This window comes from Magnolia sinica, chromosome 12 (genome assembly GCF_029962835.1).
Source record: "Magnolia sinica isolate HGM2019 chromosome 12, MsV1, whole genome shotgun sequence".
In the NCBI taxonomy this organism is placed as follows: domain Eukaryota; kingdom Viridiplantae; phylum Streptophyta; class Magnoliopsida; order Magnoliales; family Magnoliaceae; genus Magnolia; species Magnolia sinica.
Window position 1 is genome coordinate 28249273 of NC_080584.1, and position 144179 is coordinate 28393451.

Sequence of the window (144179 nt, forward strand, 5' to 3'; positions counted from 1 at the left end):
GTTTAATCCACACCGTCCATCCATTTCTTCAGATCACGTTAGACCTTGGGCCCAAAAATTAGACAGATCCAGATCTCAGGTGGGCCGCACCACCGAAAACAGTTAGGACAGTGATGTCCAGTGTTGAAATTCTCCCAGGACCCATCTTGATGTTTATCTTCCATCTAACCTATTGATAGGATCATGCAAACCCATATGATGAGAAACACAAATGTCAGATTGGTCCCTTACTTGTGTGGGCCCCACCATCATGAAACAGTGGAGATTGAACGGCTACCGTTGAAAACGGATGGAGCCCACCCTTGCTACACACCGTGATGTTTTAATTGCCATCAAACCTGTCTGCCAGGTCACGTAGAACTGGATGAAAGACAAACACAAGTATCTTCCTGATCCATAACGCCAGGGGCCGAGACGTGGTGCGCGCCTGCTGGCAGCGTGTTTGGGCACGTTGCCCAGCTGTAGCCCACCTCGTGGGACCCACCTGATGTATGTGTATTATCCGTGCCGTCTACCCATTTTTGACAGATTATTTTAGGGCTGGGCGCCCAAGAATGAGGTGGATCCAGATCTCTGGTGGGCCACAATACAGAAAACAGTGGGGACAGTGATGTCCACCATTGAAACCTTCCTAGGGCCTTACCATGATGTTATTTCACACCCAGAACCTGGATGAGAGGAAGACACGAATGTCACCTTATTCCAGAGCTACTGGGGCCAAGATAGAGAACCCCGCTGTAAGTAGCCTGCCCAGCAGGTTGACCCCTCTATGGGACTCACCGTGGTGTATCTGTTTAATCCATGCCATCCATCTGCTTTGGAAGATCATTTTAGACCATTGGCCCAGAAATGAGTCAGATCTGACTCCCAGATGGGCCGCACTAGAGGAAACAGTCAACATTGAGTGCCTACCATTGAAATTCCCATTGGGCAAACAGTCAACATTGAGTGCCTACCATTGAAATTCCCTTGGGCCCACTGCAATGTTTATTTTGGCACGCAATGAGGAGTCCCACCATGATGTACACACCTCAGTCCATGTGGTCCACCATTTTAGCCACTGGAAAGGCCAACAGGCCTTGGTAGGTCAACCATGTTCGGACAGTCCAATATCCTTGGCAGAAAACACTATTCGCATTGCCTTATTGGGATGGGCAAGCATGCTACTTCCAGAGATTTCCCGGGGCTGTGGGGCCCACCATGGACTCCTTCCATGAGATGAGATATGTGATTTACCCAAGTGTTCTGCGCAATCCGGCCACAAAGACGGGCCACGGGCCTATGTGGTCCGCCCAAGATTCAGCCAAATCCAAATCTATGGTGGAGCAACACGGCTAGACAACTTACTGTCTAGCATGTTATACCAGTGGGGCCCCTTTCGGAGTCCCACCTTGATATCTTTGTTTGTGTTCGACAGTCCATCCATTTTGATAAATCATTTTAGGGCATAGGTCCTGGTCTAGGTGGACTACGCCACGGCCAACCATGGTGATTGAAAGCTTATAGTTGAAAACTTCCAAGGGTCATTGTGAGGTTTAATTGTCATCCAACCAGTTCATGGGGCCGGCTGTGGAACCCACCTTGATGAATATATATTGCATATTCAGCTCATCCATCCTTCTCCAGATCATTTTAAAGTGAACCAAATCCGAATATTAGCTGGGCCGCACCCCAACAGATGGTGAAAATCGAATGATCACTGTTAAAAACTTCCCACGGACCCATGTGTTTTGTGCATTTTCTGTCCAAGCTGTTCTTAAGGTCTCACGGACCTGGGTGAAGAGAAAACGGAAGTATCAGCCATGTCCCAAGCTCGTAGCCCACTGGACACAGGGTTCCACGGTGATGTATGTGTTCCATTCACGTTGCCCGCTGTCCAGTGGAGTCCACCGGGTTGTATGTGATTATTCAGGTGGCCCTCTAGACAGTGGGACCCACCATGAATCATGGGTTTAGCCTCTTCGTCCATCCAGGGGTTGAGGCCCACTGTGATGCCATGTATTTTATGCCCACCGTCCATCTGCCTTGACAGGCTATTTTAGTGTAGGACCACTTTGATGTACTTGTTTTATCTTATCCATGCCGCCTTCGCGAGGCCCACCATGATTTATGTATTTCACCCATGCCGTTGGCCAGGGGTGCACCTGCTGTTCCAGCGGGTGGGGCTCGCTATGGTAGCCTACCTCGATTCTATCTATCTCGGTGCTTGAGGTCATACGCGTTCGATTCAGATCAAGCTGTAAAAGGCCCTGGCATGCTCGGGATGCTGCAAATTAACCCTGATCGTTTGGAATCCTAGGCATTATATCACGTGGCTGAAAAGCTAATGCCCCTCTTTTGATGCAAAAAGTGGGTTGAAGAGGTGGCAAGCCATGGATTAAACATGAACTCCCAGCAGCACGACTAGATGATCCAAGGGCCTGAAACTATCCATTTACTAGGGTTTGAATCTTGATTGGACGGCCAGATCATCTGATCAGGGTGTAGTCATCCATTTTTATTTTTTTTTTACCATTGGTCTTGATTGTATGTATAATGTCTCAAAAAAAAAAAAAAACAGGCCTACTCTCCTGGCGGGCCACAAACATGCATTCAAGGATAGAGAAGGGAAAAAACCGAAGGGGAAAATGTAAGAGAGACCTCCAGGTGTTGAGGGATCAAAAAGTGGGTCCCGCGGTAGATTCTCATACAACTCGCAGATGATGGAGAGAGGTGCTACCGCTCTCAGCTGAAAGAGAGAGGAGGCGCGTGGAGAGGGAGATATAGGTTGATAGGGTTCATTGTAGTAACTATTGCACTAAATGGGTACTTGGGTTAGCTATTCGAGACAGACAAAAACCAATATGGATCAAGTGAGAAAGGAATACCACAAGGCAGTCCCTTATAGCCAGGTCCATGAACATCTTCCTACATCAACTTGATATGAACGTTCCGAGTTTTAAGCAAAAAATGGAAGAGAAATCAGGTCTCTAAGATATGCTGATGATTTACCATTTGCTATCAAGCAAGGGCTGGTGTCAGAAATATGAAACTATAAAATGATTCAAGTGCATTATCCGGGCGGCCAAGCACTATTTTTGCCAAAAGGTTTTGCCACTTTAGGTCTTTCAACTGAAATGTCACAATCTACAATATTAATGCCTACTTTATAATCACAATGATTAATGATGCATGCAAGTATGAAGTAATCGAGCTGCACAGATCTCGTGTGGATTGTTATTATATGTAGCTCTTTTAGTCCCTCTTTTAGTCATTCGTTTCCAGAAAAACATAGGTATTGTTGGCAAACGCAATCATTTACAATTGGGTCATTTTCCTTGGATAAGATCCACTACTTGACTGAAAGAAGAAATGTTTAGATTTTGGAAAATGAACCAAATGATGTGTTCGGATTGAAAAATCCCCAATTGAAAATTACAGTGACCAATTTAAAAAGAAGCAATTTTAACAACCGAATCTTTACAATCCTTCAATTTCTCAGATACATAGAAAGATTAGAACACTAATAAAATCCAACAATAATTAATTGCATCCATGCCATACATTCATTAGTTCACATGATAATAATCATACCAGATAAACATTCAGTCCTTTAAAAAGTTATAGCATGTGCCCGAATTAGCCTATGATTCAATTTTGAAAATCAGCAGTGTGGAAAATTAAATCAATTGGATCCATAAGCCAGAAAACAAACACACAAAATTTGAAATGCAAGTTGCTAATGACATGGCTTTCAAATAACAGGGGCCAAATCAAATTGAGAAAATGGATTGAAAATCTAAACAGATCAAAAACTAGAAATTGAAGGTTACAAGATTTGGAACCACTCTGTACCATTTTTCTATGGTTTTGGAAAAGACAGAAGGAAGCAAAATTTTCAAAATTATTCACTTAAGCTGTAATAATCACTCCAATATATAGATTTCGAATTTTTAGGACAAGAAAAAACAAATGGTTGAGATCATATACCTTGGAACGACATGGCGAATGATAGATTTATCATCAATGAGGAGTGGAAGCCTAAACAAATCCATATCCCACTATAGGGCTGGGATTTAGATCCAATGGTTAAGAACAACCTAAGTGATGTAGGACCGATCTTACATGTTATTTAGTTCATGCATCGGTCCTACATCACTAAGAGATGACCCACAAAGGATGGAAGAAGAAGAGAATTGCCTAAATCTCTCTCACTTTTCCCTCTTCTCAACAAACATCCTATAGATCAGAGATGACCCCACTTCCAAGGGGAGCCGATTTCGCTGCAGCCTTAGACGAGATCTGCCGAGATATCTTTCTTACATCTTAGGAAAGATAGCTTAGGCAACCCTGTGCCGAGCAGCCATGGGACACCAATCAATCTCTGTTTATTCTCCCTTTTTCTATCACCAGCAGGTGATCAGTCAAGGATGAACCTGTAGGTGATGTGCAATGATCGAACCGTGCTGGATAGTCACCCATCACACAGCTCTCAAACCCAACCTGTGGTGGATTCCGGAGGACAAAGTCAAAGCGCTTGATCCTTTGCTAATGGGGACATCTCGCGCACATGCATGCCCCCCCTACGCATGTACGCAAGGAGGAAGAGGGCCCCACCATCGATCTGGATCGATGACGACGTCCAGGGAGGGCCTTCTAATTAGAGGGCTGCGTTTTGGTTCGTTGGAGTGGACCTGATAGTCATGTGAATCCTAATATGGATTCTCATGATCGAAGCCCACTATTCTAATTAATCTATTTTGAGTTTTGCTTATTATTGTTATTAGGAATATCATGGACGGTTTAGATTGCTTTGATTAGTTGTTATTTTTTATTACTTTGTCGCCAAGTAATAGATTGCGCAAGTTTTGGGGTATTGGGTTTTATTATAAATAGGCACCCCTTGTAGTCTTTTTCATTCAATGAAGATTAATAAAATTCCTGCGTTTTTTCTGCCCCTCTAAATTTATGAGTTGTGGAGATTCAATTGGGTGCGAAACTAACTACTGTGGTGCGAAGCCACACCTATCACGTTTCTCCCCCACCTTCTTCCATCCATATTTCTCTTCTCCTACAATCATCTACGCTTCAAATACATCCTCTATTGCAGCCGTTTTTTCTCTTTACAGCAAATTTTTAGAATCTAGCCCTGCAAAAGGGCTGAAACTTCGGCGGAGCACCACGCATAAACCGTGCATCGGATCGAGTTGAAATTTAAGGGTTTTAGAGTCCACCCCTGGCTGACCAAGGCCAAGCTAGCCTTTTTCTGAATAGTGGCACCCACACACGTGCGGCTGGGATCGCACGTACGTACATCTGGGCCATTACTGTTGTCCACACGTGCGGTACTTATCTGGTTCATCTCTCCCCTCTCTTTCACTCATCTTTCACCCAAAATCCCTAAACCTAACCCTAAATTACTCAAATCCCCAATTTTATGCCCTTTCTTCAAACTTAGGGTTCCCCGAATTGAAATTTCTGAATCCCTTGGATTGGAGGAATTATTTTTGTGCATGTGTGGATGAATTTAACCTCCTTTGATTCTTGTTTGGTCTATAATTTTCATTGATCCGGCCCTAGCCTGTGCAGGCCTAGACCTCACATAAGATTCTCCTTAATTGAGTGTTTGAACTTTTGTGTGGGATGTGGAATTTTGTCTAATTGTTTCTGAACTAGTGTGATCTAAAGCTTGAAATCTTGCCTATCATATTTATTTTCATGTCTTGCATAATTTGCCCCATACTTTGAGATGTTGATCCCCACCTTCAATTGGCTGCTTTCTTCTCACAGCACCTCAATCCTGCGGTCTTTTTTGTTTGTTACGACGCATACCCCTCACAATTACCAAAGTCCAACTCCCTTGTGTAGCCCTATCACTCATTTAGCTTACTTAAACTCAAAAAGAGGGTTAGACACTTTCTCTTACTTTCATAGAAAAAAGAATGTAGGAGATTCAATCCCGATTACATTACCGCAACCCACAATGACTATTTTTAAGAGGAAGACAAAGAAAAGAAGCATTGAGATAATACCTTTCATCCTAATCTCATCTACTGAAAAAGGGGGTGTGGAGTGAGAAGAGTGTTGGACGTTCTCCCTCTCTTAGGCTAGGGCACCTAATTCTCTTGAGAATAGAATCTTTTTTTTTTTAAGACACTGACTCACCCCACACCAGTGTTTTAAATATAGACAATATCAGCCGATATATCCCACAATATATCTTGTATCCCACCTGTGTGATACGAAACGCACAGGTAGTGCCGATATATCCTACCTATTCAATCCAATTAGCATTTTCAATCTATATTTTTGTTGTAAATTGAGTTAAAACAGTGTCAAATAGTTACAAATTTATGATTCTTCATGTTTTTCATGAAAAATCATGGATTTGGAACTTCGATTTCGAGATATGGGGGATATGGGTCAAGTTGTGGAAAATTGAGAAAAATCTAAATTTCTTAATTGCTCACAAATAAGTTGCAATCTTTGTATCCAAACGCAAAATTAAACATGTATATAACCTGAACTTGTGATTCTTCTTTTGCATTTGAATGTATTGATTGGGTTTTCATGTCTTCTTACATTTATAAATTATATGAATTGACTTTGAATATACTTGTACTAGTTTAGTTGGAAAGCGCATATATTAGGACCCCATATGAAGGAAACAACTATTATGTGCACTTTTTTTTTTGGTAATGTTTTGATTTCTAAGTGTGTATTGATGTCTTTTTCAATAACCCCTGGAATTTCATTGAAAGATTCGACCAATTTCCCAATGTTCCCATGTTTCCCAACAACGATACATTATGCGATACAACCGATATATCCCATGCGATCACCAATACGTATTAGTATCCCAAGGGTGCGATACATTACACGATAACGATATTTAAAACATTGCCCCACACACACCCACGCACTCACACCACAGTGGATTTTCTCCACAATGGGTACTCAAAAGCATGACCTTGTGTTGAAACTCTTGTGAGTCTACCACTAGGGCATGAGTAAGGTCCCGGGAATAGAATCTATATATAGAAAAGGTTATGATTTTGGTGCTCCCAAGTCCCACTATTGATATAGTAATCTACCACCCCATGCATTTCATCATATCCTACATCATCAAAAGTACACATTGCATCTATCAATGCACCAAATGGACCATATCCTTCCACCATTGTGGCAACTCAGTCTTATGCTAATCGATGCCAAATGAAGAGGTGGGTCACAAATAAATCATTGTGATTAGTTTTCCATCAAGCACAATAAAAAAAAATCAAAATCAAAATTATTTCAAAACATCCGGAAGTATGGGTGCATAAAAATGAGCTTGACAGAACCAGGATCAATAATATCTAAATCATTAGTTGGAATCCTTGGAGAAAGTGGATCCTATATTGGATCACAAGAAGATACCATTAATGCATACTCAATCACAATTCACATCTATGTCCACAAGTAGTGTGGCATCACTAGCTGTGTCAAAGCCATTAAATCAATATTAAGATCACCCTTTGTGTCCTCAAGTCAAAGGATGAGCCTAGGTTTTTTTTTTTTTACACACACACACCCCCGCACACTCACACTGTAGTGGGATTTCACCACCTATGGATACTCGAACCCTTGACCGGTTGTTGAACTCCTGAGAGTCTACCACCGGAGCAAGAGTAAGGATCCGAGCCTAGGTTAGTGTATGATCAAGTCTATCCAATCAGAGCATGATAAGCCTCTTGGTATAGGAGACTTGTCGCGATCCTCCAATATGAATATTTAATCAGGCCAGACACTAAAACATATCCTAGTTCCCATGTGATGAAGGCTCCAAACGAAGATGCTAATAATGACCTGATGATGGATATTAACCCCTCTTGGTTTGTCAATGATTCAACAACTTAGAGGATAACCACAAACAAGATCTGGATGGTCCAGTGTCCATGAGTGATTATGAAATTTAGGGAACTCAACAACTATAAAGCACAACTCTTCCGTGACCAAATCCTGGCCGATGCATTCTATACCGTTTCACAGTGAAGCCAACAAAAAGTTAACCCATTAGGAGTGAACTACAACCCATAAATCAAATGTTTCCATGTAGAATTGTATCGACATGAAGAAAGAGAACAGAAGCACAAAGGTCACTTATTACTAAAATCCATTCATCACAATAGGTAGTTCATGACCAAGTTCCAAACAACAATAGAAACACATCGCATTTCAAGGGCATATACTACCAAGAAGTAAATATTACACTTGTAAATTTGAAGGGGAGGGGGAGGAACCAAGATTAACATAGTTGAAGTGCTTGGCATAGTTGTAGTAGGATTTCGCACCCTAGAACGAGCTTGCGAGTTTGACTCTAATGTTAGATTTTACGCATTTTACCAAAAAAGCAGTTTAGCTGGGTGAGTCAGTTGAGTCATCAAGTCACATCAACTAGACCGAATTTACGAGCAGACTCAACGGATCCTGGCAAGTCTCAACTGAGTCATGCTTGTTAGCAAGTTTCCAATAGGCTCAGCTCGAAATCTTGTCAAGTGCAGTTAACTCAGCTGACTTTCTAGTCGAGCCACCTATTTTCGGAACTATGACAGTAACTATCAAAAAATCGATGATAAATGAATTCGGTTAATGAACAAATTGGTATAAATTGTAGTTTCCATTTATTTGAATCATGCATGTAAACAATACATAATAATATGTTGTTACACATGTTCAGGTGACACACCTTATTATCATGAAGACTCCTAACATTATTTTGCAGGATTATCATTACAGACAGAAGCAGCAAGACCTTTTTTTTTTTTTAGTGTATTTATCATATAAATAAAATTAACTCACCTTCGCATAAAGATCAATACTGCCTATTTGGAATCGTGATGTCGCGTTACCATCTCGAACAGCCAGAAATCTGAACCTGTCAGTCCAATCACCGATGCATATCAGGATGTAAGTAAGAACACAAAAAAATCTACAGTTTGGAATTTGGGAGTAGGCATTTACCTGAAAGCATTTGACATGTGTTTGTTGGAATCTATCTTAAATGTTTTGCGCTGGAAACGACTTTCAAAATTTTGCGAAGTTTGTTTGTCCAGAACATTCCAGCTGGAGCCACCATCATCACTTCCCTCAACAATCCTACAAGGGCCACATTGATTGACTGGTTTAAGTAAAGAGAAATCAGCTGGGGGAGGTACCCACAACTGTAAATTACGTGCACCAATATATACAACTGGTAGACCGATCAAGGAATAGATAAAGCAAATAAACTGGCAAATGTATTGTACTAGATGAAGCTGTTTTGCCTACTAACTGGATCCCTCTATTTTGTAGAAAACAAACAACCAAACTTCTGATGATGCCAACCACCAGATGTTGTACTAGGGCTAAGGTGTTCCAGCTGCCAAAAGCAGTTTGATAGGAACTAAACCCAAATAAAAATAAGAAAAGAATGGGCCTTCCTATCCCTGTTTCAATGGTAACTTGGGGTGGAGAAGGCCAAAAAATGTGAACCCTCGTAATGCAGGCCCCATTTTCTGTACCTCCACAAGCAACAACTGCAATACAGTGGGAGCGCCTCTTAACCGCAAAAGTGTACAAGCACCTTCATTATGTCTACCAAATCTTCCTTACCTTCCCATTGATGTCATGCGAGCATAGATATATTTTTTAAAATGGTACCAGAACATCAGAATGTATAATGCACAGAATGATACAAACCCTAGGAAGAAATTCAGGTAAAAAAAAATCTTAGGATTTTGAGGCTTTTCTAGTCACATAATAATTTTCTTGTAGTGCTGAACATGTTTGGATTTTGTCAGGACTTACTCTTTTTGTTTTAAAAAAAATGAAAAAAATAAAGAGTTAAAAGGAGAAGAATGTATAATGCACAGAATGGATATAAACTCTATGAAGAAATTCAGGTACAATACTATGAATTTGAGGCTTTTCTACTCACATAAATAATTATCTTAAAGTGAAGAACATGTCAGGATTTTGTCACGACTTACTTTCTAGAGAGAGATTATCCTGTTCATGAGTCAAATGAAAATTATTTATTAGACTAGGTAAAGAGGAATTTACAGTCCTTACCAGCACAGTTGTTGTAGACACAAAGTTTTGATCTCACTCAAGCGATCCCTTCTTTTTCTTTTTTCTTTTTTTTCTTTTGAAAGTATAACAAAGATTTAGATAGGAATTGCCGAACTCTGAGGATTAACTAACTATTCCCATGAAGGACTGCAGATCTCAATACTTCTAGTATGATACTGATGTAGGACGGCCTAATCCAACCTTAAATGAATGCGGAATTTAAAAGGAGCAGATTTATGCAAGTATTAACAATAAAAATTCAGCATTATACATCATGAAATAGAAGAAACTAAGAAAAATTAAGCAATCATCACGGCCATCCATCACAAACACGTTGTATTGAACCTTAAAATCCGAATTTAGTCGGATCCGGTGAAAGATAGGACTTCCGTCTCGCAATTGGTCCGCTCGACAATCCAAATGGATTTTCTAATACAGGAAATATGAATTTTCTGGATTGGTAAATCTGAAAATTTCCTAAAAATGGATAGTTCCTTGATTATAGTCCAAATCTAAGGCCTTGGATGATGAGATTTGAAGAAGATTAAAATATGTATATGTGGGGATCAAGATCTTCCAAGATTATAATGATTTGGATTGAAAAGAAAATGGACCGACTTCTAGATCTAGAGAAATTAGAAGAAAATGAAGAAAAGAGGTTTAAAGAAGATAATACCTTCAGAAAAGAAAAGAATGAGAGAATGAGAAGATGCGAAATCACTTCTCTGGGCATCATGCCCGCTTCCAATCACTGGAAGTAAAAAAACGGAATCGTCTGGCCTTGAAGAAGCAAAAGCTCTCTTTTTCATGAATATAACATAGCATTACCCATGAGGTTTAGAGCAAAACACCCATATAAATTCGGAATTACATTAAATGACCAAGATAGCCATACTAAAAAAGTTTTTTTTTTTTTTTTAAAAAAAGAAATTCACGAAAAAATTTGTACACGAACTATGTCAAAACTCAAATAAATAAAATATGCATAAAATAAACTCAAATCCAAGATGCCTGATGGGCCCTAATGATAACACAATGAAGGTGGGCCGCGACGATCTAACGGTCCGATTAGACCATCCTCGCAATCCAATAGTCCAAATATCTCCTCCCAACAACTTACATCACGAACAAGTGTAAGGTCTTCAACCTCTAGAGACTCAACCCGTACCCGTCATCTAACCACATTGACACGAGTAACGCACACCTCCTGCATTGATATACTTTGAATGGTCAGATGTCCGCATCAACTCCCCTCGGCTGAGAAGAGCTCGACTCCAATAACATAAAACTCTTGTGCCTTTCTAACAAATCTGAATCTAGCATCTGCAACTCCGCTTCCGCTACCCATGTACAGTCGAATGATGGTATGTTCTTCCACTTCACCAAGTACCTCTGAAATCTACTGTCTCGAGTGGAAATGATTTGCTCTATCCACAATTCCTTCAATTTCTTCTCTTTTTCAGGTATAGTGGACATAGGTGGTCTAGGTTGGGAAGAAAATTCAAAAATTGGCCAATGATTTGGAATAAAATTAGGGTCTATGAGATGGCTTGAACAAGGTATTAGATCCTCCACATTGAATGTTGAATACGCATGCAAGGTGGAAGATCTATCAAATACGCATTGGATCCAATCTTTTTCAGAATCTTAAATGGTTCAGCACTATGTGTTTGTAACTTCGTAGCGGTACCTTGTAAGAACTGTTCTAGTCTCATCCTAACCATCACATAATCACCCTCATTAAACTCTTGAATTCCACGGTGTAACTCCGTTGAAATTTTGTATTGTTCATTATTAGTATTTATCCGCCTCCTAATCTCCGCATGCAACTCAGGAATGTGATGAGAAAATGCATCGACCGACTCTAAGGGCCTCTGGGTGACTGACATAGATAACAAATCTATCAACAGTCTAGGTTTGTAACCACTAACAATCTCGAATGGACTCATACCCGTAGACCTATTAACTAAATTGTGATATGCAAACTCGGCGACAGGCAAGACTAAGTCTCAGGTTTTAATGTGTTTACCTACTAAACATCGTAATAGATTTCCGAGACTTCGATTCATAACCTCAATTTGGCCATCAGTTTGAGGGTAGGCAGGCGAGAACTGGAGTCTCATGCCCATCATGCACACCATAATGTCTTCTAAAAATAAGTAGTAAACCGAGCATCCCTGTCAGACACCATGGTCTTAGGCAAACCATGAAATCGAACCCCCCCCCCCCCCAAAAAAAAAAAAAAAATCTTGACTATGTTGGACGCATCTAAAGTTTTTGAATACGGGAGAAAGTGGGCAATTTTGGAGAAACGGTCCACGACAACAAAAATGGAATTGGGCTTTTTAATTGTCTTGGGAAGCCCATGCCCAAAATCCATACTAATGTCTTGCCACGGTGCATGTGACACTAGCAATGAGGTATACAATCCAATATTCTGCTTCTTTTGTTTTGTCAGTTGACATGTTCGACATTGCTCTAAAATTTTCACTACGTCTCCCTTGAGACTTTGCCAATAAAATCTATCCTCCACTAGGGCGATGGACTTATCTCGACCAAAATGGTCAGTTATGCCTCTAGCATAAAGCTCCCAAACAAGGATATCCCAAAGGGAAGTGCGGGGAATACAAAATCGGTCTCCTTTAAAAAGGAAACCATCTTTGAGCACAAACTAACCCAAGCTATGCTGGTCACATAAGAGTGACACGTATGTTCCCCCAAAATCTGGACACATGAGATACTCGTCTTTCAATTGTTCAAACCCAACAACTTCTACACTCAAGGAGTTGAGCAATGTCACTCTCCTACTAAGGGCATCGACTGGTTTGTTCTTTATCTCGGCTTTATGTTTTAAGACAAATGAATATTCCTGAAGAAACGCTAACCACTTGACATGCCTTGAGCTTCTTTTGGGAATTCAAATACCTCAAAGCCTAGTGATTAGAAAACAAGACAAATTCTTGCAGTAGAAGATAATAATGTCAATGACGTAGCGATTGCACTACCGAATAAATTATTTTGTCATATATGGAATACCTTTGTTTTGCTTCATTCAGTTTCTCACTAAAATAGGCAACTATATGACCCTCTTGGCTTAGTGCTCATCCTATACCTACACCTAAAGCATCACATGCTACTTCAAAGACTTTAGAAAATTTTGAAAGACGAATGGCGGGAGCCTCTATCATCTTGCTCTTAATATCTTTGAATGCCTTAGTTGCGGCCTTAGACCATATAAACTCCTCATTTTTAATGCAATCAGTAATAGGAGCCATAATAGTGTTAAATCCTCGAATGAACCGACAATAAAATGTGGTTAAGCCATGAAAGCTTCTCACATATCTATGTTTCGTGATTCAGGCCAATCAACTATAGCCTTGACTTTTTATGGATTTGCTTGCATCCCTACAGACAACATTATGAACCTTAAGAAGACAACTCTATCAAACATGAACAAACATTTCTTAAGGTTCACACATAACATCTCTGCCCTAAGGACACTACAAACCTGCCTCGAGTGGTCAAAATGCAACTTTTTAGTGGTACTATATATGAGTATGTCATCAAAATAAACCACTAAGAACTTCCCCATGAAGGGTCTTAAAACCTATGTCATCACACGCATAAAAGTACTAGGTGCATTAGTCAAGCCAAGGGACATGACCAACCACTCGTACAACCCATCCTTCGTCTAGAAGGCTATCTTCCACTTATCTCCTAGGCGTATGTGTATCTAGTGATACTCGCTCTTGAGGTCTATCTTGGAAAAACTTGGCCATCATGTCCAACATATCATTAAGCCTCGGTATCGGAAACTGATACTTGACCGTGATCATATTAATAGCCCTTCTGTCCACACACATCTGCCACGTACCATCTTTCTTAGGCGTTAATAGCGCTAATACGACACATGGACTCATGCTCTCCTAGATGAAACCTGACACAGGACGTGAATTTAAATATGATATACAAGATTGCAGGCTTAGATCACACCAATTCAGAAACAATCACACAAATTTCACATCCCACATGAAAATCCAAGCACTCAATTAAAGGGGAATCTATGCGGGTCTAAGCCGACACAGGCCAGGACTGGACCAATAAAATTATAAGCCAAACGATGTCAAAGGGAAATAAAATCAACTACTCATGCATAAAAATCAGTCCCTAATCCAAGGGATTCCCTAATTTCAATTCAAGGAACCTTAAGGTGATAAAAAGAGGCAAATCAATTAGGGATCATGTAATATAGGGTTAGGATTCATGAAAAATGGCTATCAGAGGATAAAAACCTGAGCCGAAAGATGATCCCACGTGTGGACAGCAACAATGGCTCAGACGGACGTGCGTGTGATCCCGGTCGCACGTGTGTGGAGCCCACTATTCAGAAAAAGGCCACCTTGGCCCTGGTCGGCCAGGGATGGACTCTAAAACCCCCAAATCTCAGCTCAATCCGATGTACGGTTTGTGTGTGGTGCCATCGGTTTGTGTGTGGTGCTTCGCCGAAGTTTCAGCTCGCCTACGGGCCGAAATCTGGAAACCTGCTTCAATGAAGAAATCTGATGCAACAAAAGGACAAATTCGAAGTACGGATGGTGAGGGAAGATGAAAAAAAAAAATGATGAAAGATGGGGGTAAATTGGGATCGATGTGGCTTCGCACCACGCTAGTTAGCCCTTCGAAAAGGGAGGGCTTCGCACCCACTTTTGAATTCTTCTACAACTCACGAAGAGAGCAAAAAAATAAAGCAGAAATTTTTTTTATTAACTTCAATAGATCAAAAGAACTACAAAGGTGCCTATTTATAGGAAAAATCCTATGCCCCAAAACTCGCACCATGTGTGCAACCTATTACTTGGCGATGAAGTAAACTAAAATAAAAACCAAACAAAGAAATCTAAAGCGTTCACAATGTTCTAAATAATAACAATAAGCAAAACCTAAAATATGAAATCGATCCGACGAGTGGGCCACGATCATGAGATCCCATGATGGGCTTTTCTTGACTATCGGGCCCACTTTTTTTTAACCAAAACTTGTCTTCTAACTAAGAGGCCCTCCCTGGACGTCATCATCGAGCCAGATCGATGGTGGGGTCCTTCAGCGTACGTACGTGCGTAGGGGTGGTGGTGTGCGGGCGTGCTTGTGCACGATGTCCTCATCAACTCTCCCCGGTTGCGAAGATTTCGCCACTGGCGAAATAAAACTCCTGAACCGCTCTAGGATGTCGGGATCAAGTCTCTGAAGCTCCTCCTCAGTGAGCCACGTGCTGTCCGAAGTTGAGCGTGACTTCCATTTAACTAGGTATTTCTGAAACCCGCCATCCGACGTGGAAATTATCTCATGGTCCAGGATATCCTCTATTTCCACTCTGGGTGTGTGAAGGCTAAGTATGGGAGGCAGAGGCTGGGATGAAAGGTCAGGAAGAGACCATGGATCAAAGGGTAAGGTTGGGACATCAAGATAGGTGGGCGAAGGGCCGGACAAAGTATCAGTGGGTCTCTGAAAAGCAACTAGATCCTCCACATTGAATGTGGAAGTAATTCCCATGGAAGGTGGAAGATCTACCTCATACGCATTAAGACCGTTTCGCTTTATAATTTTGAAGGGCCCAGCGCGGCCCCTGAAGGGTACCGCTTGGGCCTGATACGGACCATCACAGTCCCCAATATTGAACTATTTGAAACACTTATGTAAGTCTGCAGAAAATTTGTAATGCTCATTACTAGTAGTGATCTTTCGCCTGATTTCTTGATGCGATGAATGTATGTGATGCGCAAAAGTCTCTGCAGACTCTGATGGCTTATGGGACAATGACATGGGGATAAGATCAATAGGTTTCCTAGGCTTATAACCAGTAAAGACTTCAAAAGGACTTAGACCTGTGGACCTATTGACAGAACTATTGTATGTAAACTCGGCTATAGGTAGTACGGCGTACCATGTCCTGGTATGCTCCCCCACTAAACATCGAAGTAAACTCCCTAGGCTCCTATTAACCACCTCAGTCTGGCCATCGGTCTGAGGGTGATAGGCAGAAGAAAACTGGAGCCTAGTATTCATCATGTGCCATAGTATCTTCCAAAAGTAACTCATGAATCTCACGTCACGGTCAGATACTATGGTTTTTGGTAACCCATGCAGTTTGACAACCTCACTAAAGAATAGCTTGGCAACATGAGAGGCGTCGAAGGTCTTAGAACAAGGAATGAAGTGGGCCATTTTAGAGAAACGGTCCACGACAACGAATATGGAGTCATGCTTTCGAATAGTCTTGGGAAGTCGAAGCATGAAGTCCATACTGATGTCCTACCAAGGGATGAATGGGACTGGCAAAGGTGTATATAATCCTGTATTCTGTTTCATTTGCTTTGCCAGTTGACAAGTATGACATTACCCTATAATTTTGGCCACGTCCCGCTTGAGGCTTAGCCAATGAAATATATCCTCCACTAAGGCAATAGTCTTGTCACGACCGAAATGACCTGCAACCCCCCTGAATGTAACTCCCAGACAAGAAAATCGAGAAGGGAGGTGCGTGGTATGCATAAGCGGTTACTCCTAAACAAATATCCGTCCAAAATCAAATACTCACTGTTAGCTCCTGACGGATTCTCTGGTAAAGACATACACAACTCCAAAATCTGGACACTCAGAATACTCTTCTTTGATGCACTCAAGGCCCCTAACTTCAACATTCATGGAGTTGAGTAATGCGACTCGACGACTCAACGCGTCAGCAGGCTTATTCTCTACACCGGCCTTGTGCTTAAGCACAAAAGTGTACTCTTGAAGGAATTGAATCCACTTAGCGTGCCTGGGACTTAATTTCTTTTGAGAGTTCAAGTATCTTAAGACCTCGTGATCTGAGAACAAGACGAATTCTTGCGGTAACAGGTAATGTCGCCAATGGCGTAGTGATTGCACTACCGCGTAGAATTCCTTGTCATAGGTGGAATATCTTTGTGGTGTGGTCCAGATGATCTTTGGACATGATTCATTTTTTGGATAATGCTCTAAAATGATCTCTAAAAATAGATGAACGATGTAGATATAATAAATACATCACTGTGGGGCCCATGTAATTTTGATCTCCTTTGAACCGTTCATACAACTCGGAGCTCGAGCAGCGTCAGTGCACGTCTTCGCACGACACGTACCTGCAGCAGCTATATAGCTGGTGTGTGGTACACCAGCCAATCCGCTTCCAATTTTAAGGGAATGGAATCTGCTTCCAATTTAATGGTGGGTTTTAATCGCTGTTGTTTCCTATGATGTGGTCCACTTGAGATTTGGAACTACCTCATTTTTTGGACCATGTACTAAAATGATATGCTGAAATGGATTAATGGAGTTGATTTCCCGCATATATCATGGTGGGCCCACGGAACACTCCGATAGCCACCTCGTTATTCAGAGCATGATAAAACACGTCATACGGTGGGTACCACAAAGTCCTTACACCACCTGGAGGACTTGATTTGGCTAGTGACGTTGCCACTGTCAAGATGGCTAGTGGTTGGTGCTATATGGGCCTAATCATGATGTATTTATTTGATCCACGCTGTCCATCTATTTTTTCAGATCATTTTAGATCTTGATCCAAAACATCAAGCATATATAACTCTCAGGTGGACCACACCACAAGAAATAGTAGCAATTGAATGTCCACCATTAAAAACCTCCTAGGGTTCAATAAAATGTTTATTTGACATCCAACCTGTTGATTAGGTTATACAAACGAGTTTGATACAAAATTTGTAGCCCTTGAGAAGTTTTTAATGGTGTGCATTCAATCAACACTGTCTTGTGATGTGGTTCATTTGAGATTTGGATCTATCTATTTTTTGGGCTTATACCATAAAATGATCTGGAAAATTGAATAGATGCATCAATATGTCAAACAAGTGCCATATCCAAGCCATCAACACCAAGTATACCAATATATAGATTTCATGTCCCAAGAAACATGTACTGTTTTAGTTCATTAACTTTTACATGTCTGAATTATTATATGTTAGCTGCATTTATATTATATGAACTCATTTTGATTACAATTGAAGCGATTTCTTATGGCAGCGTATGCTTTTTGGGTCCCATTAAATGAAAACTTATTATTTAATGCATTTTTTTGTAATTTTTTTGTTCCTAAATATGCAAATATGTGTATTTAGGCATGCCCTAAAGTTTTACTGAAAAATTCCATCATTTTCCCCATTATTCGCCATTTTTTTTTCGCATTTCCGGTTATCAGCAATATTATCGGCGATAATGATAATATATCTTTATCTGCAGTCAGCGAAACTTGTAGCGATACCGACAACTCGAACACTGGATGCAACCCACTTTGTGGGTTGGTTCACCCAAGATGACCTGTTGCAATAAAGATCGATAGGTTGTGCACCACGTAACGATACTCGGATCAAAAGTTATGGCCAATTTACGGTTCACCTTCTTTTGGTCCAACCATGCTAGGAATGTATTGGTGCCATGTCCTACATCACATCTCAAGTGACAACCACTGTTAAGATTGGCACCAAGGGCGCCTTTGCCCTTATCATCCTTAGGTTTAGGCGGTACACTATCCTGTGCCCTAGGCTAACTTCCAATATTAGGTTTGGTTCCCTGAAAACCATATCTAACATTGGAGTCTCGGGACTCAAAGTGTCTTGGGACAAGAGACTTTAGGTAATGCTCTAACTCCTGTACAATTTGGTATGCCTTATCCAAGTCACCTACTGCACGGGTCATAAGCTCACATTGCAGATTCATGCGAAAACCCAACTTGAAACGCACTAGCGTCACTGAGGTATCCTCCTGAATATCACACAGCATCATGTACTCAAATTTTGCGACGTAATCTGCAACCGACATAGATCCTTAGTGTAATGCTTACCACTAATCTAGGAGCTTTTGACAGTAAGAGAGAGGAATATATGTTTCCTTTAATAGTTCCATTTCTACCCAATGCGCGACTGGGACACCTTGTGATCTCCTGATCCTACGCTCTGTATTTGTCCAAAACAATTTAGCTTGACCCACAAGCTTCATCTTGACAAACCGCACTTATCGGTTCTCAGACATCTCATACCATTCGAAACAATGATCCATGTTCGCTAACCAATCAAGGAATGCCTTAGGGTCAAGGCATCCATCAAAAGTAAGAGCCTCTACTTTGACACTGTTTAAGATACTCTCATCAGCATCATAACAGTCTTGATACTCGACTGTGAGTTGCAGATTTCACGTCCATCCACGGCCTACCCCTCGGCCACGTGCTCCACGACCTCTACCACAATTTCTTACCCGTTCCTCGACTACTCCCCCTACTTGAGACTGATCATCCCCTTCAATGTCGAAGATTTCTCTTATGGTTGCTTCTATCTGATCCATACGGGTATTCATGCTCCTATATTACTCCTCAATGGCGGCCAAACGTTGGTTGATCGTGTTCATCATCTCAATCAACTACTCCATGTCAAGGCATCCATCAAAAGTAAGAGCCTCTACTATGACACTGTTTAAGATACTCTCATCAGCATCATAACAGTCTTGATACTCGACTGTGAGTTGCAGATTTCACGTCCATCCACGGCCTACCCCTCGGCCACGTGCTCCACGACCTCTACCACAATTTCTTACCCGTTCCTCGACTACTCCCCCTACTTGAGACTGATCATCCCCTTCAATGTCGAAGATTTCTCTTATGGTTGCTTCTATCTGATCCATACGGGTATTCATGCTCCTATATTACTCCTCAATGGCGGCCAAACGTTGGTTGATCGTGTTCATCATCTCAATCAACTACTCCATGTTCAAGATCGGGTGTAGACCAAACCCTCTACCAGTCTGAGTGGGCATACATTATAAGACTCAACTTAGGTTTCCTAAAACACGACTCTAGGCGACTGTTTTTACACAAGACAATAGACACCGATGATCCTAACCTCTAAAATGATGCAAATGTGGAAAATTTTCAGATTTAGACTCTTAGTATGATGCAAATCTAAAAATTTCAGATCTAAACTCTCAATATGATGCGAATATGAAATTTTCAGATCTAGACTCTCAATATGATGCAAATCTGAAATTTTCATATATAGATCTATATGTTATGCATGAAATCCTAGAAAAATAAAAATCTAGACCCTTGATAACTCGATTTAAGACAACTGAATGCAAGATCCTAGGCTCTGATACCAAAATTTGGTGTAGGATGCCCTAATCCAACCTTAAATGAATGCGAAATTTAAAAGGGGCAAATTTATGCAAGCATTAACAATAAAAATTCAGCATTATACATCATGAAACAAGAAGAAACTAAGGAAAATTCAGCAATCATCATGGCCATTCATCATAAACACGTTGTATTAAACCTTAAAATCTGAATTTAGTCGGATTCGACGAAAGATAGGACTTTCGTCTCGCAATGGGTCCGTCCGGCGATCCAAGCGGATTTTCTAATCCAAGAAATATGAATTTTTTGAATTGGGAAGTCTGAACAATTCAGAAAAATGGATGGTTTTTTTATTATAGTTCAAATCTAGGGTATTGGGTGATGGGATTTGAAGAAGATCAAAATATGTATATGTGGGGATCAAGATCTTCCAAGAACTAATGATTTGGATTGAAAACAAAAAGGATCGGCTTCTAGATCTAGAGAATTTAGAAGAAAATGAAGAAAATAGGTTAAAAGAAGTGAATATGTTGAGAGAGAGAGAGAGAGAGAGAGAGAGAGAGAGAAGAAGAAGAAGAAGAAGAAGAAGAAGATGGAAAATCACTTCTTTGGGCCTCATGTCCTCTTCCAATCACTAGAAGCCGAAGACGGAATCGTTCGACCTTAAAGAAGCAAAAGCTCTCTATTTCATAAACATAACATAGCATTACCCTTGAGGTTTAGGCAAAACACTCTTATAAATTCATAATTACGTTAAATGACCAAAATACCCTTACTAAAAAAGTTTAAAAAAATAAAAATAAAATAAAAAATTTGTGCGCGCACTATCTCAAGAAATCAAATAAATAAAATATACGTAAAATAAACTCAAATCCAAGATGCCCGATGGGCCCCGATTATAGCGCAATGAAGGTAGGTCAGGACGATCCAATGGTCCGATCACACCATACTCGCAATCCAAAGGTCTAAATATCTCCTCCAATCAACTTACACACGTCACGAACACATGTGTAAGGTCTTCAAACTCTAGAGACCCGACCTGTACCCGTCATCTAACCACATTGACACAAGTAACGCTGTGTTGATATACTTTGGATTTCGACAGGTCTGGGTTATCGAGGAGGAGGCACACAAACGCGAGTCCAACTCACTTCATCAATCATTTGCAGATTAGCTTTTAAAAAGGTTTTCCATTAATCTAGGATCCACTTTCAATCTCTCTTTTTAGGAGGAGGGATGCAATTACAGGGAATTTAGATAGGAATTACCAAACTCTGAGGATAACTAACTATTCCCCATAATGACTGCAGATCTCAATTCTTCTAGTATGATACTGATCAAAATTTCTATATTTTTTAGTCTTTAATGCTAACAGATCTAAGAAAAGAGACAAAAGGAGCAGCCCAAAGAGAACTTCTAACAATTAAAGAATAAATAGGGGTTATTCACATCTAATTTCATCCCACCTTTGTCAATTATCTTTCCAATTAATGGCTTGACCTTAGGAATTGCTCCTTATTTTTATCTTGACCAGCAGATGAGTAAGCGCTTCTATCTATTTGTTCTTTAATCTTTATCTCTGTAGGTAAAGAGTCTACAATTGCTGACTGAAAAAGAGTAACTAATACAGATCTTTGCATAGGAAGCTACTCCAATGAAGTGGAATTTGAAGATGAGAAGAAGATGAAAGAGAGATGCAGCTTTTGATTTGGAAGAACTTTAGTCAAATAGTTGCAAAGAAGAGATGAGATGGCCCTTCAATCAATACAATGTACCAACGATCAGCAATGTTATCAAAATCATATGATTCATATCACAATATGAATCGTACAATTCATACTGTATCATATGGGTGTAAGATTTGAATTGTAAATCCTAAATAATCGTACAATTATCGTACAAATCGTACAATAATCGTATTTAATCGTAAGATAATTGTGGAATGTGTAAATGGGCCCAAAAAAACTTTAAAAATCAAATTTTTATTTTTTATTCAATTTTTTCTTTTTTTTTGTACCATTTTGCTCATAAAATATGAAAAAGGCTCTCCCCTATTAAAAATATCCCCAAGTTTTTTCTTTTGTGTGTGTGTGTGTGAGAAAGAGAGAGAGAGAGAGAGAGAGAGAGAGAGAGAGAGAGAGAGATGGGGATTTTGATATTCAAAAACCCAAAACAAAGAAATCAAGACATCTTTTTATTCACAATGGAATCAAATGGCATTTTTTTCTAACATGATTTCACACAGGAAAGGTACAAAAGAATAAAAATTTTAAAGGAACCTAGTATGTCTTTTAAGATAAATTTTTCAAAAGACAAGAAAAGAAAACAAAGGAAAAAAGAAAAGAATCCTTTACTATCATGATATGTATACCATATACATTTTCTCAATTAATAATGTCATGATATGTATTACTTTTTTGGTACACGTTGATGGTAAATGGATGATTGATGAGTTTTTAATCTTTTCTAATTATATCTTTTCATGTGTTTTTTTTATATATATTTTTTCGTAAATCAGAAAAAATCTTCCAATTTACTATACGATTTGTGATTCAATACGATACAATACAATAACGATTTTGACAACATTGGTTATTGGTGGCATGTGCACCGAAGTACATACAAAGACAATCTGAGAATCTAGCATTTTCCACCCTTACACCCTGATGCAGGACGTGAATTTAAATATGATATTGAAGATTTCAGGCTTAGATCACACCAATTCAGAAACAATCACACAAATTCCACATCCCACATGAAAATCCAAACATTCAATTAAAGGGGAATCTATGCGGATCCAGGCCTACACACGTTAGGGCTGGATCAATGAAAATTATAAACCAAACAATACTCAAAGAGAAATAAAAATCAACCACACACGCATAAGAATCAATCCCTAATCCAAGGGATTCCCCAATCCCAATTCAAGGAACCCTAGGATGAGAAAAAGAGCAAATCAATTAGGGATAATGTAATCTAGGGTCAGGATTTATGAAATTATGTATAAAAAAGAGGAAAATTGAACCCGAGACAGTCCCTGCGTGTGGACAGCGAGCCAGGTGCAGGCGCACGTGCGCCTGAGGCTGGCTGCACGTGTGGTGGGGGATGAAATCCAGAAACGGATTCCTACGCCTTGGTCAGCCAGGCTTGGGCTGCAAAACCCCCAAATCTAACGTCGATCCGAGCTCTGGTCTGAGTGTGGTGCTCCACCGAAGTTTCAGCTCGCTTGCGGGCCAAAATCTGGAAACCTGCTATAATGAAGAAATCTGATGCAAGAAAAGGGACGAATTCGAAGTATGGATGGTGGGGGAAGATGGAAAAAAAGATGGAGGATGGGGGTGAATCGGGATGGATGTGGCTTCGCACCACGGTAGTTAGCCCTTCGAAAAGGGAGGGCTTCGCACCCACTTTTAAATTCTTCCACAACTCACGAAGAGAGCAAAAAAATAAAGCATAAATTTTTTTATTAACTTCAATAGATCAAAAGAACTACAAGGGTGCCTATTTATAGGAAAAATCCTATGCCCCAAAACTCGCACCATGTGCGCAAGCTATTACTTGGCGATGAAGTAAACTAAAATAAAAACCAAACAGAGAAATCTAAAGCGTTCACAATGTTCTAAATAATAACAATAAGCAAAACCTAAAATATGAAATCAATCCGACGAGTGGGCCACAATCATGAGATCCCATGATGGGCTTTTCTTGACATCGGGCCCACTTTTTTTAACCAAAACTTGTCTTCTAACTAAGAGGCCCTCCCTGGACGTCGTCATCAAGCCAGATCGATGGTGGGGTCCTCCTTCTGCATACGTACATGCGTAGGGGTGGTGGTGTGTGGGCGTGCGTGTGCACGATGTCCTCATCACACCCTCCCTCACGATTACTTCTGAGATGGAACAATGAAAACTCGTTACATAGATATTGGTGTTAGGTAGTAGTCATTTCTCTAGTAAAGATGTCTGCAACTTGAGCAAAGAACTTGACATACACTGCTGCCACCTCTTCATTTTCGACTTCCATACAAATGATAATCGGGTCCAATGTATTTTGTAAAAATACCAATTTGGATTCTGGGAAATCTTCATCAAACATTGATTGTCATGATAAAGGGGCAGCAGCCAACTGATATCATAATTCCAGTCAAGAGATGGTGAAACCAAGCAAATTCAGTACATTTGGCGGTCATTGACCACTACTAAGCTTCAGCAATAGAATGGAAAATTGTTCCTTTCAATGGACTAGTAATTTCTCCGATATGTCAAGGAGTGTACGTTGTAATGGCATGCAAGAGAATCAAATTTTCAAAAAGAATAAATGCGAGCAAATCAAGGAAAAAGGAAAAAAAAAAAAGAGTTATGATAAGTAGTCTGTAGAAAATAATTAGCAGTTCAAATAAAATTACGAGACAAATTTCATATCATCAACTTCTCAAATTCAAAATGACTAAAAGATTCATGTTCTACTATTGGTACCAATCCATTGGATCTCTCTCCGGTGCATCATTGGCTGACATCAGTTCATATGCCTCCAGATTGTGCATCTGCCCATTCTTTACTTTGTATATGATCCAACAACCTGTGTGATTAGAATAGATTACTTGCAGAGGAGAAATAAGAATCAAGAGTTGTGCAGAGTTGTGCAGAGGAGAAAAGCACAGTCGCCACCATAGTAGTAACACACCAAATAAATGCTCACACGACAAATATTGGGAACAGTTCATTGGGCATCAAAAGGAAAATCCAGGCTTGTAACTTTGATTGAGTTTGGGGAATCAATTCTCTCTTACAAAAGTATAAAAAGTATAAACCAAGCTTCTTCTCTTATTATTTTTATTTTTTTTTCTATTTTGAAAGGCAGTAGAAACCAAGCTATTAACATTGAACAAACAAAACAAGATTCTCATAATATGCTGTTCTAAGATAAGAAAATTAAATCATGAGATGTGAGTTGATATGTAATGTACGGCAATCTCACTGAGAAAGATTTTCCCTAACTTCCAAGTCATTCTAATGTACAATGGAATAATCTCCCTAAAGCCCACTCAGAACCTCCCCAAAATGGCAATTTAACCTTCAAAAATATCAATCAAAGTCAAATTTCTATATAATAGAAGAAATAGAGGAAAAAACCCTAGTAAAAGAGATGAAAGAAAAGAAGAAAAGAGGAAGTTCTGCAGATTAATCCTTCATTATCCCAATTTGTCAAAAGATTCCTGCCTCGAGGTACAAATCAGATACTCAAAATTTGTATTTTACAAAATTTGCAGAAGTGATCACACAACATTCAGATCTTCATCAAATCCACTACAACTTTGCCCAAAAAGTCACAAAAATTAATGTGATTCAAATTCGGTATTCGTCAAGCCAAAAAATGAGGCCATATGACTGCTGATATCAGTCATACAGCCTTATTTGTCACAATCAGCACCAAAACTCGCAGCTGAGAAAACACAGGTGTGTTTCCCTACTCTGATACCAAGAAATAGAGGATAAAACCCTGACAAGAGAGATGAAGGAGAAGAGAAGAAAAAAGAAGAAAAGAGGAAGTTTTGGGAAAAACCTAGGGATATTTTTCCCCCTCTTATATATATATATATAAAAGTAACTTTAAAAATTACAAATAAGTCCCTATTTGAACCCATATTATAGAAAACCCCTTCTAACCGCATTTCAAAAATCCTTTTGAGAATTTTTAAACATGAGATGGCCAACTTCTTCTACTTCTTTCTTTCTTTCTTTCTTTCTTTTTCCCTTTTCATATTTAAAATTGCTGGCTAAGAAATACCCCAAAATGACCACTTTCAATACCTTGGGCCAATTAAGAAGGATGTTGTGCATAGAATTCAAGCTAGGTGGAAGAAATGGAGATGTGCCTCTAGAGTTCTATGTGATCATCATGTACCACTTAATCTGAAAGGAAAATTTTATAAAATTGTTATAAGACTAACCATGCTTTATTGGACAGAATGTTAGGCAGTTACAGAACAACATGTTCATAAGATGAGCGTAGCTGAAATGAGGGTGTTGAAATGGACAAGTGGCAAGACAAGGAGCGAATTAGAAATGACTGCATTTGAGGGAACTTAGGAGTAGCACCAATAGTTAACAAGATGAGGGAAAGACTTAATTGGTTTGGATGTGTGCAACAGAGACGAAGAACTGCGCCGATTAGGAGTTTGCTGGTAAAAGTTGAAGGCTAAAAAAGGGCAAGGGGATGGCCTAAAGGATATGGATGGAGGGCCAAAGGTGGTAAGAAATAATTTGATGATCTATCATCTAACCAAAGGTTTGGCCATTGATAGAGTGGAATGGCAAAACAAGATTCATGTAGTCGACCCCAATTAATTGGGACAAGGCTTAGATGATGAGATAATGATGACGATGATTTGCTTGTTTACTATTATTAACATTATCATTATTATGTTATCATCATAGTCATCGTCGTTGTCGTCGTCATCATCATATTATTATTTTGATAGGCAACATGTACAACTTTGTGCAAGAATATATGTTTTTAAGATGTAAAGGGTGAAGTCATTTGTTAAGAGCCTTGAGGGTATAAGAACCCAAAGCATTGAGGCTTTTTTTACCTTTGTACATATTCTCCGATTAATTAAAGGGAGGGGAAAAGAACTTATATATCACTCATAAATACTTCAGTACTGACTTAGAAAAGGTGATGCAATCCCACATTCTGAAAATGGTGACAGTATAACTTTCTTGGGCAGTATTGGATTAAGGGAGAACAAACAAAAATGATCATGAACTATACCTTGAAGATAACTTGTACACAGATTTGTCATATTTTGGGAGTACACATCACAGAGAACTAAAACTAAATTATCTGAATGCTGAGTAGATACTTTGCTAAGAGAGACATATTGAATCATATACATAAAACATAAGAAATTAGTTAATCTTAGGGCAACTAAAGCATGCTAAGTTGCTATGGTAGGTGGTTAGGCCATATTCAAACATTTCTCAGTTGCCCAAAGGCCATCCTTGTTAACCATCAATCAGCAAATGAGTAGACTTACGCTTGCAGATAATGTGTTGACAGCTTCTCAAGCTTTCATTCTCCACCAGCATGATAAATAAGAGAGAAAAACAGACTTCATGAGCAGTTATGTGGACTTCTTTAGATTTTTTTATATTTTTAATTATTTGTGAGATCTCTCCAATGCTCTTCTTGAGGCCTCCAATATTCATCCTACATCCAAGTATCCCCGATATTCTCATATCTCCAGCTTGGCAATACGGATAACATAGGTAGCAACATCGATAACACTAGTAGTATCAGAAATTCTAGGTATCGGTGATGTATCGTTAAGTATCGCCAATGTATCGATATTGCTAATTTATCGCCAATAGTTTCAATTATGTAAATTGCAGGCATCAGTTGTATTGCCAATGTATTGATATCGCTAATGTATCGCCAATATTTTCAATTGGTAAATTCGAGGTGTCACTTATATTGCTAGTGTATCGGTGATATTTTGATAATGTCATCAATGTATCAACATTTCCAAAATTGTTTACTAAAAAAAAAAAAATCCATTTCTTTTTTTTTTTTTTTTGGGCGCATGGTAGTATGCAGTGTTCAATTTATCCACAAGCAATATCAGCGATATCGAGACAATTTTTCGTTTCCTTTCCAATTATCAACAATTTCCTGACAAAATATCGTGTGTTGTTGATATTCTAAAATATAGATTGATGTTTGGATGAATGTTTTGATGGATAGATGGATGGTTGGATGGATAGATAATGCAGGGGCATTTTCACACTGGGCTCGAGTGGGGTCGCCTGTGGGATGCAGGGGCACACTCGGGGTGGGTGACCCATGCGATTTGGGGCCAACGGGGGAGGTCTCATGTTCAAGACTCCTTACTAGGGGTGATAAATGCGCATTTCACACCGGGCTCGAGTAGGGTAGCCCGTTGAATGCGGGGACACACTCGGGGTAGGTGGCCCATGTGAATTGGGGCCCACGAAGGGGGTTCGGCCGAGGTCCTAACCCATGAGATGTGGGGCCTGAGCTATGAGATAAAGGGATTAATTCATCATACTTTAACAGTTCGAGCTTTTAGAGCAAGTGGTTAATTGTCCTGCATCATCTCCCCACATGTGCAACATGTGCCAATGCTAGTGGGTGCATGTGCCACATGTGCCACCATAAATATTCAAGGACCCTGCAGCATGTGCCACTATCAATCTGCACGCACCCAACAAGTACACATGTGCCAATGTACCAAATGTGTACAAGTTCTACGTGTGCCAATGTGTCAAATGTGTACAAGTGTCATGTGTACCAATGTGCCAAATGCGTACAAGTGCCACGTGTGCTTGCCCTTTCATCCCTATTCTAAGGTGTTTGACAAACAGTGGTTAGAACAGCATGCAAGCCTATCTGGAAAGGCCTTAGCTGGATAGATGTGTTCAAAGTAGTTAATCTGAACACAACTTTGATGATTACCAAATGGCCCCTTGTAAAACAGCTGGCTTGGTCTGATCCTAATCCAACCTAAGCTATATCTGACCATTGTAACCTCTTACCACATCTTAATTTTCATTTGACCTTTGATCACTTAAAATGCTTGATTGAATTACCCTGTAAGTAATTTGGATAGTCTGGTTGAACAACTGTGATTTCTCAACCATCGGTTTCATATTCATTGATAATGTGATGTACATTTAGTTCCCTTTACGATCTTTTTCAACCATTTACTCTAATAAATTAGACATTGACTGCAAAGGCAGTAGAATTTACTGCATTACTGACTGTATGAGGTAACTCTCTAGTGGTAATAGGTATGTTTATGGTAACATTATTCATGATATTTGTCTTGCGCAATGCTTTTGGAAGCAAAAAGCATGAGGAAATTTAACTAGAGATTAAAGATAATTGCAAAAAATTATAAAACATAATAGACTATAAGTGAATATCCATGTACTGTGGAATGTAGACTTATATAACCAATCTATCTGCATAGATGTATGCATGCTGTGCTAGCATGCAGTTGTCTCTGATTCCTTCTTCATGATTTATGGTTGTGGACCCATCTATGCTGAGTTGAGATGAGGATCTCATTTTCAGCTATTATTTTATTTGGATATATTTTATTCTTTCTTGATGATTTTATTTAACAAGAAAGGTTTTTATCGATATATTTATATTTTTTAGTGTTTTCAAAAGCTTCGAGGCATGTGCGTTGTTGACACTTGACACCCAACCTAATGCTGTTTGTCCAGATCTTTTAATCAAGTCAAATAAAAAGATCTTTTAATCAACCTAATTTTGAAGCCAAAGGCTATCCTAGGATTATTAGAAGCCTATCTGAAGAAACTAGAGAGGTTTGGAATGCAGCTTGCAAAAGAATAGGGCCCACATCCCTTTTTACTTTCGGAATCTCTATGGTTTGGAAATCCAATTTCTGTGCCACAAAAGATCCTTCTTTTTTTTTCCGGAGTTTCTGTTATGTGGAAATCCAATTCTGTGCCACAAACCCTGATTTTTTTTTTATATATATATAATCAGAGCCATGGATATTCAATTTGCATGACTCCAATACCCCTGTTTTAATGAACTCTTCTTCCAATTTAATTCCCAGTAAGAGTTTAACTAACTAATGGAATATTCTTCACTCCCCAAAACCTATTAATGCAGGACCAATGCGTGAAATCAAATAATGTGTGAGATCAATCAGCTAAGTTAAATTAATTAATAAAAAACACAAATCCTTCTAACATCGTCACAAAATCAAGATTCTAAGAGGAAATCATGCATAGTTTAAGCTAAGTTGTCAAGCATCACCCTACACGATCATTAAACATGGAAAACTAAGATCTAATGGATGTCTAGAAAACTAAGAACTAATGGATGTAGAGACATCCAAATAGCATATGGTTAGGTCTATTAGGGTTTTGGATGTAGGGAACTTAGGGATTTTAGGTTAATTGAAGGATTTGGGGATCTTTGGAAATTTTGGGGAAATTGGGAGATTTGGGGTTTTAGGGTTAGGGTTAGGGTTTTGGACAAGGGATAATGGGGTTTCAAAGGAAGGATCGAAGATGCAAGGGAGAAGAAAATATGGGCCGTACGGACCAACCGTGGGGCTCGCACATGTGGCCATATGCTCGCAAGTGTGAGGCCTGTATGGGTAGGGTTTGGCATGCGTTTAAAGGGTTTGATGGGAAAGGGTAATGGAGAAGAAGGGAAGATGTTTGGAAAAGTTTTGAATGGCTTTGGGTGAAGAGAAGATAAGATTTCTACAAAATAACTCGAAGGAAAAATAACGAATCAATGGTTGATAACTAGAAACCTTGTACTCCCGTGATTGAAGATGGGCATTGCACTGATCTTCGGACCAAATCGCATGGAACAAGTCGTCACATTGCATGAAGAAGAAGAAACAAAGAAGCTTTGTCTTTTTTTTCTTTTTATCTTTTTTTTTTAATTTTTATTTTTAGAAATCCACCATTCCCGCACCCACCCCCCCCCCCTACAAATTAGTCACTGCTTTATGTCTTTTAATAACCCTAGTCTAAACATATAAAACCACTCAAAAAGTGTCTAAAAGCACAAATCAAATATGAAACTATCCTAAAACATGTCCTATGGTGAAAAATTGTCTACAATCAACGACCCAATCATGCACTCCACGGTGTCCAACGGTCCAAATCACTCCCTAAAGCAATCCATGTGCATCTTCCCAGTGTGGGGTCTTCCAGATGCTTGTACATGCATGCACTATGGGGTCTTCAAGACGGATACTCGCCTAGCCACAGAGAAACTAGGGCCCGCCTCCTCCTTTGATACATGCACAAATGCGTACACGATGTGATGTCCTCATTACCTATAGTGCCATCTATTGCAAAAGGCCCTTTTTCCTGATAAAATTTGCCACACAAGCATACCAACCATGAGTCTACCTTAACCCCAACATCTTCCCTAAAAACCCTAGAAACCCATCAAACCTATAAGAAAAATTCAACGGATGAGAGAAAATCAGAAGAGAGAGGGAGAGAGATTAGAAAAGTGAAAGGGAGAAGGTATTTGGGTTTAAAGAACTTGGGAATTCCCCACACCTTTGGTAGGCTAAGGAGATCACCTTAATTTGTTTGGTTTTGAGCAACATCCCTAGATCTTTCTTCCCAATCAAACCTACTAGCGTTGCTTTCTGAAGAGAAGCTCAAGCTAGACAAGAACCTTCATTAGAGGTCGAAGTTTCAGAATATCGGTATTGTTACATGTATCAATGACCAGGGTTGCAGAAACACGTATCAGTATTGCTAATACTTGGAAAAATATCTCTATATGAGGGAAAATAGGAAAAGTGGTGGAATTTTTCAATGAAACTTCAAGAGATGTTAGAAGACACATGTTTACATTTAGGAATCAAGATATTGCACAAAACAACTATACATAATAAGCTTCCATTTTATAGGGGCCTATGCATGTTGTGTAAAAGAATCAATATAAAATTAATATATAAAATTTGTAGACAATCAATAAATCGACCAACACTCATTAATATATAAAATTTCCAAATTAATTAATAGTGAAAAACATATTTTCCAATATAAAAAATGGAAAAAATTAAGATTTCACGAATTTCTCCCTTTTTCACTTAAATATATATATATTTTTAGCCACGAATCCATATCAATGCATGAGAATCATACATGGACACGGATTTTCCATTGCAATGCATGCTAACATTTGGGGAAAAAAGTTTCTACTGATTTTTCATCACCTTTGAGTTTTAGCTCATCTTTGTTTTGTGTTGTGACTTCTCCCCAAATCCAAACTTGATTCAATAAAAACTAGAAGTGACCAAAATCACCCCATGAACAAAATTCCAACCCCCCCAAAAAAAAGGAGATTTTTTGGATTTTTTTTTTTTTTTTCAAATTTCTGTCAATTTTCACCTATTTAAAGATGTTTCCACGATATTGGGGATATTATCATTGGTATTTTTTGGAAATATTATCGTCAATACCATGGAACTTTTATAATGGATTCTTCTCAAAATATCGTTGATACTGATAATATCACAAAATATTGCCAACATTATCCAAAATATTGGTGATATTTGGAAGATTTTAAACTACCAGCAGTTTTGGTATCATTGATCTGGCGATACCGATGATATTGGCGATATTATCGATAATATTGCCGATAGTTAGAACACTTTAGAGCATAAGGACCTCTTCGAAGATGGAGTTTACGACGCCTAGCTAGCTACATTCCCTTATTTGCTTTCACTGATCATATTTTTATTATTTAAACCGCACTAAACTTGCCAAAATTCCATCATCGTAATTTTAATTCCCGGTAAGTAGAGACCATGCATTGAGGTGAGCGGGGAAGAGTGCTTAACACCTTCCTTCTCCATTTTTGACATCCTTGGCCAAAGTTCGTTGTACGCAAGACTATTGATTCGAGCCATTTCCAAAACCATACTCATCAGATGTTTGATTTCTTGTTCCCTTGGAATCCAAAAAAAAAAGAAAAAAGAGAGACCAGTGGCTACTCCATAATTTTACATAGATAATTTCCTGCAGGTTAGCCAGTTTTTTCCACATGCCTCAATCTGAGGTGCACCCAAACATGATGATGGTGGTGTTACTGAGAAACGAGCGGAAAGGTAGTGGTAGTGTTGGCATCTGAGATAGGAAATGAGAGGTAAGGGCCTGGAAAACGAAATGACATGTCTTCATGACCTCTCAACTGGTGTGTGAGATATGTCACAAGAGGTAAGGGCCTAGAAAACGAAACGAGATATCTTCATGATCTCTCAACCTTTTGGAGCAGAATGTGGTTACAAAGCATTTCGGTCAGATAGGCAGTAGTTATTGATCAACTCTGGCCTCAGATCATTTAATTGGAGTGGGTTGGTATAGGAAATGAGTTTGATGAGGTGGAGATCCTGGAAGGGGTGGGACGTTTGAGCTCAAAAACAAGGAGAAAGGTTTACATGCATCATTGCAATAATTGAAAAGCTTCAAGAGTTTACCATAGCAAGTGGCATTGGTAATGCATGTATTGGGACTCATTGGCATGTTGAAAGTGTTTGGTGGATGAGATCATCATCTGAGGATATTAAAATGTCTGTAATAATGATGATGTCATTGGAGAAAAGTTCAACCTAGAAAGACCATGACAGTCACATATTGTGGCTAGAGATGCAACCAAGAAAGACCATGACAGTCACTTATTGTTGCTAGAGATGAAGTAGCATGTACTTTTAAGAGGGAACTGAATGATAGCCGTAGACACTGTAGGGTCATGGAATGCAGTTGCTATGTTACTGGTTGAACTAGTTGTCTATAGTTAATAATGAGCCAAAACCTGTTATGATCCTGCAATTTTGACACTGAAGGAGAATATAACAGTCGGAATGGCAAGGTTTCTCAATGCGTTAGGGGTCCCAGCACCATGCAGACTCATGAATACTAGTCCTTGATACAGATTGTTATGGGGAATTTTTTCCATCGCACCACGTATGGTACAAGACTTTCCATGTTCTACCTCGATATAGGAAGATGCCCAAAAAGAGAATGATGAACATGCTCTTGACCATGGTTTGCACATTCAATTGAGTACTCGGAAGAGTTGATCATTTGATTCATTTTGGTTGTTTTCTTTATAACTTATCTTAGAAAAAAATCTTTAAAAATTTATAAAAGCTTGTTGATTTTTATCAAATTATTTCCTAAAAAACCTAGGGAAAACCCCAGATCGGGGGCTTTTTTTTTTTTTTTTTGAAGGCCTTAGGTTTTCATCTTTATATGTTATGGGTCGAACTTGAGTGGAAATCTTTTTATTCATTTACTTGATTTAACCTTTCCTAGATCTAATGATCTACATTGCTTTTGCACAATGGAAGGCCCTTATTGGGGTCGCTCACTAGCAAGGCTCAAAATTGGTGCATTGGTAGCGTATCACTCACCAGCAATACGGTTCCGTATAGCCTTGTATCACCACCCTGTATCAGGCTGTTTTGGGCCGATATGGGCTGATACATTCATATCGTTCACAGAAATTACTAGTACGTATAGGGCGATATGTATCATTTTTTTAAAATGATACTTTGAACCTTGCTCACCAGCCCCACCTTGTTTTCAGTTACATCTGAGGATTGATAGGGAGAAAGTTTCACAACCATTTCCAAGGGTTTGAAGCCAAACAAATGATAGTGATAGGGACATAGGGTGTACACAGAATTTATGAGTTCAAACAAAGCCTGCTAGAGTATGCATTGTGTATATTTAATTTCATGTCAAGTATAATACTTCCTGCTAGTACTGAGATGCTTTGTCTAAAAGATGGGTTCTAAGGAATAAAATCAGAATTCCTTAATGATGGAAAAATTCATTGACAAGATTTTTTTAAAAGAATATAATTGATGCCTCAGTGCACATATGTTGTTCATGATGATGACAATGACAATGACGAGGATGATGATGATTTGATGCTGATGCTGATGATGTCAAAGATGGCATTCTCATAAAGTAAGCGATGTCGGATATGATGTCAAAGGTGGCATTCTAATGAAGTCAAAGAATTAGGATGATGTTGTCAAAGATGGCATTCTAATGAAGTCAAAGATGTAGGTAGCGTTTGAAGTAATGGTATCCCTACAAGTTTCGCTACCCAGGGATATGGAAACAATATTGATATCGCTGATAATATTGCCGATAACTAGAAATGCGGGGAAACATTGGAGAAACATGGGGAAAAGAGTGGGATTTTTTAGTGAAATTTCAAGAGATGCTAAAATACACATTTGCATATTTAGGAATTTAAAAAAAAAAAAAAAAAAGAAGCAGCAGCATACATGGTAAGTTTTCATTTAATGGGGGCCTAAAAGCATGTGTTGTCGTAAGAAATTAATCCAACCATCCCATCCATCCTATCTATTGATGCAGGACATGAAATTTAAATATGATATGCAAGATTTCAAGCTTAAATCATATTAATTCAGGAACAATAGCATAATAATTCCACATCCCACACAAAAGCTCAAACATTCGAGCAAGGAGAATCTGTGCTAGTCCAGGCCTACACAGTCTAGGACTGGATCAATAAAATTATGGACCAAACGATGCCCAAAGGGAAATAGAAATCATCCACACATGCATAGTAACCAGTCCCTAATCTAAGGAATTCACCAATTTTAATTCAAGGAGCCCTAGGGTGAGAAAAGTGGCAAATAAATTAAGGAAAATGCAATCTAGGGTTAGGGTTTATGAAAATAGGTATGAAAAGAGGAAAAATAAGGAGGAAAACCTGAACCGAAGAAAGTCCATGCGTGCGGACAGCGGCAGGGCCAGGCGCACGTGCGCACGAGCCTAGCCGCACGTGCGAGCGGAGCTTGATTCCCCAAACAGCCTCCTTGGCCCTGGTCGGCCAGGGGAGGTCTCAAAACCTCCAAGTTTCGTGGCGATTTGACATACAGTCTGTGCGCAGTGCTCCGTTGAAGTTTCTGCCCTCCTGCTGGGCCAGATTCTGTAAACTGGCTGTAGGGATAAGAACGGCTGCAAAAACTGGTGGATTCAAAGCAAGAATGATTGTAGAAGGTAAGAGATATGGATGGAAGAAGGTAGGGGCAGATGGGGATAGATGTGGCTTTGCACCACGGTAGTTTGCCTTTCGAAAAGGGAGGGCTTCACACCCACTTGAATTTTTTCACAACTCAGAAACTCGAAGCGTAGAAAAAAACTTGCAGGAATTTTTAATTAAACTTCAATGAATCCAAAGAACTACAAGGGGTGCCTATTTATAGGAAAACCCTAAACCCAAAACTCACGCTATGTGCGCAACCTATTACTTGGCGATTAAGTAAACCAAAATAAAAGCTAATCAAAGAAATCTAAATCGTTAATGATATTCTAAATAACATAAATAATCAAAACCTAAAACATGCAATCAATCCGACTAGTGGGCCACGATCATGAGATCCCGTGATGGGTTTTACTTGGCTATCGGGCCCACTCTCTTGAACTAAAACTCCGTCTTCTAACTAGGAGGCCCTCCCTGGACGTCGTCATCGAGCCAGATCAACGGTGGGGCCCTCCCTCTCCTTGCGTACGTGTGTGTGTGTGTGTGTTTGGGGGGGGGGCGCGGCATGCGTGTGCGTGTGCACATGATGTCCCCATCAGGAGATTGACAATTGATGGTGGCACATGGCGCCCTTGAAGATGGATGGGGCACATGTTGCACATGTGGGGAGATTGACAATTGATGGTGACACATGGCGCCCTTGAAGATGGATGGGACACATGTTGCACAAATTGTACATTGAGCTGGTGTACTTTAATGGCAATGGTATTTGTTATTGGCAACATAGCAGGATATATGTTTCTACTAGTTTGTAGAGATTGCACTATCTGGATAAGAGGCTACCTTTTGGAGACAATCTCCAATTTTATTGGAATTAGTGCCAAAAAATGGTTGACAAACCATACATAGTGATACTATCTAGATAAGACTATCCGGATCCTACCAAACATTGATACCATTGCCATAAACTGTTTGGGCAACCAAACATGCCATAAACTGGACCAATTTTCAGTTCTGAGCCTAACCCGTGATCCTACATGACCCAATGCTAGAAAAAAAAAAAAAAACTAGTTACAATGAGAAAGACTCAAATCTGAAACATTTCAAAACTAACAATGTATCTTTGATGCTGAAGCAAGCACATACTTATTGATTTATATTGTTCACTTTATTTAATATAAACAAGATATATATAGACAGAGCCAACTGTGAATTACTGGCAGAAAGCTGATGCTAAACAATGATGATGGTTGTAGCAGTGGTGATGAATAACATATAGATGGATCAGGTCAGGTCAATGCCAGCCAAGACCAACCATATCACTTGGAAGGGCAAATTTTTGGAGACTCAACCCTACCAGAATCATAAAAAAATATAGCCTAAACCCCGCTTTTCAGTAAGTCCATTTCGTTGGCCTGTACATGAAGAATGAAAGAACCAAAGAGGAGGAATGTGAGAAAGATGGGAGAAAAATGTGAGAGAAGGTTTGGAGAGAGAGAAAACATGGGATCTCTCTATTATCTTATTCAATATGTATGTAGGTTTTTTTCTTTTATAACATCACAAGAGCCCACTTTATACAATATTTGCAAATAAGCCCTAATATCATATTTACATAAATGACCATACTAACTGAATATTCCAACACTCCCCCCTCAAGTTGGTGTATGAATGTCTGTCATACCCAACTTGCCAGAGATTTCTTGTAACATGGGAGGGCTGAGAGCCCTTGTAAACATGTCTGTCAGTTGTCCTGTAGATTTGACAAAAGAAGTGGCCAGTAATCCAGAGGATATTTTCTCTCGAAGGAAATGCATATCAACCTCAATGTGTTTAGTCCGCTCATGAAAGAATGAATCAGACGCAATATGGATGGTAGCCTGATTGTCACAATAGAGAGGAATAATTGAGGTGATAGGGAAACCCAGTTCCATGATAATGGATCTCAACCACAAGAGTTCACAAGCCCCATGAGCCACAGCTCTATACTCTACTTCTGCACTGGATTGAGATACGACTACTTGTTTTTTACTTCTCCATGTAACCAAGTTGCCACTAACAAATGTGCAATAGCTAGAAGTAGACTTTTTGTCCGTTGAGCATCATGCCCAGTCAGCATCAGAATAGCCAACAATAGTAACATTTCCATGATTCATATAAAGAATATCACGTCCTGGGCATGACTTCAGGTATCTCAATATGTGATGTACAACATGCAGATGAGGAACCTTTGGCAAGTACATGAATCGACTGGCAATACTTACAGCTTGAGCAATGTCCGGTGTTGTAATCGTCAAGTAGATCAGTTTTCCAACTAATCTCCACCTGAATCTGTCAAACTCTCACCTTCAGATGTATGCAACAAGTGCTTCTGGTTTGTAGGAGATAAAGCTAGACGAGCACCTAATTTCCGAGTCTCACTCCGCATATCAAAAGTATACTTTCTTTGGGATATGAAGATGCTTTTAGATGAACAGGTAACTTCAATCCCTAGAAAGTATCGCAATGGACCCAGATCTTTGATCTCAAATTCTTTGCTCAACTTGTGCTTGATCAATAAACTCCAAGTCATACCCAGTCATAACAATGTCATCCACATAGACAAGTATAATAGTTCTTTGCCTTCTTGTCGGGTATGAATGAAGACTGTATGATCTACCTGACATCTTTTGAAGCCGAAGGAGAGAATAGCAGCACTAAATCTAGCAAACCAAGCTCTGGGAGATTGCTTAAGGCCATAAAGATTAAAGAGCCTTTTTTAGCTTACACACCTTCCCAGAATCCCCCTTAAGCTGAAAACTAGGGGTAGATCCATATACACTTCTTCTGCCAGATTGCTATGAAGGAAGCCATTTTTAATACTAGCTAAAACAGAGGCCAATCAAGATTGGCGGCCAAGGAAATAATCAAGCGGACCAAATTCAACTTTGCCACAACTGAGAAGGTTTCATTATAATCAACCCTAAAATTATGTGTGTAGCCTTCAATCCACCAGACGAGCTTTGAAGCACTAAATAGATCCATCAGCCCGATACTTTATGGAGAACACCCATTTGCACCCAACTGTACTCTTACCTGGAGGTAATGGAACAAGATCCCAAGTGTCATTTCTATGAAGAACAACCATTTCTACTTTCATTGCTTGCTTCAAAGCAGGAACTAAAAGAGCCTCAAGCACTGACTTAGGAATAGTGGAAGATGAAATGGCGGCCAAGAACGCACGATATGATGGTGAAATAGACTCATAAGAGACAAAATTAGAAGAGCCACTGGGTATGTGAGGAGCCACTGGGTGTCGAGGGAGATGCAGAAGGAGAAGTATCAATAGATGGCTGCGACAAAAAATGATTTGTCTCGACTGCATTAGCATGTTCGGACGAAGAAAAGTAGAATGGACGATCTTCAAAGAAGGTCACATCCATAGACATAATATTTCCTTATAGATGGATCATAACACCTATAGCCGTTATGTTGAAGAGAATATCGAATGAAAATACGTTTAATAGATGGATTAGCAAATTTGTCCTTAGAGGGACCTAATGAATGCACAAAATAGACACAACCAAACACTTTAGGAGTGATAACAAACAAAGGACAAGTAATTTTCTATGCACGTATTGGAATATCTCCCTTGAGGACACAAGTAGGCATTCGATTAATCAAATAACACAATGTTAACAAAGTTGCAGACCAATATGACTTAGTGATGCAGGACAATTAACCACTTGCTCTAAAAGCTCGAACTGTTAGAATATGGCGAATTAATCCATTTATCTCATTGCCCAGGCCCCACGTCTCATGGGTTAGGCCCTCGGTCGAACCCCCTTCGTGGGCCCCAAATCACATGGATACCGCCTCACACGAGCCACCGGAGTCACACGGGTGGGACCTGCATCTCACAAGCCACCTGCCTCACACAGGCCGCCCATCCAGAGTGTGCCCCTGCATCTCGCAGGCCACCCCACTTGAGCCCGGAGTGAAAATGCCCCCTGCATTAATCACCCCCGATGAGGAGTCTCGAACACGAGACCTCCCGCTCTGATACCAATTTGATGCAGGACAATTAACCACTTGCTCTAAAAGCTCGAACTGTTAGAGTATGGCGAATTAATCCCTTTATCTCATTGCCCAGGCCCCACGTCGCATGGATTAGGCCCTCGGTCGAACCCCTCTTGGGCCCCAAATCACATGGGTACCACCTCACACGAGCCCCGAGTCACACGGGTGGGGCCCGCCTCTCACGAGCCACCTGCCTCACATAGGTTGCCCACCCTGAGTGTGCCCCTGCATCTCACATGCCACCCCGCTCGAGCCCGGTGTGAAAATGCCCCCGCATTACTTAGGGACCTTCATTCCTATCAAAAGAGAGCAAGTAACATCAAGAAGATGGTGATTCTTGCGCTCTGCCAATCCATTTTGTTGCATAGTGTAGGCACAAGAAAGTTGATGCCGAATGCTATGCTCTTGGAGATATGATTTGAAGTTATTTGAAGTATACCCACCACCATTATCAGAACAAAGGTTCTAAATGGCACAATCATACTGGGTCTGGATCCTTTGATGAAATGATCGAAATAAGTTAAACAGTTCATCATGGCAACGCATCAAATACACCCAAGTCACACGAAAGATATCATCAATAAACGTAACAAAGTAAGAAAAACCATCCAAAGATGAAACAGGACTATGTCCCCAGATATCATAATGTATCAATGCAAACATTTTATCAAAGCGATGCTCAACAATAGGAAATGAACTTCTAACATGTTTACTCAACTGACACATTTCACATTTAAAGTAAGCACCACTAATTTTATTAAATTGAGGAACAAGAGATTGTAAAGTTCTAACGGACGCATGACCCAGTCTTGCATGCCAAATGGCAGCAGATGCTTTATTGGACTCTAAACTGCATAACTGAGAAACAAATGAACGAGATGTAGCGGAAGCACTAGCAGTAGCAACCTCTCCCTATCGCAAGAAGTAGAGACCACTACGCTCATACCCTGCACCAATAATCATCTTCATCCTCAAGTCCTGGAAAACACTATGAGATGCAAATAAAGTCATACTGCAATTTAATATGCTGGTAAGACAACTAACAGATATCAAATTTGCATTGAACTAATGTACAAAACATCAAATAAGGTGAGGGTAGGAGAAACTGAAACTAAGCCAACAAATTTACATGGGGTAGAAATCCCATCAGCAAGACGAACTGAATGACTATAAGAAGAAGTGTTCGAAGGAAAAAGACAATTGTTCATACCAATATGATCGGATGCCCCAGAATCTATAATCCAAGTGGTAGGAGTGGAGGAGGCAAGAAGTGCAGTACCTATCGTAGCAACAAAGGAAGAGATAGATGACTGTGATGAGATAGACCTAGGTGTGGCCGAATGAGGTTAAAGGGATCTGAGATGCTGAAGCTCTATCACATGTCCTAGTCATAATAATAGACTCCATATGAGAGGAGTCGGTAGGAGGAATGGCACAAATATCAGAAGTATGTCCAGTATCATCAAAAGCTACCACGTGGGTAGTAGGGAGGCCATGTAGCTTGAAACATCGTTCCTAGGAATGTCCTAAACGATTGCCATAGGTACAGAAAAATCTCCTCCTACCTCTATCACGTCCTCTAGATGAGAACCCACCTCGAGTATCTGAACCACCACTCATATCGCCAAGTGGAACAGTAGTAGAGGTAAAGGCATTCCTCTCCTATATCAAGGTTGGAGCTGACATAACTCGCTAGCGGGCTTCCTTCAAATGGACTATAGAATATGTTATCTGGAGCATAGGAAAATGAGTTGTGGCGACAAGCTTAGTCCTCAATGCCTTGTACTCATTATTCAATCCCGCTAGGAATTTATGTCTTGGCTTCATCCTCCTGATTCTTCACAATTTCAGCACTGTGAGTGTCCGGGAGTTCACCGAGGGTCTGCAAATGACTCAATTCTTCCCACCAACTCTTCAAGGCCCAAAAATACTTAGTAAAGGACAGGTTCTCCTATATGAGAGAATACAACTCTGTATTCAGCTGGAAGATGCGAGGCTTATTGGAGACCGTTCCGTAAGTGTCATTGAGTGATTTCCAAAAATTAGCAGTAGACTCATAAAAGAAATATCCATAAAAAATATTATTCTTCAAAAAAAATTCCAGAAAAAGTCATAAATCCTCTTACATGAGTCTGTACCAGGTGGTAGAGATTTTGGAGAAAACTTATCCATACGAACGGTGGATTACCGACGTCAACACATGGCTTCCTCAATTTCTGTGTAGAACTTCTCCTTTTTACCTAGATTTGATGTCTTAATGAGGAGAATCTGATGTATATTGGTCTTGCACAGGTTGGATCAATCAAGGCTCTAATACTATGAAGAATGAAAGAACCAAAGAGGATGAATGTGAGAGAGATGGGAGAAAAATGTGAGAGAGAGAGTTTGGAGAAAGAGAGAGAGTGTGGGATCACTCTATTATCTTATTCAATATGTAGGTAGGGTTTTTTCCTTTATTACATCATAACAGCCCACTTTATACAATATTTGCAAATAAGCCCACTAATGTCATATTTACAGTAATGACACTACTAACTTAATATTCCAACATTTTCAAACAACCACTTGTTCTAAAAGTTCAAGCCGTCAAAGGATGGTGTATCAATGTATATCAAGGGACTTGACAATACCCCACACTTGCAGGGTGGAACTCCGCACGGGAACATATTGGGCAAGGATGGAGGGACACTCACAACTTACACCATAAACGCCCACTCGTGGGAGAATATATTATTAGGGAGGCTAATGCAGGAGCATTTTCACACCAGGCTCAAGTGGGGTAGCCTATGTGATATAGGGGCACACTCGAGGCGGGTGGCCCGTGTGAGGTGGGTGGCTCATGTGAGGCGGGCCCTACCTATGTGAAGCGGGTGGCTCGCGTGAAGTGGAACCCATGTGAAGTGGGGCCCACGAGGGGGGTTCGGCTGAAGTCCTAACCCATGGGATGTGGGGCCTAGGCTATGAGATAAAGGGATTGATTCGCCATGCTTTATCAGTTCGATCTTGAACTGGCTGGCTCGTGTGAAGTGAGGCCCACAAGAGGGGTTCGGCCGAAGTCCTAACCCATGGGATGTGAGGCCTAGGCTATAAGATAAAGGGACTGATTTGCCATGCTCTATCAGTTTGAGCTTTTAGAGTAAGTGGCTAATTGTCCTGCATCAAAGGCATAATTGTTGCTCTCGGGATTTGAACACAAGACCTTCCACTTTGATACCATCTCAAACAACCACTTGTTCTAAAAGCTCAAGCCATTAGAGGATGGTGTATTAATGTATATCAAGGGACTTAATAGTAGGTTGGTCCAATCCAGTGCTAGCCCTATCTGTAGTGCCATATCATGATTTCACATTAGGTACCAAAACTTCCACCCTTCAAATCCATTGTACAAAGAATGATTGTAACATACAAACATTGTACGAATAGTAACTCTAATACAAGGAATTTCATTTCAGTATTCTTCACCTTTGCCACCATTTGGCTCTTCCCATTTAGAAATATGAATACCATCAAATGCTGATGTAGCCTGAAAATTAATGGTAAACATTTAGTGTTATAGAAAGACATTTCATGCAACTCACACCGATTGTTCGACATGAAATTCATAAAAGAAGCCTCTACAAAATGCAACTTACAATTCCGAAAGGAAGCTCTTCACCACTTGCAAGGACTGAGCCTGAAGATATTCTGTTGAACTTCAATAGTGGTAGAAAGAGGGATTCTCTACTGAAGCTTTTAATATTGTTAAGATTAAAAATGGCATTGTCAAGGGCATCTAATGCCACAGGCAAAGCTAAAGAAGTTTTGACAGGATCACCAGCCAAACAAATGTCCACCCTTCCATCTGTCTCCGATGCCCTCTTCAGGGAAAGAGCAGAAAGTAACCTATCTACATAGGGCATAACTTGATGCTTGGAGAAGAATGAGGCATTAGAATTTGAATCTATAGTAGCTCTGCGCACTTTAAAAGAGATTTTCTGGAGATCGACCAGCATCCTTTTGAGCATCTCTAACATTTCTAGAGTTATGTCTTTGGAAATACCACTACTAACTAATTGAGACAAGAGATGAGAGAAGGCATCATAGATCTTTGTAACATGGTCATCTACACAAATACGGACTGGGCACGAAGAACAACTCAAAGAATCACTGTCATTGGTACCCAGTTCACTTCTTGCTATGCGCCATTCCTTGGCCCCACTTTGTCTTCCTGGTAATGATATCAAAGCAGCATCTTGAAAAAGGAGTCCTCTATCAAGTTCTTTTGCTTCTTTCCTGTCACGATCTTCAAGTTTTGAAATTGCTTGAGAATTAAGGGTTTTCCGACATTCATTTGTAATGTCAAAAAGAACAGCAGAGGCAATAGGCTCTGTCGTAATATTCCGTCTAGATAGAACCTGAAATACATAACATAAGCAGCAAAGAAATATTTATTCAGAATGAAAGTTCAAAGAAGTTTAGGCGCATGTACTAAAATGGAACAAATGATCATATTTACCTCCTGCCATTTCCTTGTGTAACGTCGAGTGACATCATGAACTCCATCTTTTGCAATACCAATTACGTAAGTCAGATTCTTGTTCCAGCTGCAAGAAAAATGTTATGTAAAAAGTAAAAAATAAAAGAAATTGACTGAAACACGGAAGTAACTAGTAACCCTATAAAAGACACAATTATGAAAACAACAAGAAGTCTGCTAGTAATATTTGAATATATATTGAGCACAAGAACAATTAAAGATATGGTAAAAGAAGATACCCTGTTTCATATAACAATGGACGGTCATATATTCCTTCACATGGATCAAGATGCATCCATCTACATTTTCATAAAAGTAAAGCATCATGCTTTCGACATTAGCATGATCACATAGAAAACTCAGCATCAATGAGTAAATCAGGCAGCCAGAAAATGAAGCATTACCTTCCTAAATATTCTGAAAAACATTCTGTCCATACATGATCAGTGAAATCCAAGATCTGGAAATGAAGCGTGGGTTAAGTAAACAAGGAACACATGTTCGACCTTATACCTCATAGATTCTTCCACCATGAACCATTTTGGTAATGGCAATTTCTTTGGAATTTCTATCACATCTCTTCTTTTCATCAATTAATATAATGCAGACAAGGAAGATAATTGGAAAGAACAATGTTGGATAACGAAATAGAACTTTGCATCTAAAATAACTATACTTTAAATGAAGTAAAGGTTAAGGTCCTGCTTGGTAGCCACTCTACATCTTGAAAAAAGTAAAAAATAAATACATAAATAAATAAAATAAAAAATTTTGAAGCATATTTTCTGCGGAAATCAAAATTTCAAACATAGCTCTAGAAATCAAATTTTATATGCAAATATCATTTGGATGACACAATCAATTTTATCTATTTTTCTTACAATGTTGTCTGGACGTTAGTGTTTGGAAAAATTATTTTATATGAAATAATACAACATGATGACAATCAAGAGTAGACCCAGTGTTCAAAGTATCAGTATCGCTACAAGTTTCGCTGGCCAGGGATACGGAAACAATATCAATATCGCCGATAATATTGGTGATAATGGAAATGCGAGGAAACATGGGGAAAACGGTGGAATTTTTAATGAAATTTTAAGAGATTAAAATGTACATATCTGCATTTTTAGAAATTAAAAAAAAATTGCAAAAAGAATGCATACATAATAAGTTTCCATTTAATGGGGCCTTAAAACATGTGTTATTGCAAGAAATCAGTCCAAACATCCAAACCAACTTATTTAGCCATCCAACCTTCCATACAAACATCCATTGATATTGTAAAATATCAACAACACATGATGTTTCACCAAGAAAGCATCAACAATTGTAAAGGAAACAAAAATTTATGGTCTCAATATCACGCATGTTACAATATCAATAATATCGAGATATTATCAGTATTATCAATAACAAGTTGAACACTACATACGACCATGTGCCCATGAAATGAAAATGAAATAAAAAAATTTCTAATAAACAAAATTTTGATGATATCAATACGTTGGCGATATTATCGAAATATCAGCAATACACTTATGATACAAGCATTACCTAGAATTTACATAGTCGAAAATATTGGTGATACATTGGCAATATTGATGCATTGGCTATACAAGCGACACCTAGAAATTACATACTTGAAAATATTGGTGATTACATTAGCGATATTGATACGTTGGCGATACTTAGCGATACATTGCTAATACCTAGAATTTCTATACTACCAACGTTATCGGTATTGCTACCGATGTTATCGGTATTGCTACCGGTGTTATCGGTATCATTGAGCTGGAGATAAAGATAATATCAGAGATAATTCAAACACTGAGTAGACCCCGACTTCATGGGCAACCCAAAGTAATTATTGGACTTCTATTATAATCAAGTCGGATCGTTCATTTTCCTAGGCATGATCGGATGGTTACGACCATCAAATCAAAGTGAATTTGAAAGAGACAAGCAATCAAAGGTCATGCTCATACCCACATGATGGACGGTTCATATCACTAATCAAAACTTTGTTCTAGTCAATATGGACTGTCCTTTTTTTGGCCATTGATCAGAATATTAGGAGCATCTAATCAAAGAAACCACCAAAAGAGATTGTTATCAAAGGTGGGCCTCACATGATGGATGGCCGATATCATTAATAAGAACTCTCTGGTATAGTAAATAGGAAAACACTTGGGTACCTACTGAGTTACTCTCATTAATGTGGCGTAAACGACTTAGCATGCATGAAATCCATGTCATCCACTAGGTAGACCACAACTTGTTTGGCCTTGATCCAAAAATCAGACTAATTCAACACTCAGGTGGGCCACCCCATAAAATTATACCTAAAACCTCTAAATTCATGTCATATGGCCCACCTGCGTGCTGTAATACTGTGATTTTGGGCTAATTCTTTCATCTAGATGAAGCGCATCAAATGAATGGATTGAATGGCATAAAAACACTACGGCGGGTCCTACACAAAACTAATGGTGAGCATCCCATCCTAATTTTTTCTTATGGTGCGTCCGACCTAAATTTTGGATCAGGATTATACTTAGTATTTATGGTGGAAATTATGTAGTAAATTATTTGAATTGTTTTGATTCCATATAAACCATATGGGTGGGCTGACGCATCTCAAGTTTTTGAACAATAAGTGACAAAATGCAAGATAATCTGAAAATTCTGCCAATCATATGTTTCCGGCTGTCACAGCTAAAGAAGATTCCAACTTTAGCCCATGTCACACAAAAAATTGTGGGGCCCACCATGATGTTTGTATGATACCCACTCCATCCATCAGTTTCACCATATCATGGTAGGACATGAGACTGAAATTCAGGCAGATCTAAGACTCAAATGGGCCCCACTAGAGGAACAGTGGAATGGAAATGTCCACCATTTAAACCTTCCTAGGGTCCACCATGATGTTTACATGCCATCAAGCCAGTTCACTAATGCTATTCCCGCCAGGATGAAGGGAAAATACAAATATCAGCCTGACCCAAAACTTTTGGGCACCCCAAGAAGGTTTCAATGGTAGGAATTCAATGCCAACTACTTTTGTGCTGTGGCCCACTTGAGTTTTGGATCTGATTCATTTTTAGGCTCATATCCTAACATGATCTGGTGAAACCGATGGACGAAGTGGAAGTCACATGAATGTAGGGAGAACAATACCACCCCACAGAGCTTCATGTTACACAGGACCCATGTAATAAACTCCTGTCCTTGTGACAGGTGGGAATTCAAAGAAAACAAATTTCAAAAAAAAGAAAAGGCCAGGTTTTCGTTTTAATCTCAAGAAAACTTATGGCATATTTAAGTTTACAAAAAACACGTTTGATATGTAAAGTTTCTTCCAAACATGGGGCTTTCCAAAAATTTGTTGGGTGGGCTCCGCATTGCCTCCCAAAGCATTTTTTCCCACATCTACCAAACAAGCCCTAAAACTTTCTTGAGAAGTATAATATTCCAAATATATGGATTAGGGACTGCCTACCCTATATAATGACAGCAAATTAGCTCCTAAAGATATTTTCAGGGCATGGGTGCCCTCCTTGAGGCATGATGCATATAGCTCCAAGCAATAGGAAAATGCCTGAAGGCAAACTTCAACGCTTAAGCCTCAAATGAGTAACCCTCTGATTACTCCTTTGAGCAAGAAGGGCACCCACTTCCATGTCACTAGCATCTTTTATTACCACATAATGTGACCCATTCATGATACAAAGTTCAGGTGCTAATAAGATTTATGAATCTTCTCTTCCATGTTCTTCTTGATATCTTGTGAGTTTTGGAACACTACAACTTCACTTGTGGAGTTCCTTTAATGGGTTGCATGAAACAAACATACAGAACCTAACTCACGAATAACTGTAAACTTTCTCAAGATGAATGCACTATTTTGAAGATTAGACAACTGTTGTAATGGGCGTGATAAATTATGCAAGGATCCACTGTGCCAATACAAGACTTCAACAATGGGATCACAATAGCCACAAAAGAACAAGGACACGATGTGCTAGGGCATGTATAATTTATCAACACTCATTCTTGAAAAGATCTTCCAACTGCATCAAGATTCATGCAGAAGACCTGGCCACATTGATATGGACCAGTAGGTGAATGGTTTTCTTCATACCACAAGAACAGCATAATGTGTAGACAGAATATAATTCACAAGCAAAGGAGATTCTAATTAACCTGAAGTCTCAAAATATTAAACAGCAATAGTACCAGTACCAGTAGCAGCAGCAGTATTTGTAATTTTCGTAAAGATAGCAATTTAATAAACCCTTAGGCAATAACTAACCAGACGAGATTCATAACCAAAAGATCTACAATAGAGAGTAAAGCAATTGGCCCACTCTCCACAACGTCCTCTCCTAGTCTCCAGAAGCTGCGCATAGAACGGAAATAATCTAGTTAAAGAAATAAACCAGTCAAATATTAAAAAGAAAATACCAAAATAAGGGCCCAAAAAAAATGGGTCCTTACTCATGCCTCAGTGGTAGACTCACAAGAGTTTCAACACGAGGTCATGGGTTGAGTACCCATTGTGGTGAAAATCCACTGTAGTGTGAGTGTGTGTGGGGTGTGAGTGCGTGGGTTACAAAACATTTAAATAAATAAATAAATAAAGGGCCCAAAAATTCTCCTGTACTATATACCTTGAATGGATCATTGAACCGTGGAAAACGGGTGATGATTGAGCAGCTATTGCACCTGAAGAAGCAAAATGTTATACACAAATGAGAGCAAGGTAAGGGTAATTGGAAAACCAAAAATAACCCAGCAAATAAATGTAGATCATGGGAAGAAAATGAATGAAAAAGTGTAATAACCTGGATAAAATTTAACCAACCTATGCATGCATGCACGTACCAAATCAAACCACACACACCATGCACCACATGTGACACACATGCGAAAAAGATAAGAAATAAATGGATATAAATGCAAGTATAAAAAAAAAGTGTGAAACGTGGGAGGTCTAGCATTCCAAACACTCTACTCATCTAGACCATTCAAATTTCATGGTACTCACATTTATCAACTAGTCAATGTATCCTCACATTAATCTAAACCGTCCAAAGAGTTCAATCCTTGACCTACTTCCCAATAGATGGTCTAACCAATCAAAACCATCCAATGATGAACTGTATCGCCTAGACTATTGAAATGGAATCTACCATGTGGAGTGCCCATCTAGAAATCTAAACCATTCATTATCTGAACCATCTAAACATACATCTAATGAACGGTATTCTAACATCAGATCTTGCTTATGTGCACATTATTTTAAATAGATATAAAGGTATTAGCATGAGAGGTGACAACATATGTTGGAACCTTTTAGTTTTAGTATTAAATATAGTAATGAAATTAGTAATTAATATAGGAGTTTTAAAATTCATTTTTCATGCATAAAACACCAAGACATGTATTTTGCTTCACATATGAAGCACGTGCAGGTCCTATAAATAGGGTGTAGTCGTGAGCTTACAACATAAGTGTGGGTCCAGTAGAGTTTGAGTGTGGGCCACCCTTAGAATCATAAAACAATAGTTAGTGTGTACATGTTGCATAGGTGTGAGTCAGTCAAGACTCGATTTTAGACATTGTGCACATTGAGTGTATATGTGAGGTTTATACTGCATAAGTTTTGGTCCAGCAATTCAAATCAGGTAGGTGATCTTAACTTAAAGTTCAAAATTTTCAGTTAATTGTTATATTATTTTATTCCAAAATTTTAATAGTAATATTGCTTAATTTTATTATTTATGTAATTGATCTTTTTATTTAAAATTCATTTAATTATTTAGTTTAATTGTTGAAATTTTGAAATATGCCTTGAAATAATTGTTGAATTAAATCGGTTTGATTCATAGTTAAATTTTAATTTAATATTCAATTATATTAAAAAAAAAAAAAAAAAATCTTAATTAGCTTAGAATATAATATAAATTAATTAATAAATTATTGAAAGTATAATTTGATTTTTTTTTAAATCTAATTTTAATTCTAAACTTTTAGAAATTAATAATTTAAATAAATTTTATTATTAAAATAATGAAATTCATCAGCTTTGGAATTTATTTAATAAATTAGAATATAATTCGATTGATTTAAATCAATTTCATTAAAAGTTGAATTTAAATATAATTTTTTTAAAATACTTAATTTATATAAATTTGTTAAATTTTAATTTAATACCAGAAAAAAAAAAGTTATTATTTGTTAAGTTTACGTTATAATCAAAATAAATTTTAAATTTTCGAATTTAGTGAAAAATAATAATAATTTGTTTTATGTTAATATAATTTATTATATTTAATATTATTTAAATAAAAATTTTGATTTAATTAAAGTTAGACTTTAAAATAAAATTTCTTATACATTATCATATCTCGGTAATTCTTAAATTTAATAATAGTAAAAAATATATATTTTTTTTATTTAAGTATTTTAATTATTAAAGTTGCGACGAAATTATATCTAGAATTATTAATTAGAAATAAAAATTTATATTGTTGATATTTTGATAATTTAATAATTATTGATTCTTATAATAATTTTTAAAAGTAATAAAAGCACGTAAATAAATTCATGATATCTTTATGTTGATATTTGTAATTGTGAAACAATGATTCATCTTACGTGCATGTTTAGCATTAATTGATTATCGATATTAATATGTTGGATGTAACGTAAGCAAGTAGGGTGATTGTGTCCCTTGGGTGGAAGTCCCTAAAACTAGCAAATAGGGCGATTGTGTCCTTTGGGTGAAAGACCTTAGAACCCACAAGATCTTTGAAGTCTCATTTGTGTACTGCATATGAGTACAATTGTATGTACAAACATACGTCAAAGGTACAACTGGAGCAGTAGTCTGACCAGCTAACGTATAAATGGGTCCCTTGCCACGAGGTACCGGCGCATGGACGTTAATGCAACGTGATCATCCACTTGGGTATGATATTGTAAGTGATTACAAATATTGTTTATGAGAATTCATGAAAAGTATTACATGCATAATATATTTACGATTCTAGTGCTTAAATTCATGTTCTCTTATTATCCATGCTATGTTTTTCTCTCTTGTTTATAAAATTTTGATATAATTTGAACATTTTAAATTTTGAGTAAGAAATGACCCTACTGGGCTGTTATGCTCACCCTACTATAAAAAATGCACAGGTGCAAAGCTGGAATACTACGAGCAGGCAGGCCTCTACTATTAGTTTTTCTTTTTATAAAAAATTTGGTTTAGTTTGAATTTCAATTCAGTTTTTGTTATTTAGGTTTAGTTTAAATTCCAAATTTCAATGTCAAAAATAAAAATTTTAAATTAAAAAAAAAAAAAAAAAACAACAAGAGAGTTGAATTTAGTAGACATTATGTTATTTCAACGGTATTTTCCTTTTAGATGACTTTGAATATTAATTAAATTTGATAGAATCACGTGGATTGTAATAAATATCGATATAATAAAACTCACAAACTTGGGATTTAGGTACCCGAATGTCGGGGCGTGACAAAAAGAAGTGGAAATTATCTCATCTTCCAAACCTACGCAGATCAAATTCCATAGAAAATTAAATGGAAGTGCAATCCACTAAACTGAGGTTGCTAACAGGGTCAGCTTAAATATTTTCAGTTCTAGCACCGAAGACCCAGAAACTACAAAAGTAGAAGATGAAGATCTATTGAAGATGACTCGCCGACAAGTAGCACATAATCCGGATTTACACAACTTTAATTGCATGAACCTTCTAGAAAGGTGCAACTCCTGCTTTGAACTCATGCTTCAGACTCACCCACCTGTAGGCTTTTAGCGCTCGCTAATAAATATGAAACATATGCTTTCCCACACTTGAATCCCCTACTTTTTTTTAACATGAATCCCCCACTGCTTCCCCTCGTGCTTTGTGAAACTAAGCATAAAACTACAGCGTGAGTAGTGATCTAAATATCAATAGTATCAACCAATAGAAGTTGAAATTATTGGCATCAAATGTGCCCAATGTGAAGTACATAGGGAGCATTAAAAATCCCATGTACCACCATGAATAGCATTATGTATTGACGATATCGCGTGATATTTCAAAATATCGTGAGCTATCATCAGCCCGCCTTTACAAAGTTCCCCAATATTGTCCATACATGCTGAAGAATGTAGGCGATTTGCATGGAAAAGAGAAGGAGAAAGAAGAACCAGAGATGGAAAACAGTGAGAGAAAATTAGAATTAGGATTGAATGTTGAGCTCCACTGACAGGTCACTAAGTTGCTATAAAAGGGTTTAATATGAGAAAGCATGTCACCATCTGTTGTTCATGCATTGTTAACTCCTATGAAAAATGAATCCTAGAGGATGTGTGTGGATAGTCATGTGAACAACCAGATTACTATCAATTACTGGTTTCCTATTCCACAATCAGATGATAAACTTTACATGCTACATGGAGCAAAAAGTCTTTGCAAAGATCTTGGAAGGAGTTGAAATTTCATGGATTGTCTACCATGGCATGCGAGAGCTTAACAGAACTTAGAATTATGGCTATGTCCAAGAGGGGGAGGGAGGGGGGAAATAGGACCACCTAAAAATTCTTTGCCTAATTAAACTAATTTTCCAATTAAATGCAATTAAGGCATAAAGGTCCAATTCTCATAGGCTACAAAAGATGCAACTAATAGATCAATTAGTCTATGTATTAGAAATAGTGATCTTGTGTGTGCGTGTGCTATCAATCAAATGTCTAGCATACAATTCATTCAAGCATTCATATAATTCAACTAATTAACCTCATAAGCATGAATATAAATGTGTTCAAATCACCATCGCAAACATGAGGATATATATTAGTTCGGCTACTTGCCTACTCCACTCTTGGTGGACGCACTCTCCTCAAGTGTACCGGATTTCACTATCTTAGGAGTTTTCAAGAGGTTCACCCCTAACATTTACAAGTGTGTACTCCCATCGGAGTTCTACACAAGATCTTACAAACGTAAACTCCCGTCGGAGGCCTACACAAGGACTTAACACACGTATCGGAGTCCTACACAAGAACTTAACAAACATAAACTCCCGTTAGAGGCCTACACAAGGACTTAAACATGTATTCACCCGTGTTGGTGGTGATACGGTCCTACAAAAGAGCCTACGCGAGTTTGGGTTACAAACTCTATACTCAATCCTACACAAGGAAAGAGTGTGTGGACTCTTACAATTGACAACATTGCTTGTCAGATTGAGCCCCTGTTGATGTGCCTTCTTGAGATGCTTCTTCAATGCTCTATCATACTTGAATCAGCTTCTCATTTGCTCCTACAATCGTTGATGCGGATGGTTCAGCTCCACGATAAAACAACTTGCATGCGATTTACCTATGAGGTGACCAAGGTAGTGGAAGATGGTGAAATCTCCTACAACTAAAGGAATAGTTGTCTTCCAACGGGAATTCACCTACCTGGATGTTCTAAAGGTTTATAGACTAAGAATATACCTATGAGCAGTGTTCAAATTATCTCCGATATTATCGAAATATCTCCAATATTATCTTTATCTCCAGCTCAGCGATACCGATAACACTGGTAGCAATACCGATAATGTTGGTAGTATCGAAAATTCCAGGTATTAGCAATATCGCTAAGTATCGCCAACGTATCAATATCGCTAATGTAATCGTCAATATTTTCAACTATGTAAATTCTAGGTGTTGCTTGTATTGCCAATGCATCAATATCGCCAATGTATTACCAATATTTTTTACTATGTAAATTCTAGGTAATGCTTGTATCATAAGTGTATCAATGATATTTCAATAATATCACTAACGTATTGAGATCAAAATTTTGTTTATTAGAAAAAAAAATTATTTCAATTTTTTTTCATGGGCACATGGTTGTATGTAGTGTTCAATTTGTCATTAATAATATTGATAATATCTCGATATTATCGATATGGCAATATACGAGATATTGAGCCCACAATCTTTTGTTTCCTTTCCAATTGTTGATGATTTCTTGGTGAAATATCATGTAGTGTTGATATTTGCAATATCGCTGGATGTTTGGATGGAAGGTTGGATGGTTAAATAGGCTGGAGGGGATGGTTGGACTGATTTCTTACAACAACACATGCTTTTAAGGTCCCATTAAATGGAAACTTGTTATGTATGCAGTCTTTTTGCATTTTTTATTTTTTATTTTTAATCGATAGGTTCGAACGAGCATTCCATAGGATCGAAGGTCCTTCAACAGGATCGAATTGGTCCACGATCCCATTGAGAAAATCCAAGAATTTACAATTTGGTTGGTAGACTTTCTTCGATTCTATCAAGGAGATCTTCGATCGTATCAAGTCTCATCGACGGCATGTCAATAAAATCGATCCACTTGAAAACTGCCGTTTTGGGCTACGTATTTACAGAAGCTTAGTGTACCTCTAAAGCCTATCTCATTATGATTAAATTAAGATCCTAAGGCTATGTGATGATCAAGCAAATGTTTACCTATTTGGGAATGGATCATCTAGAGGCTAAGGTTGGTTTGAACCTAAAAGGGTCAAAGGTTAGGGTCACCAAGGCACCATAATTTACCTGTTTCTTTACTCCTTAATGTTCCAAGTCTTCATGTGTCTTCAACCTTCAGCTTCCAATGGCTCAACCAACTTACTGACACACTGACACATGTGATTGTCAAATAGGTGCACAAATAAGTGCACTAACAATCTCACCATTTGTCAATTACATGACAAAAACCCAACTTAGACCTTGTCATGGTCCATACCAATGAAAAACCAAAACAATTAAAAATATTACATGTAAAAAACAAAGATTTACCAATGAAATTATAAGACTCGAGTTGTAAACTTGCAATGCTCCACCTCAATTGCTCCCCCTAACTCCAATTCCCAACAACAACAAATAGAACTTGCAAAACAAAATTCAACTTGTTTTGGTAAAACTAGATCTTTCCCCCCATTTTTGTTAGTATTTGACAAAGATTTAATTCCATAGATATACCAATAAAATCATAAATATGGAAAGCTCTATAAATCATAGAATTACCTATAAGCACATACTAACAAGGGAATGCAGGGTGCATGTAAACATTAAAAAACATGGAGCACACATAAATGGTCATTCAAAAGATATGCCTATCAAGCAACATGACCACTGATAGTTTAGCAAAAGCATAAGATACCAAAATTAAGCAACTTTAAAGCTAAACTACAAAAATTGAAAGAGGTTGAAATCCTCGAATTTACCTAGTAAGCTCGATAATGAGGTGAAAATCCTCAGATTTACCTAAAAGAAAAATCCTCAGATTTACCTATAAAGCTCACATAAACCTTTTAAGGTCACCTATCCCTCTTTACAACCCACTTGAGTGTGAATTTCCTAGGACCTGACCTATGTTCGGGAAGGGGAATGATTTTCCTAGATGCATCTCCCTTGGGTGAATTCCTAATTGGAGATCTATGTTCGGTAGGTGGTTTTCTTCTTTGTTTTCTGCCCTAAATGTTATTGCCCCAACATAACATTGTCCTTGTACGTTCATTTAAAAGGGCAATCTACTTCCTCAACTCTCTCATATGGTTATTAATTGTTGGAGGGGTTAGGATCTTCTTCTCTTTTTTCGGAGATCATCTAAAGGACTCTTTTTAAAGTGTATCATTTTCTCAATCCGAATAAATTTACTTATTAGGATTGGGATTGAGATGGAATGCAGCCTTTTGGACATTAAGCATTCGAATTTCATATGGCCAATTTCTCCACATGCATGGCACACGAGAGAGGCTCTAGCTCTACTCCCTGAAGTTATAGAGTCATTTTGGATAATCACCGGGACAAAGGGAACATGAATATTCCTATTATTTCTAAGACCTCTCTTGTCCCCAAAAGGCTCACCCATGCACAAAGATTTACCTATTTGTTCTTTTTCTTGGGTAACCTTAGCATCAGTAAGATATGATTCAAGTTGGCTGACTTAAAATTTCAGGGTCATGATTTTCATATTTTATTATATCAAATTCTAATTCAAGACCCAAACATCTCCCTAGAGTCTCACCAAGGTTAGACTGAAGATTTTCCTTTTCTTGTGTGAGGGAGGAATTTTCAGATTTTACTCTTTCTAATTCGTCAGCCAATTGATTTCTTTCTGCCTTAACCAATCTTAATTCTTGGTTGAAACTTGAAAGAAGTTCAAGCTTGATCTTTGGAAACTTAGAACTTGGGAGTTGAAATATTGAGAATGAAAGAAAATAAGAGATTTGAAAGTATGAGAGTAGAGGAGAGTTTAGAGTGAATGAAACTTGCATAGAGACGGGACTTGAAGGCCTTTTTATAGGTAAAAAATCCGGATTTAAAAATAAAACTCCCGTTGAGGGCATTATTACATCTTTAACAAAACAAAATCAAACTAAACCTAGAAAACATGACAATAAAGTAATGGTCTCTCCTAGGCCATTTCAGCATTATCTATCATCTATTGTCATGAGCCTTCACAAGCCTCACCTGGAGGTTCACTATCTTATACTAGATTGTCACCTGCGTCACCTATGGTTGTTTGTTCAACAAAAGAGGAATGAGTTGCCACAGTTCAACTCAATGAGGTCATCCCTCCAAGATTAGCACAATAATAGCACAATCATCATAATGATATTTCAAAACAAAACATCCATATAAAGTCTTGATTAATGCAATGCATGATATGCATGCTTTGGTGAAGGGACCCCTAACTAAATGAGACGGGATCTTCCAACACTCTCATTAGCCACTAGTCACCAGAGGTACCGAGTCGACGTGGGACGGGATCTTCCAACACTCCCGCATACTCCAAAAATTCCCAACTAGTAAAACGGGATCTTCCACACTTTCGCTCAATCATGCACAGAGAGAAATAGGATCTTCCAACATTCTCTATTGTACGCTCCCAAAGTGAATGCATGATTAGTTCCACCTTTAATTAAATTGGTTTATCATCCAGCCGGTTTAACAATACCCACACTCAACAAGTCACTACCTCACCCCATTCCACGATCCACCGCACCCTAGAATAGTCGTTACCCTTCGCACTACTTCCACTAGCGGAGGGACATACATACTCTAACCGCGATATTACACGTGGCTCACGTTCCACATTAACCGTTCATGGATCCACCATAGGTAAACAATCTAACAATCAGATCCTCCATAATCCATATAACCCACACAACAACCCATATGGGTTTCCACAATTCCATGTTACATTCACGTCTTATGGGGTAAGGGGCTTCCTTTGATGTGGCTTCCAAACACGTCCATATCCAACAAACCGTGGGTGTACCATGTCTATTCACATAGCATAATATCCATGAAACAAGCATAGTTTCCACATAGTTCCCATAGGTTGATGTTCACATGATTTCACCACCAAACGTCCAAACACACATCGTGTAGAATTTTGACAAAAGGTCCAGCAATACCACATCAGTTTATTCACATTAAAAACATCACCACAATATGTACAAACATCACCATGCATAGGCCAAACCAAAACTACTGCGCATAGGGTCCATACGTCCAACCCTTTTGGGTGCACCATGCTTGTGTCGATAGTTTAGCTCGATTCTACGAGTTAAACTCAATGATCTAGATGAATTCATGAATTCCCACATCATGGGACATCAAAATAGTAATCATATGGACACACGCCCCATCTAGGTTAGGTTATCAACATAGATTTCATATAGTTTATGCACCCAACACTATATAGTCTAGATTTGTGCCTAAACATGATTCAAACCTTCACCAAATCAAATCCAAACACGAATTCACTCATCCAACATACAATTTACAGCAATATATCATGTTTAAACAGAAAATAAATCAAAGGTTTTGCAATTTAAACAAACAAGAATCAATTATGAAGAAACTAGTTATAGAAATTGAAAAATCTAAGCTATAATTGTGTCAAAGCCATGGTATTCAAAATCGGTTACGTAACAGCCGTAACAGTAACGGTTATAACTGTTACGCGTTACGGAGTCGAAACGATCGTAACGACCGTTATAGAAAAATGGGCCGTAACGGTCCCGTAATGGCCCCGTAATGGTCCAGTAACAACGATTTTCAAAAAATATAAAACGGCTGTAACGGCCGATACGGGGCTGTAACAGCCGTTACGGCCCATATCATAACGGTAACGGTGGTGGCCGTTACGGCCACCGTTACCATTTCCGAACACCTTGGTCAAAGCTTGAAGGGATTCCTCACCTTCGCCTAACTTGAAACCCTAGCTGAAATTCTCAAGGAAGATGGCATCTATATAAACCACGGAATGCACACAAGCCTAGGAAGAAGGGTCCCATATGATGGACGGCTTGGATGAATGGGGGTGTCCCTAGGTGGACATCCCTCTCTCTCTCTCTCTCTGTCTCTCCTTCTCTCTTTCTCTCTCCTATGGGCATGGGGAGTGGTGTCTGTGCGTGGGTACGCTCCCTTGTTATAAGGTAGTGGGCGTGAAGTGTGTGCTTCAGACTTGGATTGGGTTTCCAATTTTTCTCATTTCTAGTGATCTTTCTTTAAATCTAACTTGTTCATGGTATCGGGGTTGTTGAATAGAGTTGGGATATATGATTTTCTTGGTGATCTAAAATGTAGATTAGCCAATCTTGAAAAGTGGCCTAGCGAGTGCAAAAACGAACTTGATTTCAATTAATGGTCCACGCTTGATGATCAAGGCTCAAATTTAAGGGAAATATGTAGTCATGATAGGTAAACAATTGGGCATATTTTGGTTGTTGATAGATGGTGGAAAAGATTTAAATATGAAATCTCACTTATTGCATCAAAAGGAAGGATCTGCCTTTTTTGGCAGTCGTCATTCAGTGGTGTGGGATCATAGATAGGGGTCCAAATTTTGTATGATCTCATAGTCATATAAGGCCAAGGTGTGTTCCAAATTTGAGTTACGATTGACGGTGGGAAGTAGGTAAATCAGAAGTTCTAGATTTGGAAATAGTTGGTAAGCCTAAAACAGCCAACTCCTAACTTGGCGCTTAAAGAAAGGCTTATCAAGGTGGGGTTTTTACATCTCACATTCAGTTTATATGATAGGCAATCCAAGTCATTCACATGATGAGAAATATTCGCCCACAACTACCCACGAACTTTCTTCACTCAATGGTCACTATGATTTGTCAATTGGGTCACATCTACTATGATCTAAGGGCTGAAATTCGACGTATACTATTAATTTATGTTAGATAAGCATGATATAAAATTTCACATTGATCGGATCATGGGAACCATAAGATCTCAAATCGAGAGTCTAAGTTAAGGGCGTTTATATACAAATTTCTGATTTAATAAATTTATGAAATCTAATGCTTCTACAGACTTTTAGGCACAATTTTAAACAATTCTTACAAAAGAACTCATATCAAATTCATTACAGATAAAGAGTCATTCACCAAACATGTTAAAATTCACGTTAATTAATGAAAAATACACATAATAAGCTATGGGCTGAAACGGTAACATCTGAGTTGTTACAGATCCACACAAGCTTCAACAAACAGCAGACAAACTTGTCCTTGACAGACCCAAACAAGTTTCAACAAGCAGTAGATAAGGCCTGATTAGGACAGTATTAACCTAGCTAAACAAGACGAAGACGAACCCAACCTAGAAAAGTTGTCCGGGCTTGAACTTTTTTTGCTACCAAACAGGCCCTTCGTCTCCATGGGTGAATGCTACCACTGGCCCCCGCAATCGCATTGGAAGAATATCCCTCAATGATGGCAATGAGAAGGTTTAGGCATGACACCAGTCTGATCACATTAAGGAGAAAAACAGCTTCAGCCATATTTGAATCAGTGATACTGATCAGGCTAAGAAATTTTGCCACAAAGACCCCCTTGTAATCTCGCGCTATACCACCAAACCCGCTGGCCATAGATTCCTTAAGGAGCAACCATCAAAATTAGCTTTATACGTACCTGAATTTAGAGGCAACCATCCTACTCCACTTCTTGGGGCCAGCCCACACACCAAGATCTCACAATGGTAAGTTTTATTATATTTTTTATTGTTTTATATATTTTTACTCTTTTTTGTGGCCTCATAATGCCACGAATGGCCGTTATAACCCATTATAATGCCTCACTAAGGAATTTGAAAGAGAAAGAACAAAGTCAAGAGTCATGACGGCTGTTATAACCATTATAATGGTCAGTAGAAGTAATGGAAAATGGTCATTATGCAGCTGTAATGTCATTATGAAAATCTTGATAGTTGAGCATTTCGTAGTATCAAGAAAATTGCTAGTTGTTTCTACATATCAATGCATCTGTCTTTGCAATTCACAGTGCTCAGAATGGCTGGTGCTTTACTGGTGTGATAAAGAGAAACCAAATGTACCAAACAAGAATTGTCAAGAAAACATACCATCTATATTCTGGAAGGGGAGAATTAGCAGCAAAATTCAGATGAACAATGAAATGGTAAAAGTATATGTTTTCATCCTACCTATAAAGTTCAACTCGCGAGCCTCCAAACTGCAGCTCAGAAGGAAGTGGAACACCCATGGCAGTAAAGTTGGTTCCAATGCCACAACCATCACAAGGAGGTGCATTTACCCACCTACAATCAGTAATATAAGAAGAAAAGATGCATGGTGATTTTTATTCAATTAAGGTGCTAAAGTGAAAGACGAAAATCAACATTTAATACAGTGAAAAAGCATTACCCAATATGTCAAACATAAAATGATATCAACATAAAACAATACAAATAAATTGTTAGGATTGAAACAATACTATAGGACTTCTCATGGAAGGGAATGGAGTAGGTCATAAAATTTCACCTTTTAATTTGGAAGCGTGAAAGGGAGTATTGGAATTGGCACACTACAGGGGGGGGAATCTTCTTTGTAAGTGATCATGGCAGTTCTGTAGCAAACATGGGGCATTATGGAGAAATTTCACTGCGAATAAGTATAATGAAAAGAATAGTGGTTGGATTCTAGGTGTAATTAGAGGGAGTTTGTTCATTCATTTGGAAGGCCATTCCCCAATTTGGAGACGTTTCTTGAGTTGAGGGGGAAATCTTTTTGGAAGTCAATGACGTTCAAGGTCAAAAACAGGGAGGCGATTAATATCTGTGAGGGCATTCACACTTGATTTGGTGAAAACTAATTGGAGCAAAGATCTCCACATTTGTACTCACTCCGCACTAGGAACATCCTTAACTATCATTGCTCCGAAATCATTGGGGGTGGGGAGTGATATGGAGGAATAAATCCTCTTGACTTGGATATGTTAAAGGAGTGGGATCTTTCTCCTAAAATAATAATATTGATGAAAGGATTCAGGCTGCCTCTTCTAGGGCACATTCCTAGCCAAGAAATTCTTCCATGCACTTTACCCAGCTACCAGTTTAGTCCCCCCTTGTGCCATGGTGTGGGGAGCTCCCCTTGAGTAGAAGCCTTTTGTTGGACAACTTCCACAGATGAGACCCTTATGCGTGACAATCAACAAAAGACAATAGCGAAGTTGGATCAATCCATAAGTTGAGAATTTATCCATAAGTTGGATCAATGCTATATTCAATGAGCGGGGGGGGGGGCGGGTGGAGGGGGGCGCGAGCCGGACTGTCGGGTGGTTGAAATGCACTCAGATGGCTGATGCAGGTCTGTGCAGATAGTAATCTTTTTTCTTTAATAAAATATCATATGACAATCATTATTACTAAATTAGTTCGCTGACTGTCCTGTATCTGAAGATAGATCTCAAATTTCAAGTTTTCCCCTCAATACTGATGATAGGAACAACCAAGGGTTGACAATTTTGTCCAGTAGCACAAGTAGAATAAAATAAAAAGTGACAACATAGTACAAGTAAATGTTGTATTGTGTATTTCTGTAAGGAACATGATTGTAGTCATGTGCATTTTTCCATCAGAAGCAACCTTACTAAACATTTTCTTATTGATAACTTATTTAACAAATTTTATAATGGAAGACACAGTAATGAATTAAACCTGAATGACTGTTTGAACCAGAAAAGCAATTGCAGCAAGAAGGCATGATCTTGCTCTTGCTTTGAAGGTCTGAAGTTCCCCTCCTAATAAAAAAACATTGAAATAGATTTAACTTCTTTGGTTACTGAAGCGCTTATAAAAAGAAATTCTAGAGTAACCATTTGTATCTTCAGGAAAACCAGGTTAATTCCATCAACCTAAATCAGTTTTAAGCAACATGCAAACCCATAATCATGAAATAACATTAAATCAAGTAAAAAGATACGTATATAACAATTAAAAATTCAAGTGCTAATCAAAACATTTACCTTAGAAAACAACGCTCATAGAACCATAGTTAGCATCAATGTTCGAAATATCGGCATCGCACCCTTAGGATACAGAGACGTATCGGTTACCGCATGAGATATATCGTTTATATTGGGTAATTTATCGCACTTTTTGGGAAACATGGAGAAACATTGCGAAAATGGTTGAATTTTTCAATGAAACTTCAGGGATTGTTAAAAAAGACCTTAATACACATTTTTAAATCATAACATATCAAAAAAAAAAAGGTGCACATAATAATTTTCCTTTGTATAGGGTCCTAAGCTATGCGATGTTTGGCTGAACTAATGCGACTATATTTAAATTGAATGCATGACATTTATAAATGTATCAAAGCCATGTGTGAAAACAAAACCAATTCATTGAAAAGCAAAAGAAGAAGTAAAAATTGAGAAATATACATATCAATGATGTGGACTAGCTGTGGCCTAGACCCACATAGAGTTGTGCAGTGGCTCATAATCATCGTCTCTATCTCGATGGGGCTGGGAATAGTATTGCTCCTCCACAAATCAACAATATTGTGCTCGAGTCATAGTAGAGTGCTACCAATCAAAATACTCTCTGACATAACGTTGGTACTCATCCTCTCCGAACTAAACCAATACGCCCATCCGTGAATACTGCGTAATCATCACAGTCTATGATTGATATGGATTTGGGAATGGCACATATGAAGCTCCTAGGTATGCATATTGCTGGCCATACTCATACTACTACTCATATCCTTGCCCCTATACAAAAGTGAACTCCCATAGTTGAAAAACGATGTGTCGTAACTGCTGGAGTCACTCGTCGCATATCCACTAGGTCCATATCCATACCCATACTGTGGCATAGAACTCGAGACGAGAACCATGGTCAGGGTCCTGGGTGGCATGATCAAAATCCTCATCCACAGTGAAAGGACTAAGAGGCCTCTAATCCTGACTCCCACCATTGCCACCACCATGCATGTTACCATCATCACTACTGTCATCGTTGTCATCATCACCCTCATCGTTGTCATCACCATCACCAGACCCACCCCTCGTATCACTCTCTGACTCTGTCTCCATGTCAGACAATGTTTCCCCACCACGTGTCCCGCATGATAGTGACTGTCGCGAGCTGCCCTCCAGACTCCTCGTCAATGGGTCGAATGCCTCATCAGGAGACATCTGCTACTCCACATGTGCATCAACATCAATCTCTTGTGTCACTACCTCCACCGCAACATGTGGCTCTGGTCGCCCATCCAAAGCATCTAAGTCATCTAACCTAACCCACTAGTAAATTGGATCCTCATTCTCAACATATGCATGTTGCCCGACTGCCATCAGGTCCAATGGATCTTCCTGTGCTTTTCTTCTTCCTTCGGCACGGAGCAGCCTCTCTCATAGCTTCATATTGTAGTAAGAATACAATAGCTCCTGAAGACTCTCATACCCTAGTCTCTTGCACTTATTTATGTGCACAAGGGAGAATGTACTCCAATTCCTTTCACAGGGTGTAAAACCTCGCAATTAATCTCATACATGTACCACCATTCGCATGCGTATCATAAAATTCTTTCATTAGTTTTAGATTTTCCAAAATAATATGAAATTTAAGCTTACCGCAATAACTCACATGCCATCATGGTGTTCCTTGACTTCACTGCAAGGGGCACACAAACAATCTAACCAAGTTGCGGAATCTAACAATCTGTTGATAGGATATAGCAGCGAGGGTAAGTATGGAATCGTTGAGATGAAGATAAGGAGAAAATAATTGCGAAACAAATTTACCTCACTACCGAATGTGCCTTTCCCCGTACAATCGGAGAATAAGTAATTGTACACCTCTGTAAAGCCCTCTTTAATGAATTGTCTTTGTAAAGATTCCGGCTGTAGTCGTATCTGAGATTTAGGAAATACATTGAAAATCAACATTTACACATCAGTACAGTCGTTGTTTATTATTGCACGTAGAAAAAAATTCATACAAGTACTTACCAGCCTAATGTAGTAGGTGAGAAAGCGTCTTTTCCGAATGGTTGTCTATCACTGCATGCACCCATTTATTTGCATTGGGGGCTTTAGCCTTGATAGCCTCTTTCATCAGCTGTATGGACAGATACAACGACCCCATCGACGGATTTGTTTCATTGTCCACCATCCTCAACACGACATAAATGGGCTCTAGAATACTCATTACATTATGCACGCGATCCTAGAACGTATTTGTCAACACCAGCTCCTCGATTCTCCAGGGTACTCTCTTCACCCTCTTTTTCCATTCTTCATAGTCGTGAGATGCGAAAAGCTCTCGTAACCCTTGTTTGTGTTTGAGGATGCTATTTAATGCGATATAATTTGTGGCGAATCACGTTGCTTCGGGGCGCACTATATCCCCACCACACCTCTCACACATCGCGGCTAATAACCATGTTTGGTTGTATATGAAGTTTGTGATTAGTTGTGCGTCAGTAATAACGATCTTCACCGACGGCTTATCCCCAATCGCCTCCAACATGAGATCAATGCAATGGATTGCGCAAGGGGTCCAATACATATGATACTTGTCCTGAATATCATTCCTCGCCTTGAAAAATTCACTCCCATTGTCTGTAACAAACTGCACAATATTTCTCTTCCCAACATCGTGCATAACATTGTGCATTAGTTTGTAAATGTAGTTCACATATTTGATCTTATTACTCACATCTTCAAACTTTAGGAACACCGCCTGTTCCCTGCATTAGACTATAAAATTTATCACCGACATCTTTGTCAGTCCAGTCCAACTGTCACACATGACAGTGCAGTTGTACATCTCCCATGACTGCTTATATGAATCCATGTATGTCTTTATCTCTCTGCATATTCATCATCCAAATATTTCCCCATTATCTCAAAGAACGTAGGCGGCTGCACGCCCTCGCCCCCACGTTGCACTTCACTTATCATATTCTTGAGGTAAGAGCTTGTTGCGGCATTCATGGAGATTTGATCGTAGATTTTTTATATTAAAAAAAAAAAAAAAAAAAAAAAAAAACACACACTTTGCTATAAACTTTCCAACTTTCCTCCTCACATTCCCTCCACTAAATATGTCCTTTAATTTCTTTTGTGCCCCTTTTGCCTCTTTGTACATTATAAAAGAACGAGGCCTTCACCCACCAAAACCTCTCTTGGACATCATATTTTCTAGCAATCCCCTTCCTCGACAACCACCCTACTTCCACCCCGAATCTCCATAACCATTTATCAAGCAAGGCAAGACATCTGCTCCAATTTACTAATCCCTGCACACCCTTTCCGATATGGCTTGCACATGTCATCCCACCTGAGATGATGAACTTTTCTTCACTTCAGCACCTTGCCAAAGAAATCGCATCTCAGCCCATCCCACCTCTCCAAGACTATGTTGGGCACTTGAACAAGGAGATGAAGTAGATTGAAAGATTTGACAAATGTACGTAAACAATATACATAATAGTTTTTCACGAGGATAAAACAATGCGTTGTCAAACAAAATTATACTCCAAAATCCCTCTCCAATCACAGTCTCTGCACCAAATTTGTTTGGTGTGAAACAACTCATGTGGAGTTGTTAACGAATATAGATGTATATTTTATATAAAGTATACTACAGAGGGAGGCTATGTGGTGGGTGATGAAGAGGAACAAGGTCCCAAGTGGATATATGGACATCATCAGAAACAAGCATAAGATGCAATTACAAGAGTGAGAACAATTAACCTCACACACTTAAAATTGACATTTTGCAAACAGTTCAAACAATTAGCAAGTCTATAGATGCTCCCACAGGCCAGTGTTAACCATTTTCTTCATGGCGTTTCTCAATAATTCGTAGTTCCACTTGTGTGGTATTCTCATACCAACCATAGCTTCCTAGATATGTTCTCAGGACTTTGGGAGGTCCAAACAATCTGCACATTGTTTTCATGTCTAACTGGTCACCTTTTTTTCCCAACAAAGCTCTAAGCATAAGAACATCCACGTCACATGCAACAACACAAACTTTATACATTTGTCATTGTGTATGCATATACATATTCAACAATTAGGCCATAATGCCTTACGTGTAATCTGTGTGTGTCATATTATCAGTGCTGGGGAACTCATAGTTCTTGTGGGAACACATCTCATTTCGTCAAATTACCATATTCATGGGGGTTGAGGTTGCAAAAGCTAGGTTTCTAAAGGCTTTTCTAATAAAATTTAAATACGTGTCCTGTTATGTCACCAAAACTTCCACAGATATGTTCAATAGCATGATCCATCTCTCTACTGGTTTCTCAAACATTAATATGCAACTAACCTGTAATGAGCTTGACAGCTTAATTGGAATCTGGCCAGAAACTCAAAACACCTATCAAGTAAGAGGAGATCTACAATGCTCAACTGAAAAACCAACGTTTCCGTCAGAGAAGCATCCTATAAAGGTGACCCACACCTTTCAATGATCCAGACTGTTCATCTGGTGGGCAACGTCATTGATAGGCGATGCTTCAACAAAATTGCCCCGTTCAGCAAATCTTGGTCATCCGTCTGCAAATGAATGGTTTAACAAAATACAACTAGCATCTTATATGCGACTAGAATAGGTCCAGTGATTGGATTATGATATTGTTTAGAAAATATTTTTGGACCACAAACCCATTCATGGAGAGGCCCTCTAGAGGTACACTGTTTCCTGTGACGTTGGACGCATCTACACAGTGTTGCCTTTTAAAAAACAGTGCTACATCTGGTGCCTTCTCATCCTCGCCTTCTTCTGGGAAATCTGGAGAGAACGCAATGCTCGAGTTTTTCAGAGCTCCATCTCCCCTCCTTCCAGAATTTTGGCTCTCATCTCTCGAGATATCATGGAGTGGTCCTCTTGCCTCCTGATCTCAGAAGCCCACGCCCTCCCCCATTAGTGTTGGGGGGTTATCTATTCGCAGTTCCAGTTGGGTTATGCCCTGTTTCGAGTTGTATAGTTAGTCTAGGTTTTTCTTTTCTGTTTTGTTTGTTTTTGTTTCCTACTTGGTGTTTGTTTTTGTTTGTTTTCTGTCTTTTCTGTTTTTGTTCTTGTTCTGTTTTTGCCTCTGGGCGCCCTGATAAAGTTTTGCAAGCTTTAAAAAAAAAAAAAAAACAGCAGTGATCAGGACTTCACAGAATTGTATAATACCACCTAAATTCAATAGTAAAACATGGCAACTCTTTTCTTTTCTGTTTCAAACAACTTGAATACTCACCTTGGCCAAAGAAACCAATGCCTTCTCCTCCAATTCATCAACAGGAACCGTCTTGTGGGCAGCCTCTTGCCGAGCTGAATCTTCATACTACATTAACACACAATTCTTACAAACAAACACTTGATTGACCCTCTCTAGAATAAGATTCCACCCAAAATTAAAATCAAAAAATAAAAAACAGATCTTGATTTTTACCAAGAGAACTTGCTTCACATAAGGCCTAATCCTCTTCTCAAACTCCTCCCGGTCTTCACCAGCACGGAATTGCTGAAAGAAGAGTGCCTCCTCTTCCGCCTGCCAGAAGAATGACAACACAGAAATCAGGCCTGTCCAACCAGTGGGCCCCAAGGTGTCTCACCCACTACTGTGAAAATTCAAAAACAATTTTGATGCAAGAGAGGGCACGCCGAATCCACAGTGTGACCTCCCACGGCGAGGAATCCAAATCCAGCAAACAGCTCTAGCATGAACCGTTGGAAGTCTCAAAGATTGGGCAATTTGCGAGCGTCTCAAGCGTCGATCAAACTCAATCCCAACAAAAGCAAGAGAAGGGAAATCTCTCTCTCTCTCTCTCTCTCTCTCTCTCTCTCTCTCTCTCTCTCTCTCTAGTTAGAAGAATCAAATTTCATTTCAAAATTCCAAAAAGCCCTTTACAATCTCTCAAACATAGCATTTCTAGAACAACCCTGACCATAACTAACCTCTAACTAATCTTGGTGATTAGCATACTAATCATAGTCAACCCTTAATTAATTAAAACTAACTCGAATAACCTTATAACCTCTCAAGTAAAAACTAACAAAGAAAAGAAAATTACCAAAATAACACCACAAAAGCTCAAATTTGCAAAGATCCCAAAATCCCACCAAAGAAGAGATGACCATGTGTGGCACTTCTCAGTTTGCATACTCCACTTGATCTCTGCATGGATTCCACTCCCAAGGGGCTCTTTTGAGTTCATCTCAGTTTCGGCCGAGCCAAAAAGAGCCCCTTGGGAGTGAATGAGTTCATCTCAGTTTCGGTGAGCCAACGATTTGCTATACTTTCATCCGCTCATGCTGCATACTCCACTTGACAGTGGAGTCCAGGATCTTCAAACAAAGGGCAGATGTCATCCACTGCTTCCCCTTAAAAATCGTAGCATTAAATTCTAGCCACATTCCACGGCACTGCCTTGAGTGTTAAGGCCCATATAATTCTTCCTCTTGGTCCCCAGGCTTCACTCTTCCACCCGACAATGAGCTAATCAACAGACTGCAGAATGATCCATGCAATTTTGAGTTTAGCCAGGATGCAGCTCACACTTCTTTAGCATATTTACAGTGTAGAAACAAGTGAGGGAGCAATTCTTCCATTGAACAGCGCATTGCACACCACTTGGGATCATGATTTCGCACCTTTGTAGGTGGTTGACTGTAGTATTGTCCAAGCATACCAGCCACGAGAATGCTTTTACTTTTTGGTGGGGCTCCCCCTGACCATACAGCTGAAGACCTTTCGCAAGGCATGGTCTGATCAGATTGCAACTCCTCCGTCATAGATGACACTGAGTAGCATGCACTCCTCCAGGGCCCAAAAATGACTATCTTCACCCATGCACTTCAAATGTTGCCCTTCCTGTGAGAATATATGAGTTGTCATGGGTTATCATTAATTGTAATATACTATGTATAGAGAAGCTCTAAATAGGCTTCCTTGTATAGACTCATAGAATGGTTATTTAAACCCAACTTTGGGTTGAAGCAAGACAGAAAAACCCAAGGAGAATTCTCCAAATTCTTGAGTTATCTTGGTATCAAAGAACATTTGAACCTGCCGCACCTACATCATCCAGTCATCGTAGTTCACTGTCATTCCCGACATCATCGTCGTCACAACTCCTCCATTGATTCCAGTAGCCCAAACCTGCCGCACAAACGGCCACATCCAGAATTGATCTAGATTCTTCTTCATCAATGGCCGATCTCCAGATCCAGAGAATATGCCCCCTCCTTTGTCGTTGATACACACATCATCATCGTCAAGTTCTACATGTCCCATGTCTTCCAACAGCAGCCATTGTTGTTGGGCGTCCTCCAGATCCGGCGCTCGTCTCTGCCCAAAACCTCAACCATTTCCATTAGATTGCAAAACCTGATCTCAATCTCCATTGCCCGACCCTCTTCTCCAAGCAACCCGCACCAACGACGCCTCCAGACTGCAAAACCCATCTTCTTTTCTCTTTTGTTTCATGCATGCTGCATCTTCTAGCCTGATTCGACAAATCCCACTGAAAATCGCAGCACCTTCTCTATTAATCTAGCGCCTCTCCATTGAAACCCATCTCTAACTCAGCACCTTCGTCTTCACATCTGGATCCATTGCAGCCTTGCCCTGATAGATCTCTTTGCCATTCTTGCTGCTAATTGATCTGAATCCTTAGCCAACCCTAAGCCCTGTCACGCTACACCATAGTTGACGAACAATCTGGGTTAATTCCCACAAGCCTCTTGAAATATGAGATCTGTTGAACCCATCAAGTCGATTATTCTCCACTGTCATCATCTCCATCAACGACAGCAGCACTACCTCTGCTCGCCAGATCTGGTCCTGCACCCATCTCTACATCACCAGAAATCAACGGTACATTTCTTCTCCATGGTTTTTTTATGGCATCCATGAATCCCTCCGATAAGATCGAACATCCATGTTAGATTGGATGGGAAAAAATTTTCCCTGTGCCAGTTTCAATTCGAGCATTTTCTAGCAGGAAAGAGCCTCTACGGCTATGTGGATGGTTCTATGGGCAAACCAAATGATGAAAAGGAATTCCTACCTTGGACCACCACTAATTCGAAGGTGGTCACATGGATCTTTAACAGTGTTGAGAGCAACATTGCAATTAACCTCACATCATTCAAGACAGCATCCGAAATATGGGCTTACTTGAAAATGTGTTATCAACAATCAAATCATGCCCGTCGCTATCAAGTAGAGTATGAGCTGTCAAAATTAGAACAAGGAGCTCTGAATATACAAGATTTCTATTCTAAACTTACCTCCCTTCGAGTTGAGATTCAACTTATGGATCCAATTATTCCCGTTGCGGCAGTAGAGACGGTGAAGATACTTCACGACACAAGTAAATTGATGCAATTTCTATATAAACTCCGTCCGGAGTTTAAGCCAACCCGAGCCGCTCTGATGAACCAGCCTCAACTTCCATCTCTTGAGGCAGGTCTATCTGATTTGATGGCAGAAGAGACGTTTGAAAACCCTTGCTTCCATGAGAGAGGTTCCTGATGTTACCCTCATTACTCGCAATTTTTTAGAAAAGTCACGAGACATGTCGAAAGTTAAATGTTTTGAGTGTAATAGATTTGGTCATGTGGCCACTCGTTGTCCCAACAAGAAAGCAACTCTGAGATCCTTTGGACCAAGTACTCTGTTTTGTTGATACTGCAAACAAGGACATGATATAGCAAATTGCCCAACTCGCCCTCCTCTACCCCCCATTACCAACGACGTGGACGTACATTTTTGGCTTCCTTTATTGAGAAGCCTGACTCATCATCTATGGCCCTATCGATGCAGCCTAATCTACTTTCTCCCGAACAAATTCAGCAAATCCTCTAAGCGATGGGTTCTTCAGGTTCGATAGACAATATTGATCCTAGAAATCTTTGATATATTGACTCAGGGGCATCTAATCATATGGTTGGTGACCTTTCTTGTCTGACTGATTGTGTACCATATAGAGGAGTAGGTTCCATCTACACAGTGGATGGAAACCATTTATCTATCTCTCATATTGAGTCCTTGAAAGTCTTACCTTCATCATCTCACAATTTCTTCCTTCGCAAAGTGTTTTATGTTCCTAAATTATCTGCCAACTTGATTTTGGTTGCTCAACTAGTGAAAAATAACTATTTTGTTTTGTTTTCTCGGTCTAGTTGCTTCATACAGGATTTGGAAACAAGGAAGCTGATTGAGAAGGGCCATAAGAGAGGACGGTTGTTCACTTTGGAGTTCAATCCATGAGTTGTCTCATCGCGTTGTTTTTTTCTTCCATCTTCTCATGATATTTCTTTTGCTAATAAATGCTGAAAACTTTGGCATAGCCGTTTAGGGCATCCAAATTCTAAAAACATGTTTTTCTTATTTAGATCTGGTCTTTTGAATGATAAAATAAATATTAGTCTCATTTCCATTGATATAAACTGTGTTAGTTGCAAAGTGTGTAAATCTACTGCATTGCCATTTTCATTGAGTAACTCTCGTACTCAGAATCTGTTTGATCTCGTTCATACTGATGTTTGGGGTCCATCTCCCATCATAGCTCCTGGTGGTTCGTTGTATTACATCATCTTTGTGGATGACTTTTCAAGGCACACTTGGATTTATTTCATGAAGCACAAGTCTGAAGCATTCTCATGTTACACACATTTTTCATCATATGTGGAGATCCGATTTGCAAAGAAAATTAAAGTTTTACGATCTGACTCTGAGGGAGAGTACATCTCTTCTGAGTTTGAGACTTTTCTAAGTTCGAATGGTACTATACATCAGCGAACGTGTCCTCACAAACCGGAGCATAATGGAGTAGCAGAACGCAAGAATCGGCACATTATTGAGGTTGTAACCACCATGATGGAATGTGCACGTGTCCCAAAATTTCTTTGGGCTGAAGCAAAATCAACAGTTATGTATCTGATCAATCAATTACCTTCCAGTGTTTTGGCCAACCGAAAAACTCCCACGTTCTTCCGTCATGATAAAGATCTAGATTATAGCCGGTTAAGAGTGTTTGGATGCATTGTTTTTGTTCATCTTCCAGAACGAGAACAGGATAAACTTAGCCCTAGGGCAGCTAAATGTGTATTTCTTGGATATGGGGGACATCAAAAAGGATATCGTTGTTATGATCCATATGCTCATCATGTTCGTGTGTCTACACATGTCACATTCTTTGAATATTTACTATAATATAAAGTTGTGCATGCATCTCCATCAGTTACCGTTGTTCCATCTTCCATTTCTAATGTCCTCTTTTAAAGAAAATCATTATATGTTTCCTTCTTCCTCTCCTCCTTTGCAGGTCTACCAATATCGTATGAAGCCTATCTTTCTTGGGTCCTCTCCCACAGCTGCTCCTGCTTCCAATCGGGTGTCCTCTTCTCCTATAGCGCAGGTAACTATCCCGCATTCCATTGAGATCCAATTACGTCGTTCTAGTTGTCCGTTTGTTCCTTCCTGTCGATTAAATCTTTTTGTCTTTCATCATGCCTTGTTTTCTATATTAAATTCTTTGGTTGTCCCCACTTTTATTCTCAGGCATATACACAACCGTGATGAGTAAAGTCCATGGATGATGTAATTCAGGCACTCGAGGAGAATACTACTTGGACACTGGTTACATTACCTGAGAGGAAGCAAGTGATAGGCAGCAAATGGGTATATACTGTGAAATTAAAATCTAATGGGAGCTTAGATCGATAGAAAGCTCGGCTAGTGGCCTAGGGCTATAAACGAGCATGGAGTTGATTATGATAAGACATTCACTCCAGTGGGAAAATTGAAAATAGTCCGTTCCTTGATCGCTATAAGTTCTTCTAAAGGTTGGCAACTCAGTCAACTCGTTGTCGAGGATGCTTTCCTCCATGGAAATCTCAAAGAAAAAGTTTACTTGAAGCAACCTCCCAGTTATAAGTACAAGGATCCATGCTTAGTTTGCAAGCTATCTAAAGCTTTATATGGGCTCAAACTAGCACCAAGAGCATGGTTTGACAAATTTCATGGAGTGTTAACCACAGTGAGCTATTCTCAAAGCCAATATAACTCATCACTGTTTATTCTCAAGTCTGATTCAGGTCTTGTTGCTTTATTGGTCTATGCTGATGATATTCTCATCACAGGCAGTGACGTTCAAGGAATTGCCGATCTCAAATCATTACTTCATTCCTCATTTCATATGAAGGATATGGGGTTATTAACGGAAGTACACCTGTGATTTGATCAAGTAACCAAACCTTACAGATAACAAGACCCATGAGACTCCTCTGGAATTAAATATCAAGTATAGGAAAGATGATGGAGACCTTCTCTCAAATGTTACATCCTATATACAGCTGGTGGGGAGCTTAGTCTATCTCACTATGTCTCATCCTAATATCTTATATGCAGTTCATGTTGTCAGCCAGTTTGTTGAAGCACCTTGCACATTGCATATGACGGCAATTTATCGCATTATTCGATACCTTCAAGGTACCCTCAATCAGGCGCTTCTCTTTCCATCATCGTATGATATACAATTATCTGCTTACTCTGACACAGAATGGGCAGGTTTTCCTATTTTACGGCGTTCCACTACTAGCCATTGTGTTTTCTTGGGACAATCATTGGTTAGTTGGAAGTGTAAGAAGCAAACCACGGTATCTAAATCCAGCACAGAAGCCGAATATCGTGCAATAGCAGAGGCATGTAGTGAAATTACTTAGTTCCAAGGATTGTTAACAGATCTTGGGATTCATTTGTCTTTGCCGATTCCATTATATGCTGACAACCTCAATACTATTCAGTTGGCTTCCAATCCAGTATTTCACGAGAGCGCTAAACAAATTGAAGTTGACTGGCACTTTGTGAGAGAAAAATACACAGCTGGAATCATTTCTCTTCCTCATGTGACATCAGAGCTACAACTTCCTGATTTATTTACCAAAACTATGACCTCATCCCGTCATAGGTTTCTCCGTGGTAAACTGATGTTGGTTCATTATCCTACATCAGTTTAAGTCGGGGTGTGAGAATATTGTGTATATGAGTTGTCATGGGTTATCTTGTAATATACTATGTATATAGAAGCTCTAAATAGGCTTCCTTGTATAGACTTGTAGAGTAGTTATTTAAACCCAACATTGGGTTGAAGCAAGACAGAAAAACTCAAGGAGAATTCTCCAAATTCTTGAGTTATCACTTCCATACCACATGAATCTTTCATCCGCCTTCTGGTTAATGGAAGTGATTAAACACCTGGGGTATAATGAAATTGTGTATAGAAATGCAAACTGTATCTTGTTTATACGTAGAGATCTTCCGCTTGTTTATACACAACAATCAATAGACAATGACAGGGGCTGTTGGAATCATGGCCAACCCCACCATTTCTTTGATCGCTAAGATACGCGGTGAGTTGGGTGATACACTCTACTTGCCATTGTATTTTTTGGAGCACAATGTGGGTCACATCAATGCCTTAATTTGCCGTCGTAGGGACTCGATCTCCTTGTCTTTTACTTCAAGTTTGTATCTTCCATGGCCTAGAACTCCGGACACGAAAGAAATGTATTATCGATAAGCTTGGCATGATAGATTGTGTTGAGTGAGATTTTTTGTGGGACATATTTCATTTGGGGTTTTGAGATAGGTGTGATTCAATCGGATCATTGCATAAGGCTATTAAATGGAAATTGAGAGGAAACAGATGGTAGGAGTTCATCATGGTTGTTATAGGTGTCTTCATACAGTTGTGGTTAGGTAGAGAACAGTCAAAATAGGAATGGTGTGGTAACGATTTGCAAGGGAAAGTAAACAAAAACGAGGAGGGATGATGATACTATGAACGAGCAAGAAAACGTTATGACAGTTCAAATGACTCTTCCAACAAGCAAGAAGCAGATATGGCAATTCATCGAGACTTGTGGACAAAATTTGTGGTGCTCTCTCTATGCCAATCTCGATGAGATTTAGTTATCCATTGAAAAGCCCACAAGCGAACATAGCACTAACACCACTTGATGCATGAGGAGGAGAGCTGAATCCACGGTGCGGCGTCACATGGGGAGGAATCTGAATACAGTGAGCGGCTCTAGCATGGACCATCGAAAACCTCAAAGATCGAGATCCACAAGCGTCTTGAGCATCGATCGAACTCAATCTCAACAAGAATCTCTCTCTCTCTCTCTCTCTCTCTCTCTCTCTCTCTCTCTCTCTAAGAGAAGAGAAGCAATTTTCATTTCAAAATTCCAAGAAGCATTGTACAATCTCTCAAGCATAATAACTAACTTGGTGATAAGTATGCTAATCACAACCAACCCTCAACTAATAAATACTAACTCTAACAACATTATAACCTCTCAACTAAAAACAAACCAAAAAAAGGAAACCATCATAACCCAACAAAAGCTCCCACAAGATAAGTGGGGCCCACATGGACTGAATAAAGTATTGAGTTGGAGTGTCCCATCCAATGTACACTTAGTATACATGTATGTTAATTGTGGCCCTACAAATCCTTGGTTCTTTGAGCATAGACTATGGAGCATAGCATTCATTTCACACTGACTAAATGATCGTAACCAGCTGAATTCGCCATTGAATTCTGACACCGTACCATCCATTTGACGGACCTGTTTCATAGTTAGCCACATTCAATCAGCACAGACTTCGGGTTATGCTCCATCATCTATGATCCGGACAATATGGATTGACGTGCATGTATGTCATGCCATGCATATTGTAGAAGAGACACTATGAACTAGAAAATGAGAGGTCGAGTTCTATATTGCTAACTGAATCGGGAAGTTCCCTACCGTGCAAGGAATTTGTACACATGGAACCCATGGTTTCATAATCCATGCCAACAAGACATCCGATGGAAAAAAAAAGACCAAATAACGGGTGGCTAGGATCTTTAAATTCAGGAGATTTTTTTATTGTAGCCGATCCACAATGGGGACCATCAGACCAATGGCTTGAATAACCCAACCACGGGCCCCAGAAAACAGGGAAGCTCCATTTTAGGTACTTAGCATCAGGAAACAGACTGAACTATGACAGTGGTCTTCGCTAAGGACGCATTTGGTTGCACCAAATCTCATAAACAATCATCGTATCTCGACCAATCTAAGGGGTCATTTGGATGCCTATAAAATCCCTAGTCGGTTTACAAGTAAACACTTTACAGGTAGTTGTTGGGATGTTAATATTTGTCTATAAATTGTTTACAAGTTGTAAAAACTTTACAGGTAAAGTCTTTACACCTGAAAACACATTTTACGTAGCAGAACATGATAGTTGATACATGCACATGTTGTGTGGGCCTACCGAAATGTGCACAGTACATCCAATCTTCCATCATGTACATCCAATCTCAACCCACATGTGCCAAATGTGCTAATCTTGACAACGTAAGGTGTCTTGGCTCCATTTTGAGGCAAGACTATTCCCCGCGGATGCACGCAATCACCCGCAACCATGTGCATTGGATGATGCTAGGGAGGGGTGTCGAACCCACTCCTGAGGGAGAAAATCCACGGTGTTGGCCACTCGCCCAAACCCTGTCAAGTAGAGAAAAAAAAAAATGTTTTGCCCTTCCACAAATTTGAAATTAGATCCTCCAGGATCTAGGAAAATCTTGCTAAGAAACATACAAGCAAAACAATATTTCCTTTCCTATAGTTTCCTGTAGGGTTTTCCACGAAACACTATTTCCTTTCCTATGCTTTCCATGAATCCAAACGGGCCCTTAAGAGAAATCAAACAGTAGGTAGATTAATGAAAATTACTTAAATTAATTATGAAAACCTTTTTTGGAAAATTGTACCAGGATGTAAATACCATAATAACTGGGAAATAGTTTGTAAGATCGTAAATATAAATATCCAACCCCCACGACATGTCCAAACACAGCCCTGGAAAATCAATTTCGAAAAATAAGATGTCTTACCTGCAAGGTCCGAGCCAATTCTTCATCGGATTTCAGTAAGTCAGCAGCATCAGATGAACTAGCAGCCGCTGCTTCTTCTTCTTCTACTTCTTGGCCGTCATGGCCGATGGATACCAAACGGAGTTTCTCAGCAACTGAATCGAGCTCAGAATCCGTGCTAATGAGGACATTCTTCTCTCCAAAGATCTTTCAGCAGTAAATGGTTACTAGATAAGCATACGAAATTCAAGGTGAGGGAGAGGCAGAGGGAGAGGGAGAGGGAGAGGGAGAGAAGGAGAGAGACCTTTTGTTCGTCGGGAGGGATTAAAGTGAGAGAAAAGAGCTGGAATTTGAGTACCTGCGAGAAGCGAAAATTTGAGAAGATTATAGAAATTTGTGTGTGAGAGAGAAAGAGAGACGCACGTCGAGGCCGTCTTCGGTGTCGTAGTCGACATGGAAGAGAGACTGATTGTGGTGAACGAGGAACTTGCGAGCTACCATCTTCTTGGGTGGTTTTCAAGCGACGGGTTTTTTTTTTCCGGTTGGGCCGGGGATTTTGCTCTTCTAGGAGGGAGGAATGTCTTGCTGTCGCGGGTTTCTCGGATTCTATGCAATCGCAGCCTCGTCTTCCTTCTCTTTTACTTTTCTTTGTTTTCTTTGAGGAATGATCAGTGCACTGGCGAGCACCATAATTTGTAGTGCTCCTTGTTGCACAGCGACATGCGATTAGTTTGATCTATCAATCTAGAACGTTCAATTAGTCTAGCCCACCTAACTACAGCCCACGTTAAAGGTAAAGTCATTAAGTTGTAATCTCATAACAAGTAATCTGATGAAAGGTGTAAAGTGTTCACATGTGGTTCTGCTTGGCTTTAAATTGTAATCTAATTACAGCAAAATAGTTGTATACGCTTGATTAACTTGAAATCTATTTATAGCCGATATGTAGCAATTGACTCACATCGGAGCTTAGAGTGGTAAATCTTTTAAAAATAATTAAAGAAAATATTAAAAAAAATTATCTAAGATAGATAATTAGGATAAGTCCAAATCAATGAAAAATGTGGCTGATTTTCAAAGTAAAAAAATTATTTGGTGGGTCACAAAAATGAGCCCAATAATTCAAACACAGCACTTGGTTTGACAACTTCTCAATATATGAGAAGTTTCAATCCTAGTAACAGTGACGGAGAGAGATGGAAAGGTTTGTCTTCTTTTTCTTCTTCTCTAGATTCTTCTTTCGTTTTGAATCATTCTAGCTGACAACTTCTCAATATATGAGAAGTTTCAATCCTAGTAACAGTGACGGAGAGAGATGGAAAGGTTTGTCTTCTTTTTCTTCTTCTCTAGATTCTTCTTTCGTTTTGAATCATTCTAGCTGTTGATGATCCATAACTCTTCCTGCTTTAAATTTTTTCAAAAATTATAGTTGTTGCCTGAAATCCCTTTACCTGTAATCTAAAAAATGAGAATTTCTCATGTTTCAAATTACAGCTAAAAGCTATAATCAGATTACAGCTTGCAATTTGATTACAGACAGATATACACATCCAAACGGCCCCTGTAATCTGATTACCTCTAAACAAATTCATGCTTAAACATTTTACAGGCATTCAAACGAACCTTATTAGTGGTTGGATGGTTTCGACCACCCAAACTAGGTAAGTTATATTTGATCAACAATCTAAACCATACGATAAGGTAGGGTTTCGTGCGTTACTTTCCCTGCAGAGCATTGTACTATATTTCTGACAATCCCCATTACAGCCAATAAGAGAGCAGCATGTGGCATTGCACGAAAAGTAGGAGGAGAATGAAAATATCTTCATGCTACTTAAGCACTTTTTATGGAATCCTAGCTGCCAGAGGATTAGTACTACACATCATTGGACTACCGACAAAAGCAATGCGGTCGATGTGTGGCCGATAAACGAGTAGCGACCTAGAAAAGAAAAGTTTGGTTGAGAGAAAAAGAACAGTCGAGAAGAAGAAGGATCTAGAGGACTCCTCGACTACCGTAACCACTGGAGTATTGATAGAAATATCTAAAATAATAAGATATGCAGTAGAAATCTATAAATGGGAGAATAAAAAGATAACAAAAAAATAAATAAAAACAACAACCAAGCGAAATTTATCTTTATCTCAGTTATCTTAGGAGTAGCGGTAATTCTTAGTTCTTAGTTGTAATCCAAGTCTATGCTAATACATTGGACTTCCTTATCCAATATCAAGCAGTTCTTTCAAGAGATGTATTCTTGCAGTCACTCCCAATGACTGATTGTGAGTTTTTCCTATTGTTAAATTGCCTTGGTATTCTAAAAAGTCATTTCTTATAAAAGGCAAAGCACAACCCATCTTTGGAGGAGGAATCCCACCTTTCGACAATTGCCTAATCATTACAAAATTCTATGAGTAGCTGAGTAAGCGACCGATCTTCTCAGATCCGGTGATATACATTCACATCGGATGTATCTGCTTATTTCAGCGCTTGGGGTCAAAAGCTAATTCTGTTTGAATCAAGTCACTTTATCAATCCTGGCACGCCCACACACATACTCAATTGACATAAAACAAACTAGAACATTCGGCACACCCAATGGGATATTAGAAATAACTAATTGGTTGTTAGAAAATTCCATTTTTTGTATCGATTTGTGCAAAAAATAAACAATTTTGACATTTTCAGCGAGAATTTGATTGCAAGAATACTTATCGGTGTAGTAATTCTAAGAAATCATAAGTTAGAGAGGTGGTTGTAATGCTTCTGCAGCTGTAAGACCCGTGTCCTAATCCGTACTGTTCCGTTAGCTTCCGCGGTCCTTCCGGTCAAATTTCGGCAACCTTCGCACCGTATTCGGTGTTTGCTCACGATCCTAAGCCAGGTCCCGCGCACCGACGTCGGCTTGATCCGAAAGTTATATCATAGCGACCGCGTCGTCGCCGCGGTTCCAACGCCGTGACTTGCGCACCGAACCGATACCCAGGCAAGAAGATGCCGATCAGCGTTTATTCCGAAGAAACACCGCGCGTTGTGGATTTCGAGGGAATCTCTACAATTAGTCCCATCAATCAACCATTAAAGCATCCCATACCTTAAGTACAACAACCCATTTCCACCTTTTTCAAAAGTCTACCCTCTTTCCACCTCACCACTCTTCTTTTTCCCATTTTCAACATCAACCATACCCCTTTTACAATTTTTTCAACCCAAACCATCCCCCATCACTCCATCACCCATCTCTCTCTCTCTCTCTCTCTCTCTCTCTCTCCCTTACAAGTCTCTCTCTCATTTCAAACTCTCCCATAGCAAGTCCCATACGTATGAGTCCCCTATGGTGAGAAAATGGCATTTGTGAGGCTCCCTTTCCCACCCCTTCATCTCTCATCTCAACCATCTATTTCCCATCTTCCTCCATCAAAGAGAAGCACAAGGAGCTAAGGAAGCCAAGGGAGCAAGAAGATCAAGTGGTGGGTGCCTTGATAGGGTAGATTTTCACATTCTTAAGATGGGCCAAGTGAGACCAACCGATCAATGGTTGGATCTCACTTTAGACCCTAAGATGTGGCCGATGGCCCATTTGGATCATCATGATCATTCCATGATGGGGCCATTCATGTTTATTTCTTTGTATGCTTAGGGTCATCTAGACCATCCATTTTAGTGGAGAAAGGATTTCCACCGTTGGATTTCAATTCCATGGACCCCACGTGTAATGGGACCCACTTGATGTATGATTTAATGCAAGGGAGGGCCCATAGTGCCGGGGGTCTCTCCATCACGCGGTTTCACTCTCTATCTCTCTCCCTTTTTATTTTATTTTTATTTTATTTTATTTTATTTTATTTTGTTGTATGATGAAGAGGTTGTGTGGCCCACTTGAATGGACCCCACCATAGGGTATGTATTCCATCCAACTCACCTACGAGTGGGGCCCACTTTGTGTGTAGTATACACACCATCCTCCATGAGGTGGCCCACATAAGCAAGGCCCACCTCTAGTGTATTTGCAGAGTCCAGCGTCCAGGGACGCTGGACGTTACATGGGAAATGCAAATATTAGCTAGGTTTGGGGTGGTCCACTTATGTAGGCCCCACCTTGATGTATGTATTAAATCCACACCATCCATTCCTGTCTCAAGCCACTTTTAGACGTTGAGCCCAAAGATGGGACCGATCAGATTTTCAGGCGGGCCATAACATGGCAAACAGTGAGTTTACCATTGAAATGTCCCATATTGTTTTTATCCACCGAAACAGGCCCAATATTGGGCTTGTTTTGTTTGTCGGGGGCCATGGAGGGCCATTGGACGGGGCGGATTATCTGGATATGGACCCCACCTGCGAAAACCATGGAAAAACACCCAAAAATCATGCTGCTGTGTCAGACGGCAGCAGGCAGCGCTGCCTGCGCCAGCGTCCGGGCGGACGGACGTGCGTCCAACCACCCACGGCCGTGGCTGTGGGCCCCACCTTGATGTTTGTACACCATCTAAACCGTTCATAGGGTGGGCCACCCCCTGAAGTGGGCCCACCCCAAAAATCAGCCAGATCCAAGACTCAGGTGGCCCACACCGTAAGAAACAGTGGGATTAGACCTCTACCTTTGAAATCTTTTTGGGGTCCACAGAAGTTTTGGATCAGGGTGAAATTTGTTTTCACACTTCATCTAGGCCCATGGGACCTTATCAGCGGGTTGGATGGCATAGAAACAATATGGTGGGCCCCACATGAAGCCCACGGTGATGTAAGTGTTTTATCTCCACCGTCCGCCTGGACGGTGGAGCCCACTGTGGTGAGTGTGCGTGCGTGTGTGGGTGGGTGTATGTGTGGGTGCGTGTGTGTGCTGGTGTGTGTATATATATTTATATATAATATTATATTATATATAATATTATATGTTATATGTATATATATAATATTATATTATATATAATATTATATGTTACATATATAAATATATATATGTATATATATATTATATTATATATAATTTATTGATGGTGGGAGGCCCACCTCAGTACTTGTGGCCCATGGTTGAGGCCCACTTTGATGTATATATAGAGCCCATGGGTCAAGGCCCATTTAATGTATTAGAGGCCCATGGGTCGAGGCCCATTAAGATGTAATGTGGCTAATGGGTTGAGGCCCATTTGATGCACGTATGGGGCCCAACTGGCGAGGCCCATTTGATATATATAAGGCCCATGTGAGTAGGCCCATTTGATGCATATATGGGACCCAACTGTCGAGGCCCATTTGACACATGGAAGGCCCATAAGATTAGGCCCATTTGATACGTTCTAAAGCCCACAGTTTATAGTCCATTGCAATGCACATAAGGCCCATTGGCGCGGCCCAATGATGTGGCCCACTTGAAGAATACAAGGCCCATATGATATGGCCCATTTGACGTATTTAAGGCCTAATGGGACGTGCCTAAGGTCCATTGCAATGTACAATCCCAACATGATTTATGTAATGATGTTTACGTCAGGGCTATGCCTTGGGAGCAATGGTGGTTTGACGTCCACATTGCAAGTATAGTGTGGTTAAATGTCTGCATTATGACTTTTCCTAGGGCCCATTGTTAGGCTCGTGCGTGTTATGTGTAGGCCGTCTAGGCCCACCTTCGTTATGCACGTCACCCATCCTATATAGCATGTTTAATTCCATGATTCATGATCATATGCATCATATGTATGTTTGATATGAGAAATGACTGATCATAGCATATGTCTTTGGACAGATTGTTTAGGGACTCCCGTACAGGGGGTGTTGCCCTACATGAGCGCATGATACGCGCAGGATTGTTGTATGACTGGTTAGTGTGATTCATGCATTCGCATTATGTGATATGGTTACTATACGCCCTAGCTACATCAGGGCCGTAGCCTCCACAGACGTATCGTGGTTGGCCAGATGGGACACCGGAAATCTTGTTCTATATGGGGTGCTATAGATATCCCTAGGTGAAAGTCCCTAAACCCTTATGGTACCAAGAGGTTGCTCCAACGTCTAGACTGAGTGGGTGCATGAGCGCCGAGTGCCGATTACCAGACGGTTGCGCTTTCCACCATGTCGTGGTCGGTTGGAAGGGGGTGCGGCCTTACCCCCCCCCCCCTAGGGGGCAATGCTAGGCTGAGTCTGACCAGCTCGAGGAATGGGTCCGCTATTGACGAGCCGAGCCCGATATTGGCAGGCGGATAGTGAAGTCTTTTCCACTCACCTTATTGCGCGCGATGGGGCGGCAACCTGGCTTGGAGTGTACTAGACCCCGGTGATATTCCAGATTTGAGCCGTATTGACATGTGGATTTAGATGAGGATTTGTATGCTTGACTTGCATTTCGCATTGCATGGCCTTGGTATGGCCGACATCATTCTTTGCACCGCATGGCCTTGGTACAGCTAATGAGATTCTTAGCATTCATCAGCATGTTCCGCATTACTCTGATACTGCATAACTACATTATCATCTTGAGCATACACTTTCACCACCCTCTAAGCTTTCTATAAGCTTATGCACGAACGTTGCGTGCAGGTGACGTTGGATCGCAGCAGCGCTGAGGCTTGGATGCGTGGCTGACCTTTTGGAGCTCTTTTTTTTTATCTATCATCATTGTATTTCCCTTATGCTCATTGTACTTATAAAGTTTTTGATTATAGTGGAAATGTGATGGAGTTTTTGGTTGTTGTTTGTGGGTTATGCCTTTGGTTATGCTTATTACGAATCAAACTGATGTACAAAATCCTCCTTGTAGCATCCCAGGATCGGAACTTGGCGAATGGGCGCTGGGAGTCGAGAATGGGGTTCTACGGAGGCTGTCAGCGCCGGATTCGGCGATCGAGAATTTTGTGAGCCCGGTTTCCGAGTTTGGGGCGTGACAGCAGCTACTAGCATTACCACAACTAACGAACCTCCTACTTAAGAGGAAGAGGTGAAGGTGCCATAGGTACCCAAGTAAGTGAATCTACCGCCTGTTTTGCTGCCTACATTGCCGAATCTAAATAGAAATTTGCCATCTCAAGTTGAACCTCTTGAAATTATGTCAACTGGAACAGTCAATGTTTAAATGGTAATTCAGCTTGTTGTGGAAAATGTCACGGGTTCAGGCTGAGCAATCTTGAGTTCAAATAGAAGCCTTTAATAGGTAGATGTTTAGCCATACTAAAAGCATGAATTGGTTGGGGGCTAGGTTTGACGAGAGAGCACTAGTTGCACCTCAACAACAGGTCGATACTAGTTCTGTTGGGAATCTTGCCCTAATACGCGCGGTACAGCTAGTGTCATAGGTTATCCCTCAATATCGAAACACACCACCTATTCTCATCCCTATTCCAACATAGAACCTGCGAATTTGACTTCCACCTATGGATTTTAGGCATCCTGAACATGAGAATAGGAACTTAGTCCTTAAAGTTAGAAATAAAGGGATACTTGGGGGCAACCTTTGCCCAAAAATCAAACTTATAATGAAGAACAGTACCAGCTTGATCCGGAACCACCTCCAGTGGCTACATAACAATATTAGGACCAGAATTAAATTATACAACTAGTCCAGGAAGTAACAGGCCAGGTTCTTGGCCAAACCGTTACTCTAATTCATCATAAATTTTATCCTAATTGGATTGACCGACAATATCCATTGTTGATGAATTATTGACCTGATTTTACACTGTCTATAAGTGATACAAGTCAATCGATCATATGACACATTAGTTATTCTACTATACAATGTAGAGAGTTGGCTAATAACGATTACTACAAATTGTAATTATTTGGTCATTCACTTACTGGGGTAGCCTTTACTTGGTACTTTAATATGCTACCAAATTCATACAAACTTGGCAGGAGATAGAGGAAAAGGTTTATGCCCGGTTCTTTTATAAAGACAAGAAAATTTCTATGGCTGATTTGCATTGATTTTGATAACTACCACGAGAATCAGTTGAAAATTATATATCTCGGTTTAAAAGAGTGAAAAGTCAGTGTAAGGTAGTGAATACTGAGGTAGAATTTGTCCAGTTAGCCCAAGATGACCTACAATTTAAACTTCAAAAGAAGTTTATCATGACAGAATTCACAGATCTTTATGATCTAATTAAGAAGGTATCTCGGTATGAAGCTCTGCTTCAAGAGTCAATATGATAAAAGAATTGATCAGCAGGAACATATTATTATGATCATAATTATGACGTTGTCGTGACTGAAGTAGTGGTTAAACAACCATTTGTTTGCTCGACATTAGTTAAGACAAATGTGACTGCACTGCCCAATTAGAAAGTGCAACGAACGTGCACCATTGATATTACTTGGGTCAATGAGATCTTCGATATCATTTTGGTCAGGAATTTTATTAAAGTTCATGTTAACCATAAGATATCGACTATGGGAGAATTAAAGAAAACTAATTATTACAAATGGCACATAATTCAGTCACATTCCACTAACAAATGTATTGTTTTCAATAATGTTATTCAAGATAATATTGACCAAAGATTGCTAAAGTTTTTCGAAAAAAAAAAAGAAGCAATATCGATCGATGCTAATCCATTTCCAACCAATATGGAAATCAACATGGCCACCATTAATCCGCAAAGGTTGATTTGGCCGCGACAAAAAATCAACCTTGAAATGATCGAACAAACCCTGTGTTGGGCTGCGATGTAGTAATAACTCAATAAGACCGAGGTTGTACCCACATAGACTTATGATTATGCGATTCCTATAACACTTTAGAACCAAAACTAGAACTATACTAACTAATGGAATTTAAATTAAGTAATAATTGTGAAGAAAATTATCAAAGATAAAATATTAGAGTGCTAAGGATCCACTTATAGTCAAATCTTAATGTTTAATCTACTTTATTCAATTGGATTACGCAATTGGAATCAAAGTCATATCCTATCCAGCTGGATAATAGAGCGGTTAATTCATCATTCATATATCAAAACATATTTGAACTTAAATTGAATTGGTTCTCACACTATGCGTTAAAGTATTGATTGTAGAAAATTTAAAGCATTTATTGTGCCTAGAGTCTATGATAGATCAATGGATTTTACAGATCAATCCCTTGAAAAATAGATAAGAAATTACTCTTTAGTGTTCTTAAGCATCCAATGTGCCCGAAGTCGAGAATAGATCAAAGTAAACTATAAATAAATCGTCATTCAAACCAAATATCAATGAATTGTTCAACATATATATTAATAATAAATTAAAACATTAAGAATAACTACAAGCTTCACCTCTTAGCCAAAGCTACGAGAATAGCCAATCATAGACATGATTGAACTAAAACTCAAAAACATAAAAATCTGAATAGAACCAAATAATTGGAGAAGGACTCTGTAGAAGCTCCACAACTCATTACTTTATCCCTTCTACCCTAATTTGTCTCTAAGAAAGCTAAAATTATTCCTTTATATAGGAAAACTTCACACCGACTTGGAATCAACTCCAAATTCATGCACTTTATTTCGCTTCAGCCGCACCAACTGTACGCTTTGGTCACACCGAACATCTCTTCCGTAGCACAGAATTAGTCATTCAGTTGTAGCCGAATTTCTTCAATTTGTATCTGAAGTCTCTGTCTTCCTTTAGTCGCACCGAACATCTCTTTGATAACACTGAACTTGGCTTCAGTCGGATCGAATATTAAGCTGAATTATCTATAACAATCATAGTTTCTTGCTGGATTATTTAATGCACTTTTGGTTGGACCAAACCACCCTTAGGTGGGATCGAACAATCTATTTTTTATGTTATTGTACTTTGTGATTCAACCGGTCTTCTCTCTCTCTCCCTCTCTCCCTCTCTCTCTCTCTCTCTCTCTCTCTCCCCTTTGCACTTAGTTTCTTAGATCTTTAGCAATTAAAATCTTCATTAATCACCTACAAGTCTCTAACTCTTCTTTTTGTTATGCTTTGAGCATTAAATCTTCACTTTAATCGTCCTTTTCATCTTAGCTTTCCAAATCACCTCGCATAGGAAAACATATGTAATTAGATTAATTAAGCTCATATATGCTTATAAAACTAATGCATAATAAGGGGGAATATACAATATTTCATACTTAACACACTCCTCAACTAGCATTTTACTAGTCTCGAGCAAAACATGTGAAAAACTAATCTTTAAAACTTCAAATTTCAAACATTTCTCAGAAAAACAACTGTTCACAACTCAAGTGTAGGTTCTTGATGTAGTAATAACTCGGTGAGATCGAGATCGAATCCACAGGGACTAAACTTGTACGTATTCTGAAACTAATTAGAAGTAGAACTAGAATAAGATCTAAATCTATGTAACGCCCTGAAATTCGGGGGTCGAGCATAACTCAGCTCCCGAGTTCCAAAACATCACTTATGCAACATATTTAATGATGGATGTATGTTGACTGTATTAGTGCATAAAACATGAGATAGATTAAGCCAAAACACAGATATGATTCAGGGATAAGTGAATAAAGCAAGCGGAAGACTTATAGTAAACTATGTGTACAAGTGTAAACCCCTGAATTACATATACAAGCCAGATCATATGAAAGTGTTATTTAACAAAATTGTAAGTATCAAATTACAGCATTTAAGTTTTCAAAATAATTCCATAATCCCGCGCATCAGACCAAGGCTCGCTAGAACCCGTCTGAAAGCTGCATATAGGAGAAGGCAGCCTCGTCATCATCCAGCTCCCACTCTGCCTCAGAAGTCGCATCCACATCTGCAACACCAGAGCCTAAGACAGAGTCTGGTGGGTGTTTAACACCGCCCCAAAAACGTGGGAGTGAGTGATCAACTCAGTGGAACAATAAGGCACTGGTTAACATGTTATCAGTTCAATCAAACAGTAATGATAAAGCAGGACAATTAAATAAATCCTAAGTACTCTTGTTAATGCAAGGATGAATACAATATGATGCGTGCCCTCACGTGTACACCCTCAGGGTCTTCATCTTACGTTACGCATGACATTGCCTCAAAGTGCGCCACATCTACAAAGCACATGCAAATGCGGTGCATGGATATGATTACCAAGTTGTTATTAGTCCATTTCACACAGCAGGATTGGGAAGCTAAGATACCTTCCTCATATCACCATCCAAACAGTAATCTATACTAGGGTCGTCAATCCTAGACATCTCATACGATCATATGTTTGATGTCGTAGCAAAGGGCTCTTCACCAATCAATGCACGCCTTTCATGCCTTTACTACCACAAGTCGGCTCGTCACCTCCTTGCGGTTCTAGGTATGCTCGAGGTCACTACAAAGGGCTCGTCACCAATCAATGTAGGCCGACAGCACGAATATAGTGTCCCATACCACCATAATCGGCTCACGAGTTTGATTGCTCACTGGTCACTACGGGGAGGCTCGTCACCCCAGCGTAGGCCGACAGCTCGACCACGGTGTCCCATACCACCATGCCTGGCTCATGAGTCTTAGCGGATCAAGTACCATAGTTAATAGGATTTCACTGGTGAGTTCGGTACCCTAGATTCAAACAGTAGCGTCTAATACATGGTGAACATAGATCGGACAATCGGGTTACTTGACGAACTCGACTTGCACGAGCGCACGTTGAATTGAACGACAGAGAGTGTGCAAACACTCCGCGTGGCCAAACCACTGCTGACAACTCTAATACGGCTCGGGTTCGTCTAATACGTCTTACGTGGCGAAAGCAGTCTCAACTACGAACATAGGGTCAATTACCGATTTCCTGGACTAAAGCATAGTCCCAAACATCTTACACTACTACAGATATTCATATGGAATGTAAAACAATAATGGAACAACAACTCCAATCATGGTACATACGCATCTGAAGAATATTAACTTAACATAAATGTAAGCATAGGTAATGCTTGAACTTAAATAACTTGGAATGTAACTGCATAAAGGAAATCATGCGCATCAATAGGAGTATTGAGAATCACTTCTCAATGCCCACAATAAGTGCAATAAGTTACACTTTAGATCATTCATGCATTTCTACAAACACTTAGCATACATGGAACAACATACATGACGTATGTTGAAATACATGCATTTAGACAATTCCTTTTACCAAGGAGTTATCATACATGCATCTAGCATACATACATGACAAATAATCATGGCAAACATAAGTGCATATTTTATACGTATACGGTACTTTATAAATACACATAGAATACACAAATCTCAATATAACACATGCATATCAGGAAAACAATGTAAACACAACATTTGGCATGTGAAATCTCATCCATAACAAGAATAAATCACTAACTGGGATTGAAAGCCTTGAAAACCATAACCTATACACTTAAAGTCCGCACCTTAAGCAAGGAAAGAACCACCGAACTGATTTAGACGAGTTGTCTTCGTCAACGGCGATAGAATACCCTAAAATAAGGATAGAAATGAGATACAACAACACCAAGACTAATCTAAGCTTTAACACAGGTTAGGGTTAGGTTAACTTACCCCAAAAGAACTCAGAACCGTCAGAAGAACGATTCAAAGTGAAGGTTCAAAGATGAAGAAGAACAAGGAAGAAACCAAGATGATTCACCAACTTATCTCTCTCACTTCCTCTCTCTTTTCCACTCTCTTTCCAAGCTAGGGTTAGAGAAAAATCGTATGGAAAAGAGGGCTAGGGTTTAAGGACTATAAATAGGCCTATTCTTGATGAAAATAACCCTAGGGACAAGGTATACTTAAGTTATAACCAAAGCATGCCTTACTCGATCCAACGAAGCACTTCTGGTGGACCTATAACCACGAAAGGTCGGACTTAAGCTCCTTGACCATGGATCTAGGTCAAGCTGAGTTTTCATACGGATCGCTCCGATCAGCCATGGCGGACCACACTCAATTCAACGGTCACGGAATCTCGATCAGGTCCACAAGCACTAGGATATGCCTGGGCCATCTATCCTGATCAGAGGGTGAAATTGGGTCAGAATCCAACGGTCAGATAACTTAAAATCGTCGCGCAAGCGACACGACTCAGATTTCATAAAAGCTAAATAAATTCCAACCGTTCTCACACTCTTCACTCCGAGCTCAATCAAATCGACCCAGAACGTCACATGGACTTGATTTTCGAGGTGATAGTCAAGCCCAACTCGGTGACTGCAACAGCCTAAGATCATCGCCATCGGACTTTCGACGCGCGGTCCAGGTCCGATCCAGATCTTCCAAAAATTTCCCAGAACAACTGGATTTAGCGATGGATCCCAGATTTCAGAGTAACGTAGCGCTAACTAATCTACAAGTTTAGAGCCATGCAGATACAATTTAAAGTGATTGATGCATATTTCACAAGCAATCGAGTATAGCGCTAATTACCCCAAAAACAACTACTTAAGGAAAGATTAGCACAAAAATTCCAAGGTCGTTACAATATAAATCTAGAATAGTTAAGAGCAATTATTAATAAAGTATTAATAATCAAAAGGGAACTATCACCTCGAAAATCCACTTATAGCTATCAGGATGCTTCCTTACTTGATTCAAGAAACACAATTGGAATTGGAGTCTAATCCTATCCAATTGGAAGATGAAGCAATTAAACTAACTCTGAACTCTTCGTTGACTTAACCACACATGAAGGAGTATTATGATGATTGGAAGGGATTCCATCATCCTACCATGCCTAGGAGATGATGGTGAACAACAGGATTTACCAATCTCACAATCTTGAAACAGGAAAAGAAGATATTCAAAGTTATCACAACATCTATTGTGATTTGAGTCACAATAAATCATAGAAAACTAAAAATATTCCTTAAAATCAAACTAGAAATTAATGAAGTTCAAGAAAAATAAGAATTAAAGCAAGAAAATCATCCTAACACACTACAAGCTTCACCTCTTAGCCTTTGCTAAGAGGTCTAGCCAACCATAGACATGATTGGAACTAAAACCCTTAAATAAAACATTAAAAATAAATAAAGAAGGAAGAAAAACTCTTGGGAGGCTACTCCACCCTTTGACTCTATTTCTTAAAACATAATTCATGTTTATAACTCCTCAAAGCACCCATATGTATAGCCTTTGATAGGCTGTCTTTGGAAATAGCCTTAAATTTACACACTCCGCGTAACGCGTTCGATGTCATCGAACAACCTTTGATGCATCAAACATAACTTGAATCTGGAAGTTGTGCCTTTTCGCACTGCGTAATGCCTTTCGCACTGCGTAACTTTTCATGTCATTGAACATACCTTCGATGTCATCGAAGGGTGTTCAATTAATTGAGAATGTGTCAAGAGTGTTCCAGTGAGTTGCTCTAAAAATCCGTAAAATCTTGATATCATCGAACTGCCTTCAATGTCATCATCAGATCTTCGAACAATCGAACAGGGTATCGATGTCATCGAGAATTATATCCAATTTATCCGGCAACCAACTTGATTTTCATGTAATTCTTCGATGTCATCGACCAATGGTCGATGATATAGACAGTGAAGTTCAGATTCTGTGAATTTTTGCACTTCACACTTTCGACTTCCTTCCTTCTCCACTTGATTTTCTTGAATCTTAGGGTCTTGAAATCTTCAATCTTAGTCTCTTAAGATCCATCCCTTGCCATGGTGATTCTTAAGCATCAAATCCGTGCTTTCAACATTTTTTTCGATCGAAACTCTCAGATTTACCTTGCAATACAAACATGTATAAAATATACTCATTAAGCATTATCATGTTCATAAAACCAAGATATAAATAGGGAAAATATGCAATATTTGACACTCAACACAACCCCAACCACCATTTTCTAGTCCTAAGCAAAACATGCGTGAAGAAATCCTGAATTCTCACTGTTCAAATCATTTTAAGAAACATAATCTATCGTGCAATCAAGTATGAATGAGTATAATCCAAAGAAGTGAGAGTGAAAATTTGAAAAACTAGAGTTGAATCATATGAGCAATCAATCAAATAGATTCTTTATCAATCACTTAAGAGCATAAGTTCATATATCAAGTTTTTTCCAATGTGCGTAGTAAATTCCAATTTACTTTTCATAAGAGTACTATCATTTCATAATATTAGCCATGCTCATCACCTCAAGATTGATTGAATAATCAAGTGTTGATTTTGAACTTATTCCATTTTTCTTCTTTTTTTAGTTTTTGATTTTATATCGACGGTCACTTTTATTTATTTATTCTTTTCAGTCTTTTCATCTTTATTCTTTTGAGACTTTTTATTCTTTTCATTCTTTTCCAGTCTTTTCATCATATATAACCTTTTTGTCAATCTCTCTATTTTTTAACTAGTTCTTTTAATCTTTTTAAGGTGGATAAAATTCTTCAGACTTAATTCTCAACATCTATCGATGATTTACATATTATCAATAAGAAATTCTAGCACAATTCACCGAAAATAAATTGAATGTGTCTTATGATTTAGGTCAACATGATATTCAAACTTTCTCTTAATTAATTAGATGAGTTAACTTAAGTGATAGTCTACTCAGTTGATCAAACTCCAACAATTCAAAATTCAATCTCTATCTTATCATCATACTCAAGGCATTCTTAATTACGCAAACTTTTATTTTCCAAATAGTTCTTTTACTTGAAAAATTGAAAATTTTCAACAATTTTTGCTTAAAGACTAAAGAAAATATTGATTAGTTTACCTAATCCATACCCCCAACCTAAAATTGACATTGTCCTCAATGTAAAAGATGTGAGCATGCAATGCACATAAAACAATGAAAAGAAAGGAGAAGTGATGGAAAGGTAGTACTTAAAGAAGGAGAATGGAAGCTTTTCCAAAGTTTTCAACATGTAGATGAGTTAGCAAGAAGACTAAACCTATTGAAAAACAAACTATCATAATCCTAATTCCTATGAAAGCAATAAATCTAACTATACCTCCATCTGACTAGGAGTTTAATCCTGATATGCAGGATCAATCAGAGGTATGGACATATCCTCTAAATCAAACTTCTTAACAAATAGCTTTAGACGATGTCTGTTTACCTTGAAAACATTGTCATTCATCAGATTCTTTATCTCGACGACCCCATAAGGATAAACGATAGTAATAATACAGGGCCGGTCTAATAAGATCGCGGCTTACCCAAAAAAAGATGTAACCGAGAATTGTACAGAATGACTTTTTGACCAATTGTGAATGATTTTCGAAGGATGTTCCGGTCATGAAACACCTTCATCCTGTATTTGTAAATTCTCAAGTTCTCATATGCATCGTTCTGAATTTCCGCCAGTTCATTCAATTGAAGTTTGCGCAGTGAGCTAGCGTTGTCCAAATTAAAATTCAGATTTTTGATAGCCCAATAGGCTCTATGCTTCAACTTCACAAGCAAGTGACAAGTTTTCTTATTGACAAGTCTAAAGGGAGACATTCTAATTGGGGTCTTCAAAACTGTACGGTAAGCCCATAAAGCATTGGTTAAGTGGATTGACCAATCCTTATGATCAGGGTTAACCGTTTTTTTCCAGAATTTGTTTAATTTCCCCATTGAAAATCTTGGCTTGCTCACTTGTCTGTAGGTGGTATGGAGTGCTCGCTTTATAAGAGATGTCATATTTCTTCATTAAGTTCTCGAATGGCCTATTACAAAAGTGCAACCCTCCATCACTAATGATGGCTTGAGGTGTTTCGAACTGGGAAATGATGATTTCTTTTAAGAATCTAATGACCGTTCGATGATCATTATTTCGGCATGGGATTGCTTCGTACCACTTAATGACATAGTCTACCGTCAATAGAATGTAATTATTTCCAAAGGATTGGGGGAATGGTTCATGAAATTAATGCCCCAGTAATCAAATGCTTCAATGATAAGAATTGAGTTTAGTGACATCATATTTCGACGGGATAATCCTCCTAATTTCTGACAATGCTCACAAGCTTTGCAAAACTCATGAGTATCTCTGAATATAGTGGGCCAGTAAAAGCCGCACTGTAGAATTTTGGTCGTGATCTTTTTAGCAGAAAAGTGACCACATGCTTGAGACTGACAATATGAGATAACAATCTGATGTTCATTGTCCAGCACACATCTCCTTAGAATTTAGTCTGGGCAATATTTAAACAGATAAGGGTCATCCTAGAAAAACTTACGTACCTCAGCGAAGAATTTCTTTTTATCCTGCACAGTCCAATATGTTTGCATGAAACCTGTGACAAGATAATTTGCAATGTCAGCAAACTAAGGTAAGTGGGAGAGTTTAAACAATTGTTCGTTAAGGAACCTGTTGTTTATCAGTGTCGGCTTAAGGGAATAAGCAAGATCAAGCCTAGAGAGATGGTCGGCTACTATGTTCTTTACTCCCTTTTTATCTCGTATTTTTATGTCGAACTCTTGGAGCAAAAGGATTTATCTAATCAAGCGAGGTTTAGTGTCATTTTTAGAAAGAAGGTATTTCAGCATCGCATGATCAATGTAAATGATGATCTTGGATCTAATCAAGTAGGACCTAAATTTGTACAAAGCAAACACTACGGCTAAGAGCTCCTTCGCAGTAGAGTAGTTTACTTGGGCAGAATTTAGAGTTCTACTCACATAGTGAATCACACAAGGCTTCTTCTCTTTTCTCTGGCCTAACATCGCCCCAATAGCATAGTCAGATGCATCACACATAATCTCAAAAGGTATGCTCCAATTGGGTGGTTGCAAGATAGGAGCAGTAGTCAACATAGCCTTGAGCTTAGTGAAAGCTTCTTGGCAATGCTTAGTCCGCTCGTATGGTGCATCCTTTTAAAGTCGATTACGTAGAGGACAAGAGAGGTGGCTAAAGTCCTTTATAAATTGTTTATAGAATCCGATATGTCCTAAGAAGGATCGCACATCACATATGCTCTTGGGTGGAGGTAGGTTAGAGATGAGATCTATTTTAGCCTTGTCTACCTCAATTCCCTTGGATGAATTTATGTGTCTAAGCACTATTCCCTTGGAAACCATGAAATGACCTTTCTCCCAATTTAGAATCAAATTCTTCTCCTCACATTGCTTCAGCACATTTTAAAAAAATTTCAGATACTCGCTGAAGGATGGACCAAAAATAGAGAAGTCATCAATGAAGACCTTTAGGTATTTTCCAACCATGTCAGAAAATATGCTCAACATGCATCACTGAAAAGTGGTGGTGGCATTACATAGTTCGAATGCCATCCTTTGGTAAGCAAAGGTGCCAAAGGGATATGTGAAAGTTGTCTTTTCTTGATCTTCAAGGGCTATCTCTATCTGATTGTAGCCTGAATACCCATAAAAAAATAGTAGTAAGAGTGACCAGCTAGCCTTTCCAAAATTTGATAAATGAAGGGTAAAGGAAAGTGGTATTTCCTTGTGACGATATTCAATTTCCTGTAGTCAATGCACATTCTCCAACCAGTGGTAACTCAAGTTGGCACGAGTTCATTGTCGTCATTGGCTACGATGGTGATTCCGAACTTCTTAGGAACCACTTGAGTTGGACTCACCCATGGACTATCGGATATAGGGTAAATGATACCCACATTCAATAACTTAAGTACCTCAGCCTCAACCAGTTCCTTTATGTTTGGCTTTACTTGACATTGTGGTTGCTAGGAGGTATTCGCATTATCCTCAAGATAAATACGGTGAGTACAAATCAAACTGTCAATTCTCTTGAGGTTTACAATTGAAAGGACGAGCTATAGATGTCGTAAAGGGGGGGTAAATAGGATAATGCCAAATAATTCGATACAATGTGGAATAATGAACCAATTAAATACAATATTGTAAAGTATTGAATCCTTGATACCAAATAGTTCGTAGGACAACCATACACCTAAAAGATTTAGGTAGGATAACTTTATTTCACGACATCTTTGAAATCAAAATATCAAACTCTTGCAATGAATAAATAAATCACAATATAACAAATAATAAAATCTAATTACCATAATGCACAAAAGAGTTATAGTGGTTCGGTGCCTCAATACAACTTACTCTACTCCCAAAATTACTACCCTCGTACTTTTGGCTTTCACTATTTCAAGGATTTCTATAGTCACGTTAACAACCTTATATAATTATTGCGATTTTCATGGGCTATCACAATCAAACCCACTTTGTGATTTTATGGGGTCACCATAAACAAACCCGCTGAGATTTCTGGACTATCTCAGAAAAACTCAAACTGAAGTAATTTAAAACAAATAGTACTTATCTTCGATTTGGCGAATCGAAGTTATAGCTGTAGCTTGAGTGTAACAATCTTCTTCTTGGGATATTGATAAAGCCGATGTATGAGTTCAACCCAAAAAGATGTAAATGGATCTAATAGATTTTCAATGAAATGAATGAAACCTTATTGCTGTAGATTCGATTCTCCTTCTTCTCAAAGTGGAGTATGAATTACTCTTATTAAAACAATTTAATCTAACTTTGAAAAGGAGAATATAATAAGCTAATAATAAAATATGAATTAAAACAAAGATAGCTTAAAGAGGCCCGAAGGATCTTTCTCTAAAAGACTTTGAATTTTCATATTTTAGAATGTAAGAGAAAGCCTCTATATATATAGCCAAGGATTTGTGTAGCTCGGCTGACCCAAGATTCAGTTCGGCTGGCCGAACTTTAAAGATTACGTTCTAATCAGAATCTGGAAATCGCAGGATAAAAATTTTCAAATCTTCTGCTGGCTTAAGCCTATGTTCAGCTGGCCTAAGCTCAAGTTTGGCTAGCCTAACCGGTCTGTATTCTGAAATCGTTCCATTGTTGGAAACTTGACTGAACCACCTTGGGCTAGCCGAAGTCAAGTTCGGCTGGCTGAATCACACCTTGGGCTGGCCGAACCTGTTAGTGCTATGTTTTCTAGCTCCTATGATTGTCAAATGTTGTAGTGCCAAAACCTTTTGGAATCTGTACCGTGTATAACTCATCTTCATATTCAAGATCATGCAATTCTTGTTCAAGTTCAAGATGTTCCAATTCAAGATTCAAGCATCACAAGTATAAGAGATATACAAGTTCAAGTACAACATCAACTGATAGTTCAAGCTTTCAAGCTTCTATTATGTCAAGACAATGTGCTTTATTTTGAAATGCTCAAGGTGAAATACAACTCACAAGTATATCAAGTTTAAGCTTCAAATTACTTCAAGTTCAAGATTTAAAGTACGTCAAGACATCAAGCTTCGTGTACTTCAAGATCAACAATCAACCAAAGCAAGTGATGAATCAATGTTCAAAGATCACTTATAAGGTATGAATGACCTTAGATTGACCATATGTTAGGTTATACTGATTGCATACTTTAATTGGGTCACTAGATTAGTGTATAGGCTGTTTCTCGGCTAGTCTTAGCCTATGTTCGACTAGTCCTAGTACTGGCTCGACCAGTCCAAGAATTTCCTCGACCAGTCCAAGGTTTGTTACTAATTTTTAAAATTTTTTGTTGGACCCTCGACCAGTCCTGGAGACTGCTCGACCAGTCGAGTGAACAGTGCTCGACTAGTCGAGTAGGCTCGACTCAAAGTCCAACAACCAAATTGGGTCCCACACAACCAGTCGAAAGCAGGGCTCGACCGGTCGTGCAGGCCACTCGACCGATCATACCTGCCTCTCGACCAGTCATGGAATTGCCTTATCTTATTGCGCCCGAAATTTCAAAAGTTTGTTGGTCCTTTGACCAGTCGAGCTGACCTCTAGGCCAGTCGAGTGAGTAGTTTCTGCACTTATAAATAGAGCATGATTTTCAGAGTTTTTCATTCAATTCAAGCAAAATCATGACACCACTCTGAGAGATAAGTTTGTGATATTCTTAAGTTATTTAGTGCTCATTTAATATTCTCTTTAATTTAGCTTTTTGCATTTGATTTTGAGTTTCTACATTCCAATCTTATTTGAAGAAGGGATTGAAGTTTTCCCCTTTCTTGGAATCAAAATCAAATCAAGCAAGCCCAAAGTGATTTAATCTAAAAATTATTTAGAACTTATAACCTTTTCATAAGTGAGTGTGGACATTGAACATCTACTCTGAATTAGTTCTACCGGGCTTCATCAAGGGAGAATATCCAGATAAGTATTTTACATTTCTATAAATCTGTTTTTGGTTTTTTGAGATTGTGCCAGGAAAAATTTCTCTTTATTTTGGTTTGTCTAAGGTGATCCAGAAAACTCAAGAGTGTGGGATTTTTGAATTGTGTAAGCCCACTTGAAAGACACAATTGTGAGGGTTTTAGGTGAACCTTGAAAAACCTATTGCATAGTGAACACCAATATCCAATGTGTGAGGATATTAGGAGTGGAGTAGTTGTATGGCTGTTTTTCTAAACAGTTGGTGTACATACAAGCGAACCACTACAATTTCTAGTCTTGTGGTGGATGATTGATTGTGGTATTGTGGGAATGTTGTAATTTCCTTTTAAGCATTTGTGAAGAATGTTGTAATCTCTTTTATGCAAGTGTAGGAATGCTGTAATAGCTTAATTATTTTCTTTGCTATTTTATTCTTTATTCCTCTGTATCAGTTTGGGATTTTGATACACAAACCGTTCTAGGAATCAGGTTGTCCTACCATAAGCCATTGGTTTTTGGTGTAAGGTTGTCCTTAGAACAACATTTGTATCAACCTCCCAATACTTGTACATTTGAGGTTGTTATTCATTTCTGCTGTGTAGGATTGTTTAAGTGCTATCTTTATTTATAATTATTTATTTACACATTTAATTTTTAATTTGACATAGTCCTATTCACCCCCCCTAGGACTCTTAGCCCAGTCTTTTCAAGTGGTATCAGAGCCTAATAGCTCGCTTTATTATTATTTTTTTGAATTTATTTCCTAAGCTAATCGATCTGAGCTTTTTAAGATGTCAAATTTTGATAGCCTTTCAGTCACTAGGCCTCCACCATTTGATGGCTCCAATTATGCCTATTGGAAAGCCAGAATGAAGATTTTCTTGAAATCTATGGATGAGAGCGAGTGGCAAGCCACAATGACCAATTGGACCCCTCCTACCACTAAAGTGACTGGTACTGATGGTTCTAAAATTGTAAAAGTCACACCTTACTTCTCTTAGATCAATCTTCATAAAAGTGAGAGTAGTGCCAATGTAAAGGCTTTAAATGCTATTACTTGCGCATTATCACCTGATGAATTCAAGAGAATTATATCCTGTGATATTGCAAAGCAAGCCTGAGAGGTTTTGGAAATAACACACGAGGGAACAAAAATTGTCAAGAAATCTAAAGTCCAAATCCTTACAATTAAATTTGAGGAAATACGTATGGAAGAAAGTGAAACCTTCATGGACTTCTATACAAGATTGAATGACATTGTCAACTCTATGTGGGGTCTTAGTGATAGAATTCTAGAAAGTAAAGTTAGTGCAAAGATACTGCGCTCATTGCTTGAACGGTTCAACTCAAAGGTGACCGCGATCTAGGAACTTCGTGATACGGATAATATGAGTGTAGAAGAATTGGTTGGTTCTTTACAGACCTATGAGTTAAACTTTAAATATCCTAAAGAAAAATCATTCGCACTTAAGTCCTCTAAAAATATTTCTCAAGAAAATAACAATTCTGATTTAAAAAATTCTGAAGATGATATGACCCTTTTAGCTAAAAAAATTTATAAGATTTTCAAAAGTAAAAAGAGGGTTGATTTGTAAGAACCTAATGAAAAGAAAAGATCTAGGTCTAAAACTTGAAAATCTTTAAAAGACAGTCAATGTTACAACTGCCATGAATATGGGCATGTAGCAAACAAATGTCCTAAAAAGGACAAACCTAAAAAAGAAAGGTATGTTGGCTACATGGGATGAATCTTTCTGCTCTGAAGCTTCTTTTGAGTCAGAAGATTCTGAAATCGAGTTGGGTAATGATGTTAAAGCTCTAATGACTCTGCCAAGTTCACTTTTTCAGATAATGATGATTCAACTAGTGAAGAAAATTTGAATAGTGACCATAAAAATGAGGAAGATCTTTAAGATGCTTATAATGCCCTATAGAAGAAGAGTTGCAAAATTGCTATAAAACTAAAACTTCAGAAAGAAAATTTTTCAAAACTAAAAGAAAATTTTGATAATCTAGTCTTAGAAAAATCACATGTTCCAGATTATTTTGAAAAAACTAAGTGTAACTTAGATTTCAAATCCTCCCAAATTGAAAACTTAAAATCTAAAAATGAAAAGCTAAAGCTTGAAGTCTCTTCACTTTTAAGTTTAAAAGACACTTGGAGGTATGCCCAGGGTGATCCTAAGTTAGAAAACTTTTATCTGGATTCAGAAAATTTGGCGATCGATCTGCATTGGGTTACAGCAAAAGTATTCCTCCTAAACATAAGAATACTCCACCCAAATTTGTGAAAGGGGAGTCTTCTAACTCAAAAGGAAAAAGTCTGAATCAAAATTATTCTAAAAATGCTAAGACTTTTCAAAACCTAAAACCTAAAAGCAATCATATCAACTATAAAAATCAAAATTGTAATCTATTAGCTGAGAAAATTATTAATTTACTTAAGGAGCTCTTAAAATCTAATTCAGTGGGTCGGTCTTATAACAACTACAAACATAAGAAGACCAACTATCCTCCTAAACCCAAAACTGTAACGAAATGGGTCCCTATGGTTACGTGTTTGGTTGCCCACACCGCTTTCAAAGCTTCAAGTCATTCAAAGTGGTACCTAGACAGTGGATGCTCTAGATACATGACATGTGACAAAGGTCTGTTCACCAATCTTAAAGACATGACTAATGGTTTAGTCACATTCGGTGATGGTAGCAACTGCATAATTATTGGCCAAGGTACAGTTCATCTCTTTAACCTCCCTATATTTGAGAATGTTTTATATGTAGAAGGGTTAAAACATAATTTATTAAGCATCTCTCAAATATCCGATAATAATCATAGTATAAAATTCACCAACCAAGGGTGCGAAATTTTAAATAAAAATGGTTCTATAATATTAATTGGTCATAGAACTTCTGAAAACTGATACATTGTTTATGATTCAAGCTCATCTAATCTATCATATTACATGTCCATACTGATGAAACCGAATTATGGCATAAATGCCTCAGACATGTACACTACCATAACTTGTATAGATTGAGCAAAAGATAGTTGGTAAGAGGTTTACCCAAAATACAGAAAGTAGACAAAATATGTAGCGAGTGCTAGATTGGTAAACAAACTAGGAGCACTCATAAAAAGGTGAACTCCAATGCCATACTCATAAAAAGGTGAACTCCAATGCCACATCTAAACCACTCGAACTTCTCCACAAAGATCTCATTGGACCAACTAGAATGGAGAGTCGAGGTGGCAAGAAGTATATTCTGGTGATAGTAGATGACTTTACCAGATATACTTGGGTAGTCTTCTTAAGAGAGAAATCAGAAACTCTCAATGAAGTAAAAAGGGTACTTAAATGTATCCAAATGGAAAAACAATCACAAGTCTCTAAAATCCGTAGTGATCATGGTTCCGAATTTGAAAATAGCGGTTTTGAGAAATTTTGCAGCGATCAGGGAATATCACATGAATATTTTGCACCCAAAACACTATAACAAAATGGTGTAGTAGAAAGAAAAAATAGAGTGCTTAAAGAAATGACAATCGTAATGCTAAATAGTATGAAGCTTCTTAAAAATCTTTGGGCCAAAGCTGTAAATACTGCTTGTTATATAATTAACCGCGTTTATACTAAAAAATCAAATGGTAAAACGGCTTATGAAATGTGGTTTGATAAGAAGCCTACTATCAAATACTTTCGAGTTTTCGGGAGCAAGTGCTACATTCTACGTGACCGTGAAAATTTTGGTAAATTTGATACCAAAAGTGATGAAGGGATATTTTTAGGGTATGCTCTAAATAGTCAAGCGTATCGAGTTCTTAACAAGAGGACTGGTGTAATTCAAGAATCCATTAATGTGGTTATTGATGATCACTTGAATACACCTGCCTCAAGTTCAGAAAATGATGTTCTTTTAATTAATAAATCAAACTCTTCATCAAGTCAAAATAACACTGAACTGAGGATAGTTAAAGACCATTCATCTAATCAAATCCTTGGAAACCCTCTCACTAGTATGCGCACTCGTAGACAACTTGAAGATATGTGTAATTATATGTGCTTTACATCTCAGATAGAACCGGCTAACGTAAAAGAAGCTCTTACTGATGAAAACTGGATTGTAGCGATGCAAGAAGAACTCAATCAATTTGTTAGAAATGATGTTTAGTATTTAGTTTCAAGACCAAAAGATAAACACATTATCGGAACAAAATGGATTTTTAAAAATAAGTTTGATGAACTTAGTAATATTATTAGAAACAAGGCTCGGCTGGTTGTACAAGGGTACATTCAAATAAAAGGCATTGATTATGATGAGACTTTTGCCCCAGTAGCTCATCTTGAATCAATCAGACTATTTATATCCATTGCATGCTTTAAAAAGTTTAAAATATATCAAATAGATGTAAATAGTGCATTCTTAAATGATGATTTATACGAAGAAGTCTATGTTGAACAACCAATGGGTTTTGAAGACCCTAAGCATGCTAATCATATTTACTGCCTGAAAAAAGCACTCTATGGTTTGAAACAAGCTCCCAAGGCATGGTATGAAAACTTGATTAAGTTTCTACTACGTCATAATTTTAGAATGGGAAGTGTTGATAAGACATTGTTTGTAAAGAAACATAATGATCACATTTTAATAGTTTAAATCTATGTTGATGACATTATCTATGGATCTACATGCGTTAACATGACTATTGAGTTTGCAGATCTTATGAAGTCTAAATTTGAAATGAGCATGGTTGGAGAATTAAACTATTTCCTAGGCTTGCAAGTTAAATAGCTCTTTGATGGTTTCTTTATCTCTCAAACCAAATATGCTTTGAACTTAGTTAAAAAATTTAAATTTGAGAGTGGGAAAATTTTTGATACTCCAATGAGTACCAATCTAAAACTCTCTAAGGATTCAACAGGTAAAAGTGTGGATCCTAAGTTGTATTGCAATATGATAGGCAGTTTGCTATATTTAACTGCAAGCCGATCTGATATTGCATTTAGTGTAGGAATTTGTGCTAGATATCAGTCTGACCCTAAAGAGTCACATCTAATTGTTGTTAAGCACATTTTGCGATATGTCGCTAGTTCAGTAAATCTTAGTCTCTAGTATCCACATGATACTAGTGTGCAATTAGTTAGTTACACGGATGCTGATTGTGCTGGTAACATTGATGATCGTAAATCAACCAGCGGAGGTTGTTTCTATGTAGGGAACTGTTTAGTTTCTTGGCTAAGTAAGAAACAAAGTTACGTGTCACTCTCAACAGCTGAGGCTGAATATATTGCTGCGGGTAATGCATGCACTCAGCTTGTGTGGATGAAAAGAATGCCTAGCGATTACGGAATTGCGTAAGATTCCATGGTTTTATATTGTGATAATTCAAGCACAATTAATATCTCTAAAAATCTAATTCTGCATTCATGAACCAAGCATATTGATATTAGATATCACTATATTCATGAATTAGTGGAAGATAAGACAAGTTCTTTGGATTATATTCCTACCGAGACTCAACTTGCAGACATATTCACAAAATCGCTTGACAAAAATAGGTTTGTGAAATTAAAATTGGATCTTGGTATGTGCAATATGAACTGATGATTTGTGCATTTTTGTATCATTTTGTATATACTTATTATTTTAGAATTTTTAAAATTCAAATTATATAAAAAATTACAAATTTTGTGAGGTGCACGACCAGTCGAGTGCATACTTGACCAGTCGTGGCACGACCGGTCGAGCATGTACTCGACCCGTCATCAAACATGGGTTTGACCTTTTATTTGAGAAAAAATCACTTTTTCTTTATTTGGGTCTTCTTTTCTAACGAGCCCTACCTCGACCGGTCGAACCCGTCTTCGATTCCTCCATGGTTAGTGCGTTATTTTCGATTTTCTTGTAGATTCAAGTCCTTTGCATTTCCTTTTCTTCATTTGTATGATTTATTTCATGCTTATGATTGTTTTGGGAGTTTTCTATCAAAAATCTGATCTACTAGAAACCCATCTTACCTCATTTGCAATCTCTTTATTCCTTAATTTTTTTTATTGCAAATGGAGGGTAGAACCAAGAATGATCCTAATTATGTGCGGGATATTCGTTTATGTAATGTGATAGTAGAACGGCCTGTTAATGTTGATCATTTGACCCCATTTGATATCCTTCCTCTCATTCAATATGTAGGATGGGATAACATATTACATTGGGGTGGACCGGCATACCGCTCCATTGTGCAGGCTATGTATACTTGCATTACTGATTTTTCTACTGAAAATCTGATATTTACTATTACAACCAGAGAAGGTCCAATTAATGTGGACCGTCATCTTATTTCTGGATTAATGAGACTTCTAGTTAATGACAAAGGTATTCCCATTAGTTCTCTAGTGGCAAAACTTTCTAAAACTAAGAAGCGTATACTCACTAGGGATTTATGTAATATGGATGTGGAATGAAGTACTGGGAATGCGCTTGCCTCCAAGTTTATGTTACGCAGATAGAAAATTCTTCATAGGATTTTCATTTCAAATGTTTATCCTCGATCTAGTAACAAAATTGAACTTACTACATTCATGGTTCGCATTCTTCATTCTATCATTTATGGAATCTCTGTATATCTTCCTTCTTTGATTTTTCATTGCATAATTTAGTTCCGTCTCCACCCAGGTCACAGTGACAACCCTGTACTTATCTTATGACTGTGTTAGGCACCCATAGTTTAGTGGCTATGCCTGTTGGAGAAGCTCCCATTCATCACTTACCCTTCAATAACTTTAACATTAACAAGATGAATTTGAAGTTGGCCCCAGACCAAGTTGATGTGGGTGCTAGTGGAGATGTTGAAGCAAATGAAGAGGAGGGTGATTTGCCTCTAGATGATATTAATATGGATGACCTCTTTGATAAAATTGAATCTGATTCTGCTGCTGATTCTGATTATCAGCCATCTGACTTTGATGCGCGTTTGCGTTCTCTTGAGGAGAAGGTTGAAAGTATGAATGTGTCCCATGAAATGCAATTTAAATATATGCATAAATATCTGAAGCACATTAACAAAGGACTTCATCAAATTGATCCTTCCATACCTGCTCCTTCTTCGGGTTCAGATTAGTTTTTGAGTATTTGATATGTAATAACTTTTAACATACTTAAATTTCTGTTTTTTTATGTGCTTGAACATGCTTGCTTATTATTATGGACTTGTTTAATTGGTTATCTTATTCTTTTCTTCTTTATTCCTCATTACTACTTCCTTATTTATTTACTTTCATTATCATTTATCGGTTCTTTCCTTTGTTATATTGTGACAAAAAGGGGGAAAATTTTATCATGCATATTTCATTTTAATAAATGTGACACTATGAAGGTGAAGATTGTGGAGGTAGCAAATTTTTTTTTTTTTTTTTTTTTTTTGTAATTTGGTATTAAGGGGGAGTATTGATGAGTACTGGGGGAATATTGATCAGTACTAGTGCATGATTCTTTAACCAAGTTGTAACTGATGCATGATTCTTTAATGATCTAATCGGTGCATGATTCTTTGTTCTACATATATGGTGCCGGTGCATGATTCTTTGTTCTACATATATGGTGCATCATTCTTTACTATGTGTGTTATGCATATTTTTTTTATTTGGTTTTGTCACAAATTTGACAAAGGGGGAGATTGTTAGTGCTATGTTTTCTAGCTCGTATGATTGTCAAATGTTGTAGTGCCAAAACCTTTTGGAATCTATATCGTGTATAGCTCATCTTCATGTTCAAGATCATGTAATTCTTGTTCAAGTTCAAGATGTTCCAATTCAAGATTCAAACATCACAGGTATAAGAGATATACAAGTTCAAGTATAACATCAACTGATAGTTCAAGCTTTCAAGCTTCTACTATGTCAAGACAATGTGCTTTACTTTGGAATGCTCAAGGTGAAATATAACTCACAAGTACATTAAGTTCAAGCTTCAAAGTATTTCAAGTTCAAGATTTAAAGTACGTCAAAACATCAAGCTTCGTGTACTTCAAGATCAACAATCAACCGAAGCAAATGATGAATCAATGTTCAAATATCACTTATAAGGTATGAATGACCCTAGATTGACCATAAGTTAGGTCATACTGATTACATACTTTAATTGGGTCACTATATAAGTGTATAGGCTATTTCTCGAGTAGTCTTAGCCTATGTTCGACTAGTCTTGGTACTGGCTCGACCAATCCAAGAATTTCCTTGACCAGTCCAAGGTTTGTTACTAATTTTTGAAATTTTTTGTTGGACCCTCGACCAGTCCTGGAGACTGCTCGACCAGTCGAGTGAACAGTGCTCGACCAATCGAGCAGGCTCGACTCAAAGTTCAGCTACCAAATTAGGTCCCACACGACCAGTTGAGAGCAGGGCTCGACCGGTCGTGCAGGCCACTTGACCGATCGTACCTACCTCTCGACCAGTCATGGAACTGCCTTATCTTATTGTAACACCCCGAATTTTTTGTAATGACCTGAAAAATTTTGTGCCAAGACCCGAATACTACCTTTATTTTCCTTAGTAGCTTATTGGGGTAATTAGCGCTAAACTCGATTGTTTGTGAAATTTGCATCAATCACTTTAAATTGGATCTGCATGACTCAAAATCTGTAGTATAGTTAGCACTATGTTACTCTGAAATCTGGGATTCATCGCTAAATCCAGTTGCTCTTGGAAATTTTTGGAAGTTCTGGATCGGACTTGGACTGCGCGTCGTAAGTCCGATAGCGATGATCTTAGGCTGTTTTGGTCACCATGTTGGACTTGACCACACCTCGAAAATCAAGTCCAGATGATGTTCTGGGTCGATTTGATTGAGTCCGGAGTGAAGAGTGTGAGAACGGTGAGAAATTTAATAAGCTTTTATGAAATCTGAGTCGTGTCGCTTGCGCGACGATTTTAAGCAATCTGACCGTTGGATTCTGACCCAATTTCACCCTCTGATCAGGAAAGGTGGCCCAGGCATGTCCTTGTGCTTGTGGACCTGATCGAGATTCGGTGACCGTTGAATTGAGTGTGGTCCGCCACGGCTGATCTGAAGATCCGATCGGTACGAAAACTCATCTTGACCTAGATCCATGGTCAGTGAGCTTAAGTCTGACCTTTCGTGGTAATAGGCCCACCGGAAGTGCTCCGTTGGATCGAGAGAGACCTATTTTGGTTATAACCTAAGCATACCTTGGCCCTGGGGTTATTTTCATCAATGTTAGGCCTATATATAGACCTTAAAACCCTAGCTCTCTTTTCCATACGAATTTCCTAAACCTAGCTAAGAAAGAGAGAGGAAAAGAGAAAGAAAGTGAGAGAGAAGTTGGTGAATCATCTTAGATTCTTTCCTGTTCTTCTTCATCTTTAAACCTTCACTTTTGAATTGTTATTCTGGCGATTCTGAGTTCATCCTTGGGTAAGTTAACATAACCCTTTTGTGTTACTGTAGCTCATTTCTATTCTTGCCTTAGGTTATCCTGTCGCCGTTGACGAGGACATATCGTCTGAATCAGTTCGGTATTCTATTTCCGGTCTAAGGTGCGGACTTTAATCGTATAGGTTATGGTTTTCAAGGCTTTCAATGCCAGTGAATGGTTTATTCTTGTTATGGATGAGATTTCACATGCCAAATGTTATGTTTATTTTGCGTTCCTGATATGCATGTGTTACATTGAGATTTGTGTATTCTATGTGTATGTATAAAGTACCGTATACGTATAAAATATGAACATGTGTTTGCCATGATTATTTGTCATGTACTTATGCTAATTGTATATGCGGCAACTCCTTGGTAAAAGGAATTGTCCAAATGTGTGTATTTCAACATACGTCATGTATGTTGAACTATGTATTCTAAGTGTTTGTAGAAATGCCTGAATGAACTAAAGTGTAATATATTATACTAATTGTGGGCGTTGAGAAGCGATTCTCAACACTCCTATTGATGTGTATAATTTCCTACATGCAAGTCATATTCCTTGTTGTTTAACTTCCAGTATTACTTGTGTGTGAATCCAAGTTAAGTTGTTATTCTTCAAATACTCATATGCTACATGGTTGAAATTGTTGTTCCATTACTATTCTAAATTGCTGATATCAATATCTGTTGTAGTGGAATGTGTTTGGGACTATGATTAGTCCAGGAAATCGGTAATCGGCCTTGAGATCGTGGCTGATATTGCTTTCGCCATGAAGGACGTGATTAGACGAACCCGAGTCGTATTAGAGTTGTCGACAGTGGTTTGGCCATGTGGAGTGTTTGCGCACTCTATGTCGTTCAACCCAATGTGCGCTCATACTAGTTGAGTCCGTCAAGTAACCCGATTGTCCGATGTATGTTCACCATGTATGGACGCTATTGTTTGAATCTAGGGTACCAAACTCACTGATGAAATCCTATTAACCATTGTACCTGGATCCGCTAAGACTCATGAGCCGGACATGGTGGTATGGGACACTGTGGTCGAGCTGTCGGCCTACGCTAGGGTGACGAGCCTCCCCGTAGTGACCAGTGAGCAACCAAACTCGTGAGCCGATTATGGTGGTATGGGACACTACATTGATTGGTGACGAGCCCTTTGTAGTGACCTCGAGCATGCCTGGATATCGCATTGAGGTGAAGAGCCTTATTGTGGTAACAAAGGTATGATAGGCGTGCATTGATTGGTGACGAGTCCTTTGCAACGACCTAAAACAACATGATCGTATGGGATGTCTAGGACTGACGACCCTAGAATGGATCACTGTTTGGATGGTGATATGAGGAAGGTACCTTAGCTTTCCAATCCTGCTGTATGAAAAGGACTAATAACAACTTGGTAATCATGCTCATGCACCGCATTTGCATGTGCTTGGAAGATGTGGCACACTTTGAGGCGATGTCATGCGTAACGTAAGATGAAGACGCTGAGGGTGTACGCGCGAGGGCACGCATTATTCTTCATACATCCTTGCATTAACAAGAGTACTTAGGACATGTTTGATTGTTCTGCTTTATCACTACTATTTGATTGAACTGATAACATGTTAACCTTTACTTTATTGTTCCACTGAGTTGATCACTCACTCCCACGTTCTGGGGCGGTGTTAAACACCCACCAGACTCTGTCTTAGCTGCAGATGTTGATGAGACCTCTGAGGCAGAGCAGGAGATCGAGGATGATGAGATTGCTTTTTCTTTCATGCAGTTTTCAGGCGGGTTCTAGTGAGCCTTGTTCTGATGCACAGGATTCTGGGATTACTTTTGGGATTAAATAATGTAATTTGATACTTATAATTTTGCTAGCAACACTTGTATTACGACCTGGTATGTGTATGTATTTCAGGGATTCGCACATGTACACATATATTTCTTTAAGTCTTCCGCTTGCGTTCTTCACTTATCCCTGAATTATATCTGCAATTTATGTTAATCTATTCCATGTTTTATGTACTAATATAGATAACATACATCCATCATTAAATATGTTGCATAAGTGATGTTTTGGAACTCAGGTGCTGAGTTATGCTCGACCCCTGAATTTCAGGGCGTTACATTTTTGCTATTTTAAAATTTTCAAAAATCCTTAAATTTTCTTTTTTATAACTAGCCACGTCATCACTTACTGACCCTCGACACTCGAGATGGGCTTATATGTGGTTGGTACCGATAAAGAACTATACAAATAGGTTTGATCGACCGTAGAAGACTAATGAATCTACCCGATCACTTAAACATTGAGCTTAGCCTTGGGATTTGTTCACGTAGGGTCCAATTCTAGCCACCATTTTCACAAATGAGAAGGCCTAAAACCATTAATATGACTGACGCAACATCACTTAAAGACCTAGGAGAAATCTCAAGAGTTTGTCGCTCTTCGGAGTATATTGAAACCCCGTATCGAACCTAGACCGCATGTCGAGGGTCCGATGACCGCGAAACTATAGGCCTATCCATTACACTGGGCTTGACATCCCTCGCGGGAATCAAGTCCAGATAGTGTCCAGAAACGTACAACTTGAGCCCTGAGCGAAGTGTGTGAGAAACGCTAATATCTTTAGAAAATGAAATAAAACTTAAGTGAATTGGGCCGTTCACTCTCACATGAAATTGAGGATTTCAGACTGTCAGTTTTTGACCAAACTTCACCCATGGGGAAAGGAAATTTTCCTTCATATATCCGTATACTTGTGGCCCGGAGTGAGTAAGTATGACCATTGATCTGATGCAGGCTCTCCACGGTCTATCGGTTTATCTAATCGCACCGAAATCGTGTCCTGACATTGATCCATTGTCAGAGAGCATACCCTATGATGTAGGTGGGTAGTGGGCCTCCTTATGAGCCCTGTTTGTCAAAATCAGTCACCCAAAGGATATAAACCATGTATATAGTGGCCCTGGGGCCATTCGCATCACTTCTAGGCTTATAAATAGCCCTTATTTTACCCCACCTCTCTCATATACGAATTTCACCAAACCCTAAGGGAGAGATGAGAGAAAAGAAGGGAAAAGAGGAAGGAGAGAAGGAATTTGGGAGACTGCTACAGGAATCTTCTCCCACGATTCCATGCACCAAATTGCCTCCCCATCGTGCTACCGAATCTCTTTCAGTTATGATATTGGGTAAGAAAACCTAAGAAAACCTAACCCTAATGTCGTTATAGAGTTCCAAGTTTATTGTTCATTAAACTAGCTAACCTATTTCGTCATTTAGGTGCCCGACATTCTATTTTCGGCAACATAGAGTTTGAACCGAGTCCGAATTGAGTATTCTGACGAAAGGTGCGGACTATAAAAGCTTAGGTTATGGTTATCAATGCTTTCAATGTCAGCTAATGGTTTATGTCTGACTTGATTGCTACTATATTGTCTTAGACACACCGTTTTCTGTATGACATACGTATATGCATTATGATGAGTGAAAGATGCATTACATGTGTTTATTGAAATGTTTGAATGAACATTTGAAAGTGATTTGTGCTTGCCATGATTACTAATCTAGGATTCATCATCGTCATATGCATGCTGATCTCACTGTATACGGAATTGCTAAATTATATGTTGTAACTAACCTAGTCTATATATTTGGTTAAGTGTAGCCTAAGTGTTTGATGTATTATCTGAACGAGAAATTGTTGATGATTTGTATTTATTACGAGTAATAAGATAGGATTCTTAATTGCCTTATGCATATGTATAGTTTCTTTCATGTAATCATATTTGCTTCTGTGCAATTCATTGATAAAATGCAAGTGTTTGTTAGCATGATCAATGTGTTTGATGAAATGCTCAAATGAGAAATTTACTTGGATTACTTGTTAAATGCTGAAATGATTATCACATGTGTTTATTTACTCCATCTGAGTAATATTGGGGCTACAACGTAGCCCAGGCAATCGGTAACAGTCCCTGTTCAGGTGGCTAAATTAGTCTCACCACATTGGGTAAACTCGACAAATCCAGGTCGCACGACGATTGTCGATAGTGGTTAGGCTACGATGGGTGCTTATGCGCTCCATGTCGATTAAGTCAGCGTGTGCCTATACCAATCAAACTTGCCTAACAAACCGATTGACCTATTGGGTGTTTACTATGTATGAACACTACTGCTTGAATCTAAGGTACCCCTCACCAATGAAAAGGCCCACTTTAACTATGGTACCACGATCCGCTAAGACTCATGAGATGGGCATAGTGGTATGGGATACCGTGTTCGAGCTGTTGGCCTACGCTAGGGTGATGAGCCTCCCTGTAGTGACCAGTGAGCAACCAAGACTCATGAGCTGGGCATGGTGGTATGGGACACCGTGTTTATGTTGTCGGCTTACGCTGAGGTGATGAGCCTCCTGTAGTGACCGCGAGTATAAACTTTTAAATTTGCCTATCAACTGCTTTTTATTAGGAGTGATGCCCTACAACTTGCCTATCGTATGTGCTAACTAGGAGTGGCTGCCTTAGATGGATCCTTTGGTTCAGGTTAATGATATAAAGGGAGGTACCCTAGCTTCCCAAACCTGCTATATGAATAAGCTTAATTAAGTACTCGGTTAACACGACCATGCATCACATTGCATTAGATAGGATATACTTTTAAGGTGATAAAGTTACACTGTTTTGAGGAAGTGCTGTCATATGCGAAATAAGTTATCAGAGTCGCTTGTGAGGGAGCTTTGATGCGAGAGCATGCATCGTTATTTGCACTCCATTCCTGCATTAACAAGAGTAGTTAGGAAGTGATTGTTATATTGCTTTATCATTACTGCTTGATTAACTTGATAATATGTTAACTTTTACCTTATAGTACCACTGAGTTGGCTACTCATTCTCACTTTGGGACGGTGTTTTAAAACACCAACCAGACTCTGGTTTAGATGCAGGTGCTGATGAAGTCTATGCGATGGAGTAGGATTTTATGGATGAGGAGGAGGAATTCTCCTACTTTCAATTATCGGGCGGGTCGATGTAGACCTCATGCTGATACGTAGGGAACACTAGGATATTTGGCTTAGTTTGACGCCTTACATTTTCACATTTTATATATTTTGAAACAGTACATGCATATATTGATCCCGGTTACATACTCGTACTCTGGAGGTTGTGAAACACTTACATGCTTAAATATATACATGTTCAGACTTCCGCTTGCTTAACTTAATTATTTCCGGAGTATGATATGCTATTTTAATATAATCCCACTCATGTTTAACTCATTAATATAGGCGAAATCTGAACATCATTATCCATATTGCATAAGTGATGTGCTGGATCTCGGGAGTAGAGCTTTACTCGACCCTCAAAATTCAGGGCGTTACACTTATCGTGCCCGAAATTTCAAAAGTTTGTTGGTCCTTTGATAAGTCGAGCTAACCTCTGGGCCAGTCAAGTGAGCAGTTTCTGCACTTATAAATAGAGCATGATTTTCAGAGTTTTTCATTCAATTCAAGCAAAATCAAGACACCACTCTGAGAGATAAGTTTGTGATATTCTTAAGCTCTTTAGGGCTCATTTAATATTCTCTTTAATTTGGCTTTTCGCATTTGATTTTGAGTTTCTACATTCCAATCTTATTTGAAGAAGGGATTGAAGTTTTCCCCTTTCTTGGAATCAAAATCAAATCAAGCAAGCCTAAAGTGATTTAATCTAAAAATCATTTAGAACTTAGAACCTTTTCATAAGTGAGTGGGGATATTGAACATCTACTCCGAATTGGTTCTACCGAACTTCATCAAGGGAGAATATGTAGATGAGTATTTTACATTTCTGTAAATATGTTTTTGGTTTTTTGAGATTATGCCAGGAAAAATTTCTCTTTATTTTGGTTTATCTAAGGTGATCCAGAAAACTCAAAGTGTGGGGTTTTTAAATTGTGTAAGCCCACTTGAAAAACACAATTGTGAGGGTTTTAGGTGAACCTTGAAAAACCTATTACATAGTGAACGCCAATATCCACTGTGTGAGGATATTGGGAGTGGAGTAGTTGTGTGGCTATTTTTCTAAACATTTGGTGTACACACAAGCGACCCACTATAATTTCTGATCTTGTGGTGAATGATTGATTGTGATATTGTGTGAATGTTATAATTTCCTTTTAAGCATTTGCGGAGAATGTTGTAATCTCTTTTATGCAAGTGTAAGAATGCTGTAATAGCTTAGTTATTTTCTTTGCTATTTTATTATTTATTCCTCTGTATCAGTTTGAGATTTTGATACACAAACCGTTCTAGGAATCAGGTTGTCCTACCATAAGCTAGTGGTTTTTGGTGTAAGGTTGTCTTTAGAACAACATTTGTATCAACCTCTCAATACTTGTACATTTGAGGTTGTTATTCATTTCTGCTGTGTGGGATTGTTTAAGTGCTATCTTTATTTACAATTGTTTATTTCCACATTTAATTTTTAATTTGGCATAGTCCTATTCACCCCCCTCTAAGACTCTTAGCTCGGCCTTTTCAGAACCTGCCGCAAAAAGATAAAATCTTATGAGATTTAAATTTTGCACGGTTGGTCCAAGTAGTTAGGCTGGTCGAACTAGACGTCGGGCTGGCCTAACTATAGTGTATTTAACAAAAAATGTTATTCAAAATATGCATAAGTGAAATACACCTAACTTATGGTCCAACTAGGTTTATACCACCTGTAGGTTAACTCATACGAAGTGTGCTGAACTTCGAACCATGAATGATCTTCCTTTGAGATGTTGAATCTTCTTTCCAGGTGCTTAATCGAGTTGATAACTTGTCTTCAGTCGAACTTGTGATCATAAACGGACTACAAAATTTGACAAACTAAGATGTGCTTTAAGTATAAGCACTTACAATCTCCCCCTTTGTCAATTTCGTGACAAAACTCACTTAACCAACAATACAGCTCAGCATAACATATTACAACATCTTAAAGAACGCAAATCTTTTGAGTCGACACTATTAATCTTATTACTCCCCCTGAGGTCATGCATCTATATCACTCCCCCTGAGCACTTAGACATATATGTAAAAATATAGTTCATAGAGTGCATGCAAATGTGTGTGCGCTCATAAACATGAGAGAAATGATGATCTCATAAATGTGAGAGGAATGATGATCTCATATCATCCATATCCACATCAACAAACATATATTTCTCCCCTTTTTTGTTAGAAGTTGACAAAGGAAGAATCAATCAATGAAGCACTAAAGGATATAATGAAAAAGGAGTAAATAACATAAGAATTAATGAGCATAAGATAAACATAACATAGTGTCATATCCAGATGTATGTCAACAAGAGTTAAAATATATCAAGTTATTAGAGACTAATAATATTTAAATAGAATTAGTCTGAACTAGAGGAGGATGGTACCGACATGTCAGGATCACTAATCCTTAGACTCTTGTTGAAATGATGAAAGTACTTTTTCATGTACTTCATCTATTGTTTCTGAGTCTGAAGTATTGTTTCCTGAGAAACATGTAGGCCATCCACCTTCTTCTCTAAAATATCCAACCTCTCTGAGAACTGGGAGGGCTGGAAGTCAGAGTCATTGGTATCATCAAATTCTTCCAGATCTGTAAAGATATCATCCATATTGACATCTTCTTCAAGAACACCTTCCTGATCTCCTTGCTGCTTAGGCCTTAGTTCAAGTTGCATCATATTGATATTAGCATTACCAAATGGGAGCACAGACTCCGGTGCTTCAGTTGTAAGGATATGAATATTATAGCGCAATGCAATACAAGTAATGAGATATGTAAATGGAATAGAGCTATGACTAGGATGAAGACGGTGCTGGATAATCTGATAGGTGATCAAAGATGGAAGACAAATACGGATACCAGAAACGACTGAATGAAGAATACACATCATATAGGGAGTAAGGTCTATCTTATTCCCACCATGAGGATAAACGTATGTAGGACATGGTATTTTGGAAGAAGATTGTAGGTGGGGAGCGAGTTATGGTTACGCCAGGTTACATTAAAACTGCATAACTCCCTAATGAGAGATTCTCTTTCCGTTTGGTATATATCTTTAAAGATCGGAGGAATAGAGATTCCCTCTTCTGCCATATCAATACCTGAGATTGATGATATGATGGAGGGGTTAATAGTAACTGTCTTCCACAAACTAAATGAAAAATGTTAATTGTTTTAAAGACATAGTATTTATAGATGCATACAACCTTCTTGTGATAGACTGATATGTCGCACCACCCCACGGAAAAATCTTATCCCATCTTACTGCGGACAAAATTACTACCAGACTGAATTAGGCAATATGATTTGTATCAACGGTGCACTTAATGACAATATTATAGGTACGAAAATCCCACATATTTTCTGGATCATTTTTAGGTAAACGGATAGAGCGCACAACTCGATTAGCAGATTGAGAGGAAGAACTTGTTTAAGGGCCTCGCATAATACGCTTAGAGAGAAATGCCATGATAAAAAATGACTAGATTTTGCAAATGAAATACCAACAAATGGAAGGAAAAGATCTAGATCAGATTTCTATAAAAAACCCAACAAAATAGGATTCTAGATTCAAGAAAGATGATGAAATCTACAATAATGCATAACAAGGAACTTAAATCTAGAAGAAAACTAAAAATATTTACTTATAAGAACACTAGAGTGATGGGTTGACTGGAGGAATCCATGTGCTGACCGAAGAAGATGAGAACGGAATGAGGGTTTTGAAAAAAATGCCCAATAAAACCCATTTGTGCATGGTTCGGCTAGCTCGATCACATCCTCGGCTCACCGAACCAGGCGGTCAGCTCAGGGTTGGCCGAAAATATTAAAATTTTTTTATATAAAAATGACATGAATAAGCATTATTTTATTAAAGTAAAAATGTAAAATAACAGATTGCAATATAAGAAATACTGCATAAACCAATATCATTTTTCAAATTCAAAAATTTGACACTATCAAGAGGTTTTTTCAGCATATCTACAAGCTGTTTTTCAGTATTAATATATTCAAGCATAACAGACTTATTTTCAACCAATTCTCTGGTATATTGATATCGAATATTAATGTACGTAGTGCGAGAATGTTGAATATGATTTTTTAATATATTTATTACACTGGTATTATCACAGTATGATTGCATTGTTTCTTAATCAATACCATAGTATGCTAACATCCTTTTCATCCACTTTAATTACGTGCATGCATTTCCAGCCGCAATATATTCAGCTTCAGCAGTGGATAATGATACTGAGTTTTACATCTTGCTCATCCAAGAGAAAAGACAATTTTCGATGTAAAAACATCTACTACTTGTGGATTTTCTATCATCCCATTACTTGCCCAATCAGCATCAGTATATTAAGCAATTTGTAAAGATGTATCATGAGGATACCATAAACCCAAATTAACAGTACTGGCAACATATTCCTTTTACTGTAGCCAGATGAAATTCTTTAGGGTTAGATTAATATCTAGCATGCATGCCTATACTAAAAGAGATATCAGGCCTGCTAGTTGTTAAATATAAGAGACTACCAATCATACTACGGTAAAGATGAGGATCAATGCTTTTACCTATGTCATCTTTAGATAATTTGAGTGTTGTAGCCATGGGAGTAACAAAGTTTTTACCATTCTCAAACCCAAATTTCTTAACTAAGTTTATCGCATACTTGGTTTGAGATATGAAAATTCCATCTTCAAGTTGTTTCACTTGAAGTCCAAGAAAATAGTTCAGTTTTCCAACTATGCTCATCTTAAATTTTGATTTCATAGACTCTGCAAACTTAGAAGAAAAGTTAGCATTTTTTGATCCATAAATAATATCATCTACATATATTTGAACAATCAATAGTTCTTCATTAATTCTTTTGATGAATAGAGTTTTATCAACACTACCCATTTTAAAATTTCAACTGAGAAGAAATTTTGTTAATTTTTCATACCATGCTCTAGGAGCTTATTTAATCCATACAGGGCCTTTTTAAGATGGTATATATTGTTAGGAAGTTTAGGATCTTCGAAACCTTTAGGTTGTTCTACATAAACTTCTTCATTTAGATCACCATTTATGAAAGCACTTTTAACATCCATTTGATGAATTTTAAAGTTTTTATGACAGGCAATGGAGATAAATAGTCTGATGGATTCGAGACGAGCGACTAGAGCAAAAGTTTCATCATAGTCAACTCCTTCAATTTGGGTGTACCCCTGTACAACTAATCTCGCTTTGTTTATTAAGATATTCCCAAATTCATCAGATTTATTTTTAAATATCCATTTAATTCCAATCACATGTTTTTTAGATGGTCTATGTACTAGATACCAAACATCATTCTTGAGAAACTGATTTAATTCACCTTGCATAGCTAAAATCCAATTTTTATCACTTTTTGCTTCAAATTTTCCCAGATGTCCCCTATCTCGTAAAATGCAACATTTGCTTCTGAAAGTACGGAATTATTTTACTGATGGTTTTTTGTTAGACTAGAGTTCATAAGCTGTTTTATTTAAACTTGCTCTTACATATACTCGATTAATAATATAACAAGCAGTGTTAATAGCTTCAGCCCATAAATGTTTTGCTAATTTTTTTACTATTAAGTGTAACAGTCTCCATTTCTTGTAGAACTCTATTTTTTCTTCCAGCTATATCATTTTATTGAAGAGTTTTAGGGGCAGAAAATTCATGTAATATTTCATGGTCATTACAAAACTTCTCAAAATTACTATTTTGTAATTCTGTTCCATGATCACTTCTTTATTTTTTCACAGGCAGTTCTTTTTCCATCTGGATACGTTTAAATAATTTTTTCACAGGCAGTTCTTTTTCAAAAGCATCCAAATTTTCTCTTAAGAAGGCTACCTATGAATATCTGGTGAAGTCATTAACTACAACTAGAAAGTATTTTTTACCTTCTCTACTCTCGTTCAGGTTGGTCAAACAAGGTCCATATGGAGTAATTCGAGGGGTCTAGATGTGGTTAAGGAGTTTACCTTCTTGTGACTACTCCTTATTTATTTTTCTAATTGATCGGCACCACATACTTTCTTTTCCATTTTTTTTTAAAAACTTGGGTAAGCCTTAAAGATGATCTCTCTTGCTAAGTTTGTGTAAATCTCTAAAGTTCACATGTCCAAGACGTTGATGCTATAATTCAGTTTCTTCTGTTTGGACCATATAGCAAGAGTGACTTGTGGAATATGATTCATCAATGATATAATAATTTTCAGAGGTTCTTTGACCATTTAATATTATATGACCTTGATTATTAAGTATTTCACATTCGTGATCAGAAAATTTAACACTATGATTATTATCACAGATTTGAGATATGCTTAACAAATTGTATTTCAAACCTTCAACATATAAAACATCTTTAAAAATAAGAAGATAGGGAAGTTTTACATTACTTCTTCCGTTGATTTTGCAATTGCTGCTATCTCCAAATGTTACTAATCTTCCATCATATATGATTGATGTCTGAAAGTATCGCCTTATCACCTGTCATATGTCTAGAGCATCCACTTTCCAGGAACCATCTTGAATGGCTACTAGCTTTGAAAGCTGTGTGGACAATAAGACACTTAGTTTTTGAAACCCATTTCGATATAGTTTTGGGTTTAGGAGGATCTTTAATAACATGATTAGTTAGATAGCAATATTTTTTCTTATTCTCATTTACTCTCATAGTTCTAGAGTTGGATTTCAAGAGTTCCTTAAGTAACTCCACTATTTTATCTACAAGAGAAGGATTATAATTTTTCTTTTCATAGTTGGACTTAGTTTTGGATAAAAAGGTTTTTGACAAGATTTTTTCTTTATTTCCTTTGGAGTTTCTTCCTTAGATTTTGAAGATTTACCTTTAACAAATATAGGAGCAGTATTTATAGATTTTTCTGAACAACTCTTGATATAACCCAAGCTGGATTTGTTGTTACTTCGACGAGACGCCGATATTAGTTTTTCAAGTCTCGGGTCCCCATGGCTACATATCCAAGTCTCTTTAGAATTTTTTAGAGAAGTAATTTCTAATAGTAAATTTTTATTTTTAGTTTTGAGATCTTCAATTTTAGAATTTTTTAGATTAAGTTCAAGTTTGGTTTTCTCAAAACAATCAGAAAAATGTGATTTCTCCAAAACAGAATTTTCAAGTTCTAATTTTAAATCTGAAAATTTATCCTTCTGAATTTTTAATTTTGTCGCAATCATACAACTTTCTTTATATAAGGCATCATAGGCTACTTGAAGATCTTCTTCATTTTCAACATCACTTCCTGCCTTTTCATAATCAGATGTTTCATCTTCTTTTGAGGAAGTAAGTCTAGCTATGGTCATAAACGTCTTTTGATCATTTTCAGTTTCATGATCAGATTCGTCAGTTTTTTAATCAGATTCAGATGATTCATCCCATGTGGCGATCATACTTCTTCTTTTAGATTTATCCTTCTTAGGACATTTTGCAGTTAGATGCCCATATTCAAAACAGTTGAAACATTGAGAGTCTTTAGATTTAGATTTCCAATTTCCTTTTCTTTTGTCAATCAGTTTTTGAAAATCAGATCTATTTTTATTTTTAAAAATCCTATAAAACTTTTAGCAAGCATAGCCATGTCATCCTCATTTTCTTCATTATCTGAATCTTTTGATTTGGATTTTGAAGATTTTAGGGCTATAGATTTACTTTTGCGAGTTTTAAAATTCAACTTATAGGTTTGTAGAGATCCCACTAATTCCTTACCTTCATTGTATTAGTGTCCCTTAATTCTTGTATAGTAGTGACTTTAGAATTAAACCTGTCAGGAAGCGATCATATGATTTTTGCACAAACTTTACTTTCAGGGACTTTTTCTCCAAAACCTCACATGGAATTAACAATGTCATTTAGTTCAGTAAAGAAATCCATGAATGATTCATTTTCTTCCATATGGATTTCTTCAAACCTTATTGTAAGGATTTGAATATTAGATTTCTTGACAATGTTAGTTCCTTCGTGTGTTATTTCAAGTATATCCCAAGCTTGTTTTGCTGTATCATACGAGATGATTCTTTTGAACTCGTCTGGTGATAGAGCACAAGTGATAGCATTAAGTGCTTTTGCATTAGCACTACTTTCGCTTTTCTGACATGGAGTCCATAGATTATAAGCTTATACTTTCATGGACTTAGTTCCATTTTCATCCACTACTTCCAACATTGGGTCATGGTAGCTTGCCACACAGTTTCATCAATAAATTTGAGGAAGATTGTAACGCCCCAAAAATCGGGGGTTGAGCAAAGCTCAACTCCCGGGTTCTAATGCATCGCTTATGCAACATAAATAATGATGATTAAATGTTGTCCATATTAGTGTATTAAACATGAGTAGGATTACACTAAAACAATTGATCATACTCCAGAGTTACTTAAATTGGGTAAGCGAAAGATTGAGATGAACATATAAAGCATGTAAGTGTTTATCAATCCCCAGAGTATAAGTATGTTACCAGGCTAAATAAATACAAGTGTTTGTTCCAAAATTTACAATATATCAAAATTTAACTGTCCAACTAATCCATATAACCCTGTAATCCCGACGAATCAGAACAAGGTCTACAGAGACCTGCTTGATAGCTGAATATAGGAGAATTCCTCCACCTCATCCATGAAGTCCGGCTCCGTCACATAAGCCGCATCACAACCTACATCTAAATCAGAGTCTGGTTGGAGTTTTAAAACACTGTCTCAGAGTGGGAGTGAGTGATCAACTCAGTGGTACTATAAGGTAAAGGTTAACATGTTATTAATTCACTCAAACAGTAATGATAAAGCAATACAACAATCATATCCCAAGTACTCTTATTAATGTAGGAATGATATGCGCAATGATGCATGCCCTCGCCTGCACTCCCTCAATGACTTCATCTCACGGTCGCGCATGACAAACTCTCTAAATGTGCACTTCCTTGCCAAAGTACATGCAATGCGGTGCATGATCATGTTAGTTAAGTAATTTATTATGCTTATTCATACAGCAGATTTGGGAAGCTAAGGTACCTCCCTTTTATATCATTTACCCAAATAAGGATCCATCTAGGGTCGTCAATCCTAGTTAGTCACATACGATAGGCAAGTTGTAGGGCATCACCCCTGATGAATACAGTGGATAGGTAAGTTCACGAGTTTACACTCGAGGTCACTACGGAGAGGCTCGTCACCATCAACGTAGGCCTATTTTATACTTGAGGTCACTATGGGAGTCTCATCACCAGAACATAAGCCGACAGCTTGAATACAGTGTCCCATACACAACCATATTCGGCTCATGAGTTTGGGTTGCTCACTGGTCAGTACGGGGAGGCTCCTCACCCAAGCATAGGCCGACAGCTCGACCACAGTATCCCATACACCACTATGTTCAATTCATGAGTCTTAGCGGATCTTGGTATCATGGTTAAATAGGCTTTACATTAGTAAGTGGTACCTTAGATTTAAGCAGTAGTGTCCATATATGATAAACACATACTAGGCCAATTGGGTTATTTGACAAGTGCGTTTGGTACAAGCACATGTTAAATTGATTGACATGAAACGCATGAGTACTTCACGTGGGCTAACCACTGTCGATTATCACTGCACGTCTTGGATTCATCGATCGTGCCTAATGTGGTGAATCGAAATCGGCCACTCAATCAGGAATCGTTACCGATTGCCTGGACTATGTAGTAGTCCCAAACATACTCAAACGCAGCATGTAGATACATGTGATATTCATAACAGCATTTAACAGACAATTTAAATATAAATCTCATTTGAGCATTTTATCAAATACATTAGACAAGTTAACATACATATGCATTTCATTCATAAGTCATATAGTGACAATTTACAATACATGAAGAAAAACTATTCATATGACTAAAAAAACTAAGAGTCTTATCTCAATATACTTAATGAGTACAATCCATCAACAAAATCTCATTCAGGCATTTTATCAAACACTTAGACTACATAATAATATATACATAAACTAAATTAGTTATAGCATATATTAAGGTAGATCCTTTCATAAAGGGGTTGTCATATGTATAATAAACATATATTCTAGATTAATAGTCATGGCAAGCATAAATCATAACAACAATTTCATTCAATCATTTCAACAAACACATAGAATGCATTTTATATTCACATAGTATACACACATATATAGTTTATCAAATACATCGTAACTAAGATCATATGGTAGCAATCGAGTCAGACATAAATCATTGCTGATATTAAAAGCCTTGAAAACTATAACCTAAGCATTTATAGTTCGCACCTTTCGTTGGTTTGCTCGTTACGAACTCGGTTCGTACATTATGCTTCCGTCTACAGCACAACAGCTACCTAAATCATGAAATAAGTTAGCTATTTCATCGTTTCCTCTATTTGAATCCCTAAAACAGGATTAAGGTTAGGTTTTCATACATAAATCGTATTTGGAATCGACGGCATAGCAAAATGGGCGAGATGATTCAGCCTGTGGGGTGGTGGGAGTGAATCCCAGTAATGATCCACTGATTTCTCTCTCTCTTCTCCTCACTCTTTTCTCCTCTTTTCTCTCTTAGGGTTAGAGAATTCGTAGGGAATGAGAGAGGGGTGGTTTAAGGGGATTATATAGGCCCAGAACTGATGTCAATTGCCCCGGGGCCATGGTATACTTAGGTTATAGCCAAAGGATGTGTGTTTCAGACAAACGGGACTCATCTAGAGGCCCATTTCTCACCTAAGTCATGGAGTAAATTCCCTGACCATGGATTTAAGCCAAGCTATGTTTTCAATCCGATTGGATTTGTGGATCGACCGTGGAGGACCTGTTTCAGTTCAACGGTCATCGTCACTCGATCAGGGCCACAAGTATACCAACATGTGTAGGGAAATTTTCCTAATCTAAGGGTATAGTTTGGTCAGAAACTGACGGTCTGAAATCTTCAATTTTGCTTGTAAGCAAATGGTCCAATTCACTTAATTTGAGTTCATTTTCTAAGGATATTTGCGTTTCTCACCCTCTTTCCTCCGGGCTCAAGTTGTGGGTTTCTGGATACTATTTGGGTTCGATTCCCGCGATGCTTGTCAAGCCCAGTATGGCGATCATAACCTTATAGTTTCGCGGTAATCGGACTTTCGACGCGTGGTTCAGGTTCGTTACGGAGTTTCAATGTGCTCCTAAGAGCAACTTGGTTTAAAGATTGTTCGTAGGTCTTTAGGTAATGTTGAGTTAGCCTTTCTAATGGTTTTGGGTCTTGCAGTTCATGTAGATAGTGGTTCAAGATAATTCACCAATTAATTTAGCTTAATACTTAACTAATTTTTATCTAATTCCTAAAGGATTCGGTCATTAAGGATTTCTGCCTGAGGTGATACTCAGGTCTTTGTATGGATTTTTCCGATACGTTACAATCTACCCCCTTAAAGAAAAAATTTTATCCTCGAAATTAGTACCTTTTCGTACTCTTTGAGAATCTGAAGGTAGTTCTTACGGACCTCGGCTTTCGTTTCCCAGGTAGCCTCTCCCTCAGTGTGGTGTGTCCATAATACTTTCACAAGCGGGATAACTTTGCTGCGCAGCACCTGTTCCTTCCTATCCAGAATATGCGTTGGTCGAAGTGCGTATGTAGCATCTTCACTTAGTTGCACTTGCTCCCACTTAATAATGTGAGTGGGATCAGGAACGTATTTCTTCAGCATCGATACGTGAAATACATTGTGCACGCATGCGAGTGGTGTGGGCAAGGTGAGGCGGTATGCTGCCACACCCACTCGGTCTAGAATCTAGAATGGGCCAATGAATCGTGGCGTAACCTTCCCCTTCTTACCAAAATGAAGAACTCCCTTCATTAAGGAAACCTTATGAAATACATGGTCCCCAACCTCGAATTTCAACTGCTGCTGTCGTGTATCGGCGTAACTCTTCTGTCTGTTCTGTGCTGCAAGAAGTCGACGCCTGATAATGTCGATCTTCTTTGAGGTCGCTTGTACTAAATCTAAGCCAATCAAACTCTTCTTGCCAACTTCTGCCCAATAATGTAGTGCCCGACATGGATGCCTATACAGTGCTTCGCAAGGAGCCATGTCATGCTCGCTTGAATGCTGTTGTTATAAGCGAACTCTGTATAGGGAAGACAGTCATCCCAACTGTCTTTGAAATCGAGTACACATGCCCGCAACATATCATCTAACACTTGATTTACCCGTTCCATCTGCCCGTCAGTCTGTGGGTGGAATGCGGTACTGAACTTTTGTTTCACCCCCATTGCTTCCTGGATTCGAGTCCAGAAGATAGACGTGAATCGCATGTCTCGATCTGACACATTCTCCATAGGCACTCTATGCAGACGTATTATCTCCTTAAAGTATAGCTTAGTTAAATCGTCTACTGAGTTTGAAACTCTAATAAGGAGAAAATAAGCCGATTTCGTCAATCGGTCCACAATCACCCAAATGGAGTCGTGTCCTTTCCTCGTCTTCAGCAACCCGGAAATGAAATCTCTAGATATGAAGTCTCATTTCCATTCAGCTATGGGCATGGGCTGAAGTAATCTAGGAGGTTGGCGATGCTCGGCCTTGACCTGCTGGCACGTGAGACAACGGGATACAAAATCTGCTATGTGGGCCTTCATGTTGTCCCACCAATATGAGCGCTTCACATTTCGATACATCTTTTTGTTACCAGGATGCATCGCCATCTTTGAGTTGTGAGCAGCTTTGAGGACTTCCTTCCTCAAGCCATGGAGACTCGGGACGCATATGCGGCCACGATAACGTAAACCCCCATCCGAACCAACTCTCCATTCAAAGTCTTCATCATCACTAGCTGTTTCCTCATCTTCATTAACCATTCATCTTCTCTCTGTGCCACGATAATTCGATCATCAATAAGTGGCTGTATACGAATATGTGCGACTCTCACGAACAACTCCTTTACCGTGAGCTTCTGCTCAAAGTCTCGTACAAATTCTACCATGTTCCATTCTTCAATCATTAGCGGAGCCACAAATTCTATTGTCTTCTTGTGGCTCAACACATTTACCACAAGGTTAGCCTTACCAGGATTGTAGGAGACCTCAAACTTGAAATCTTTCAAGGTTTCCATCCATCGCCGTTGCCTCATATTCAGGTCCCTTTGCGTGAATATGTACTTGAGGCTCTTGTGGTTGTAAAAGAGCTCAAACTCCTCTCCGCGGAGGTAATGCCTCCAGAGCTTTAATGCGAAAATAACTGCTATCAATTCCAGGTCATGTGTAGGGTAGTTTTCTTCGTGCTTTCTCAATTGTTGCAAGGCATATGCGATCACTTTGTCCTTCTGCATAAGAACACAACCCAAACTAACATAAGACATGTCGGTGTATATCATATATTTGACCCCTTGCTCTGGTAATACTAGCACGGGTGTGGATGTCAACTTGTCTTTCAGTTCCTAAAAGGCTGCTTTTGCCTTCCCATTTCAGGCAAACTTAAGATCCTTTCGAGTAAGCTGAGATAGCGGTCTGGCTATCTTGGAAAATTTTTTAATGAATTAGTGATCGTAGCCAGCAAGTCCCAAAAAACTCCTCACTTTTGTAACCGAACCAAGCTGCTGCCAGTCCTGAACTGCGGCCACCTTGGCAAGGCCCACAACGATACATTCCTTGGACACAACATGTCCTAGGAAGTTGACTTCTTCCTTTCAGAAGTCACATTTCTTGTACTGAGCAAATAACTGGTGCTTCCTGCGAGTATAGAAGACTGCCTGCAGGTGCTCTTCGTGATTCTTTTGGCTCTTGGAGTATATCAAGATGTCATCTATAAATATGATGACAAACCGGTATAGGTATGGCGAAACACCTGGTTCATGAGGTCTATGAACACTGCCGGTGCATTTGTGAGTCCAAATGACATTACAAGGAATTCATAGTGCCTAAAACTAGTTCTGAATGCCGTCTTCTGCATGTCTTCATCCCTGACGCGCAACTAATGGTACCCAAACTATAAGTCGATCTTTAAGAAATACTGAGCTCCTTTCAACTGGTCAAATAAATTGTCTATCCTGGGTAAAGGGTACTTGTTCTTGACTGTCACTTGGCTGAACCTACGATAATCAATACACAATCGCAGTGATCCATCCTTCTTCTTCACGAACAACACAGGTGCTCCCCAAGGAGATACACTCGGTCGTATGAAACCTGAATCCAGTAAATCATCAATATGTCTCCTCAATTAATCTATTTCACATGGAGGCATGCCATACGTGGGTATGGAAATAGGTGTCACACCAGGCACAAGGTTGATAGTAAAGTCGATCTTGCACTGAGGAGGTAATTTAGGGATCGTCTTAAACACTTCCCAGAAGTCCTGGACTATAGACGTGTTTCCAAGTGTCAGACCATTATGATCTTTCAATAAGGAAGCATCACAAAGAACTCGGAAGGGGCGACTGACCTGAACGGGGAAAGTGAAGGTCGTGTTTTCGAGCCCGTAAGCCGTCACCAGTCGAGTTTCACAGTCGCTCTTGGCCTTCATTTCAATAAGCCAATCCATGCCAAGGATGACGTCATAATAGTATATAGTGGTGACGATCAGGTCAACAGACACCACCCTGCTTCCTAAGTCTATCAAGCAACCCTTACAAAGCTTGGTGGCATCTGTGAAGGTTCCTACTTCCATAATGACTCTCACCCTAACCGCAGGGGTAGTATTCAACACTAAATGCTTGACCGTAGAGTATGATATCATTGAAATAGTGGACCCAGTGTCCACCAACAGAAAAACTGGTATACCTTGGATGTGGGCAGTGACTTCGAAGGCTAAAGGCACTGTAGCTGCTGACTCAGATGCTTCAGCTACAGGCACATGCACACGCACTTGTTGAGGATGATTTGGTTGTGCTACCATAGATCGTTAAGGCGGCCTATTTTGAGGTACATTTGGCCTATAAGAAGGCTATGCTGGCGGTGCTAATCGTAGAGGTGGAGCTAAAATGACTTGTGACAACTGAAGGTTGATCTTTTAAGGTAGCGTAAAGTTGTTATCCCTCATCTTGGTAAAGTAATAAGTGTCTATATGGCCCATCCTCTTACAGTAGGTGCACCATATATCAGATTACCTCTGCTGAGTCGGTGGAACCATAAGTCTGGGAGGTGAATTTGCACGTGGCCTCTTGTCGATGAATGGTCGGTTTGGCAAGTCAGGTCGGGGCCTCGAGCCCATGGACACACGTGTATGGGACAGTCTGTTGCCATCCTTCTCAGCTCGCAGGGATATACTCACTAGCTCAGCATAGTTAGGAATGCTAGCGCAACATATCTTCGTGCGGATTTCACGCCGTAGACCTTCAGAAAATCGCCACATCTTCATCGGCTCGTCTGTTAGTATCAAAGGAGCATATCTGGCTAGCTCCGTGAAGTAGTTATCATACTCTGATACGGTCATCCCTCCTTGTCGGAGGTAAAAACTCACCCTCCTTTTCATTACGGTAAGTGAGGGAGAAATACTTCCCATGAAAGCGAGTCTTAAATGCATCCCATGTCCATACGTATCCTCGGGCAACTGTTCGTAAGATGCTGTCCCACTAGAGACTGGCCTCCTTCTTAAACATGTACGTAACCAACTCTACCTGCTCTGCCTAAGTGCAGTGCAGTGGCTTCAGCATCTTAGAGATGCGGTCGAGCCAGTATTCAGCCTCCTCGGGCCTATGAGTGCCTGCAAAGGTGAGAGGTCGAAAATGTTAAAAGCGTTTGAATAAACCGCTAGCATTCATATTCCCAACAGGTTGCACAGGTGGTGCAGGCGGGACCATATTCATGTTCTGCACAAGGCCCCCCGCGATCATGGTCTAAACTTACTGTTGTTGCTGCATTAGGAGCATCTTCTGCTCTAACCTATCGGGAGGAGGAGCCGCCTAAGGCATGCATGGCATTGAAGTAGATGCACGGTTCTGTTCTGGAACCGGTGGTGCACTAGGTGTTGGCCCATTAGTGGGACCCGTGGTCGGCTATGAATTCGGTATGGTGTCATTATTAGGGCCTAAACTAGGGTCTGTGTGGCTATCGCTTAGGGGAGGTGCCTCGTCAAACAATCTACCAAGTACGAGTCATGTAGTGCTCCGAGTGCTCTTAGGTGACATTCCCTATATACAACATAGGGTGCAACCCATGTAAGATTTAGCATAATAATGCACACTTATCCAAACACCATTCACACTCTAAATCAAAAGAAGCTTCATGCATTTAATTTAACTAAAATCGTCATAATACATGAGATGTAGTCTTAGATGGATCATGACAAAAGATGCATGTAAGCTATTCTAACACAAGTTTTAAACACTAAACACACTAACAAACAACCAAGCCTATCACTATGCCTATCAAGGCTATTACAAAACAAACAGGAAACATGGATAACCCAAAGACGACTACAACACATGACTAGTCGTCCGACTCTGGTGATGGTGGAGGAGCACTCTTATCCTGAATACAGCACAGGAGGGCTTTTAGGGTGCAAGACATCTTCTTGCATTTCTTCTTCAAATAGGCCTGATTCTCCCTGACCTCTTGTCTCAAGGCGGCCTGATTCTCCTCAATTCTAGCCATGCGGGCTTCTAAGGTAGCCCAATCATGGCGGTCTTCATGTGTGACAGGAGGGCCTCCATCAGAGTCTTGGGCCTCCTCTTCTTCTTCCTGATCTCCCTCTTCATTATTGCCCTCGGTTCCATTGCCTTCCTCTCCACTTCCTTCTTCTCCATCACCACTTTCTTCCTCACCTTCACTTCCCTTGACATCTTCACTCTCTTCTTCTGTATCATCACTTTGCTCCTCAAGCCAGGCTTGGCATCACCTAAGGCCAATGCCCATGTTGTCGAGCGTATTTTCGCTGATAATGTGGATTGGGGCGACGTTATCCATATAGAGTCTGAAATTGTAGTAGCGAGCAATTTTACAAACAAGTCGACCAAAAGGTAGCGAGGAGCTTTCCCTAGTAGACCGTGCAGCGCGGATTATCTGAGATAGGACAAGAGTAGGAAGGCATACTTTCTCTCCTTGCCCAACTCTATACAAGAAATCCACCGTGAACCTTGTGTATTCAGTGCGGTTACTCCACCTAGGATACACGTTATACGTGCATATGTGGTGGAGCAGGTGGAAGTCGTTCGTCATCTTAGATGAAGTGAGGCTATTTTCCCGCCTCCAATGCTCGAGCTGGCCCCATAGGAAACGTGTGTAGCGTCTTTTCTCTTGCTCACTAGCGAGGTTCTTCTCACTAGCGTGTACCACACCTCTTTCAACTCCCATAATTTGGGCAATCTCGTCCATGCCAACTATAGTCTCCTGCCTTCCCAAAGGATAGTAAACTGGAGAGGCTTCAACAATGGGTTTCGAATGTGGGCATAGAAGGTGCGCATAGTGCCTTCGCTCGCATGAGTGTTTCCTTCAAATATGGGACCCCACCCATTTTCTAGGAGAAAGTCGATGACTGGATATGTCCCAACAACTTCTCATCAACGTGTACTTCAAACACGACCTTGTGGTTGCGAAACTTACCGAGATTGACGTCCGGTGGTAGCGATCTTTCCAACAGAATTTGAGGATCGAGGTCCCACTTGGACCTTCGTTCAAGCTCGACACTTGCACTGGCTTCGGCACCCGCCCTCTTCATAGTACGGCGTGGTCGGCTCGGCTTGGCCTCATCCGGGGCCGCTGTCTTCTTTCCCATGAGAGAAAGGAGCGTAGAGATTGAGAAGATGATGGTGACAAACTCAAAAAGAGCCATTGGAGGTCGAAACACTTGAAGGATAAGATAGGTTGGTGGGTTTTTGGAGGTTTTGAGACACAAAAGGAGGGCCCTTGTGTTCAATAGATGGAAATAGGGAAGCTAGAAAGATAAAAACGATAGTTTCAAGGCAATGGAGGTGGGTAGATGCAATGGGTAGAAGATTTGGAAAGTTATGAGACACAAAAGAGGCTTTTGTGCTCAAAGGGGTGGAAATGGTGAAGATGGGGAGATGATATTGAGGGATAGTGAAGCAATGATGAATAAGGAAGAAGATTTTTAAGGTTTGAAATGTATGGATGAAAGGATTTGAGAGGAAAAGAAAGGTTTCAGGGGTTTGGGAGTGAAGATGGAGTGGAAGAGGCATGCAATGGGTCAAAACAACCCCAAAAAGGGTTTCAAGAGATGGTGGGGTGGTCCCACATGTGTGCTAGGGCCCTCTTAGCTGGGCGGTGGGTGGTGCACCGTCGACCGGGCGGTGTCGCCGAGTGGGCACTGTGAAGGCGGGCAGTGTGTCGCCGACCTCTCTTTGGACCTCGACGGTGGCCACCTCTTCCCAGGATGCCGGAAACATGCGGGATCCCCCCTAGGTCCCACTGTATTTTATGGTGTGGCCCCCCACATCCGTTTGAGGTGCTTCTGAGTTCCAACTCGTATGTATTCAAGCTTTTTGGCATGTTTTGAGCGTTGGATTCACCGGATTATCATCCCAACTTGTCGATTAACGGTCTAAAAAGAGGTGGGGATCATTTCACATGATCTTATACGCATATGGGCTGCATTTTAGCTGTCAGTTTTGCCCGTCGGTGAAACTAGTTATCTTACATTAGTTTCTACATTTTTTTTGGCCCCTACCCAATTCAAAGTACGTCAGTGTGTGTCGTGTTACCATAACCCAGGTCCAGTTTAATCCAAATCATTCCCTGATACCAACTTGCAATGCCTCAAAAATTGGGGGTCGTGTAAAGCTCAATTCCCGAGTTCCAACGCATCACTTATACAACATAGATAATGATGATTAAATATTGTCCATATTAGTACATTAAACATGAGTGGGATTACACCTAAACAACATATCATACTCCAGAGTTACTTAAATTGGGTAAGTGAAAGATTGAGATGAACATATAAAGCACGTAAATGTTTATCAATCTCCAGAGTATAAGTATGTTACCAGGCTAAATAAATACAAGTGTTTGTTCCAAAATTTATAAAATATCAAAATTTAACTGTCCAACTAATCCATGTAACCCTGTAATCCCGACGAATTAGAACAAGGTCTACAGAGACCCACCTGATAGCTGAATATAGGAGAATTTCTCCTCCTCATCCATGAAGTCCAGCTCTGTCACATAAGCCGCATCACAACCTACATCTAAATCAGAGTCTGATTGGTGTTTTAAAACACCCTCCCAGAGTGGGAGTAAGTGATCAACTCAGTGGTACTATAAGGCAAAGGTTAATATGTTATTAATTCAATCAAACAGTAATGATAAAACAATACAACAATCATATCTTAAGTACTCTTGTTAATGAAGGAATGATATGCGTAATGATGCATGCCCTCACCTGCACTCCCTCAGCGACTTCATCTCACGATCGCGCATGGCAAACTCCCTAAATGTGCGCTTCCTCGCCAAAGCACATGCAATGCAATGCATGATCATGTTAGCCAAGTAATTTATTAAGCTTATTCATACAACAGATTCGTCAAGCTAAGGTACCTTCCTTTTATATCATTTACCCAAACAAGGATCCATCTAGGGTCGTCAATCCTAGTTAGTCACATACGATAGGCAAGTTATAGGGCATCACCCCTGTTGAACACAATGGATAGGTAAGTTCATGAGTTACACTCGAGGTCACTGTGGAGAGGCTCGTCACCGTCAATGTAGGCCTATTTTATACTGAGGTCACTATGGGAGGCTCGTCACCTGAACGTAGGCTGACAACTCAAATACAGTGTCCTATACACCACCATATTCGACTCATGAGTTTGGGTTGCTCACTGGTCACTACGGGGAGGCTTGTCACCCCAGCGTAAGCTAACAGTTCGACCACGGTGTCCCATACACCACCATGTCTGGCTCATGCATCTTAGCGGATCTTGTTACCATGGTTAAACGGGCTTTACATTAGTAAGCAGAACCTTAGATTCAAGCAGTAGTGTCCATACATGGTAAACACACAATAGGCTAATCGGGTTATTTGACAAGTGCGATTGGTACAAGCACACGTTAAATTGATCGACATGAAATGCATGAGCACTTCATGTGGGCTAACCACTGTCGACTATCAGCGTACGTCTCGAATTCATCGAACGTGTCTAATGTGGTGAAACGAAATCGGCCATCAATTGGGAATCGTTATCGATTGCTTGGACTACGTAGTAGTCCCAAACATACTCAAATGCAGCATGTGGATACATGTGATATTCATAACAGCATTTAACAGACAATTTAAATATAAATCTCATTTGAGTATTTTATCAAACACATTAGACAGGTTAACATACATATGCATTTCATCTATAAGTCATATAGTGACAATTTACAATACATGAAGAAAAACTATTCATATGACTAAGGAAACTAAGAGTCCTGTCTCAATACACTTAATAAGTACAATCCAGTAACAAAATATCATTCAGACATTTTATCAAACACTTAGACTACATAATAATATATACATAAAATTAATTAGTTATATCATAAATTAAGGCAGATCCTTTCATAAAGGGGTTGTCATACGTACAACAAACATATATTCTAGATTAAAGTCATGCCAAGCATAAATTATAATAACAATTTCATTCAATCATTTCAACAAACACATAGAATGCATTTTGTATTCACATAGTATACACATATGTATAGTTTATCAAATACATTGTAACTAAGATCATATAGCAGCAATCAAGTCAGACATAAATTATTGCTAACATTAAAATCCTTGAAAACCATAACCTAAACATTTATAGTCTGCACCTTTCGTCGATTTGCTCGTTACGAAGTTGGTTCATACACTACGCTTCCATCTACAGCACAACGACTACCTAAATCACGAAATAGGTTAGGTATTTCGTTGTTTCCTCTATTTGAATCCCTAAAATAGAATTAGGGTTAGGTTTTCTTACCTAAATCGTATTTGGAATCAACAGCGTAGCGAAACGGGAGAGATGATTCAGCCCGTGGGGTGGTGGGAATGAATTCCAGCAAAGATCCACTGATCTCTCTCTTCTCCTTACTCTTTTCTCCTCTTTTCTCTATTCTCTCTCCTAGGGTTAGAGAATTCGTATGGAATGAGAGATGGGTGGTTTAAGGGCATTATATAGGCCTAGAACTGATGTCAATGGCCCCATGGCCATGGTATACTTAGGTTATAGCTAAAGAATGTGTGTTTCAGACAAATGGGACTCATCTAGAGGTCTATTTCTCACTTAAGTCATGGAGTAAATTCCCTGACCATGGATCTAAGCCAGGTTATATTTTCGGTCTGATCGAATTTGTGGATCAACCGTGGAGGACCTGTTTCAGTTCAATGGTCATCATCACTCGATCAGGGCCATAAGTATACCGACATGTATAGGGAAATTTTCCTGATCCAAGGGTATAGTTTGGTAAAAAACTGACGGTCTAAAATCTTCAATTTTTCCTTTAAGCGAATGGTCTGATTCACTTAAGTTCGAGTTCATTTTCTAAGGATATTTGCATTTCTCACCCTCTTTCCTCCCGGCGCAAGTTGTGAGTTTCTGAATATTATTTAAGTTCGATTCTTGCGATGCTTGTCAAGCCCAGTATGGTGGTCATAACCTTATAGTTCACGGTAATTAGACTTTTGACGTGCGGTCCAAGTTTGATATGGAGTTTCAATGTGCTCTCGAGAGCAGCTGGGTTTTGAGATTGCTCCTAGGTCTTTAGGTAATGTTGAGTTAGCATTTCTAATGGTTTTGGATCTTACAGTTCATACAGATAGTGATTTAAGATAATTCACTGATTAATTTAGCTTAGTACTTAACTAATTTTTGTCTAATTCTTAAAGGATTTGGTCATTAAGGATTTCTGCCTGAGGTGGTGCTCGGGTCTTTGTACAAATTTTTCTGAGACGTTACAAAGATCCTCATTCTAGCTTTCCAGTAGAAATACTTCAAGCCATCAAAGGGTGGTGGCTTAGAAATGGATATACTATCGAAATTTGACATTGCAATAGCTCTGGATATAGCTCTAGGAAGTTAATCCTAAAAAGTGCAACCTCGCTCTGATACCACTGGAAAGGACGAGTTATAGATGTCTTAGAGGGGGTGTGAATATGACAATGTCAAATAATTCGATACAATATGGAATAATAAATCAATGAAATACAGTATTGCAAAGTATTAAATCCTTGATACGAAATAGTTCGTAGGACAACCTTACACTTTAAAGATTTAGGTAGGACAACTTTATTTCACGATATCTTTGAGATCAAAATATCGAACTCTTGCAAGGAATAACTAAATCACAATATAACAAATAATAAAATCCAATCACCACAATACACAAAAGAGTTATAGCGATTCGGTGCCTCAATGTAACCTACTCAACTCCCAAAATTACTACCATCACAATTTTGTCTTTCACTATTTCAAGGTTTTCCAGGGTCACCTTAACTACCTTATATAGTTATTGCAATTTTCACATGTTATTACAATCAAACCTACTATGTGATTTTATGAGGTCACCATGAACAAACTCGCCGAGATTTTTGGGCTATCTTAGAAAAACCCAAACTGAAGTAATTTAAAACAAACAGTACTTATCTTCAATTTGGCGAGTCGAAGTCATAGCTGTAGCTTGAGTGTAGCGATCTTCTTCTTGGGATATTGATGAAGCCGATGTATGAGTTCAACCCAAAAAGATGTAAAGAGATCTAATAGATTTTCAATGAAATGAATGAAACCCTATTGTTGCAGATTCAATTCTCCTTCTTGTCAAAGTAGAGTATGGATTACTCTTATCAAAACAATTTAATCTAACTTTGAAAAGGTGAATAGAATAACCTAATAATAAAATATAAATTACAACACAAATAGCTTAAAGAGGATTGAAGGATATTTCTCTATAATGCAATAAAAGACTTTGAATTTTCATGTTTTAAAATATAAGAGAAAGCCTCTATATATATCCAAGGATCTGTGTAGTTCGGCTGGCTGAACTTCAAAGATTACATTCCAATTAAAATCTAGAAATCGTGGGATAAAATCTTTCAAATCTTTGGTTAGCCTAAGTTAAGTTCAGCTGGCCTAACCGATATGGATTCTGAAATCGATCCATTGTTGGAAACTTGACCGAACCACCTTGGGCTGGCTGAACCTACCACAAAATAAAAGATCTTATGAGATCTGAATTTTGTCATAATTTTGCAGGGTTGGTCGAAGTAGTTAGGCTGGCCGAACTAGACGTCGGGCTTATCTAACTTGAGTTTATTTAATATAAAATGTGATTCAAAATATGCATGAGTGAAATACACCTAACCTATGGTCCAACTATGTTTATACCACCTGTAGGTTGACTCATAGGAAGTGTGTTGAACTTCGAACTATGGATGATCTTGCTTTGAGATATTGAATCTTCTTTCCAAATACTTGATTGAGTTAATAGCTTATCTTTAGTCGAGCTTGCGATCATAACCGGACTATAAAATTTGACAAATTAAGATGTGCTTTAAGTATAAGCACTTATAGCAATTGACCATCCAAGGGATCCTTTATGCTCAATGAGAGTGGAAATAAGAATACTCTCTTACTCCTTCTTAAGGTGGGAAGAAATCACCACTGAGTATCTCTTATCTTAACCTAAGTAGACATATTTAAGATCAGTGGGTAGAGGTTTTAGGTCAAGCTTTGGTGCTTTAGGGCAATTTCTTAAATTGTGACCTCCAACGGTTAGCTTTGAGTACCGGCATAACATCAAGCAAAGCATCCATCTCCCTAATCATGTCATCATCTAAATCAGGGGGTGGGCTAAGCATGTCTCGAGAGTGTCAGATTATAGAGTCAGAAGTGCTTTATCTTCTATAAAAGAATCTATTAAATTAATGTCATGGATATCATTAACATCCTCTGATTATTTTCTCATGTTGAAAAAGATATTGAAAGAGGAGAGCTAACAGTTGAAATTACGGTAATGACCGCTTTAGTTGAAGTAGGAATATGCCGATATGTCCTAGAGGGGGGTGAATAGGACTTTTTAATATTTTCTGACAATTCAAAATCCTATCACTCTAATCCTAAAAACAAGCATACATTAGGATTACTACAGAGTAACTCTACTGCCTTCTAAGCCTGGTAGAGGATCCAATCATAAAACTATTTGAGAGATAAACAATATGCAAATTAGTTTTTAATGGATATGATTGTGTGTGAGAGGCGCGATCTTAGAAAATTAAGTATGAAAGTATTTAAGTAAATCACATATGTAATGGAAGACAATAGCAATATCAAACACAGTCATTTTTATAGTGGTTTGACTACTTGTCTACTCCACTTCCGGCAAACGCACTCAACCCTTGAGTGTACCGGATCTTACTAATGAGGTTTTACAATAGGTTCACCTCAAACCGGAGGTTTTAAATCAAGTTCACCTCTAACCAGTACAACTTACACTTAGGCTGATACAATGTATCTACACGACATTGTTTATGCTCCCATGAGCAAGGGTCAACACATAGCACCCAACTTTTAGGACACACTGGCCAAGGACCTTCACAAGGACCTAAAGGTTTATGCTCTCCACAGAGCAAGGGTCAACACAAATCACCCCCACGTACACTCTCGCTAGAGGCCTCCTATGAGGACTTGCAAGGGGTGAGAAACACCTTTGACCCAATCCTAAGAAGGAATGACCCAATCCTCTGGACTCTAATGACTTACAGATAAGTAAATGAGCTCTGTTTAGCGCATTGTTGAATCTCCTCCTTTGATAACAAAGAATCTTCTGCTTCCTTGAACCGCAACTCAGAAGATGTACCAATACATGGCGACGGGTTGGGTCAAGGTTATAATGGAATCCAATTCTATTAAATGTTTTCCTATAAGGGAGATAGAGCGATTCCAATCATCTATGCGTTCAAGGCATCCTAGCTTAATGATTTTCCATTAAGGTGGTAGCTACAGGATCCTTGAATGCGGAAGTTCATTCTCCAATCCACTCTATTAAATGTCAATGATGAGGGTGGATTGGAGGATGAACTCCCATGAGAGAAAAAGGCTTAGGATATATGATCTAGGGTTAAACACACAAAAACGCTCTCTCTTTTCTCTTACAAACAAGCAAGGTCAAGTTCTCATTAAATAAGCAAAAAGGTTCCAACGGATATAAAACGGTCATATTTTTAACAGAGTTCAATATCATCGAGCAGGGTCGATATCATCGAGTGTATACTCTCGATAGCATCGACTGACCGCTCGATGACGTGAACTCAAATGTCAAACGCTTTTGAAACCTTTTTCCAGTTGGTTGAGGAAATCGAATATGCGACGATGTCATCAGATTTTAAACTCCGATTTCATTGACACGAGGTTCGATTCCTCGACATTTGAAAATGTGAGAGACTTGACTTTGAAGGTTTTTTAGGAACAGATGTGATCGAGCTTCACTCGATATCATTGAAATTTGAATATCGATGATATCGAGGGCAGTGTCGATTCATTGATAATTCCAAGATATAAGTTTACTGAACAGTTTCTGTCCACTTTCGGTGGTATCGACCATGCCTCGATATGATCGATATTTGAATATCAATTTTATCGAGTGACCCTCGATCCGAGAAAAAATATCCTGAAAAACTTATTAGATGTAAATGTGTCCTAATCTGATATCATTGAAGGGCTTTCGATATCATCGAGATTTGAACTTCGAGGATATCGAGAAGCTCTTGGATATATTGAAGATTACATAGTTTGCCTTAGCAGAACCTTGGACATAACAGACCCGATGTCAATTTTATCGAGTTTACTTGATGGACTTGAGATTCTATTTTTGATGATATCGAACCCTCTATCGATATATCAAAAATTTTGTCCAGATATCTTTGTGGTTGTTGGACATCTTATGTCCTCATTTCGATAAAATTGAGTGAGCTTCGAGGACATCGACAACAAGGTTCGATTTCATTGAACCACTTGTCGATAAATCGACAAAGGCAGAAAACTTAGAGATTTTTCTGAGTTTGAAAAAAGTTTGCTGAACATAATCCCTTAAGGTGTTCTAACCAATTTTAAGGGTTTTAATTACCTGGTGTTTTGGGACATGGGATGTGAGGCTCAAGATTTACCTGTGACGAGTTCGGGCACACATCCAGTTGAGGCAGTTGCTTGATCAATCTTCCTATAGGGCTCTTTTACTTAGCTAACTCAACGCACACGCTAATTGACAAATCAGGGCACTTTCAATCTCCCCCTTTGTCAATTACGTGACAAAACACCAAAACACCCTAGAACAACGTCTAGAATAACACCTTAAATTGTGTGTACATGAACTTTACAGAAATTTTCAAATTTATCTAGTTTGCCCATATACACATCAGTAGCTGCTCCCCTTAGCAGCAATCTCCCCCTATTTCCTTGCAGCTGCTCCCCCTAACACCTGCATCACCATCAACAAACAGATACACACAATTTCCCTTCGGAGTGTGGATTTGTTCTCCCCCTTTTTATCAGTCATTGACAAAGGATAACGTAATAGTTGATATTGACTGAAGTTTAGATAATATGGGAGAACCAAAAGTCAGGGAGCATAAGTACAGTAGATAGATGAACAAGATCATCTCATTTCAGAAAACATATATGCTTATCAGGACAATAAGAGTAGTGAATAGCAGGTAATCTGAAAATAACGAGCAAGCATCACACGCATAGTTGATACAAACCAAATAAACCAGGGAGAACAGGGAATTGCAAAATATGGCAGTAAGATACATTAAATGTAATTAACCATAGCCCAACAATTCCAAAAAAATATATATACTGCCCATGATTGGCAGCAGTATATATGATCATTCATTCTATGCCAAAATAAAAATAAAAATCCAGCCCATCCATGGGCACCCAAAAAGAACCATCAGTATCTAGCCCATCTATGGGCATATACATATCAAACAGAAGAATAAAAGAACCTGTTAGACTGTGCAGGTTAGTATGCTATCACAGACACTCATGTGATCGTAGGGCATTCAAAAAGATACCAATGCCCATACGCTGATATAAGAGACGAGTGTATGTGACAGATCCCAAATGACAGTACTAAGGCGGAGGAGCGGAGGAGGACGGTGCTGTATCATCTCATCGATAGGTGAGCAGATCTACCAATTGTTCCATCGTCTACTACACTCCATTCACTGGTCGTTCCAAGACAGTGAACTATGCATTCACGGACTCCTTGAGCTAGGTGACATCTCACTGTATTACTCCAATCCTATCCTGATGAAGCTTGAACCGTTTTGTATGTTCGGGGTCAGACAGGGGTAGAGCCTGTTGAGATGAAAGAGGGTCATCCTCAGCCATTCCAGCACCTTCTGCTAAAGCATCCCCTTCACCACGTTCACCTTCTTCTTGAATCCCTTCTTTAGATATTTCTTCGAGAAATTTGTGGAACTTTAAATCCGTCATTCTAATATTGGTCTTGTTGAAGTCTTGAAGGGGAAGTTCTGGATCGTTTGATGTTGAAAAGCTGATTGCATTGCATATAGAGTTAATAATCCAAGGATAGGGAAAATGCACGTCCCAAGAGGTATGGATGGCATATACCAGCTGATGAATAATCAGGGTAGGAAGGCAGATTTTAATTCCTGTAGCTATGGAGTAAACTATCATGACCATGAACCTAGTGAGATCCGAACGATTGGTACTTCTAAGATACACATTGGAGGCAAAGATACCATGCAAAATATGATACCGAGGTTCCATGAACTTTGATTTTAGTGCATTTCCTTGATACTAAAGGATATCACGACCATGACAGAGAAATTTGGTAACCATGGACCGAGTTTCAGGGCTTTCTGGGTCTAAGTTTGGGAGACCAACGTGTGATAGTGTAAGCCCAAGAATGTTTGCAACCGATGCAGGAGTGATCTCTTCATGATCACCATCAACAAAAACTGTGATGGATGGAGGATCAGACACTAGCGAATGACAGGAGGTAAAGAAATGGTAGGTCCGTTCATAGTGACAAGAGCCCCCAAAATCAAGTAGAGACAGCCATACGAGTTCAGCTAATAGGGGTTCCAGATTATAGGGCTGTAGGCATGCCATGTCGACCCTTCTTTCAAAAACTAACTTCCGCCCAGTGTATTTTGCCAGCACCGGATTCACCTTGGCAGGAGGAGGCGCTGGAGCTTCGAATTGGGTCTTGCCGCATGCGGTTTGTCGTGTCTGCTGGCGAGTGAAAGTCCGACGTTTAGTAGCTCTTGCCCTTTCCCTTGGAGCAAGAACTTTCTGTCGGGAGGATCGCGAAGATTCTCCAGGCTCGGACAATTTCCCTTTGTCCTTCCCCATTTTTCGATTCTCACAGAAAGGGATTTGAAGAGATTGGAGATAAAGGAGCAGAGTTTCTTTTGAAAATCAGGAAATACCCTAACAAGACCAAGATGGAATCTTGATTGTGAGGAGGGAATGGAAGGAGTATTACCTGATTTGAGGGATGTCCGGAACCCACCGATGAACCTCTGACTGAAGGGGACGAGCAAGGAGAAGGAAAAAGAACTTTTTAGAAAGAAAATGTGATTTTTCCCGCTCGACCGCCTTTTATCGAGCTGTATGCTTCGATATCATCGAATGTCATTTTGATGATATCGATTGACCCCATTCAATGTCATCGAGACTGTCTTCGATAACATTCTCGATCATGTGACATCTCGGATTCCAAAGAGGTGTCGATGATATCGATCCGTTGTTGATTTAATCGAGAGTCCATATGTTTTTATTGACATACATATTGAATGTATATATTTTCTTCATTTATCAGCTTATCGACAATCTTTTATTTATAATAAAGTATCTCTTTATATCAACCAGTAAACTCAGCAAAAATTTTGTATAGGATTGTACAATCCAAAATTATAAACATCAAGATGTTTATATACAAAAGTTGAGGTTAGAGACCTCCGATATAACATTAAGAGTTCAACAAAATTGCATCACTTCAACAGCTATCCAGATCTAGATGCATGATCTGGACTTGTCTTTCCATGCTTAATATTTCAAGGCATATGAATAAAGGGAGTTATCAGGCAAATTTTCTTTTCTTTCACTATCCATTTTGTCATAGGATTTTTAATTTTGGTGCTTTTAGTTTCTTTAGTCAAGTTTGGCAACTGAATCATGTTTCCTTGTCTTATAAATTCATTAGTGCCCTTATTTAGTTCAGCCGCTTGATTCAATAATTCCTCCATTTTGTTGGTCATTCTAAATGGTGATGAATGTGTACTTCTCCTATTCATATCCCTAGGTGGATTCTTTACATTTTGTATTGTTCCTCTCATTGGTCTGTATTTACCGGTATGATTTTGACCAAAATTATGTTGAGTCCATTTAGGTGACATGCATTTAAACTTATAATGATCAGAATCACCACATAAATGACAAACAGGAGTGGTTCTTGTTTTACTTCTTGACGTAGCAGATTTTTCAGCCATTGGTGCTGCATTTCCAGTTTTTGTTTTAAATTTATCATATCTAAAGCCACTCTTGTCATTTCCGGGTCTTCCCATACCTAAGAGTTTTTCTAATTTCTCACCACTCTGGGAAAACTTATAGTTTATCTTAGCAAGTTTTTTGGATTCTTCTAAATCAAATAGGAGTGTGTGATTCTCATTTTGAAGGAGCATGTTTTTATCTTTTAATAGCTCAACCTGTTTGTTTAGCTTGTCAGACTCGGATTTAAGGAAGGTATTGATTCTTTCTAATCTATCATTATCTGAATGATATTGCTGTAAATCATTAATTAGATGTGTATTAATTTTTAAAGTTTTATCCAGATCTTTTTGTAGTAATTCCTTTTTATTTTCAGACATTTCAAGTCTTTTAAGGATGTTAATGTTATGTATATAGAGTTGATTGTAAACATCCTATAATTTATCTTATTCTTCTTCTTCCTTCTGAGTTTCCTCATCATTAGATGGAAATGATTTAGTGGCTTGTGGTTCTTCATCATTCTTAGTTTCGATGGGAATGATTAGAGCAATAGAGACCATAAGAATTTTCAGGGATTTCTGGTCTCCATCACTTTCTGAGTCGCTGCATTCTGAGTTTGATTCTTCCGTATCATCCCATGTGGCTGCCATTGCTTTTCCTTTGGTTTTTCTATTTGGGTAATCAGTAGACAGATGTCCAAAAGTTTGACAGGTATAACATTGTGGTTCCTTGGACTTTTTACCAGATTTACCTGTGAAATGTTTGTTGTTCATCTGTCTTCCTTTAAATGGTCGGCCACAATTTTCTGAAAGAACTTTCTAAACCGTTGAGCCAATAAAGCCACTTCTTCATCTTTGTTTTCTCTTTTACTCTCAATGTCCTCATTTGTTGTATTCTTTGAAGTTTTGAGGACAGTGGTTTTGGATTTAGGGGTTTGTTTGAAATGTAGTTCAAATGTTTGTAGGGAACCTACTAGTTCTTCTACTTTCATTTCATCTATGTTTCTACATTCTTCAATGGTTGTTACTTTAGGATTGAACCGTTCCGGCAGTGATCTTAGTATTTTCCTACAGATTTTTAGGACCAGAACTTTCTCACCTAATCCATCCATGGAGTTGCAAATGATGTTTAGTTTTGTGAAAAACTCCATGAAGGTCTCATGCTCTTCCATTCTGAGAGTTTCAAATTGTGATGTTAGGGGTTGCAGTTTGGATCTGTTCACAGTGCTTGTTCCTTCATGAGTTGTTTCTAACAAATCCCATGCTTCTTTGGCTGTCCCACACATACTGATTTGATTGAAAATGTCTTGGGATACAACATAGTAGATAACATTCATAGCTTTGGCTTCTGATGTTTGTTTTTCTTTATCGAATGTTGTCCACATTTCTTTGGATTTCGATTTGGTGATAGCTGTGCCATTTTCAAGTACTATTTGTTCGGTTGGTGGTACGTATCCTCTTTCAACAATGTCCCAAGCATCATGATCCAAAGATCTCAGAAAGTAGTGCATTCTAGCCTTCCAGTATGCATAATTTGATCCATCAAACACTGGAGGTCTAGTGACCAATGAGCCCTCTCCTTTTACCACATTACC

At 38.8% G+C, this 144179-nt stretch overlaps 1 protein-coding gene across 2 annotated transcripts; it reads right to left on the reverse strand.

Moving 5' to 3' along the window:
• Positions 1-8619: 8619 nt before the first annotated feature.
• Positions 8620-78349, reverse strand: LOC131221162 (peptide-N(4)-(N-acetyl-beta-glucosaminyl)asparagine amidase). 2 transcript variants are annotated; one of them, XM_058216325.1, is made up of 17 exons: positions 78093-78344; positions 77974-78027; positions 77691-77876; positions 68183-68281; positions 67988-68074; positions 62431-62513; positions 60919-61032; positions 49067-49121; positions 48709-48795; positions 44798-44853; positions 44633-44692; positions 44373-44460; positions 43510-44271; positions 43340-43400; positions 24724-24826; positions 8983-9117; positions 8620-8896 (listed from the first exon to the last, which is right to left on the reverse strand). In XM_058216325.1, exons 1-17 carry the CDS (start codon positions 78168-78170, stop codon positions 8812-8814), a joined length of 2193 nt encoding a protein of 730 aa, XP_058072308.1. In that variant the 5' UTR covers positions 78171-78344; the 3' UTR covers positions 8620-8811. The 2 variants fall into 2 exon arrangements, with proteins under 2 accessions (XP_058072308.1, XP_058072309.1); XM_058216326.1 differs by lacking the exon at positions 24724-24826 and having other exon boundaries at positions 78093-78349.
• Positions 78350-144179: the final 65830 nt, after the last annotated feature.

Bases quoted from the DNA above. Each gene is read 5' to 3' on its own strand.
- LOC131221162 (XM_058216325.1), bottom strand. From the start codon at position 78,170: ATGGTAGCTCGCAAGTTCCTCGTTCACCACAATCAGTCTCTCTTCCAT. The intron at 68,075-68,182 runs GTAAAAATCAAG...GTGTTAATGTAG, and splicing joins ATGTGAAGCAAGTTCTCTTG to TATGAAGATTCAGCTCGGCA. The intron at 48,796-49,066 runs GTATATAGTACA...TTCTATGCGCAG, and splicing joins GGTTCAATGATCCATTCAAG to CTTCTGGAGACTAGGAGAGG.